The 144,179-nt window shown below is 40.9% G+C and overlaps 6 protein-coding genes across 6 annotated transcripts in view; 3 read left to right on the plus strand and 3 right to left on the minus strand.

Annotated features, from left to right (window-relative positions):
- Nucleotides 1-4,442: 4,442 nt before the first annotated feature.
- Nucleotides 4,443-44,064, plus strand: ELOVL2 (ELOVL fatty acid elongase 2; the record flags this gene model as incomplete). Its single annotated transcript, XM_080609669.1, has 8 exons — nucleotides 4,443-4,640; nucleotides 26,587-26,650; nucleotides 29,867-30,054; nucleotides 38,990-39,067; nucleotides 40,153-40,324; nucleotides 41,011-41,135; nucleotides 42,697-42,831; nucleotides 43,463-44,064. 8 exons carry the CDS (start codon nucleotides 4,443-4,445, stop codon nucleotides 43,589-43,591), a joined length of 1,089 nt encoding a protein of 362 aa, XP_080465795.1. The 3' UTR covers nucleotides 43,592-44,064.
- A 7,328-nt stretch (nucleotides 44,065-51,392) lies between these two features.
- SYCP2L (synaptonemal complex protein 2 like) lies at nucleotides 51,393-79,923 on the minus strand (the record flags this gene model as incomplete). Its single annotated transcript, XM_080609670.1, has 34 exons — nucleotides 51,393-51,452; nucleotides 51,861-51,930; nucleotides 52,395-52,453; nucleotides 52,534-52,633; nucleotides 54,614-54,708; nucleotides 55,710-55,834; nucleotides 56,566-56,769; nucleotides 58,499-58,562; nucleotides 58,701-58,792; nucleotides 59,480-59,552; nucleotides 60,410-60,459; nucleotides 61,517-61,673; nucleotides 62,063-62,117; nucleotides 62,547-62,602; nucleotides 63,593-63,754; nucleotides 66,365-66,410; nucleotides 67,014-67,164; nucleotides 67,220-67,313; nucleotides 67,732-67,850; nucleotides 69,088-69,130; nucleotides 70,994-71,142; nucleotides 71,582-71,642; nucleotides 71,733-71,825; nucleotides 72,622-72,667; nucleotides 73,036-73,088; nucleotides 73,574-73,716; nucleotides 74,475-74,509; nucleotides 74,616-74,704; nucleotides 74,837-75,082; nucleotides 77,301-77,401; nucleotides 78,648-78,771; nucleotides 78,859-78,996; nucleotides 79,452-79,517; nucleotides 79,915-79,923. 34 exons carry the CDS (start codon nucleotides 79,921-79,923, stop codon nucleotides 51,393-51,395), a joined length of 3,228 nt encoding a protein of 1,075 aa, XP_080465796.1.
- A 1,232-nt stretch (nucleotides 79,924-81,155) lies between these two features.
- On the plus strand, nucleotides 81,156-85,915 carry GCM2 (glial cells missing transcription factor 2; the record flags this gene model as incomplete). The annotated part of the gene is made up of 5 exons (XM_080611177.1): nucleotides 81,156-81,197; nucleotides 82,489-82,741; nucleotides 83,164-83,276; nucleotides 84,725-84,850; nucleotides 85,034-85,915. 5 exons carry the CDS (start codon nucleotides 81,156-81,158, stop codon nucleotides 85,913-85,915), a joined length of 1,416 nt encoding a protein of 471 aa, XP_080467303.1.
- Nucleotides 85,916-100,354: 14,439 nt separating this feature from the next.
- On the plus strand, nucleotides 100,355-123,048 carry MAK (male germ cell associated kinase; the record flags this gene model as incomplete). The annotated part of the gene is made up of 14 exons (XM_080610860.1): nucleotides 100,355-100,455; nucleotides 102,109-102,163; nucleotides 103,087-103,208; nucleotides 104,250-104,329; nucleotides 106,021-106,153; nucleotides 106,242-106,413; nucleotides 109,513-109,680; nucleotides 111,481-111,801; nucleotides 112,774-112,964; nucleotides 113,506-113,636; nucleotides 115,331-115,462; nucleotides 117,387-117,461; nucleotides 119,807-119,935; nucleotides 122,897-123,048. The coding sequence occupies 14 exons, from the start codon at nucleotides 100,355-100,357 to the stop codon at nucleotides 123,046-123,048; spliced, it is 1,962 nt and encodes a 653-aa protein (XP_080466986.1).
- A 3,639-nt stretch (nucleotides 123,049-126,687) lies between these two features.
- On the minus strand, nucleotides 126,688-130,291 carry LOC308217833 (transmembrane protein 14C-like). The gene is made up of 4 exons (XM_080611213.1): nucleotides 130,175-130,291; nucleotides 129,734-129,835; nucleotides 127,782-127,866; nucleotides 126,688-127,561 (listed from the first exon to the last, which is right to left on the minus strand). Exons 1-4 carry the CDS (start codon nucleotides 130,248-130,250, stop codon nucleotides 127,504-127,506), a joined length of 321 nt encoding a protein of 106 aa, XP_080467339.1. The 5' UTR covers nucleotides 130,251-130,291; the 3' UTR covers nucleotides 126,688-127,503.
- A 7,320-nt stretch (nucleotides 130,292-137,611) lies between these two features.
- The window catches only part of GCNT2 (glucosaminyl (N-acetyl) transferase 2 (I blood group)), a gene marked incomplete at both ends in the record, with an annotated part of 18,209 nt that continues 11,641 nt past the window's right edge, over nucleotides 137,612-144,179 (minus strand). Inside the window, 2 exons of the mRNA XM_080611136.1 lie at nucleotides 137,612-137,802; nucleotides 138,991-139,083. Coding sequence (XP_080467262.1) covers nucleotides 137,612-137,802; nucleotides 138,991-139,083 — 284 coding nt within the window. The remainder of the gene's footprint in view (nucleotides 137,803-138,990; nucleotides 139,084-144,179) is intronic.

Consider the following 144,179-nt stretch of genomic DNA (forward strand, 5'->3'; position numbering starts at 1 on the left):
CCAACTTTCTTCTGGCATTAACACATTTCTATTTCCCAGGGCAGGAGTACAGAAAGCAGCATCCTGCCACTTTGTATTTCACCATTATGCATCATACTGTAATTGTGTGTAGGTCTCAACACAGCAAGACCATGATTCCAAACTGGATCCCACATATGCTACCCTAATACTAAATACTGGCAGGTATGAGGGAGATCATTCAGGTACATCCGCAATTCATAGCAAGTTAATGCCACCAGGCTCCTCACGGGAGACATGCGGACAACAAGGAATTGTGCATTTAACTACAGCCTTTTGCAACAGCTCAGCTTCAGTTTTTGATTCAGAGCTTTTCCCAGCTCTTAGCTGCCTTAGATAAATAATACAGACTATTTATATAACGATGATAAGCAAAAGAGGGATGAGAAAAAATGATGTAAGTTTATAGAATAAGAAACTACATAACTAAACAGTATATGTGACTGCAGCCAAGGACTTTCCTGGACGCCTTGCAATTTCTTTCCGGCTTCAGCAAAGCCTTTTACGGTGCATACCGGCAGTATTACTTTGTTCCAGAAGAGGGTGCTAAAACATAGTATTTATTACAAAACCCGCAAAGCTGTGCAACTGCTAAGTTAAATACTTCCTTCAGCACAAGTTTATTGTGGCTTGGGTTTTATTTTACACCCTTGCAGCTGGCAATTTAATCCAAGTTTCAGTTTTAGCTGTACAGACAGATCACACCAGCTATAGTTTCAAAAACGAAAAGCATAGAAAAAAGTACACTGTAGACAGAACCTAGCATACCAGATTCGAAAAAGAGGACAAACTTTCAAATCAGTTTTGGTAAATTACAAAGTCTTTTTGTTTCAGCCTGGTTACTCAGATTTAATTCCATGCAGTTTTATTACTGACAGTTCTTAAGCACTCACTCAGAGCTAACAGAAATTCTGTCACATTGACCTGGTAACTGCCCATGGTATCACTAGCAGAGCTGAGATCTTTAGGTACATAACCATTGTCCTGTGCCCATAAAATGAGAAAAAGAATGGATAACAGAAGAAGAATAACCTTTTTTGGCTGAGCTAGCTGCTTGAGGAAAGAAGAGACACTTTGCCAGTGAGTTGGACACATGCTCCTGACAGGACAGTTCTGTGAAACAGGCAGGTCCTGAGTTTAAATTCCAGGCTTTGGAGGAGATCATGATCAAGAGCAGTGATTGGCAATGGGAGACATGTCTTGATTTCACATTTCTTTCCCAAACTAAAGCTAAATACTACTGAGGGACACTTAGCAGGAGCCAAGAGTTGCTGGTAGCTGGCTGATCAGTGGTACCTTGTCCACCCTGTTTCCTGCTGAGCTGCAAGGCCAGTGGGACCTGGGAGCTCTGAAGTCATTGCAGGTCAATGATGCTTTTCCTATGGTGCAGAGATGTTCAAAATCTGACTGGACACAGCTCTGGGCAGTTGGCTGTAGGGTGCCCTGCCTGAACAGGGGGTTGGACCAGATGATCCCTGCCAACTTCAGGCCTCTGCGATTCTGTAAGTTAGATAGTTTGTGATGTGGTCCAACCTACAACAACCCCTATACCATCAGGACTCAGGCTAACCCCTTGTGGTATTTCATCATCAACTCAGAATGAAGTGCGGCTTTAATTATTTCCAGTTGCTGTCATTGTTTTTGGGGAATTTCAGCTGGAACTAAGCAATTCCATTTTTACACATGTTGACGTTTCCACCCTTCCTTTCATGACAACATGCTATTCAACAACCTAGTCAAAACTCACATGCATGGCAGGGCTCTGCTATGCTCAGTGCCCGGGCTCCAACTAAGTGCATGACATCGCCCTTCATACAAAACTGGTGAATCCGAATCCTGCCACAGCCCTTAAATCTCCAAATTCAGGCCATTATATAAGTGTTAAAAGTACCAATAATACTATTACAGTTTCTTTGAGATGCCACAAGAATCCTGTTTGTCTCGTATGTGTGTCTTCATTGGAGACATTACAGTTTCAATAAAAACAAAATTGTTACTATGGAAGAAAATTACATTGATTAGTATTAATATAATTGTCAGGCACAAGGAACCCAAGAAATTAAAAGTGTTTCATCTTTAGCGAAATTCAGAGTGTTTCTATTTTTGTCAAAGAAAAACAATAATGAAGAAAAAATAGTTTGTATTACACTGTTCTTAGATCTGGATTTGGCTTGACACATTAACTCCAGCCTGTTTGGACTATAAAGAAATGGGAATAAAAATTATGGGGCTGAAGTATTCCACTGCACTGAGCCACTGCCATGTTTCTCTGTCAGTCAGCTTCCAAACTGCTCCTTGCTCCACAGCACCTAGAGAGAAATCTCTTGGACAAAGAGGAAATTTTCTGCTGAGGGAATGGTTACTCTGAGGACAGAATAGATATCAAAAGGTACTTCTTGTCAATATTTTGAGATGGTCTGTGGTAATGCAGAAATAGTTTAATGAATAACCTAGCAAAAAGATAAGTTGGAGGAAAGGCTGGCAGGTCAACCTCAGGAATTGTGGCAGTCCAGTTTAGACTGACACACTGGAAGCTGGAAGCTTGAGCAAACAAATTTGCATCTGTAAAAGTGGGCTAGAAGTCACACAAGGACACACTTTCATGTGAAGCTCCTGGCAGTGTCACTGCTGGGCTGGCAGCCCTGGGAAGACGGCCATTCTCACAGCCTTTGGTGGGTCTCTCTGCAGCTTGGGCCAGCAGGGATGAGGGCGGATGAAGTAGTACATGGACAAAGCCTACCAGGAAGGAAGTCTCAGGGTTTAGAACATCAGCAATTCATTTTGGATAAATATAGCCCACCAAGTACACTTTAGAGTCTGAAGATGTCACCTGTCCTGCACCACACATGGACCCGTTAGCTTATTTCCACTTCTTGAAACACTGAAACCAGGAAAGACTGTGAGCTGTGGTCAATAAAACTATGAACAGACAGAGTTGAGAGGGCAGCAATGGCAGCACATGTCTGAACATGTAATTTTTTACAAGTTTTAATTTAGAAAATAGGAAAAAATGAAGAATTTAAATATTTTAAGAAAGATTATTTTGATTTCAAATGCCAAATATTGCTTTATTAAAAATGGAAAAAGAAGCAGGACATTTTCAATAAGCTTTGATAGTTTAAATAAGTGTTTTATAGGAGATATAAGGCTTCATTAGCATTTAGAGCAAAAATCAGGCATGATTGAAGCCATGAAATTTTGTGTTTGTTCCACCAAGCACGAGCCTCTCCTCTTCCCCAGTCATTTTCTGTTCTGTATCAGTGGTAGAGTTGTGGTGGGGTCAGTACCTCCTGCCCTGCATGATTTCTGCCTCTTCCCTAGGTAACCTAAATCAACATTTGCTTATCAACTCCTCCCTAATAGATCTCTGGGGAGCTGACACAGACGGTGGGACAACATTGATCTCACTTTGGCACACTCTGCGGAGGATTCAGGGCTTCAGGTCAGAGAACTTCAACTGCAAATATGAGTAAGTGCTGGGCTACATACCGAACCCTCTGTTAAACACAACAGGGTCATGTCAGTATCACAGCAGCCAGCCCATGACCCTGTCTGCTCCCAAACCAGCCTGCCAGTGGAGACCCCTCTGAAATTAATCTTCCCAACAGTTTTGCCATGTCCATATCCACAGAGATGCCTGGGGCTGTGGTGGAGCAGCGTTGCTCAACTCACTGCCCAGAGAAGTTGTGGCTGCCCCATCCCTGGAATTGTTCAAGGTCAAGTTGGATGGGACTTTGGGCAACCTGGTTTAGTGGGCGGTGTCCCTGCCCAGGGCAGGGGGTTAGAACCAGGTGATCTTTAAGGTCCATTCCAGCCCAAACCGTTCTCTGATTCTGTGAACTCCTTCTCCCTCTCAGCCATTGCATCCCCACCTCCCTGCCGTTTCTCGCCACCGTCTCCCGACCCTCTTTGCAGTCCACTGGCTCCCTGTGCGCGGGGAGGACCCTCAGGGAACCCCGGGCGTCGCCGGCGGCTCGATGCTGCCTGGAGCCGGGGTCCGGGATCGGCCCCTCTCGCCATGTGTCCGCAGGCGGGGGCGGGCGCAGCGGAGCCGGGGAGGAGGCGGTGCCTTATAGCGAGGGCTCGGCGGGCAGCGCCGGCAGAGCCGAGCCGAGCCGGCCGATACCCTGGACAGCGCTCCGCCGCCCCGCCGCCATGGTGAGTGTCCCCCGCTGCCAGCGGGGACCCTGACCCCACTTCCCTCCGTTCCCTTCTCCCAGTCCGCTCCCCGCCAGTGGCTGATTGACTGCTTCTCATGCTCCCTGCCCCCCGCTCGTACGGGTCCTGTTCGGGCCGTGGAGTGGGTTTGGGGTATTTGGGTTTTGGGGGTGGGCGGATGCTCTGAGCTGCCGCTGCACCCACCCTACGGCGATGCACTCTGTGGACCAGGCGGCCGGAGGGCACGGCCGTGCGGGGACGGTCATATGGGGGAACCGGGCGGCGGGAGCGAGCGATGTGCACCCCCCGCGCAGGCGGTCCCACCGCCCTTCCATGCTCACGGGTTTCTCTATTTCGAGGTGCACTTGAGCGTGTTACATAAACGGCTTATTCCTGACGGTATGCTAACAGAACCTCTTGCATTAGCCACACAGTCTGTAGCGAAACACTTTCTTTTCTTCCAGGTAATGAATGAACAATAGAGTTTTAGATTCCAGTTCAGCATTTTAACAGTTACAGTGGGACAATGCAGTCACCTATTTAGGGAGTAGGACCATTTCCCCGTAGCACATTGTGCCTTTGCAGCCATAGTAACTTCCCCGGAGGAGCTGATCCTGTTTATAAACAGTAATGCATGAAGTGTAAGGCTGACCTGACAAAGCGGGACAGTAGCATACAGGTATTTTGCAGCCTTAAAATCTGAGGTACAGTGGGATGAATAACTTGTCCAAGCATGTCATATCAGAAGCTTGGAACACTATTAACAGCAGAACATAGTTTTTCTTGCATATGATTTAACATCAAAAATACTTCTTACTACTTTTTTTTTTCCAAATGCCTTCGCATCATATATAGTAAATTCTGCCTTCCGTACATAAAAATCCATTTGCAATTCTCCCATATCCCATCAATTCAGACATGAATAATATTAAAATAGTCTTTCCATGAATTAACCTGAGTCCTCTTCCTCACTGTCATGTATCCACATGCTGTCTGTCTGAATCTGTTTCTCCTATGTAGTCTATTTGCAATCAACTCAGGATGATAGCAATGGAAAGACCCTAACGAATGAAGATCACAAATAGTGCTGTACCTTATGCTGCCTAAGACCCCCTGAATGATTTTCCACTACATTATTTAATTCCTAATTTTTATCATGTAAGGTGAAACGTAAACACAAAATATATGACAAAGTTACCATAACTGCACAAAGCTTAAGTTAACACCAGCCGCTGATAGTGTCTTCCTCAATATAGTGAAGGCAGTTATGATGACACCTGATGTGGCAGAAGGTAATGTGCATTATTTATCAGTAACTGGTACAGCTAACATTCAGGTGCTCAGAAGTGCTGAGTCCACTGGAAAGAAAGTTAAAATAGCCTGAACCAGTTTAAATATTTCAGTTTGACTCCTTCCAGGACTGAGATGAAGTCAGTTACACTGGTGCAAGTCAAGGAAAGATTTATTGGCATACACAGGCATAGACAACCTTGTATTTATACTAATGGAAACGATAGCTGAGACCTACCCTTAACCTGTTATTTCTGGTTCTTAAAACTGTTTAGTTAATATTGAAATTATTCTTCAAACAGCTGTCAGCAATATCCAGAAATCACCAGAGCTATGCATGGGTTTCTATTAGCAAGTTCTGCTCTTCTGTATCTCCAGTAACCTCAGTGTTGAAAAGTTGCTGAGATTTCCCAAGCGTTATTACTCACACATACAGGCATTCTGGGGGGGGAGAATGGAAAAACTGGGAAAAATCTGTGAGGGTGTATAAAGGCTGAAGGTTGCTTTGTTCTAAAATTTTTAAAGATTGTCCTTGGAACAGTAACTACTGAATCCAAACTCTGAACTTCTGATGAAAACTGTTGCAATGACGCTAATACAGGGTTAAAAGTTACAGCATGTAGATGTCTAGATAGACCTGGAGCTTGGGGGCAGGGGGACACAAGGACACGAGATGATACTACCAAAGGTATCAGGAGCAAATGAATGACAAACGTAGATTTTTGGCCCGAGTAGTGGAAACAGTATTTTAGCACTCCCTTCTCTAGTGGCATAGAAATAAGCGGATGTATGTTGATAGTGTCTCTTCAACTCAACTGCAAGAGTTTCCTCAGCATCCTGGGTGTTCAGTCACTATTATTTGTAGAAAAGTAGCAGAAGGAAACATACTCTTTTTAAATCTGAAACGTCGTTTTGCTGAAGCAGCAAACCACAGCCTTCATCAGGCTTTAAGTGTTTCCTTGGAATCCCCATCATACGATGGGAACCACAGTGTGACAGGGTTCTTCTGTTTATGTAGTTCACTGCAGATCTACTTCAGTGAATCTAGGTCAAATTACCCTGGCTCAGGATTTGGCTGCACCCTTGAACTTTAAACCGATTACAAATTTTGATTTGTCAGTATATTTTCCATGGGATCAAATCCCACTTTTATGGAGTACAAGAGTGTATAACCTTGCACAGAGCATGACAACTAATACTTACAAAGAGGCTAGGTAACACTAAGGTAAGCATAAACATGAGATTGGTGCAAAGCTGTATTTAATAGGTTCAAGTATCTGTACCCCTACAATAATCCAGTTGCAGAGGGGCTATATAGACAGGAGCTAGAATATTTTTTAAATTCCCAAGAGACTTTGGGAATTTAAGAGACTTTGATAACCAGTGTAATCTGAACTCAGTGAAGGCAGACACCTAACTCTTCTAAACATTCATAAGTATCACAGCCACCATATCAGGTATGGTGCTTGATATGGGCATACATTGATCCCAGGACATACAGAAAGGGCCCTAGACAGCAACAAATCATTCTTCTTTGTTGGCAGTAACTAAAATAAAGCCCTGCCTCAAATACTAATTAACAATTAGTCTTTGTTAATTGCCCTGAGCACTTCCTGAAAGAGAATGTTGCAAAGAAAATATTCCAGCCCCTGAACATTGACATGCAAACTGGAAGAGAACATTTTCTGTAGGCAGAGATAAATCCAGCACAAATCCATGACTGACACGGAAATGGTGCTACAGCATCCGTTCCTAACAGTATCTCTCCAGCGCCTCAGTGAAAAGGCAGCAGAGTTCTGTAGCCCTGCCATCCATAACCACAGCAGCAAGTCAGAGTTATGCCAGCTGATACAGAATTAATAACCTATGAGAAAACATGCTCAGAAACTGCGTATAGAACAAAGGAACATGAGTACTTGCACTGAAACTCAAAAAGACGCAGTGAAGCCTTTTACACAAGATGTGATTGATTAAAAGAACCCTCTGGGGCCTGAAGTAAGAGTACACTGCTTCATTTGCATAGTTAGTTATAGATACCTGCTTATCAAAATCTGCATGTTGACCTTGGTGTTGATCTCATTCTTCTCTGGGAAGATCCTTTGATTCTTTAAGACTGATCATTGTATCTTCATTACAAGCAGTCTGACCTATGAAAAGAAATGGACTCCTGTTGTTCATCAGGCACTTGATTTTATATTCATTTAATTTAATAGCATCCCTTGATCTTATTAAAGAAAAAAGTTGCAAACACTTTAAAATTGAACCTCTGACTCAACTAAGAGTTAGGAAAAACCTACAGTAGTGTTTTCTTTAGGAATTAATAAACCCCAGATTAATGTAGACATAAAAGGCTGTCTTATTCCCTAATCTAACACATCTACTTCAACAGAATCATATCATGTAGGAATTTTTCCTGATGCTTTCATACCATGCTATATGAGAGTTCTGTTAATCACTGCCTGTAAAACTCATTTAGAAGCCGAGGCATTGATAGGCCTCATACAAATAGAGTCTGAAGTCCATATTCAGTGATAAAGTGCAGCCTGACTTGTAATTAAAGAAGGTAAAGAAGAAGGGAAGAAAATTAGGAGAATAAAACTAAGTGTACCACCTATTGTTCAGAGCCAGAAAGCTGCTGGGATGACTCTGCTTTGTGAGACACTGATGGAAGGGCACGAATAGGATTGCCCACCTGCAACAGAGAAGAAACACCTTGTGAGACTGGGGCCTGCAGCTCTGCCACTTTATAAATACTGCACTTCAGACTTAAAGCATACCAAATTTATCAGCCAATTTGTAAGTGCCTGGCAGCAGCTGAGCTTATAAATCCATTATCTACATATGACCCCATGGCTTGCCTTATCATATGCTAAATACATGGGCCACAGTATCTGAGAGACTGAGTCTTTACCCACAGGACTGCTGCATAGCTGACAAGTAGAGTTCAGTATGAAATAAAGTGAATATTTATGTCTTCTGTGGGGCTTCTTACCTACTTAAGTAACAGCAAAACACAGTTGAGGTTTTGAGGACTAGTTATGCTTAGATTTAGGAGGATAAAAGGGAACAATTTACATCTTCAAGAACATGATGATTAACATTATACTGGCATTAATATCAAAATTATGATTTGATATCAATTTAATAACTACTGAGTGAATTTTTAAAGAACATTAATTTATTCTAGCTAATAACTTTTAACCTGCATTGCATTTCCTCTTTCTCAGTCAAAACTGACCATGGTAAAAATATGTCACAAACTGAGGGAAATCAGACCCCATGGGGCAGAAATTTCTATGTGAAGATGTGTAATTAGATAATGAAAATTTAAGACTGTTTACATCATTGTTGGGACACATTTTGATTTTTCCCACTAAGAACAGCAGTTATGAAAAACAAACAAGAATTAACTTCATATTCTGTGTCATTATTTGAAAGCCAAACACAGCAAGAAATGAAAGTTGGAAGTAGAGTGGCCAAGTTTTAAATAAATATCCTAAAACCAAGCATAAGGAAGCTTAACAAAACCATTCTTTCCCAAGTTCTTCAAGGGCCCCTGAAGTGTGCTGGTAAGTACTTACCATTCATGACAATTTGCAGCTAGCAAAGACAAACTGGTACAGAAACCTAATGGGGAGGAATAACTCATGCACATGAAGAAAAGTCTACAGCTGTTTTTATTTCCCCTATGTGACAATAACTGATGCAGTTTACAGACATTAGGGCCTTACTGTGCAGCACAGTCATTAGCATTTTTATTTTGCTTTGAGAAAAACATCAGTCTGGGTGTTTCCATGGTATAAGGGGTTTAAGGGTTTGGAGCTTTAAAATTCCAGTTATACATGGATTAAACTCTAGGATACCTATTATTGGGGTTAAAGGAGAAAGGGAGCTAATTAGCTTGTGCACCCTTTTATCTTGTGCCAGCAGAATGTGCACTATTATTCCACACAATTTTAAGAAGTGTTCTTGGAGCTCATTAGCCTGATTATAGGGTTTTAAAAGAGGTAAATTTAGAACTGTTTTGGAGGAGGAGATATAAAAGAAAACCTCCATACTCTGTTTTTGTCTTCCTTATTAAACATGAAAATCAACAGTAATTTCCTTCCCTCTCCACACCCAGTCTTCTTCAATTATGATTGAAGTCCAAAACATGAATTAGCATTTGAAATCCAGGTTGTTGCCCTGAAGGATTTAAGGGAGAAATGGAAAGAAAAGGGGAAAAAAAAAAAAAGGCCCAGTTGACAGAAAAAGAAGATATTTCCCTGTTAAATTGTTGGTTTGTGTTCTCAAGTGACACTTTGGAAAACATGCATCAGATTCTGTTTCTTTATTTCCCTCTATTACACGTGCATTTTCACAGCCACCTTGAAGTAAAAAAATACTTTGCTTCTTGTATTCTGCTCTGAGCATAGATAAAACCATTCCAAGAAGAGAAGTGCCTTCAAACTGGCAGGAAATAAATGGTTGGCAAAGTTGTCGAGGGTGACTTCCATGTCAGAGAGTTGGCACGTCTTTTGGTACTTCTGAATAATACCATCCACACCCACTCTCTCTTCCATTGCTGGCTGCAGTCAGCCAAGTTATTCCTATTGCAGTTTAAAAGGTCAAGTGTGAAGTCGTGCAAATTCTGCATCTGCTACAAGTCAGTATTTGTGGCGGAACAGTGTTTTATTATGGGCACAGTTTATTTTTTTGACTGCTTGTCAACAATCCATGCAATTTGGGGGGGGCAAATACATTAAGTCTATTTTCTTATTTATATGCTTGTCAATCTATTGTTGAAATCTCTTTATGTAATAAAGAGTTTAGTCAATTTGAACTACTGACTGACCACTCAAAATCACCCGCCTCCCCAAATTCAGAAGCTTGCCTAGTATGAAAAATAACCCATGCAATGCTTGTAGGGAACAGCTGCCTCTCTCCTCTCAGCTGTTAGGACTATGTGTCTTCCTAGAGTAGCATTTCAGTGTTGATTTGCTGTACTTGGTACCAGACACTGTACTTGGTTTTAAAATCAGCCCTTCTTACCTAGGAGCACCTCCTTTAGTCAACTAGACTTCTTTCTGAGTTATGTCTTTTAATACTGACAGAAGGTTATGCATGAGCCAGACAAAACCTCCATCTTTTTAAGTTTACGGAAGAAAAAAATCTAAGACATCAGAAAGGACGCATATCAAAAACCAGTTCAGATTAAGAAAGAGTTCATAGGTTCCTTTCTTCTTCTCACCTTCTACTGCTGCTGAAAGCAGAAGAGATGTCTTTTAACTTGCCAAGTGTGCAGGTGGCTTCAATTTCCAAAGTTATCATCAGTGTCCTAATTGACACTTTATTTTATACGAGTTACTTAAGAAATCCAAATCTCTTCCCAAAAATCAGGTCCTTTCATGGAAAAAAAAAAAAAAAAAAGGTATTACAAGACTTTGGATCCACCCTAAAAAGCATCCTTGGAAATTTTGCGTCTTCAAATACTAGAGCTACTGGCTTTATCTGGAAGCTCGGTGATTAAGAGCCATGAGAAGGTAGCACTGAATCAGTCCATCCCCCAAAATAGATCAGTCGGGTATATCACACATCTAGTTTTGTGGCATTGTGTTCAATTTTCAGCCCTCTCTTTCCTTTGAAGGCCAATTCTCAGACCCCTAGCAGGAGCTTAGTTACATCTCCTCTCTTTTTTTAAATTTTATTTTTCTGATATGTGTCAAAAGCATCACAGGACGTTCATGCTGCCCTTTGAAAGCTGAGATGCCACTTGTGATTTCTTGGTGCTGAAACACATTTGAAACTTGACTCAAGGATGGGCAATTTGTGCAGGGAAGCATTTAGCTTTATTCCCCTGCAAAACATCGGTAGTTTCACATTCCACACAGAAAAGCAATATTGAGAATCTTTCTGGTTTAATGCAGTTATTTCTTCTTTAAGTTTCTGCTGGAAACTTTGTAAGCCTGCATTTTAATAGTATCTACAAAAAAACCCTTGAAAGATGGAAGACTAGATTAGAGTTATTTTGCTTGCAATAACTGAAAGGAAATTCTCACAAATATCCCCCATATTCTACCCTGGAGGGAAAAGCACCACTCTTTTCCCCACTTACATTTACTAAATTAACAGCATAATTTTATCTCAAATTGGGTATCACTGAAATATCCCCTCAGGATTACATTTAATACCTCCCCCCCAAAAAAATAATTTCTTTTTCATCAAGTGAGAAGTCATTTCCTTCTGTTTGCCAGACACCTTTGGGAAATGGCAGAGTTCAGGTCAGAAAGTGTTTTGATGGGAAGGTGCAAAGCTGGAAGCCAAACCAAAGAACACTGTCACAAGGATGGGTGTAGGAGGGAAGCAATGCAGCACCATCCCATTTTGTCTCCGAGTGCATTTTTGTGTGTTTAAAAGAGTATAAATATTTCAGAGTTCTGTCTCATTAATCTTTAGGTCTTGCTTGAAACTTTCTCTGTGTGCTGCAAGCACTCAAAGGTATTCCACCACTCCTGAGCACTGAGCAGGATGATGAGCATTCTGATCAGCTGAAACCAACAAAGCCGTATCAGTCCCCTACTCTTCAGCAAATGCAGGGCTTAATGTGCTCTTGTTCCTTTTGAAAGGCATCTCCTCACCCCTCAGTGCTCCTCCTCCAAATATGAACAGCATTGATAAGACACTGCGAATGTGAGTCTGAGCAGTTCTCAGTGGATGCAATAAGGTGTTTAAAGTGAAGAAGATACAATATTTTTGAAGTCATGATGCCATGTAAATTAGCAATACTGAGCTAAATAGAAAAGTGCTCACCACAACATGGGCATTTGTGTTGCAGAAAGCAAAGTGAGATCATTAAACACCTATGATGCTTCGTGTATCAATACAGAATTAGAAAATGTTTGAGAATTTGTTATCCAAAATGATCTTGCACTTGATTCAATAAGCCAGTTAATAAGCCAGAAATGTTTTGATCAACATCCAGTTGGTTCAGATCTTCAGGTTAATACTGCAGGTAACTGAGTCTAAATTACAAAGGAGAAATGTGCATAGCAGAAAGAGTGTTCAATTCACTTTGAGCTCTCAAATAACACAGTGATTATACCTAGCTGGGAAAAGTAACAAAAGACGTCTTCAGACATGACATCCTGGTTTCTAAGGATCTTCCTAAATGAAATAATTTCAAATAGATGGATTTTCTTTAAAACCAGTAATACTTGCAATTCTTTTATTTTACTTGCCTACTTAACTCTCACAGCTATCACACGTTTGCTCCCTCAGCACATTTACAGATCACACAGACTTAAACAGAGATGTATATTTCCTGCTATAGTCTATTTTCCAGGGTAAAGTCTCTTGTTGCTCCTTTTTGTCTGTAACACCTTAATTTTCTAAATAGCTAGATTTACCACCATTACTTTTGCTATTTCTGTCTGACAACATGTTTTGCTGGCGAATAATTATTCTGTGTATGCTAGTTAGTTTTTCTCTTTGCCCCTGACCCTCTTTTTTTTTTTAGAGGATAGACATTTCCCATTCTATCTGTCTTTAAGCATATCTATAGTGATACTTAAATCAGCTGCAGGTGTCAACAATGCTGCTTCTAACTTGTCCTATAACCCAAATGTATGTATTACATTTACTTATAAGAAATTGTCATCTCTTCAAATAGTGATTGCCAATAACACAGATTTAATGCTAAAGAAGTGATGCTTTCCCTTATTTGAAATGGCAGCAAAACTAAAGGGACTTGGAGCATCTGCTTCACTTGATGGAAACCTGAGCTCATGAGGATATGCATTTTCTGGAAAGAGGTACCTGATCGGTGCCTGTGATGTATATCAGGTCTCAGACAGTTCAAGTTGATGTTGCCAGCAACTGTTTTCCTTCCGCCTGCTATCTGTCCACTACAGGGCAGAGCTGAACATCATCGATACTTAACCATGGAGGGAACCAATCTTTTTCCACACCATCTCTATCTTTACAGTGGCTCTTTGCTGTAAGAATCAATTAATGATTAAATCAACAAAGACAGGTGTGGCAGTCACTGCAGTTCTTATGTAGATGTTATGTCACATGGAAATTCCAATCTTCAATGACACTTGATTTTACAGGTCAGCTTAGGCTGATCCTGTCAGATGAAGAAGCCTCTGAACGATGAAGAAAGCTGTGTGAGAAGCCTCTTCTAAGAAAGCCGATCTTCTAATACTGGACATAATCACAAAGACACACAATGTTTTGCAAGACCAGCATACACACTGAATGTCTTCTAGTTATGTTTTCTTTCCATAGATTTAGGTATTGTGACATGCACATCCTTTAGAATTATCTGGTTTTACTTTTCTTCTTTAAACCAGCAGTTACCTGTAAGCAATATCTAGCATCAAATGATAAATTAGAAGATAAAGGACAATTAAAACTCATAAGCTTGAAATATGTTTGATTTTAAGTTTAGCATACAGCTATTAAATTTTATAAGCAGGTATTTTGACCTAAAACCACAAGTTTCCTTCCCAGAGTGAGTTACACTCGTAACTCCCCAGCTGAAAAGCTTTCTGTACTGAGTTTTGCACCTGCATCCGTCACACAGCAGTTAAACTGTTCAGTACATAGGTAATGACCTCAAAGTGAAATTGAAAGACTTTGCATGTGGGGGAAGATTAAGGCTGAAACCTTAGAAGACGGGATCTGGATTCTCTAATCCACAGCAGCATGCTACAAATACCTCCTCCTCTTCCATTCTTTTCCTTCCCCTTTTTCCACCTACATTCCTATAAGTGATTCAGTAAAGGGTCTATGCATTTGGGCAGCAGCTATAAGGAATGGTGTAGCAAATGGCTTCAAACCAAGAAAATCATATTTCTGTAATGGACAAATAATCACAACAAGATTTCTTTCACCCAAACCTTAAGAACGAGAACAAATCTGTAAACTCAGCACTGTTACTTTTAAGGATGTGGCTAAAGCAAACTGAAACATGACCAATTTTACTAGTCTTTGAACAGAGAGCAATGGAAAGAAAACACACACGCACAAACAATAACGTGCAGCACTAAGCTACTTCACCAGTTTCCTTGTTTCCAAGTTTTGAAGAGAAACTAAAATACAAGGGCTCCACTCCCAGCAGTGGGTCCACAGTGAGTCTGGACCATCACACCCATGTGAAGCTCTGCTGGTCTCTTCAGCATCCAGCACTGCATTTACGCCTACATGTTGGGTTATAACTATGCAATGGACACCCCCCACCCCCCCCATCAATCTCCTGCTACTTCCAGGTCTGCTCCCATATGTCAAGGGAATGGGAATATGTCCTGGTTTATACCTCAATTCAATAACTTGAGCAGGTTACCAGGGTATATATCGGAGTAGATTTTGATACATTGGGAAGGTAGCTAGCCCAGTTTGACTAAATGTTTATAGGACAGTTTTTTACAAAGGAAGTAACAGCTGGGCAGAATTCATCTCACTCAGTAGCTTTATATGAGGATTAAATAAGACCTTCAGTAGAGGGGTTTGGAAAAAAAACATACACACAGGCATTATTACAGGTCTGATTTTGTGGTTTTTAATCCCACTTTCTTCTTTCTTGATTTTCTAACTCTACAGAGGTCAGCAATAATCTTAACTTACAATATTCCTTTTAAATATAATTCTAGTTTTACTGAGGCAGTGAAAAGCTTGGAAACATGACTGTAATCTTTAGAAAATGTAAATTTATGAAAACAAGAACTTTGTGGTTTAGCTCAGTAAAAACCCAGGATGGAAGGAGTTTGACTTGGGAGATCTATGCTAAAGAAGTTACTATGAAAGCCAATCAAGTATGTGAACATCTGTCTGCTCCTGTTCCAGCTGTGCCAGCAGATGAGATTACTGCTCCCAGTCGCACAGCACCGTCCTTTTGCTGCAGCTCACTGTCCTGCGTGGCTCTTCACATGAGCTTTGCATAACATATTTTAAGAGCTTCTGTTTGGACAGTTTCAGTTATCCAGAGTCACTTTATCTGAAATCTGCAACAGCTGTACAACCAGCACTGCCAAGAAGTCCACAGTGGTGTTCCCATCCCAGGAAAGCACAGCTGAGAAGCTGGTGTGCTAGAACCCAGTTCTCCAGCCAGCACAGCAACTCTAAAGCAAGTCTAAAACACAACAGCTCTTTAGCTCTGATTTGGTTTTTATTTATGTTCATCAAGAGTTCAGTGCAGTTTAGTGACTGCATCAGCTGGAGATGGTTTTGTTCATGAGGATGAAAGCATTTACAGGACCATTATATTTTCTGAAAAATGAAGTTATCCTATGCTATATTTCTCTATTTTCTCCCAGAAGAAAAACATTATTCTGGACACATTCAGTACTTATGGCAATTTTAAGATACCTCGGGAGCATAGTTTTACTAGTAGTGAACTTCAGAAATTCGTAATTCATTGACTATAAATATAGTACGAAGTTAGGTGTGCTGCATTTATTTTCTTATTTACAGTACCTTTAGCATTATATATATATGTACACATACATGAAGTCCATTTTACCTTATACATCCTGACTTGTTTTAAGACAGGTATTTAATAATATATATATATAGCTGCCAAGTTTTCCAACAGCTCAGTCTTTTGTTTCTGTTATGTGCTTCATAGGCCTGTATTTAATCTTCTGCCACTGCTGTCCTCAGCAGAAGCATGCCTATAAAGGGAATTAGCTTTGCATGAAAGACTTAATTAAACAATTATTTAGTTAATAATTTACAAGTTGAGTTTCTGACATAGAGTTTTCTGAAGGGCTGCTGGCAATTGTCTGTTAATAAGACATAAAGAAAAAACCCTAAGGCTTTATTTTTATGTTTATATTTTATTATTTTTACATTTTATTATTTTAATATTTTAATTTAATGTATTTAAAGAAGAAAACCACAGGGCCCTACTTTTACTCTACCCAGAGGAGCTAGAAATGCTACCCAGGCAGGTTTTCAGATACTTCTGCCTTGTTCCCCCTCATCACTAGCACAAGCTCTTTAAGAAACTTAGGCAAAACCATTCATGGGAGGGAGCCCCAGCCAGAGAACACGTTTTAGAAATCCCTTTTGATCCTCCCTGCCTGTAACAGGAGGGGCAAGCAGTCCCTTGCACATTAATCCCTGCCACAGGGACACAGCATTTTGTTGCAGACATCTGGGACCGCAACCAAGAAACCTACTTCTTGGGCATAGAGTGTCCTTTGTCTTCCTGCACTGCCAGGATTGTGGGAAAGCCAGAGCTCTTGCTTTTGGCATTTAGGGTTTTTTTAAGGTTCATTGTCTAACAAGCCATGAGATCCTGTGCAGAGGCTTAGGATCCTCTATTTATCTTGGATCCTGAAGTTTGTTACAGTAGAAAATTAAGAGATTTTCAAAGTACTAGAAAGGGTATGTTGTCTGTGTTGGTTGCTTTCTCCAGAAAAATGGCCAAACATGTACGCCAAGTACAAAATAAAGCCCTGCATGCATTATACCAACTTAGGAAATCAGCTGCTCAGCAGGAACAAAATCTGTCTGCACATAGCAAGGAAAACAAAATAATCATGATACAGCATACTGAGAAAACTGAGATGCCTCACAGACTCGTTGCTGTAATTCTCTCCTGCCATTTCATTTACTCCCTATCCCCATCTTATTTATTAACTTTATTCTAAATTTAGGCTGCAAGCTTTTTGTTGCAAAAACTGTGTCGTTGTGTACATGGCAAATGTCGGGCAGACACTGTACACCCAGGCACATCTTTGGGGAATATTCTGTTCCAAACCCAAATCATCTGGTAAATCCAAAGCCTTAAAACGGTAATTACCCTCCTTTGCTCTGGTAGAATTATTTTCCCATGTTCCTCAAAGTGCAGCTGGCTGTCTTGGTCTTCGACAATGAGAAGTGGTATACTGCTTCTTCATTACATAGATTGGTTAGGCATCCTTTACCCAGTCTAGTTGTTTTGAAACAGATATGTTAAGCTGTTCAGGTTTGCATATTGCTGATGTAAAATTAATTCTGATACTGATTTGTCTTCAACTCCTTGTTGAGCTGAATAGTCCATTAAGTAAGCCACCATAACAGAATTAGCCTTTCTCTAAAAAAAACCTCATTAGGATTCTTTGCTTGTAGCTTAAGGACTTTCCTGCTCCAAAGGAAACTTTCTCTTATTCAAGCCAAGGCCAGTTACCAAAGATTGTTGCTTTGCCAGAGAAAGTTATTTATTCACTCAGGCTATTAGAAGGAGGCAGAATTTTTATCTACTCTTTCATTTTTGACTTATTTCCTTTTCGGTTATTCCCTCACAGTCATACAGTCTTGTCACATCATCGCTGACAGGAATTATGCTCCCTCCCAGGTCATACTGTCATTTTAAATCTGATTCTTAGGGCAAAGGAAAAATTAGGTCAATAATTGCTACCATTTTCTTGGGAACTGACAGGCCACATCTGAGGTCTCCCAAGAGAAATCTTCTTTAATTACAAGTTAAGCTGATGTTCCCCTGTCTAGCACGTAGAATTGAGCAGGATTACTTTTAAAAGGATTGCACTGATCTGCTTTGGTGACAGTTTCATTTTGAAATTCTGATAACAAGCAAGATGATGTATTATAGAGATACGGTTCTCAGGAGTGCAAATGACTGACACACGTTGCAAATTGGGCCACAGCAGCAACCCTTCTTTTCTGCTCTTCTTTTAAGGACAAAAGAGTTCTATTTTGAGCAGTGTGATCACTATGTGGTATTTTGGTGATTACTCAATATGATTGTAAAGAACAGAGCAAAAAAATTTGGAAATTTTAGAATCCTGAAAGCAGTGATTCCAGAAAGGGAATTTTTCATCCTGGAGACAATGTGACAGTCAGCCTCTTACAGGATAAAAGAATGAAAATATGTGTAATAGGCCAAATGCTTTCAAGTACTTGAATTATGAATATATTTTGGGTAGCCAAGTAAATAGTAATGGGTTCTTAAATCACTTTTATTCTAACCCCTGCAATTGTAGTGCAGAAACCTTCCTATTTCCTTTTCCTTGCACTTAAAAAAACCCAGGAACAACAAACCAAAGAGCTGGTTAATTTTGCAAAAGCAATTTATCTCACCATATATGATCTGACAGTAGCATGGTCAAGCCTTATTTTATGTGAGAAACTAATGTTTTCTCTGACTCCTAGCACATTGCATAGTCTAAAAGCAAAGACTGAAGTCTGAAATAGCTTACAGACTTACAGTGTGTTTGTTAAAGTTGTTCTGTCTCTTACTGCTTACTCACCTTTGGTGTCGATGGTGCTTCAATCTGATTTGAGTCCTGACAGAAGCATTAAAGCAGATATTCCTCCACCTAGGTCCTTATTCCCATGCGTGGGATAAATGTGTGTAGCACTGAGCAGGACTGCAAAACCAAGTGGAAAAGAAACCTCTTGTCAAACAAACTAAAAATCCTGAGGCATAAGGAACCTAAATATTAGTGCCATTTCTCCAGAAGTGGAAAGCCTGAAGTATGTTGGCTTTAGTAGGCCACCATTTCTCTTAATGCTCTCTGCGTATAGTACTCTGAGAGCCATAAGATGTCTAAGCAGGGGCTTGTTAAGAGGGCTGTGTTCTCCAACTCTTACGTAGGCCAACCAAACTCACACTCCAGAAGTGGATGTGGAAGTTTTTCAACCTCAAGGTCATCTACCTCCCTTTCACCAGAAGGAAAGCACTTTATTTAAAATACTGAAGATAACACAGGAACAGATAATGAAGGATGGGGTTGGCTTTCTGCCACCAGCTGTTTGAGCTGAAAATGTGCCAGATCCCTTCTGTCTTTACTCTTCTCTGTGCAAACACCTAGGTCTGCCCATGGGAGCTGTTGGTTTGAGACTGTCTGCTGTTTCTCCACCCTGGGCAATGAGGAGGGATGTTTCCCAGGCTCACAATTTCTATTGCTTTAACGTTCCAGTCTGGTCTGGGGGTGAAACCCATGCAAAAAGTACTGTCAGCACAAGTGGAACTGGAAAAAGTTGACATTATTCACCAGAGGTATATGGAGACCACAAGGAAGCTTGGTTTAGGTACACATTTGCCAAGAGACCTGTTTATAGCTTCCCAGAGAATGGAGGTATATTATCAAGAGGAAAGATTGCTGCTGAACTGTTGCAATTGCCTCCAGCAAGGCAGAGACCATTTTAAATGAGAATACAAACTGAGAGCCCACTGACAGACTAGACAGGGAGCAGGTGTGAACAGCAATATCACAGGAACACCTAGCACGCTGGCTGCTGCTTTTACATGGGTACCACTTTCTTACCTTGGGTCTGTTTGCAAGAACAGCTTGTGTAGGTACCCTGCTCCAGACACAGCCACTGGCTATAAGCTGCAAGCAGGGGGAGGCAGACAGCTTAGGTACCACCCTCCAGAAAGGGAGCTTCTGTACCCTCTGCAAGCCCACCTGCATGCATAGGGCAGGCAGCCAGGTACCCGGGTCTTGTGCCTTGCATAGAGAGCTTGGATGTCTCACCTGGGACCATGGAGCTCATCAAGACACCTTAGCATCGTGCTCCACAACACTACATGCCAGACCTCTTTGCAGATTTAGCTCTTCCTTGCAAGATATGTTTGAGTAGAGAGAATATAGAACTTAAAATCAAGATACAAGGATGCTGGGGATGGACTCTTCATCAGCGACTGTAGTGACAGGACAAGGGCTAATGGGTTAAAACTTAAACAGGGGAAGTTTAGATTGGATATAAGGAAGAAATTCTTTACTGTTAAGGTGGTGAGGCACTGGAATGGGTTGCCCAGGGAGGTTGTGAATGCTCCATCCCTGGCGGTGTTCAAGGCCAGGTTGGACAGAGCCTTGGGTGACATGGTTTAGTGTGAGGTGTCCCTGCCCATAGCAGGGGGGTTGGAACTAGATAATCTTAAGGTCCTTTCCAACCCTAACTATTCTATGATTCTATGATTCTATGAAATTGAATCAATTCAGTTTGCCTGTGTAAACTGCATCTTCTAGCACACTCCTGGTGACAGGCAAATCGGCCTAAGCTTTATGCTTGGTGCAGATAATGCTGGCAGCCTACCACTTTCCTGTGGGTATTGCTAAACCACATCATCAATTTCTCCAAACATCAATTAAGTAAGAGAACCTTTAGACATAAGTCCTTTCTGTTCAAAGTTACATGAACACAGTACAGAGGAGAAACTATATATTCCCGGGGAAAATAAATCAATTTTTCAAAGTCAAGCCACCTAGACAGGTCAAATGCAGTAACTACTGAAGATAAAACCTCTGGCTACATTTAGTTGTGCTTTGCTTTACCAGATTTTACATCCTTCTATTAATTTTTCACATCAGAAATTACAAACTGGTCTTCTTATTGAGGAATCCACTGAAAACTCAGCATTTTCTTGCAGATAGTACAACCTGAGCAGCTATTAAAACAAAAAACTGTGAGTCGTCCTTTCCTTTCCTTTGCAGCTACCATCCTCTTACCTTTTTCACCCTCATTAACACCATCATCAACTCAGCTTTCTTGGCACTGACTAAATCAGCACAGGAGAAGATGTTCAGCACTTCTGGCTGTAATCACTGTTCAAACAGCTGTTCTCAATCCCCTCTAGAGAAAACCAGCCTATTTGATGAATCAGCTCCCCCACCAACTTATTTTGTCACGTAACAGGCAGGGCTGCAAGCTACTAGCCTCATGTAGGATGCTAACATGCATTTGGTATTTCCAAATGCATGCAAAAATAAACCTTAGCTGTTAATATATTGCCCTTTTTGTCACGAAGTGCTGAATTTGGTAATATCGACCGGAAAATATCTGGGCATTTGTATATATGTATACATATATTTGTATATTTGTGTATAAGCTTTAGCTGTAGAATGGGGCATATATGGCAAAGTATGAGAAAATAATGGCAATAAAATATAATCTGGTTCAAAAACACTGAAAATCAGATAAATTTTTAGACTGGACATGTCTCTTACTGAATTCTTTTAGAAATAATGTTTCTTAACTATAAGCAGTGTTCTTCTTCGTTACCTTCAAAGCGGGTCTTGAAGTCTTTTAAATAATTTACTGACAACAATAACAAAATCTTTCTTTCCTGGAGTGCTTACAGTTCATTGCAAAAGCCTTTAGAAGAAAAGAAATAAGAAAGAAACGTAGGAAGACCATTCGTTTTTTATTTTCTGTGCTAAAGCTGGGACAGCCCTCTTGCTTTTGCTCCACTATATCATGTTTTTCAGAGATTTTTGCATTAAATTCAAAAGTATTGCACAACTTGCTTTTCCAAATATATAGCTCTCTCTATTCTTGGAATTCTTAAAGAATAACTTTAGATGGAGTCATCAGTAGTTCTTTTTACTAGCTATTCATGGCTATTTTCCTCAGAACAGGAGTTTTACCAAGCATTGTTCACATATGGGCACCTCCCTGGACCTGAACCCTTGCTGCACTACTGCTTGGCTTCGATCACTTCTGTCACATCAGATTACATGCCTTTGTAGCACAGATCCAGTTACAGAATTATGCTGGCTTTGCAATGCTGCTTGTTGGGAAGGAATCAGGCAGTGAGATTTCTACAGTAGCAAAAACATCCCACACGAATGTATCTTACATTGGCAAAAGAGCCCTTTAGCCAGCCCAGTTTACCACAGTCAGGGGACTGTGCCTCTACTAGGAGCTCTGGCAACATAGCTGTGCTGATTAAAGCTTTGTAATGTAGCTAGCACCTAATTTTGGTCAGCTATCAGCACCAGAGGTTCAGGCAACAAAATTAGTTTCTTTAAACATGCTGATAAATTCAGACTAATTCCAATACTGCCCAGTCACTGGCTGTTTACGGAGCAGAAATTTTCAGGGAATTGAGGAAATGTTGCCATCTAAATAATAAAAATCACCATATCATTAATATATGTATTTTCTACCATGGCTGTTTTAAATATCACATTTGCTTCCAGGAAGTGTATCAGGAAGCTGGGTCTAGCACTCATTTCTGGCTTTTTTGTTTGAATCCTGAAATAAGATCTCCTTTTATAGAGAGTATTATAATTTCTGTAAAGCTGTGTAAGAACAAGCAGATTATCTGGGATTTTTGAGATACTGAATGACATTCAAGGCTTTTGCATGAAAAACAAAACAAAACAAAAAGCCAGTACCAATACAGAAGGTTTTCAGATAGCATCAGTGAGACAGAATGCAATTTACTCATCTATAGACAGTTTATTTCAGAAAGCCATTTAAATTCTGCATAATCAAACAAAAAGCCTCAAAATTTTTGCATAGCTTATACTTCTTTTACTAAAACTATTAGGAAACCAGTGGACATTGGTCTCTTAGTGAAGACAAACACTAACAAAGACAAATAAGTATAGAAGTGGGCTTTTTCCCATACCTGCTGACTTCCATATAGTATTTTAAGTGCAATCAGCATGAAAACAGTAATTCACGTATGTGTACTGTGCTACTTAATTCACTTCAATTTCTGTTGCAAAAATGTTGAAACACATTAGAGATCTCTGTTATTTTATGCTCCCTCCCCTCTTTCCATTTGATTTGCTCAGATAACCTGATGCCTTTTTCATAGCTGTAGGTAAATAGATCTTCCACAAATCTGTCCAAAATCCTGCCCAAATGCTGGCTTGCCCATACCCAGAGCAATGTCCTCTACAGCAGAAGGAAAAACATGAAATACACATTAATCTTTAGCCTTTTAACTCAAACACATTCATTGATAAAGGCCATTACAGTGATTTGCCAGAGAGAAGTGAGTTTGAGCATGTGTTTTTGTTCAAGCTGGTTTAATTTGCTTTTCTTCAGAAATAAACCAGATCATGTTCAGCAAGACATTTGCATCTAATCTGCCCAGAGGCACAATTAAGGACATGTTTTAAACCCCAGAAATTCGGTGTGGTCTCTGGTAGCAGTGTTGACAGGAAGATGACAAGACTAGTCACTTAAAATGACCTACCTTTTTTACAGTAATAGTGTTAGGTATATAAACAAACGTATTTTTTTTAACAACCCTGTAAATCTGTATCTGATAAATCTCTATTTTTGGCCCTGTAAACAAAGATATGCTGTAAAAAAACTAAAAGGGAGGCAAATTCTTAAGAAGCGTATTTATTTCTTCTGTTGCACGCCTAGAAAAATTTCTACTCTCAAATCAGTGAAAGCAAACCAGGCACTGAATTTATGTAGTACTAATTAAGATAGATAGAACAGAGTGGAGTTGGGAGCTGCTACAAGTCCCCACTCTGTCATTTAAGCACATTCACAGGTAGGTAGATTTCACTTTAGACCAGCTCATCTGATCAGCATTCTGTCTGCTGATCCTAGCCAGGTCTAACAGGTCAACTGTCACAAGCTGGATCAGTGATAACAGTAACCTACACAAAAAATAATCTTGGTATATTTTGCAGATGACACCAAATTGGGTGGGAGTGTTGATCTTCTTGAAGGTAGGAAGGTTCTACAGAGGGGTATCAACAGGCTGAATCAGTGGGCTGAGGCCAACTGCATGAGGTTCAGAAGGCTCAGTGAAGGACCCTACACTTGGCTCACCACAACCCCATGTAACACTACAGGCTTGGGGAAGAGTGACTGGAAAGCTGCTTGGTGGAAAAGGGCCTTGGGGTGCTGGTTGACAGAGCTGAACATGAGCAGCTCATGCCCACGCAGCAAAGAAGGCCAGCAGCATCCTGGCCTGTATCCTGTGCTGAGTTCTGGGGCCCTCAGTACGAGACAGACATTGAGGTGCTGGAGCAGGTCCAGAGAAGGGCAACAAATGAAGTCTGATAAGGAATGGCTGAGGAACTGGGGGGTTTAGTCTGGAAAAAAGAAGGCTGTAAGGGGACCTTAGCACTCTCTACAACTGCCTGAAAGGAGGATTAAGAGAGGAGGTGGCTGGTCTCTTCTCCCAAGTGGCAAGTGATAAGAGGTAATGGCGGCCTCAAGCTGCACCAGGGGAGGTTTAGATTGGAAATAAGGAAAAACTTCTTCACTGAGTAGGTAATCAGGCATTGGAACAGGCTGCCCAGGGAAGTGGTGGAACACCTGTCCCAGGAGGTGTTTAAAAAATGTGTAAACATGGTGCTGAGGGACATGGTTTAGTGGCGAATTTGGCAGTGCTAGGTTTACAGTTGGACCTGATGATCTAAAAGGTCTTTCCCAACCTAAATGATTCTTTGATTCTATGATTATATTAGTTCTTTAAGTATTTATTCTGCTTTTTCTCCTTAATTATTCTGCAATTCTAATTCTTCCATCTGTTAGAAGAATTCAAACCCTAATTGCCATTTCGATGCAGCTGAAGTAGATTTGTCTGCAGTATTTTAATATAAAAGGAATATACATGGTTTATTACTTTGTTCTTGATATGTAAAATTTATTTATATAAGCATGAAAGCAAGTAGCTTTGTATGCTCATTCCTACAAGTCACATGAATCCATACGTGTGTCTTTTCCAAAGCAATCTGTTAAGTCTCACCACAAAACCAGCAAGCACAGGGGTAGCCATTTCAAATTAATGCAGCAGGTGGGCATATCACAGACCAACAGCAGTCTGGCATTCCCCAGATGGCAGTACCATCGTCATGAAATAATAGCAGAAAAACTGCATAGCTCCAGGATGCAAAAATGGAAGCAGATCTTTTGCACAGGTCCCACATCTGGAAATGGAGCCACCTCCTATGACAGAGTCATCCTTAGGCTGCTGAGGAAACTGTCTCATATACAGAAAATACCTTTCATCAGGGGCAGTAGTCAGGACCCTTTCCAAAAAGCTATTTTAGTTTCCTCAGTGCTGCAAAGTATGAAAAATCTTTTGGTACCATGAATATCATGTTTTATTCTCTCCTTTTTCAGAGCAACTCCTTTGTTTTTTGTTAAATAGCTCTCTTTATATCTACTTTTAGGTTTGGGCTTGGTTTTTTGCCTTTTTTTTAAGAGAAGATGAACACTGCACCATCTTGCAGAGACAGATCTTTACAGCCTAAGATGCTGCAAAACCTCTTGCTGCCATGTATTCACACAAAATGTGTCCACTTTGAACATCCTAAGGACCAAAAAGTAGGAGGAGAAGAAGCGCAGTGGGTTTGGGAGCGCTAGGAGCTTCTCTCTGTGCAGACCACAACCCAGCCTCACCTGGGGAATGCAGACATCAGGGCTGGAGCTGCCAGGGTTCAAATGTGGTTACTCATGAAGCAGATCTGCTAATGGTGACTGCAGCCCAGGCTGATGTTGAGATATCTGTCATTCAGAGGCACACACAGTCCTTGGCAGCTCTTGTGCTGTGGAAATGCTCAGTGTCACTCTTTCTTCTCAGCTTGGCTGTATTTGCTCAGTGCTGAAATTGATTCATCAAGCACAGGAGGGCATTGTAGAAAGGAGCAGAGGAAGAACCTGGCTGACCTCAGGCTTGTGGCAAAGAGTTGTTCAGGCACCAGCATGCAGGAAGCCACTGCCCAGAACTGGAGTCTGCGAAGAAATATTTTGGTGAGGCCACCACATTCGACTGAGGGAAGGACTCTGCTGATCATGGCTTGTCTCCCAACTCAGTCACAAACACAAAGTTGCTAAGCCTGCCAGCTTACCAGCTTTGTTGACTTAGACCTCAAAACACAATGTTTCTGTAATGTAACCCTCTTCTTCCTCCCTCCCTCCTTACATGGCCTGAACTTCATTACTGGAGGTCTGGGTTCAATTGCAGACTTTATTTTAAGAGCTCAGTGCCTGATGTAGAGAAATCTCAGTTGGCTCACCCCAAAGGTTTCCTTCTTTAATAGTAAAGCATTGAGATACTCAGCTGATGCGCTGTCACTGGGCTGGTTGCAACCAGGCAGCTTTGAAGTATCCATACATCCATAACATCCATAACAGATGCGTTTGCTGTGATACTAGTTCTTACTCATTTGCAAAACCTCAGTTTCCCTTCCTCAAGAGTTCTGGTTTGGATAATTTCCAGTAACAAGGCCTCTATTGTTACCTAGACCACAATCTGCTCTAAATTAATTTTTAAAGAGATTTGGGTTTTTTCAGTAGATGATGATGTTGTGTACTTTGGAAATACTGAAGCATGACACGCTCTTTGTTAGATTGTTTTAATTGTATTCTCTATGTGAGCTAAGAGATAACATCTTTGTCACATAGCCTGCTTTTATTTTTTAGGAGAGCCTGAAAGCTTTTGACCGGGAAGTAAATGAGTTTGTGGACTATATGTTTGGGCCTCGAGGTAAGATGCTCCACCTATAGCCCTTCTAGGAAATAATACCTATCCAGATTACCACTCAAAAATATTCCAATAAATAGAAGCAGTCAAAATCTTCACTGAGAGATTATTTAAATAGAAAAATGTGGACAAGGCAGAATCACACTATTTACAGGAACACACCATTATTTTGAGAAATCTATGAATGCACTGCATTTATAGCAAGCCAATAGATTTTTGTTTTGACTTTTTGATCTATTACCTGTAATAGAAATTAAAACCACTCACAGATTATACTGAAGGTGAAAGGAGAAATTAGGCTGATTTTTTTCTTTTTTTTTAACTTAGAAATCACTAGATTTGGGAGTCCTTTGTTCTTAAGAATGTCAAAGAATTTCAGTTTTGCATACTAATGTAGATAAAAAAAGGGAAAGCCTGGATTTTTCTGAAAATGGAAGATCTGTTTTGGGACTGATTCTCATTCATAACCCAGTTACTATTTGGCCCAGTTATCTGTCTTTGAAAAACCAATCACATGGTTTATATTTTAGGTAATAACTCCTGAAATACTGCTATACGGTGCCAGTACCCAGGAACTACACTGGGTTTAGTCATTACCAGACGTGGCCGAGAGCAGGAGAAGAGATAGAAAGCCACACACCAGTTCTCGGAGGCAATCTCTGCTTTCATTGGTGGTAGCAGGCTAACACCAGGTGCAGTATGGCAGTAGTAGAATAAGGGGTGTATTACCAAAGATCTGAATTTCATTTATATATAGGCATATTTTATGCCTTTGCTCACTGGTCTCAGCTGGACTTTGTACATAAATATTCTTCAGTGTTTGCTTTTGAACTAGCAGACCAAGTCCTTTGGATCAGGGAACAGAAACTGCATCTCTCAATAAGAAGCAGTCTAATATTTTGTTGTTGGTCCACATTATTCTGGACAGGAGATTATTGAGGCTCAAGGCAAAATGAGAGTGAAATAATGTTCTGTAGGAGAGCATTTTTCCAGGGTCGCCATCATCTGCAGAGTATTGTTTGGTGTTATGCAAAATTAAGGAATATTGAATTGCAGGAGCTAAATCTAGCTAATTGGTTGCTTGTTTTACCTGAAAGAAGCAGAACATCAGTAATAGACACATTTTAATAAAGTGATGATAAAGTAATATGTACCCCTCAAATGAGTATGAACAGTAGCAAGGTATTGGCACAAAACCATTTACCCTCTGCACCTAGAAAGATCTGAATCTACTCAGACACCAACTGGCCAAAGCTACAGAAACCTGAATCAAAATGTTTTTAAACCTCACTGATAAATGCACCATTCCTTTAAAGAGCCTGGGAGGCCTGCCACTCATTTCAAAGGAGCCAAGATTTCACCCCAAGGGTCTGGCACATCGTGGCCAATGGCTGTGAATGAACTTCTTCATTGAGCAATATGCTTCTTCCCCTGCTGTAGTCCAGCGCTTTCCCACTTTGGCTTTATTCACTGCCTTGGTCTCAAGTTCAGATGCTGTATGGGTCCAATATTGTAAAAATAATCTTTTCTTCTATTGACAGTGTACCTTTACAGTAATTCAAATATGGAGATCAAACTGTCAGTCAACAGAAATGCTTGTGATCTCTCCTTCTTCTAATAACGTTTTTGAAATACATACCCTTTCCTCTCTATTCCTGCTTTGTAATAGATGGTTGTGTTGTCATTGCTGCTTTAAATTCTGCACCTCTCTTAGAGGTTTTTGGTAGTCCAAAAGGGAAAGTCAAGAACAGGAGTGTATTGCACTTCATGGTAACAGGTGTGGCTGGAGGTATTTCCTGCAAAAGGGCTAACATCCCAGGTGGAGCCCAAATTCAACAGATGGGCACTACTGCAATAGAAGCATGGTGGGAAGTGGAAGGAGACTATAATGAGCAAGACAGCTGATGTTCATAGTGTGGTTCATAAGCAGATTACTCCAATTCACTTAAAATTTCAGTTTACATACATGCATATATTTCCAAGGAAAGAATAGTCAGAAAGAATGCAGTACAGCAAAATTGCACTCAGCCACAGCTTGTTAAATTGCTTGGGCACATTTGGTTTTTTGCATCATCTATTGCCCAGTCCTTTCCAAATTCAACACAGGCAGAAAAATAGTAATTCTTTTTAATTTCACTGTGAATAACTTTTCTTTTGCAATTTTTAACATAATCTTGGTCTTTGTAAAAAATAAGTAATTTAAAATAATTCCTAAGAGCAGAAAGAGCTACTGTGACCTGCACAATAGCTTCTCACTGACTTATTTCTTCCTTTACTCCATAATTCATGACGGATATAAAGTAACCTTTTTGAAAAGCTAGCCATGATGCTCTTTGTTCCTTTCATAGATAAATGTCTGCAGATGGATATTCTGGAATACTAACTCTAAATTTTGCTCCATCTTAAAGAAAAGACAAAAGAAAAAAGGAAAAAAGAAAGGAAAAAAAAAGAAACCACCATTCCTTTCGCTCATGATATCCACTTGTTCATAAGACAACAAAGCGCTGCCTCCAGATTGGCATATGGGATTAGGCTTTGCTCATATACACTGACCTACGTGATCACTGTCAATGGGATTACTCGTGTGAATAAGGCAAGCAGGACTTGACCTTAATATTTCATTTCATAGCCAGGCAAATGGGACAGAAACTGTGAGAAAGCAAGCCCTTGCCTTACCAAAGATCTCTGATAGCCAAAGTAAACATTTGCCATTTGTTTTTCATATTTCATATTTTTGAAAAATACTCCCCTAAGTGTTTTTTAACAAATGTTATAAATATATACCTTCATTTAATTCTGCAAATGAAGAATTAAACTAATATATGAACTAGCAACTTTACATGCATACTTTTATTGACTACTATTTGCAAACTATCTGTTGATCAGATTAAGATATTATTTCATTAAATATAAAATTAAAACATTAAATTACATTTTAAAAAGCATATAGGAATGTTTTCTTTTTATTTTCTCTTTCCTGTTCGAATAACAAGACTTAAATGACCTTAAATTATTAGGGGATTCTATGCAGTTTTCAGCACACATTCTCTGAATTAGTATGCGGTTTTGGGGAGGCAAAAGCAACTGATAGGTTTTGCAGATGGCAGATTCCCTCTCATGCTTTTAGCAGATTTTTTTTTTCCATAATGTGATCTGCCTTGTTTTACCCATACTTTACCATAGCCTTCCTAATTGTATGCATCACGTGTTTCTTTTCAGATCCCAGGGTTAGAGGATGGTTCCTTTTGGACTCTTACCTTCCCACTTTTTTCCTTACTGGAGCATACCTACTGTGCATATGGCTGGGCACCAAGTTCATGAAGGATAGGCCTCCTTTCTCTCTCAGGACTCACCTAATTGTATATAACCTTGGGATTACACTCTTGTCCTTGTACATGCTCATAGAGGTAAGCATTCTTCCATGAAGCATGCCTGAGGAGGGTAAGCAATATACAGTTTTTAGCAGGAATATCTTAGCAACATAGTTTTTCTGGGACATATAACATCAACGGCACATTTAAAATCAAGAAAAGTCCCTTCACAACTGGACTGTGAGTTGTACTGTAGCTTCTCAGCTTAGATCTCAGAATGCTTTAACTGTTCTTTCTGAGCCACAGTCCACATGTGGGGACAGCTTACAGCTGTCCAGGACAGTGTCTACAAGCATGAATTTGAATCTGCAGCAGTCACTCTGCTCAAACATGCCTACATGCACCTCATTCTTCAGCACCCATGAACTGGGTTTTATTCATATGACTGCCTATGGAATGATTTTTCTACGTACAAATGTTCAGGCTTGAATATGAAAAGATTTATAGATGAGACTAAGTACTGATTTATTTATGATATTGACAACTCAATGTTATCTTTCTGCTCTCCAACTAAGAAGCTTTCCTCATATAGTCAGAGAGTAAGAGATGTTAAAAACCTGCCACTTCAGCCAAAAGCAAGCGCTGTGGGACTTGGAAGCTGAATATGGTCACACAGATTACTGCCTAAGTACTTATCAGGAAGAAACATGCTCAGAAATGAGGATCCATCCAGGGCCTGAAGAGAGGTTTGAATCATCTGATGATTTGGCAACAGCGGAGGACGCAAACAGCGCTCCTCAGCAAGAACGTATGTTTTCACCTACCCAGTGGGGAGCAGAAGCCAAAAGTCACTATTTTGATATTATTTGGGAGATTCCCATTCTCAGCCTTGTGACAATTGAGGTGCTTTTTAATATTAAAGTGTTAACATCCATCACTTGTAGCCCTTAAAAGCAAAAATGCAGCACTAAAAGTCAAACCTGGCAAGACATTTTCTGACTTGGCTTAAAAGGTGACCTCAGCCATGAGAAGCCCTGGCTGAAGGATGTACTTGATTTCATGGTGTGACCTGTGGAGGTGTGAGCTGACATTGCTGCTCTGCCTGCACAGCCTCGATGCATTTCTTGCTCCCTGGCTTCCCGGTCACAGCAGCAGCTTCCATGAGAAAAACAAGGACCGACTGTTCTATTGGTCAGACAAGAAACTGCAGAAGCCAAACACGACCCCAAAGGTTTCAAGTTTTAAATTTATTTGAGCTAAACACCAGGTGACTGGTTAAAAGGCTGCAGAGCTTTTTAGGTTTGTGCCTTTGTGCAAAGGACTGATTGTGCTACGCTGAGCATTATCCTGCCAAAGCTCCAGCTGGCTTCAGCAGTTGCTGTGGGTGTCTGAGAGTGCAGGATCAGGCCAGAGCAGAGGAGAAACCAGCACAATTGCTTGAAGGTTTGATGACTCCATACTGATTGTCCTCCAGAATTCAAATTAGCACTTTGATGTTTAAATCCCTATTTTGCTTGAAGGTATACAGATAAGACTTCAGCAGCAGGACTTGGCAAAAAGGATTAACTGAAAACAAAACTACTGCTCCCTTCCCCTTGCAGGCTGGTTCGGCTTGCCACTAGTAAATGAATGAACAGAAAGAATTTTAGTAGGTCTCACTCACGCGAATGAAGCAAACTTGGGTTTTGCCACCTTCACATCCTTGAAGGAATTGTACCTCTGCGCAAGGACTGCCCTGTCCTTCCTGAGACTAACTTTGCTGCAGATGCTTGCTGAGTTGTGTTACTGATCAGATTAGCCCCTTTAGACCTCGATTCTGTAGCGGGAGACTGCTGATTTTTGCCTCCCAGGCTGCAGCTGGGCATGGCTGGCAGTGGCTCAGAGCTCCACATTCTGTATTTGCTGGGAGCCCAGGGGACCTCACAACTGACCGGCACTGCCAACTGGTTTACTGCAGATTTCACTCTCAGCTCTGGACTGCCAGCCAGGCTGGTTTTACACTGTGTAAAACACTTCCATAATAGTGCTTCTGTCTTTTTCCGTAGTCTACTTGCCTGACTCCTATCACAGCCTCTCCTGTGAAGGAGCAGAATGGAAGTTAAGACTTGCAGATGTGCCGGAGGTAGCTTGCACATCCTTGCTTAAGGAAAACAGGCAAATGGGAAAACGGAAATCATCTTCAGTACTGAGTAACATTATGGTGACTCAACATTACAAAATGTCTCATTTCCGAAGCTTCTCTGTGGCCCTTATTCCCTCTGTCTTTTATAGACTGTGAGCTCTTTAAGGCACAGGTTACCTATATTTAGAGCATTCTGCATGCTGGTTTCTTACATCAACACAGCTGATCCCTCCAGTGAGTATGATTCCAGATTAATTCGTGGTTAGAGACATCTGTAACAGTTGTCTTATTCCATCGTCTTCCCAGTGCATCTGAACCCCTCTGGTCTCTGTAAGAGAGATTTATCACTTAATAATAAGCTCTGCAATAGATATGAACCACCAAAAAGATAGAATCATAGAATAGTTAGGGTTGGAAAGGACCTTGAGATCATCTAGTTCCAACCCCCCTGCCATGGGCAGGGACACCCCACACAAATACCCAAAGATACCCAAACAGTTGTTATAATTGTTCTCACCTATTCTTGGTTTTGTTTGTAAGGTTATTATAAAACACATTTTTTCTTGTGATAGGTCCAGAATGGAGTGGGGGCTTCTTAGACATTTAAAAGAAAAAAATGCCTCTTTCAAAACAAAAAAATACCTCACTCAAAAGAAAGGGTGTATCTCCAAATGCAGTCTGTCCTGTGTTATGGCTTGAAATGAGAAACATGGTAAACCAGCTGATGGGGGTACCGATGCTGCAATTTTTTATCCCCTCACTTTCATCTTCTGACCTAGCTTAGCTGTCACATGACTACAGTTGATTTGTACAACCTCAAGGCAAGAAGACAAAGGTTATAGCAAGGAGTCATAACAAACAGCCCATTTTTAAATCTGGAAGGGCAGAATCCTCTTTTGAGCCAGAACTCCATGCACTGCTCCATGTGCATGGAGTATCTGGGAGCCAATTTTAGCTCCATGAGCTCTGAGGTCAACCAATCCCTAAAGGAGGAACAGCTCCAGGACAACTAAGATGTGCCATTAGCATAGGGTCAGATACAAAGGACAAGGTCTAAAGCAAAACAGCTCTGCCCAGCTGCCCTCATCCTACTGAGATGCCTCAGAATTTTTGTGTCAAGTTCAGTGCCTTTGAAGGCCTCCCAGAAGAGTAGTTTATTAGATTTTAATTTAGAATTCTGAGTCAGGCAAATAGATTTTCTTGAAGTCATCAAAAGTGCTTACCTCTCCCCATTGAATACGATGGAGAAGTGGGGCACTTGGTTTTGGAGTGCGTCTTTATGTACATGAAGCTTAGATGCAAGTCCTGTGCTTAAATTAGGCAGGCTGCATGTGCAGTGCTGAAGGATCAGAAGACAGTTCCTGCCACCCTTGTACTACAGGAGAAACTTGCATCAGAAGTTTGTTACTGGTTGTGTACTCTTCTATACCATTAAGTGTTCATGGACCCAGATCAAGTCTACTGATCCAACAATTTCTAGTAACATTGCCAAAAATCTGCATAACGAAAAACAAGCACCACCTTTTTATTTCAACAAAAATAAAACTTATAGTAATTTCACTGGATAAAAATACGCCTTTCCTCTACACAAATATCTTCCTAGAATCCTAAAAATACTGACTATGAGCAGAAAACCAGCTGACTGTGAAAAGCAATCAGGTCTTTGCATATTTTACAATTATTTCCTATGCAAGCTAACTCACAAACCACACTCCAGGGATGCAGTCTGAGGCACCAGAGACCAAGATAAGTTCACCGCAGGTTAAAACTTTTGCAATTCCAATGATAAATTAAAACTGGAAATAAAGGAGGCCAGTGCTGATCTCTGAATTGTGAAATTACTCAGGTGAGGCTACTCTCTCTCATTAATAGGAAAAGACATAATCTCTGCCCTAGTCTTAGGCTGCTTTCCTCAGCAGTAAGTATCACCTCTGCCCTATTTAAATTAAATCTCAGCTAGTCATCAAGGTTTTCACCCAAGTCCTTTTGTCTATCAGGCACTGAGAAAACCAGGACACTGGCATCATCTGAGTCAGATTAAAAAGGAGATTTAGAGATATGTGCCATTGATGTCTCAAGTTGCCTGTATCCCCAGGTAGCTTCACATATTTACTACACCTATAGGATCTTTAAGCAAGCAACTACATCCACATGGGGAAGCAGGACTTGCATGTGAGTACCCCATGATTCAAGGCAAAAGGGAAAAAGCAGAACCGAACAAGTATTGCAAGCCCACGAGATTTTTAGTGAAGCCAGAAGGAAAGACTTTTTCCTTACAGGATATTTAACAAAAAATACCTTCACTTTACCAGTTTATGGGAGCTGAAAATTCATCCCATAGTAAGTCCAATTTCTGAATTATAGTCATGATTTGTGAATCCATAGTTACCAAGACAATGTGAGGCTTTTCAGGAGTACCAGAATTACCTTTTCTGTATCCTCTGACAGCAGGGTAAGGTCAGAAGCACAATATGTCACAACCATTTTTAACCCTACACATTGCGACTGGGATTACATCTCACAAATTACTAGAAAGCCCAGTATAATACCTGGATTTAGAATAATAGTGGGCAAAAAAAAAAAAAAAGGAACAAACAAAAAAATAGGAGCACTTAAATTCAGTTTTATTCCATTATTATAATGGTTGGCATCAGAAAGATTTGCTTCCTAGCTGCACAAGTGTTAAAAAGATAGAGCTTTAGTAATGGAAGGTCTAAGTAAGGTTTTAATAGTACAGGTGATGAGGAAAGATAAAAAAGACATAGATCCCAGCTGATTTGAACTGTCATGGAATTTTACTGAATTTTACTATAGAAATTCAACTTCAACATAATGATGTTTGTTTTTAAGATTGTAATAAATGCTTATTTACTGCTTCATTAATTGTTCAGAAAATAGAAAACGTAAAATTAGCAGAGAAGTAAGGAATTATACTAGATCCGTAAGAACTGGTGCTTGAGGTGAAGGTTTCCTTTGAAGTAATTCTATAATTAGGACAGAAAGACTGCCTTAAACGTAGGGGAGTAAGACAAAGAGAACAAGATGAGAAACCAGAAGAGATCATGTGCACCTTTCTACCTTTTGGAAGAAGGGAAAAGTGAGGAAAAAAACCTAGACAGCAAAAGGTTACTGAGTGCAAAGTGGTGAAATGTAAAGACAAAAGCAAACATCACTTTTGAGCAAGTAGTAACCTTAAATAGCATTAAATTCCCAGATGTTCCTCTATCTTAATCAAATAATTTGTTTGGAGAGCTGAGGAGCTGACTTTGCTGTCCCTGCCTGCATTTATTCTAGCTGGACATGTCCTTACTTCTCAGTTTTCATCCTTTGAGTATCATCATCAAACTTGCTAATGGTGCATTCAACTCCTGTGTCCAGATCACTGATAAATATATTAAACAGCACTAGCCCTAGAACTGAACCCAGAGGAACACCACTAGTGACCAGTCACCAGCCAGATGGTGGTGCCTTATCCTCTTTCTCCTGCCCTGGGACAATGGGGAATACCTTGTTGCTTCCAGGCATATTCTCTCTGAGAAAGCACAACATGCACGGAGCTTTTCCTACAACTCAAATAGCACACAGAAATACCAGTTAGTAGAAATAGGAATATCTATTCAGGAAATCATGTTGCTTTCCCTTCTAGCCTTCCTGTAGGGGATAGATGCAGGAACAAGCTACAGCTATGAGATTTTTAAGGCTAAAAGCTTTAAATAAGCAGGACACAGGCCCCTGGATCCAAGCTCTTGCTGCTTAGTCTGCTCATCAGCAAGGTGAGAGGTTTTGGCACCATATTCCGGCACCTGCTGCCTGCCTGCTTCCCAACCCAGCTGAGATTTCTTACAGAGGAACCAGTTCTCATTCCTGAACAATTGGATTCCCCATTAAAAAACAACCAAACAAGCAAACAAAAGTGCATAAGTTGGACTGTTGCAGAAAAGCAACTGCTGTAAATCTTCATGCTGTTTATACTTGAGTAGATGAGGGAAGGTAACGTATTAGTATAAGGCCTGTAATCTGTTAAGAACAACATTAGGGCAACAGCAAAATACAAAAACTCTACTAATTGACATGATGTTGCTTCTTAGCAGAATTTTTTCACAAAGCAGCACTTTCTTCTTGACATGATCTGATTTTCCAAATAGCTTCGGACAATGTGTGTGTTAATATTAGTTTCAGGATAGGCTGCCAAGAATGCAAAGCATTCAAAGAATTGGTTTTGAAAGAATTTGTATTTTGAAAGAGAGAGAGGATTTCTCATCTCTTTAACACATGATGCAGTTACACCATCTCTGCATTATTAATAAATACCATCAGCTCTGCAGAGCCATGAGAGTGCTCAGCATATGAAAAGGAACAGAACTGAAACAGTACAAGTAGCATATGAGTTTTGTATGAGAAAATAAGAGACTTAGTAACTGAACATCTTGCGTCAAGGTACCAGCTTCTGTTCCAGACATGCAGCTGGCTCATTTGGTACCATTGGTTAAGCTGTTTCCCTTACACATTATTGATAACCAATATGAAAGTCATGCCCTGGGATCACCAAGATTAACAAAATGTTAATTAACAAAATGTCTTCCAAGTTTCCCCACTATTTTTTTATTAGCAAAATAAAAAACAGACATCTTGAAAACTAGCTTGCAAAGTAAAACAGTCAAAACTCAAAATGGGTTTTCTTCTTTTCCCTGAAAGAGACCCAACAATATGTAAGGTACCTACAACAGAGAAAAGAAATGTTGAGCTACAGAAAGGCTGACATGAAACAGCAAGGTTAAGACAGTCAAAAGAGATCTTAACTATAAGCTGTGGCTCTTGAAACAGACACAAACCAGAGGAAACTCTTCTGCCAAGTCAAACAACTGGGGAATAGACACACAGTATGATCTGCAAAACCTGGTATTGTACAGAATTATGGGATAATGAACAAAAGAATTTAAAGAAAACCCTGCAGTCAGTGTGGTATTATTACCCCAGCTCAGTCACCTCTTATTTGGAGAGTACACAAAGGTGGCAGCTACCCAGAACAGCAACCATGCAGTAACGTGTCCCCATCCCTCATGAAGCTGCTACCTATTGCCAGCTACAGCACAGGCACAAAGCTGGGTACCAAGGATATGCCACAGGAGGGATAGCTGGGGAACTGCATGCCTTCTGCCCCCTACTCTGGGAACAGAAATGACCCCTTTGCCACTCAGCTGCTCTTTGAAAGATGATAGGGAAATGAAGCGGCACAATTTGTTTTTCCCAAGTTTTAATTCCGTTCTCTTCAGCATCTCTGCAGGTTAAGTTAGTCAGAGAGGTATGACCCATACCCCCCCTTCCCACCTGCCTGCCACAGCAGGGAAAGGAGAGGAGCCCACATGTCCCAGCCTAGTGTGCTTGCAGGCACAACACCCAGGCAGAGGCCAATTTGGCAAGACAAGTTCTGATCTCAGCTGCACCAAGCATTTGTATAAGGATCTCTAGCAAGGTTTCTGTTGTTTAACCTGTTTTTAGACTCTGGTCCCAAAAAGGAGTGGGTTTGTTTTGGTTGTTATATAGCCGTTATCTGCAAAACACTCATTCATTGTCTTTTCGTCTCTCTCTGCAATCTCTGTGGGTTATTTTGGCCACATACACCAACTATGTTGGAATTACAGGGACAATCACAGAATTGCAATTTAGAGGACAAAAATAGCAGACTCTGGCTCTCCAAGTTTTATTGCTTTTTAAGATGAATTTATAATAAGCATTCTGGGGTATTTGATAAATCTCCAGATAATATCATCAATAATATTTTTTTAAATTTATTTACTCAAGGAATTCATTCAGTTTTATCACCGAGAATATCTCTGCTTCATTTTTGTATAGATTGTCACTCACACACAGGAGAGAACTTTTCAGAATGAGGAAAACCTTGAGTTAAAAGCAACCCACTTCTCACAGCATCTTGCAATTTTACTTACAACATAATACTTGGATGTATTTCTCTCACCATCACTCACTGCATCCTCTGTAAAGAGGGAGACCGACCCCAGAACATAAATTGTTGTTTGCATCCCCACCAAAAAAAAAAAATAAAATGAAAACCAAAGAAACAACATTTTTTATACATTCAATAAGAAAGATATTAAAAAAAAAAAATAGAAAAAAAAAAAATCCGTGAACTCTACATAGCGTTTGCAGACAGCAGATTATGCTCCCTGTTCCAAGAAGGCTGCAGAATGCCTTGGGTGGTCATTACTACAAAAACACTCTACATGAAAAGCCACCATATTGCTTTGTAGAAAGCTTCTGCTCCATCACAATGCAGTAGCCTGACATTTCATTGCTTTGCCTGCTACCCAGTGCAACACACACTAAATCAAAGGAATGTTTTTTGTGTCTATTAATGTCTCCAGCACCATGTCCACTGTGCTCTACTTCATCCTGTATTTAACAGTGTAGGCAAAATAGATGTGTATGGCATAAAGAGATATTTCTCCCATTACACTACTTTGGATTTGACTTCTGTTTGCTTGCTTGGCATCAGGGAATTTTTCTCAAAAGCAGTTTTGCACAACTAGCTGCGTTAAGCTCTGATTATACTTCTCAGGGCAGAGATACAATATTCAAGCATGGGCTTTGGAGTGAGGATCACTGCATTAAGTAACAAGAGATTTTAATGGATACCTTGAAGGCTCTAAAGCCAGAGAAATGTAAAACATATACCATTCCAGTGTACATCTCCAAAACAACCTGATGCCTTTCCCATTTCAAAAGAGAAGAAGATGTTACCAAGTTGTCTGGTGTAAGAGCATCAGTTCATGAAAGGAGTAGGAACATACTGTACTTCTATGCTGCTTTTTTCAATAAACACAGAAAAAACACAGGGGTAAAAGCTACTACATCTGTTCATAAACATAATTACTGTGGCTTCTGTTCCAGCTCATCCTTGCCACATGGGAAGGAGGCTACAACTTGCAGTGCCAGAACCTCCATAGTGCAGGGGAGGCCGACATCCGGGTAAGACACAGCAGCAGCTCACCCCCAGTACCCACAGCAGTCCTGCCCTCCACGTCGCTGGTGCAACACACCTCTGTGTTCACAGCAATTATAAGGATGTTATCAGAAGCATCTTTAACATGAGGGTTTTAATCAATACAGATGCATCCTTACCGTGGAAAGCATGACAGGGAGCGTTTTGAAAAGCCATATATCAAGATCTGTGGTGAAAACACTGTTGTCTGACTGTTAAGACAGAGTATATGGATCATCGCAAAACTCAGAACAAAAATCAATCTTTTAAAACACAGCACTTGTTGGGCTGTAGCTGGGAATGGATTTAAGCCCAACCCAACTCTGGAAAACTGCACATTGCTGGCTTGACTCATCTCTGCTTTCAACCTTTATTTCAGCATCACAGCAATTCCATGTATTAACCTTCTGTCATCCCCCGTGTCAGGCTTACTTTCCAGATAACAGTATAGCTCAGGAGCATGAATATTGGTTAACTTACAGAACTTTCCCTAACTCTCAGAATTTATCTGTATCATGGCAAAGAATAGGTATTTTCCCCCTTTCTGTTTTAACTGTCTTTAACTGTTCTAGAACATATCCTAAGCTCTGATAAAACATCTCTACTCTAGAGGAGGATATATTCCATTGTATTGAGTGTCAAATTTGGATTATTTAAGCAGCAGCAGCCACCAGCAAAATCTGTTCTGTGCCAAGAAAGTGTAAATGGTAGCACCCTTAAAAAACCAAAAAAACCAAAACCAAAAACCCTTCAGATAACAAAAAAACCCCACACAATTGTATCTTTGAAGAAAAAAATAGAACAATTAGAAAACCCTTCCTCAAAGCTTGTATTTTTAAAATTAATTCTGCTATATATGTATACAATCACTTTAAAAAAGTCATCTGTTTTTTTATAAACAGCCTCATTCAAAAGGGAAATAAAATTTAAGCCAGAGCTTGAGCTCCTTCTTCAGTAGGATATTAATGCCTTTTGGGAAGTTTCATGTCTAGTGACTGATGAAGTACAGCAATATTTAAGCCCTTTTATGGACAGATATTGATCTCCTGCTCCTTTTTTCTTGCTTGTACAGGTAGCCAAGGTGCTGTGGTGGTATTACTTTTCCAAAGTAATTGAATTCATGGACACTATCTTCTTTGTACTGAGAAAGAAAAGCAGCCAGATCACCTTCCTTCATGTGTATCACCATGCCACTATGTTTAACATTTGGTGGTGTGTTCTGAACTGGATACCCTGTGGGCAAAGTAAGTCTGTTCACTTAATCACCTGGGGTGTAAGTCACCTGCTGCTGGAGAGGAATCACATCACCATGCAAAGCAAGTGTGTCACGGTGCTCTATGATAGCACCTTTAAGGTTCATAGCCTTTCAGAACAACTGAATACCTGCAGGCATCAGTAAAATTAAAAACATGGTTAAAAGTTCAGGCCAAAAATATCTGAGTGTTAGGCCCTAGATTTTCCACTTAGCTGACACTGCCTCTCACATTTACTTCTCTTCAAGCCACTTTTAGGAAGGATAACACTACTATAGTACACAAGAGTGATCACATACAAGACCTACTCCAAAAGCAGATGTAGGAGGAAGTCATGACCCTGGTAAAGTCAGCATCAATCATGAAAAAAGGACTCAATAGCATGTTATAGCTTTGACTCCTTTATGCATCAATCTGACATTCTGCTTTAGCAAGATACTTTACTTACACAATCACTAATTAAAATACCAGCTTGAGCTTGTTCGGTTTTAAATAAGAATACGTCTCATTCATGTAGTAGAGCTACTGGACAGCCAGAACTGACTGATATGGTCTTATATTTTATACTGATATAGCCGAAGTATCAGCATCCTTTGCCTTATTACATTTTGGGTTCAATAGATTTCACAACAATAATCTCCAAATGGCTTGACATTTTCCTTAATGGATTTTTATAGGTTTCTTTGGACCCACTTTGAATAGCTTTATTCATGTGCTTATGTATTCTTATTACGGACTGTCAGTCATCCCCTCTATGCGCAAGTATCTCTGGTGGAAGAAATACCTCACTCAGGCACAATTGGTATGTATCTATTTTACTCTCATATTTAAGTACCAGAAATCCTTCAAAACACAGAGAGGGCAAAATTAATGATAAATATTGTAATTTTCAGAATTCAGCCAGTTAGAATTCAAATATAACAAGGCTGTCATACAGAATAAGTCATTAGCATGGCCCGGTATAACTTAATAAAGGAAATAATGCTTAGAAATATTTTCTACAATAGAGTAGAAAGTCTATAGTCCATAGAATTCCATCATTTTTTATCTCTTGCACAGAATATGGACAATGCTTAATCATGGCAAATGGACTGATTAAAAAGTTATAAAAACTGTCAACAGAGCCAGCTCCAAGACAGACCCACTGCTGGCCAAAGCTGAGCCCATCAGCAAAGCTGGGGGCACCTCTGTGATATCATATTTAATAAAGGGTAAAAAATGCTGCACAGCAACTGAGAGGGAAGGGGGGAAAAATAGGGACTTCGGAGAAGGTGGGTTTAGTTTTATTTCTCACTATCCTCTGTTATTAATTGGCTATAAATTAATCTTCTTGAAGTTGTCTGTTTTGCCTGTGATTATAATCGGCAAGTTTCACTGATTACCCTACCTGCCCTCACTTGAATCCACAAGTTTCATCATATTTTATCCCCCTACTCTGCTAAGGAGAGGAAGTGAGAGAGAAGCTGGATGGTCACCTGGCAGCCAACCAGGGTTAACCTACCATACCGTGGTACAACCACAAAATGCAAAATTGTGTAGGACAGAAGTTGTCTGAGTTCTTAAAGTCTACTCCAGCAGTTGCTGTAGCCAAAAAGCTGAGCCACATCAAAAGCTGCTATCAGCAAGATATAAGGCTTGATGTGAAATGAAGTTCCTTTCCCTTTTCCATCTTGAGGGCTGTTCATATTAAATGGGAGTTCAGACGTTTGCAGTGAGCTTGAACACACCTGTGTAGAAATGTGTTTTGCAAATGCCTCTTCTCTGAGACCATCCCTACAGTTGAAAAATGCTGCCTTGTTTGAAATGCACCTCAGCACACTGGATTGAAGGCATGCTCAGCTGGCTGGGGAGAATCAGATGCACCGGCATGGGCTGTGGTTCACAGTCCTAAGTACAACTAGTCTTCTGCAATTCCTCCTCCATCTTCATTTGTCCTTATCTTAACTGTATTAATGCAAAACTCCTCGGGCTTGGGATTTCCATTTTCTGTTTGGACTCCTAAAGCTATTGTCTGGAGTCTTCCAAATATTCATAAGTTTCTGCCCAGTAACAGAGACAACGCTGTAGCTGGCACAACAGGGTCTAGAGGACAGAACAACCCCTATTGAAAAGAAAGCTTGCATTTTGCCAACTAGTCCTGTAAGCATACATTTTTAGAAATCTGACCCCCGTTAAGCTTTTTTAATTCCATAAAAGAGTCATTTTAACTTAACCCTCACAATAGAGTCACAAGTTCAGAAAGGGGCAATTTTCAAGAGTATTCAAAACTTCCAAAGAGAAGAACTAGATAGCATTGTTATATCTGATTTAGCTAGCACCGACCCTTTCTCAGCAGATACTCATGCACAATCTTTCCTCCCCAGATCCAGTTTCTGCTCACTATTGTTCACACACTCAGTGCAGCTGTGAAGCCATGTGGATTCCCATTTGGCTGTCTCATGTTCCAGTCCTCCTATATGGCCACACTGGTCATTCTCTTCTTAAACTTCTACATCAAGGTAAGCAGTCTTCCAAGAGCTCTCTGGCAACAGTGGAGGATAGGAGGGAGAGATAACTTTTTGGATAGCAATCTTGATCAACTCACATGTAAGAATGAACTTCAGTACTTAAAATACATCTATATTAAAATAAATGTCAATTCAGAATGATAGCAACAATAATGTCTGCAAAACAGTTATTCAGTAGCCATGACCTCCCCACTGCACCTCAGATCTTCTGCACTTGCATAGCAAGTCAGGTACCCCATTCAGGACTTAGGAGGTCTCATCTTGCTCTGTAGGGCACCTTTTTCGAGTCTTCCTCCTTCCCTGGTGAAAAAACAAAAGAAACAAGCAACTCCGTATTGTTTACTTCAACCTTTTTTAGCAGGGAATGCTTCAGGCTGCCTGCATACATAGATCTTTTAGTGAAAAGGACTTAAAATCTCTTTTGATGTTAATAAGTGTTACAGTAATACTGGTGAGGTAATATCACCTATGGCAGTGCAAATAATACACGTAACACAGTCTGAAACAAATATATACATCTGCATCAACAAACACCAGACAGCTCTATTTTGCAGTTAACCATAACTAGTGTCTGGGGGCACCAAATAAACCCAAGTATTAACTTTGGATTTTGCTTTTACAGACATACCGGAAAGCACCTTCAAAAACAGCTACAAAGGAAACCCCTGTCACAACAGAAATCAAGAACGGTTTCCATAAGGACTACTTTGCTGCTGCCAATGGATTCCTGGACAATAAGAAAGCACAATAAGCATGGTACTTCTTGTGCTTTTTTTCCTAAAGATAAAAAAAAAAAAAAAAAGGGAAGGAAAAAAAAAAAAAAAAAGACTGAATTATAAGCTTTAGCTTAAAACCTGTTTGATTACATTTATCAGTTCTTTCTACCAGACACTTATTAATGTACCACTATTTGGGTTTTAACAATCTTGCTCTGTCAAAGATCACCAGTGGAACAAAGAAGGCCAAGCTATTTCTCCTGTGAAAAAGAAAACCTTTATGATCTCTAATGCTGACACAAAAACGCCTTATCAAACACTTGATGGATAAACCCATCAATGCCTTCAAAAGGTTAGGACTCTGTTCAGACTAATGCAGTGAGCACTTTCTATGTGAGAGAGAGGCCTTGAGGCAAGGACTCAACAATCCACCCAAGATATTCAGCTAAACTATGACTGTAGTCAGGAAAAGGAGGAAGGGGAGAGGAGGAACGCTGGGAATCATACCTTTTCCATCATCATTCCCCTCTTTGCTTCTTCCCAGATGTTCTCCAAAGCTTCCATTGACACCAGCAAGATGTTGGATGTGTGGGAGCCCTGAGGAAGGACATGCACTGTACTTGCTTTACATATGTGCAACCTGACTCAGATGCCACAAAGGCTGTCAGGAGCATTCTGATTCAAGGGGGGTGGAATGGTAGCACATGGGACTGCCCAGTATGGCATTTAGAATACCTGATATCACATCATGATAGGAGTTTTTGAGCAAAACAAGTCACTTCGAATGTGCTAGATCAGAGTTCTGATTAAATGGATTTTGAAAGAAGTAAGAGCTCTACAACTTACTGAAGACAAATCCTTTGAGTGTAAACATGCACAAAGTTAATTCTATGCAAATACTGTAATTTGCCACAAACTGACATGCCACATATTGATAGACTGGAAGATGCAGAAAATCTCTGAAGTGAATTCAGCAACAAGCAAAGCACATAATAAAGGAACTTCTGTGTAGGTGGGCCTTATTCAGACTGGTTTCTGACTGGAGAAACAGATGTGACTGAGGCACAATCCTCTGTAGGGAAAGCAAGGAGATATTTACTGTCTGCAGCTGTAACAGCTTATGTCTCATATAGCTAGTCACAATCCTTTCTGCTTCGGTTAGCTGCATTTACCTCCCACTTCAATGATGAGAAATGAAAAATACCCAAGGTTAGTTTGGGGATCTGCTGTCACACTTTACTTTGCAATGTGGACAAAACCTTTCTGCTCCAGCAGAAAACTTAAATCCCCAAAATGCTGCAGCACAGGAAGTACATTTGAGCACCCTGGCTGCTAAACTGCATAATTATGAACTCAGTAATCAAAATAACTGCAATGTTCAAACACTTTTACACCACCACCACAGACAGGTGCATATTCACATTTGCTCCCTTTTTATGAAACTGGCCACAGTGAAAGCCAGTGTTTTGCTTTAACATTCAATAAGGAGAGAAGACAGCAACCAAAAAAACAACTACAACCCAAAAGCTTCCCACTGGCCCTTCCAAAGCCTTTGCTTTGCAGACCTTTCTGGTTGATACTCACAGGTTGTAAGGAATTAGTGGGTTTGACTGAAGGTGTTGTACGTAGCTCCAAGTAAAGGGAGAGCTTCAGAGCTCTGCAGACATCAGCTTGATACTGGAAGCAGAAGTAGAGACAGAGTGAAATGGAAGACCTGACAAGTTAGCACAGGAGGCAAATAGCTGAACCATTCATCTGAAGCAGGTAACAAAATAGGTTATGTGGCCTAGCATGGATTTTAGGCTGAATGGAGTCCACAGCCTTTTCATGGCAAAGCATGCATTCGACTATCAAGGTGGACAGCGTCAGCGTGCTAAGTGCTGAAGTTTACTGTAGCAACCAAACCCACAGATACTGTCTTTTGTTTTGTTGAAACCTCTTTTTAAAGAATAAATAAATAAATCAATGCCTTACTCAAAACTCAAAGGGCTTGGGGAAAAAAAAAAAAAAAGAAAAAGGAAAAGAAAAAGGAAAAGGAAAACCAAGGTGGTCTCACCTTGCAGATCCAGACCACCCAGGAAGGCTGGAATCAGGTATGTTTAAAACTCTTCAGATTTGTCTTAACATCTTCCAAATGCTGCAACTTTGAAGAAAAAGCAGCATTGACTTTTTAAACTGATTTTCCTGTAATGCATAACACTGTAAATAAACAAATTTTACTATCAGGCTGTCTCCACTCCTATTTAAGGCATTAAATTGCTGGGAACTGGTTATTTGAGGCTACTTTTGTTCTCAAGCTTTTTCAGAAAACTCTTAGGACATTCATCTTGGACTCAGAAACAGCCCTCATAACTTTACACACTTTCATTGTTTTGGTGCAAAGCTCACCTGTGGTTTTTGTACAACCATTGGCTGTGCTTTGTCCTCCCCATTGACTGAGCAGGGGGTATTTCTGCATATCATGCTCTACTTAGGTTGATAAGAAACAGTTTTCCACAGCATGCAGGTATAGCATGTTTACACTTCCTTACATAAGACACCTTTCTGTGGTAGAAGGAATATTCCCATCCCTCCTAGACAGTCCTGCATCTTGACAGTGATTCTACAGGGCAAAACAGGCTCCTGCCTTTGCTCCTCTGGGTTATAGCTCAGGTGTATGAAGCAGATGTTGTGAATACCCCATTTAGCTTGCTTTTTCCATGCAGAGAGAAAAACCCCTTCCAGCCCAAACTTCAATCCAAGCAAACTTGTTAAAATTATCTGGGCTCTGGTGCCTCGCTGCTTCCCAGACTCTCTTGCCTTGAAGACTGTGGCTGGTGAGATCCTCTTGACGCACTTGTTATAAATGGCTAAAAAGAGCAGTCTTGACTTGATGGAGGAAAATTTCCAATTACTACATGGGAGAATGACCATTACATCCCACTCATTAGTTCAAGTGAGTTTGACTCACAGTTTTTACTCACGTTTATTGAGCTCTGTAGTGCCCACACACAATACCACAAACATCTCTAGATTTTGCTGTGCATGACAGTATGAGGGCACAGTGAAGTGCAACCGGAGCATCACAGTGAAGACATGGTGAAGATGGAACTCACAGAACATCATCTCTCCACCCAAACTCACCTACCTGGGGTAAGAAAGCCTGGCTTACCTGTTCTGTGCTAAAATGTGGAATCCTGTCAGTCAGTCCAGGCTTCTTTACTGGCTGTGTAGCTTCCTGTACCTGCTGTTTCTGCTATATAAAGGCTTTAAAATATCTCATTTGGAAGCTCTACCTGACAAAAATAAGCAAACAAACCAGCAGTCAACAGCCTAGAAAGAAGCATGTGAATTTCCAGCAACTCCTGTACAGACTTTGCAGCTATGAGAGGCTTTTAATTGACACACATTTCCCTGAAAAAGGCAAAACCTAGGCTTGAATAACTATTTCAAACTAGCAAAAAGGGAAGTCTGGTCAAATTCAGCAGATGAATCTCAGTTAGGACAGAGAAAGGAAGCACTGAGATTATTCTCAATATAAGTGAAAATTCTAAAATTTTATCCTCATAAAAAAATCAAAAATATTTTGAGTTTTAGAAAATGTTTTACTGCTTCTGAAACACCTATTTTCTCTTTGGAGCACATTCAGTAAAACCATATTAATGGGATAAAGGATTAGGATCTCAACATCATAAAATTGAGGCAGCTGCTCCTTTTCACTTTCCCTGCAACCTACAAAGTTGCATTTAGAGGTCTTGCTCAAGAACACAGAAAACAGACATTTAGTGTCCTCCTCTGGCCAAGACCACCAGAATCCACAGCTCCTTGTTTCTGGGACAATATTTTGGGGCTTACATGATTTGAGCCTGAAGAAGATGAAGTGCTCCATGGAAATGGAATGGTTTGACGATAGGCTGTACCTGAATAAAGGGTGTAGTCATGCAAACACTTGACCCTGCTGTTATGGACTCACCGTATATGTGGGAGGATAGGGAAGTAAAGTGGAAGAGAGAAAGCTGTTGAGTTTGATTCACTCACTTTTGGTTTTGGATGTTAGCAGCTTCCCAAGGAACAAAGAGGCTGCTGAGGTGGGCCATGGCTCAGCTTCACAGGGCTTCTCTCTCAGTCTGGCTATAAGTAATGCTATCTCAACTATTCCTCATGATAAACAAAAATCACCCAAAAGATATGCCAGGAAAGGCTTGGTTCCAATACAAAATAGCTTTCAGCTGTTCCTGGAAATTCCTCTATTTTTCAGTGCACCGGTCATTTAGACACAGTCCTACCACTTGCAGAAGCAGAACCTGCCCCAGCACACTCCTGCCTTCTGAGAGCAGGACAAGCCAACCCTAGGCCAGGGCTAATGCAGACACACAGTTCCTCTGGTCTATCTGACCATTTCCAGCCACAGAGGACACCCTTTTAGCTGGCCTTGTGCAGCCTTCACATAGCTTTGCCACTAGGTATCATTAGCCCTCTAGACCTTAAATGGACCATTGCAGAAATGCAGAACATAGAGGTAAACAAGCACTTGGCACAGCATCATCCCCTGAAAAATACAGGACAAAGATAGCAGGGGTTATAACACGGTTTAATATTAAACTGATTAAGAGCTTAAAATGCATGAAGCAGTTGTCCTAAACCTGCATTTTGTATTTTCCACTTCTTTTTGTGGGTAACGAGTGGGTTTTGCACTTCAACATCCACGTAATCTTTGTTGTTCTGGCTCAGAAGAAGAGAGTGAAAATTAGGCTATATCTATTTGCATGGAAAGGAAGAAAATAAAAAATACCTGGATAAATAACACTTAAAAGAGCATAAGTGAGCAACCAAAGGAAAGATGCCAAGGTCAATTACCTACCTTCTAAAAGGAAACGTTAGGGTAACCTGTGTTGACAAGATACGATCTGCACAGGTCAAATGGACTTCCAGCCTTCAGGGGGCTTCAAGCAAAAACATGCTGAAATGACTAAACAGCACAAGAAGGGGTAAGAGGTGGGTTGTCCAAAACCAGAGTTATTCCTGGCCCAGATGCCGTCTCCAAACACAACTGCTACTGACTACAAACAGAAAGACCATTAGGAAAGGCCACAACTTCCAGCATATCCTCCCAGCTTGGGCATTTCACAGGTTACCAAGCTCTCACTGAGCTTCTCAAAAGGTAAAATGTTTTATAGGAAGGGATAGAAAAAGTGCAGGAGTAGTAGACATCTAAGCTGTACGGCATCTTTTCTGCTCTCCCACACCACTAAAAGCAGACTTTTAGGGTTCAGGCTTTTCCAATAAAACAGTTAAAAACAAGTGTAGGCCCATACAATATTATGATAATTTTTAATAAGTAAGAGATCCTGATTTGTCCTTTATCCACACCTTCTGAAGTGTTCAACACTCACCTTCCAAACTTTGTAGCGACAGGTTACACGAGCACTCAACAATGACAGATCCAGCGAGCACCAGTCTTGTTCCTGTAAATTACCTAGCAAAGATACTGGGATGAAAAATGTTCCTGAATTTTTACAGTCACAGAAGACACCAACAGCATTCTGCCAAAGCACACGAAGGGGGGGGGGAAACAGCAAAACAAAACTTGCTACACCTCTACTCTGTTGTGCTGATAAAACTTGAATGCTTAGCAGCTCTTAGAGAGCAATGAAACCATCAAACACATCTCAGAAATGAAAGATCAGCCATTATTTTCTTTATTTAAAAAAAAAAAATTAAAAAAATAAAAACTTTTAAGTTGTTAAACCAGAGGGAGACATCACATCTCCAACTCTTTCATTTGGGCAATAAGCTCCTTGGAAATACCGGTGAGCAAGTCTAAACTGGCCAAGACAACATCCACCCCAAAGCAGATGATGCAAGCCCGAAGGATGCAGGTTATCAGCGCTGGTTCTTTCATGTTCCACCAGGTCATGGATCATAAATCCATGGGATGCAGACATTTACCCAGGAAGTACTAGAAGTACCATTTTGGTACTTAGGATGGGGAGAAACATTGCACAAAGCATGTCTTTACATTCACTAATGTGAACTGCAGGTTACCATAACAAGCAACAGGGCAGTTCATCCTAGTCCCAGGATCTTACTATTAAGGTAGTAAAGCCCCAGATGCTTTTCTGTTTTGGATCTAGTACAGTCAAAGCAATAGGATGGATGTTCATATCACTCAGGCTGATATCTTGAAGCCTATTTTGGTTTAATGACACTGCTGGTGCAATCCCAGCCTGTCACCACACCAGTGAGACAAAAAGCATGCTGAAAACTGTTACTGGGCTGCAAAACTAAACAGCTTTAGCTGGTGCAAGCAGAGCTGTTCAGAGGCTGCAGCTTCGTCTCCCGAAAGACAGTTATTTTGGCTGAGTGCTTTGAGAGACTGGATTCAAACAGCAGCTAGAAAGACACTGAAGTGCAGTAGAAAGATACAGCATAATCAGGACACTAGGACTGGCTCTCAAAGTAGGAAGTGCAAGCTAGTGCATGTGAAATCACAGATTCAGCCCTTTGCATTGTGAATAGGAGAGGGGAAGACCAGAGAATCTGGAGCTTTGGGAAGGGCAGGGTTAGAGGCCTTTCTTTTATATCAGCCCAGAAGAAGAGCAGCAATTGCCCCTTGATGTGGATGAAGAAGTCTCACCTCGTGCCAACTCTAGTCAGAGCTACTTAAGCTAAAGGAATAAATATTAACTCCTGAAAATGACAATGTGATGGCAACAGCAGCTTTTTGCTGTTTTCTGTTCTGGCACTACCCTGCATGATCTCTAGAAGAAGCAGTTTCAGCCTCCTAAAAGTTATCCAGTCATGAGACACCCTGGCAGAGTGCGTGCTTGTTATGAAGGTATGTTTTGTGCAGGAGATTATTTCCTCAACTCCAATCCACACAGGAATCTGAGATCAGTTTTATAAGATAAGTGGACAGAAACACAAATCTTAGAAACATGGCATGTTCACACAAATTCAGTAAGATGCGCTAGAACCAACATTGTGTCTGTAATAGCATTAGAAGCAGTTTGTGAAGAGCAACCGTAATTTTGGCAACTGTCAGAGCAGAGGATGATGTTAAATAGTTTGGTTTATCTGCTACTCGCTTTCAAGAGACTGTGGATGCTATTTTGTCTAATCCTAACATTGCTCACTGTACTTTGAGCTGTCTTGGAAGCCAATAGTTACTGATTGTAAAAATAATTACTCCAGCTTCACTTGCTGTTTTTCCCACAATGCTCCAAGCTTCTTGCCCTCCACAGTCTCCAGCTTGCCATCAGGCATCTGGCCAATATCCAGTAGATCCCCCTGTGCTTTCACCTTTGTTATCCAGAATTGGGTGGCTCTGATTTCAGAACAATAGTTCCCACACTGCTGCATGCTCACAAGAAACCCTCCCCTGAACACATGCCATGCCAGATACATAGAACTCTGGAGTACCTTTTCACACATGCACTATGTATCAGTTGGAAAGAAGTGAGGAGATTCTTATCCTACTGAGCAACATTTTACTTGGAATCAATCATTAAGTGCTTTTACATTTGATAAAGGTATTAGCAGAATACTCAAAGCCAGTATATGCAACAGTTCAGTGGCTAAATTCAGGGTATTTAGTTCATTTTAATTTCTTTGATATTTAATGGACCCATCATGAAATTTTGCAGAAAGCTTAATCATGTCAACTCAGGGGCCAAAATTGGATAACTCAGTGTATATTTCTTTAAAGCAAAAAAACCTCAACAGTGTTATTTTCCTTCTCCTCCACCCTTTTTTTCCTTTTCATTTAAGAGCTATAAACATCCTTCAACATGACCATCTTCTCTGCACTGCATAAGGTGCTCAAATATTAAGAGCAATAATGAATTCAAGGGTTTGCTAGTCAGAAGGAACAATGAGGACGCTTTTCTCTTCTGACTGCTTTGCTGGGAGTTCATACTGCAGGGAAGAAAACAAAATACATTTCAAAGGCTTATACAAACACATTACATAAGAAGCTGCAAATATCTTAGAAGCACGTTTAGATTCAGCTTTTAATTCTCAAGCATCCACCCTGGAACAAGTGCTGCAGGATGAGCAGCTCCCATGATATGATTGTTTTTCCCCAGCCCTGCCCCTCTTTTAAAGTGTCCTTCATCAGGAGCACCTACAGTAAGGGACAGGCCTGTGTCCCTGAGCAACTCAGTGCTCACGACAGAACCTTTTCCCTATGGAAAGGCTCAGGATTCCAGCTTAAATATGATGACAGCTAAAATAAACAAGCTCATGGTTTTCAGCATCTTATGCTCATGTGCTCATCTGTATGAGCACACCACTCATACAGAGCTACTTGTGTACTGCACATACCGTTGTATTTTGGCTAGTGGTGGCAGAGTCCCAGACTGTTTGACCCAGGGCCGAGTCAACAGACTGAATTCTGTAAGAAAAGTGAGCATAGCTAGTTTGTGAAGAGCTAGTACTTACTGATGAAGCTTGCACAGAGATTTACCGATAAAAATAAACCTGAGGATTCCCCCTTTAGCAGCTTTTTCCCCCACAGCATTTGCACCAACAGTATCTTTTACTTCATCTTTAATGTTGGCTTCTTTCTGACCCATAGATACAGATGTGACTAGAGGGTGCACCTTGTTCCAGACCCTGGTACAGGTCTCTTGAATCATGTGCCAATCCTGCATGACTTCCCATGCAAGGAGTCCCTCATTGACTGCACCCTAGTCCCAGTTCAAAACTTTCACAAAGCTGCAAAGACTACAACTAGAGATGCCATACTGGGTTTAGAATATTTCCTGATACACCAGCAAGTGTACCACGAGCCTAACCCATGATCTTTTTGACCATCAGAGGACTCGTGAGCATGCAGGACAGCTGGCAGGGACGTACCTTTGCTTTTGCTGGTTGCAGAAAGAATTCAGTTTGAGCAACTGCGCATTCCAGAAGTCCTAAGAAGAGCCCCAAAGAAAAACCCCATTACATGGGAAGAGATATCTCCACAGGCTGGCACAAGAGAAGTCATACACACCATTGCATCCTTCTCCATGCTTGCTAAGAGTTGGGTTTCCTTCTCAAGACTGGCAAGGTCTTCAACAAGAGTCTTCTGGAAGGTCTCCAGCTTAGTCAGCCTAGTGATGGAGAACAGAAACAAGTTTGACACTTTAATGTGCAGAAGCACAGGGCTGTTGCCAAGCCCTTCAGCAAAGCTACCTTTAGGCAGGAGCAAACATCCTCGCTGAACTACATGGGGCAGTTTTGTTCTCAGGTATGTCAGAGAGCAAGTGAATAGCTGAACCAGGTTAAACTGAACATGAGTTTAGCTAAACAGCCCATCTCAAATAGCAGGCAGTAAGGGAGGCCCAGGACAGAGTGTACAACAGGGTTCACAGTGCAATACTTGCCCTGCGTGCTCTTTCTCAGCCTTCGGGAATTTCAGGACATTCCCCTAGCCAAAGACACCATCTTGGCACAAGTAACCTCTGATGGGTTTTCCTACCATGGGTTTAACATACACACACTGTGTTACCACAGGATGCCAGTGATTCTTAAACCTTAACCAGCGACAGCCTTATTTGCTTGGATTTGCCACCTTTCCCATGATAGTAGGATACCAAGATATCATCTGATGGTAACTTCAGAAACTACAGTTCTAGGTGTCGTGGTTTAAGCCCAGGCCGTAAATCAGAACCACGCAGTCTACTTCCCCCCCCCCCCATCTTCCCTCCGCTCCTGGAAGGACGGGGAGGAGAATCGAAAGAATGCAACTCCCATGGGTTGAGATAAGAACAGTTTAATAACTAAGGTATAACACAAACCACTACTGCTACCACTAATAATAATGATAAAGGAAATAACAAGGAAGAGAATACAACCGCTCACCAACCGGTACCTCAGCCCCACCCCGCAGTGATCTAGCCTTTCCGGGGACTCTCAGTTCTACCTCCTGGGCATGACGTGCTGTGGTATGGAATACCTCTTTGGCTAGTTTGGGTCAGGTGTCCTGTCCCCGCTTCCTCCCGGCTTCCCCTCCTCCCTGGCAGAGCATGAGACTCACAAAGTCCTTGGTCAGTCTAAACATTGGTGTTATCAGCTTTGTTCCCAGGCCAAAAGTCAAAAACACAGTGCTGCAACAGCTACTAAGAAGGAGAAAAACTGACTGCTACTGCTGAACCCAGGACACTAGGGTAGGACAGATTTGGCACAGCTCTGTCACCACTCTCGCGCAGCTCTGGTTGGCTCTAAGTTACTTAGTTAATAATATTAAAGCATGGCAGCAGCTCACAGCCATCAAATCTTATCCACCAACTCTTCCACCCCGAAACGTACCCAGTTTTGTTTCTGGAACACAACTTCCCCACATACCTTAAAACCAAACAAATTCTACTCATCAAGATCCTATTGATATCAGGGATTTTGTACTTTAAAAGCTGTTATTTCATACTACATTTGATCTAAATCCTGCAAACTGAATGTGTAGTAGACACAGACGCCTGACAGACTTAATCATACCTTAGGCTGTGCTTGTATTTCTTTTATAAGAACTCCATAAATATTATAATTGTTTAAGGTTTTTTAATCTAGCTCCTACCAGAGAAATTTGACAAGCTGCAAAGAAAAAGGACCTTCTTTAAACCCTCATCTGGTGAGTTCCTGTAAAATCCACTAACTGCACTTATTTTGTGCTCATGAAAACAAATTGAGAGAAATGGGTTTATGACAGACCCCTTAACTTCTCTTCTCCCCCCCTTCAGTCTGGCTTCTTTATTAGAAGATGTAGGAACAGAAGCTACTAAGCATAACAAGAGCATTTCTAAACATTTGCAAACACTGCTGACAATCAGAAGACCATCCTAGAACTCCATCAGCTCCCAACTGAAACTTGCTTTGCACTAATTAATCCATCCACTCTCTCCTTACAGGAAAATCAGGATAAATCACAGGAGCTACGCTTCTGAAAATCTGACAGAAAAGCAAGATACATGCACTCAAGTTATTTTTGCCTGCAGTGCAGTAGCTTACTGTTAAGTTCCCTTACAAAGGGACATTACTGTTCATATCAAAATTTACACAAAACTGAAGCCATTTTCAGCCAGCAGTAGACAGCTTACCTGCATTCATGTATCTGGTTCAGCAGCAGGGACATCTTCTTCTCTGAAGTCCTCAGGGCATTCTGTGCACTTGTCTCCATCCGTTTGTACCGGGACTAGCCATAGGATGCAGTGTTATGGATGAGCAATGGCCCAAGCAAAAACTTAGAAGTCTAATCTGCAAAATTTTTCCCTGGAACACAAATCCCTCTATGGGTTGCTTAGTGGAAACCACCTTAAGTCAAATTCAAACCAAATTGAGACGACACGTAGGCAGGGTACTGCAAATATAAACTGGTTTCATTCAGCCACACTAATTAGACCAACAAACGTCTGTGCAACCCATGCAACTGCAGGTGTGTACAAAGCTTTTAAACACAAGGAGATTTCGTGATGAATCAGATACTATCCCCTCATATTTAACTTGGTTTAATGTCCACATTACTTGCTACAGCTAAATCAACAGTAGCAGTAACTTCTACTGCGTCTCAGGTACGTTTATACAGTTGAGTGAACCAAGAATAAAGCTTATATACTACCAATCGTGCAACCAACACCTCTAAGTATCATTAATCCCAAAGATACAACAGTGTCCTTATGGATCCACACATGTTCTAGCCAATAGGTGCAGCCTGTATTGTTTTGTTTTTCATTATGAAAAATGTGCATAGTTTTCATCCTAGTGAAACTGCTCTGTGCTCCAAAAGGGAGTTTCTGTACTTCTGATATGTGCCTATGAGGACAACAATACACAGCTCCAATATAGGTAACACTGCCACTGCCCTAGGTTACCTTTTAAGAAGCTTTGTTCCTTCCCTCTGAAGAACATACTTGAAATGCCTGACCAAATTTGATGTTCTAACATACAAATAAGACAAAAAAGGAAAAAACTAATTAAAACTTCCTCTACACCTTTTCTGTAATACTTCCCAGAAGTATTCTGTAAAACCTGTATAACTCCAAGATCTCCAGGTTAACAACACTAGAGCCAAAACCCTGCTCCTGGGCACAAAATATAGACAGGATATTTGCATCAACTCCCTTGGTGATATAAAGGTAATTTCACATAGTATGGGAAAATTCCACACAGAGACCATGTTAAGAGACTGCACATTACCAAGAACAATTTCTTTAGCTGGCCAATAAAACTTTCAAATGCAGTAATCACGCCTGAACCACTGAAGTCTTCATGCAGCATCTCAGAAGAAAATACATCATCCACATTATCGCCCATTTCCTGACCTAGAAGAAAGCGTATGCAGTTAGCACCACATGGGAGGGCTTATTGGAACATAAACCCTCCTGTTACTGATGGGTTTATCATTCATGTGAACGACAACATTTGTTACAGAGCTGGAATTTGAGTCTTGTTCTTCTAGAGCTCACAAGCAAGAAGGAAACTAGTCCAAAATGCATGGACAAAGACTTGCTAGAAAGCAGCATGTAAGAGACGGCACGATACTAACCAGAGAACAACAGATGTAGAAAACACAGGCAAAAACACAGCACAAGGGACAGAAAACACAAAACAAAGTCATGCCACTGTTTTTATGTCTTCTGTTTATTTGTTGCTTTCTGTTCAGAGTTTGTAATGTTTTGCAGTTACTTTGTTCATTATCTGCATGCTTTTTTCAGTTTTTTTTTCTTTTTTAGGGTGGGTTTTGTTATTTTGGGTTTTTTTTGTTTGTTTTGTTTTTTAATAACTCTGGGCAATCATTATTCAGAAAGACTAGAAAAGTGCAGACACTGTAAAGCGGCTTCCCAAGTTGATTGTGGTTAGGGAACCCGAATTACCTTTCACATCTCTGTATATGCGGTGTCCAATTTCAGTGCCACAATACACACCTCCTGAGAATATAGCCTCCCCTACAGATACCTCTCTTCAAGCTTCCACATGACTATCATTTCTACCATCAAGAAAGAAAAGCTGAGAGCACTTAAACTCTTCACCTTAATTGCAAACCTGACTTTACCTTTCTGGATCTCCACTTCTTTCTCTACTGAATCAACAAGTTTCTTTGACTTATCGGAATTGTCAGTGGACAAATGACTTCTTTCCCAACTGGAAAATTTAAGCTTTTTTGTAGCTGTACCACTTAATATATCTAGAAAGAGAACAGAAGATGATTCAGAAAAGACCTGTTCTTTTGCATGAGGTATGTGGCTGTAGCTACCAGCTATTCAAGAAGAAACCACAACAGTAATTACCAATGCTGCAGAAAAGCGAGCAACTTCATTTCAGGGTCTGGCAACACTCTTACAGGACTGGTAAAGACTTCATCAGCAAGCCTCTTCCCTCACAAAAACAGGCAAATAGACTGCTAAGTGCTATGCAGGTAACTGGAATGCTACCACGCCTCCATCCTAAAGACAATTTCATTTCTTGACCCACTACTCTAATCATAAACATTCTTGTCCACCTTCTTCCCATTCTCTTTTCCAATCCAAGCTCACAATCTGTTTATGCTCGTTTGTTCCTAAACTAATTTCAGCTACCTGAAAAAAAAAAAAAAAAAAATCAACAAAAAAAACCCCAAAACAAAAAACTACAAATAAAAAAACCCAACAACAACAAAACAACCCACCACAAATAGAGAAGAGAGAGAAAAGCTAACCACACTTACAACAACTGCCTTCTCTGCAGCTTCATTAAGTTGCTGAGCAATTGCGTTTGACCCAGAAAAACCCTTATAAACACGGAGAAGGAGGCTGCAGTGCATATTTCAAGGAAAAAAAAAAAAAATCATTAAAAAAAAAAAATCACCCTTTTGTCTCACTCTTCACTTCACTGAGCTCGATGAAGTGTCTGTGTTTGACCAACCACCTCTCTGGAGCCTCCACAGGGAAGAAAGAAGAAAGAGGGTGGAATCCAGGACAAGGGGGACAATCCAAGCATGAGGAGCACATTGCAGTAGCTTTAGGGTTCACAGAGCAAGAGTCCAAATACAGTCACAGACTACACTCAGAATTTCTGAATATAACCCTACTTATGCTTTTACATGGTATCAACTCCCCTCCAACTGTAAGACTGTACAGTAAAAACTGATAAATATTAAGCCCTCATCACTTATCTTCCCCCAAAATTAAGTAGATATGCTGGTGCACTGAAGGTATATTCTGCAAATGTTGAACAGGTAAGAGACATATTAGGAACACAAACATAGCCAGTTCATGAGATAGGGGATGCTTTTATCCAAGACCAAAGCTTCAGTGACTTGGCTCATAGCCACAACAACTAAACCTCTCAGAACTACATCACCATGAACAATATTAGTATGAAGACAGCCCATCGCTGTTTGGCTTTGTCAAAGTTCGGTTGTTTCCAATCACAGAGACTGTGCTGCAGTTTTGAATGTTTGTGCAAGTTCAGCTTAATTTTTAAAAAGTCCCCAAGTGCTACTTATCTAAAAAGAGCTACAACAGTAATAAGCATCAGGACAAGTCATCATTTACCAAATACTTCATAGTAGTCTACTTCTATATTCTTAAGTATTTAAAAATAAGGTCATCAGCTTTCAGGGATGCTGGGATGCTTGTTTCTTGAACTGAAATTGCAGGGCACTTTCAGATCATTAAAAATTAGGTTTTGTGTGTCTCTTGGGTCTCTGTAAATCTACAGTTCTTAATAGCTATACTATGAGTTTCCGTGTATGGTATAATAGCTATACTATGAGTTCCCCTGATCAAGGACAGGATTTAACAGTTAGTAATAAATCCAGGAATGCATGTAAAAGCATCTTACCATAGCCTGTCATGATATATAGAACAGAGAAGTAGAAGATATTTATTCAGCAAAAAGTATCTCCAAAAACTCAGTTGTTATTTGTCTTTTAAAGAGAATGACCACTTTGGCAACATCCATTTCTACTTCTAAAGAACTCTTCCATGTTATTGAGACTAACCAACCTGAGTCCTTCCGCTTAAAACTTTCTTCTTCTCTTGACAAATCGTCAGATGCATTGTGAAACTTCTAAGGATAGAAGGAAAACAAAATAAGTAGGTATCCACCCTGCATTGCAGACATAGGAAGAAAAGTGACATGATGCATTGGTTTTAGAGAAGTAGCCTGACAGCAGATTAGAAGGAGTTTAAGTGCTGCATACTGCACCTGCGTGGCATTCTCCTCATCACTGGAGTAGCTCTTGACAGATGCATCAAGTAACAGCTGTCCTCCTTCGAGCTCCTCTGAGAGGCTTTCATCTGCACAAGAGATCAGCCAAGCGACACAGGCAATAGAGGTTGAACCCTCTATTGACTGGAAACCTCAATCTAATGGCATATGTAGAAAAAGTAAAAAAGGAAACCACCAGCCTCTCCTTTATCTCTTCACATAGGGAAGAGACAGCGGCTCAAACTCAGTCCCAAAAGCTGTTTTATTTCTGGCTGTCAATTAAATTCATTCCTTCACCTTTCATGAGTCCCATGTAGTTCGTTAGCCAATGTTCTGCCCTCCCAAGAGGCTATCTAGAAACAATACCCAGCCCTCATAACCATTACAAGAAATATCACAAGGCAGTGTGCTTATGAAGAAAATATGAAAACAACAAAATTAAGAATTAAAATTTAGAAGACATCCACAAAGCACATGCCCACACATATCAAAACAACTCTTCTAATGCATTGAAGATTAAAAAAGAAATACCATCAAGATCCACTGTAGGTGCATCTCCCTTGGAGCTGAGTGCGCTTTTTTTCCTTCGCATCTCCCTTTGAGCTCTTCGCCCTGATGCCCCCTGCTAAACCAAAAGCAAGTCTAAGCATGTATTTTATTTAAACATTACTACAGAAGTAGGGGGTTGGGTTGTGGTTTGGGGGGAATGATTTTGTTTTGTTTGTTTTTTAAATACACTAAGAACAGAGATTAAAGTTTAGATAAGCCTTACATACTGATAGCTCTCTCTCCAACAGTTAAGGAGATCTCTGACCTGAAGTTCAATGAGTGTATAAGTTCTCCCTCTAGCTATTAGAGTTACATAGTGGAATGAAAGCATTTTAGTCAAAGGAGAAAAGGTTTCCAGAGGGAAAATAAAAGCTTCTAATGCAACTACCGGTTGTGGAAGGCATTTTCCAAAACTTTCTGTTCATGTGGAGACCTTTCCAAAACATTTGATATACAGCGCTTAGTGTCTGTGCCCTGAAAAAGTCTGACAGTGTTAAATTGTATTTTAATTTGCTCGATGTATGTCTGGTCCACTAATTCCTCCATCAGTATAATCCCTGGTTAGTTTTCCCAGAGCTATATCTGCAAGTGGAGAAGCACAATGCAAGAATCAGGGCTCAGGATGAGCATAAGACTTGGAATAAAAGCCCTAAAAATTGCCAGTAAAATATAGAGTTGAATGTGAGCTTTCCCAAGGCACCACAGAGGATGGGGCAGAAGACAGCATGGGGACAAAACCTGATAAAGTCCATCAGAGATTTCTGCAGGTGTTTGGATAGGCAGATCTAGCTCTTGGTGGGGCCCTAGAGCCAAACTCACTCCTCTAAAGCAATACCTGTGTCACCCAAGGCAAGTATCACCCAAGGCAATTCCTGCCCAATTTCCCATCTGCCAAAAGTAAATATTGTCATTTCCGAACAACAGGCTTGGGGCTCATGCACAATTCTTTCTATGAAGTTCCCCATGTTTTCTTAAGACCTTTATTTCCCACTGTTTAATCGACCAACACAGTCTCTGCGATACTTCGTAGACTAATTTATCCATCAGAACATTTAGGAAAATAGGTAACACCAGTTTATTAATTCCCACTTATTTGTACATGTCTTACACATGTCGTGTTTTTAAATCTGAAGCACCTAAGCGTGACACCTCCTTACCTTCTTTGTCTGGTGGTCACTGCCGCTACTTGCAGAAGACACTGGAAGCACTGCAAGAAGAAAAGCTTGCCTGAGTACTGACAACGTAATTTTGTGCCTTACCCAGTTAAGTTTTCCATTACGGCTAACTCAGTCTTGAGTTTAGTTTTCTACACGCTTACAAGAGAAAATTGCACAACATTTACGTTAACTTTCAAATAAACTCCTTTCTAACAAAGTCAGATGCAATTACGCAAATATACACAACTCACTGCATCCAGAGTAGTTGCCAAAAGAGGCACAGGCTCAGCCACTCATCTGATGGTGCCCATGTCCCATCCAGGGAACATGGACTGGCACTGGAGAGAGAACAACTCCCACAGAAACAGACAGAAACACATAAAGCATAAATTCTCCCTCAAGTTTCTTTTGCTTTTTCATCCCTACAGAAACCAGTACCTGAGCAAGGCTCATCTTCCATGAGAAGGACAAAGACATTGCAACTTCCAGGACAATTCAGTTTGAATTTGGATGTTGCAGCACCTACACAGCCATGGAGCATGGCCACAGGGGAGGTTTGCTGTTGTTTAGAACAGCAGCAGAAAATGCTAGAGCAGAGAATGCTAGAGATCATCACATGTAATTTTGGAAGTCACTTGGAGAACAAATGGCCTATCAGCGTACAAAAGGGGGAGCAGAGTGCCACAGTCCGCAAACTGGGTGTTTTTTCAAGGCTTATTCCCCAAGTCAATTGTATTTCTGGAGAGACAAGGAGTGGAGGAGGTATAGCAGCTCCACAGAGATTTTCTTCCTCTTGCCTTCAAGAGCACCAACACAGCCATCAGCTCAGCACCCATGGCTTCAGCCCCATTACTCAGAGGGATGCACCCACACAGACATTTAGGTGCCCAATTTTCACCTGTACTTTTGAATCCCACTCCAGGAAGTGAGTTCTTCAGGAATCTGGTTCTCCAAGTACAAGGGTGCACAAGGCCTCAAGCCTGCTCTCTCCCCCTCTTGGACCACAACTTAGCTGAATCCTCCTTTCTCAAACCATCATCAGCCATTTGTTTATCTGCAGTACAGTACATCATGCATAGTTAGATGTCAACAGGGGACCAAGCTTACCTTTTAATTTACTTCTCACCCGGGACCTTTTTCGGGTATAGTCATGAAGTTTCGGCAATGACTGCTTCTGAAAGTCAAGAATCCAGCTTTTTTCACTCTGACCAGTGCTTGTATTTTCATTGTTGCTTTCAGAGAAAAGATGTTTCCTGTAACTGGACTAAAGACACTATTAAAAGTAAGCCCTGCATAGTCAATTCCCTCCATTCACCCAGAAGCATCTTCTGTCTTCATCTCTTGCTCTCTCATGTATCTAAATAGGAGAGCTCTTGCAAGGAGGAAAGCCTTAGCATGCCTAAGCTGCATCCAAGAGCACGGAAGGAAAAAATGAACAGACATTCGCTCTTTGGTCTGGCAGTCCTGGTGCACCCAGAGCACTGCTTTCAGTAGCAACAAGTGGACTATTTTGAGGCTACCAGGCTCACATTACCCCTCCTCTGCACTGGGTAAGCCTTAGGCTTCAGTCTCTTTAGAGGCACTAACGATTCATACAAGTAGATACACGCAGCAGCCAAAGGCTCTAGGGATGAAAAAGCACAGACAACCTACCTGCCTTCTCTCAAGCTTGTTTGATTCCTCATTCTTATTTTCTATTTCATAACTCCTGCCAAGTAACCCATAAAGACATGAGTTAGAGTAGCACACACTGCACTAGCATGTCACAGAAGTGCAGAAGGGACACAGCCGAATAGTAACGGCAGGGGTCTCCATAACAGATCAGCAGGAGAACCAAACTGTTAGTATGCAGTCATTAGCCAAGCTTTTCTTCCTTGGTTGGTTTCTCAAAGTAACAATCCAGAGATACCTGGAAATTAGCATCTTTTAAAAGGAAAAATAGGCTATATACACTTATAGCTGGCAAGTCCCTGGCAGCTTATAATAACACAGATACTGTGGCAGCTAAGCAAGGAACTATTTTATTAGAAATATCACACAGCCTTTTTGCTCTTAACTTAAAGCAGCTTAGTTAATGTAATGAACTCTTCACTCACAGAGCAAAATGTTCATAAATGGTGCATATATAACCCTGTACCTCTGACTTTGTGAGGAAACTTTCTGGCCAAGAATCTTCTCTTTAGCTTCAGCAACCTAAAAGAAAAACAAGTATTTGTCTTAAAGTCCAAGTACCCCATAAAGCAATCTACTAAATTAACATATATCAGAAATGGAACAGTAACTCCACACTATAGCATGCCTTAAGTGCGGCACACAGTACGGGACCGGCTTTGGATCCGGCTGCTGGGAGGCAGGGCAGGGTACCATGAAGCAGGGTTTTATGCTGACACCCAGTGGCAGTAGCAAGGTTTGGACTATGTCAAGTTTACAGCAGAAATAAGGGATGTTCCATTCAGCACCCATTGCCTCTGCATTAACAGGCAGCAGAGACAGTCCCTGAACCAGGGAAAAGGCTGAAAGCCAAGGGGTTTGTATAGTGGAGCCATCTTGATGAAAGCCATCAGAAGCAAGTTTTATGCTTACTCAGAAAACCCTCATTGGTCAAAACTTCAAAGAAGGCAGAGAGACTAATTTATAATTGATTTTTTTTTTTTTTTTTCCTCAGTCTGCAAATACAAATGAAGCAGAATTTCCAACAAAAGTTTTGTGAGGATTGCCTTTAACCAGGGGCTCCCAACATTCGAAGTATGGCTTGAAACAGGTTTCAGTCTTTTCTGGTTTAGCTGAAGAGTGTAAAGCAAAGGACTCTCAGCAATCTGCTTTCAACATTCAGTAAAAGGCAAACAGAGTTTGGCCTTCAACTGCAAAGGTGTCCCATGGCCTTAGCCAAGCAATAGCTCAAATTTCTGTTGCAGTTAGTTTTATCATACGTTACCCACCACAAAACGCAAGCAGTGATGAGCATTCTCCTCAACACCCCACCCCCCCCAAAAAAAATTCCCATGTCTAGCACCATACAAAAATACCAAGAACCTCAGATTCCTACTTGTCTGGTTTGCTACAACAGCACATTCATCCTTCCTGCATTTCTGCAGTAAGAGACATGCCCTGCTTCAAGTTACTCTGCTAGCTGCTGAGCTGGGGCCTTTACGCATCTCTTGACAGCTTCTGTCTTAACTTTACCTTTTCATGACTTGCAGAGTCTGAATTTTCAAAGTCATAAATTTCTTTCCTGCAAGATAACATATATGTGACAGTGACATACATACAGTTGTGAACAGTCAATCCATAGAACTTCACTAAGAATTCAGGGGGGATAACAGGGTTTGGGTTTGCTCCCCTCCCCTATGAACTCTGTTACACATTAAGCACTCCGACACCTTATATGCCTAAAAATACTTCTAAAATAAACCCGAAACAGAAACCAGCTTGTTCTTTTCCTACTTAGTCTCTATTATTGCCTGCCTTGATTCTCACTCTTTCAATTGTAATTTAAGAGAAATATTCAGAAGACACAAGTTAAACTATTCCCATTTATATCATGGACACCTTGTTCCCTCACCACCACTAACGATATGCTGTAGTAAGAAATCGTGAATGGAAAGAGAACTTCAGAAGCATCTAAGAGGAAAAAAAAAAAATCCATTTAATCACCTTTTGAAGTTTAACAGTTAATGTTTGTTCTCTAATCACTTCTCTGCATTTAGATTGGTTTCACTTCCTTCAACATTTAACTGTACTTTAACTGAACTTCTTTCTTTCGCCAAACTGTAACTACTTTAAAAAAATCCTAGAATTATTGCTCAACATACAGTACACCTTCCCCTTCTTACTAGCGGAGGAGTAGGAAGACCAAAGGACTGAGCTCCTCGCTCAAGTTTCCCAAATAAACGTTCATTCTTCAGATTAAACACTAGAGGGAGCAGAACGACCAAACTAAGAAGCTCTCCAGCTCTAACTTCTATGCTGCTGTTCCTGTTCTACAACCGGTACTGGCCGCGGCAAATTATTTGGTCTTAAAACTCAACCTGTAGTTCTGAGTATCTACAGATCTCTGAAGACTTGATCTCTGAGGACTTGATCTCAGCAAATTTACCCATTCTTAGCTACGATCAATCAAAAAAATAATCTAAATGTTTGGTTGGGGTTTTTTTTCAAGCTAAAGGTCAGTAGGCTGAAGCAGGACACCCAATGAAGCCCCAGAACAGCCAGAACTGCAGCAGAGACCCTTATGTACAATTCATTTGCTCTCCTGCCCAGCAGAAGACCTTAACTTGCACACTGCACTTGGCAGAGGGCGTAGGAGGAGTGTGCAACAAGACAGACTGCCAGTGCTGCAGATTGCATATTGCTCTCAAACCCTTGTGTGCTTCTGCCTGTAGTGGCACTAACTTTGAACATCAGCAGACCAAGGTATGGTGTGAGGGAAGGGGACAACTGGAGAAAAAGACCATTCTGAAGCTGCAGGACACACAATTCCAAAGAACCTGCACAATATCAGATAAAGCTCAGGTATTTGTGAAGGAAGCTGCCACTCATAACTTCACTCACTAGAGAAGGAGAGGATTACATTTGGATGAGGAAAAATGGAAAAACCAATGTGACATAGTACCACAGACATGAGGTCATTTTTTGCTGACCAGAGTTAGCTTCTGAAGACTTCATCACTTTTGGGACCCAAAGGTTCCCGCTAAGGTAAGTTATGACCCTTTGCAGCCTCCTGCTTCTTCTGCTGTCTGTTCTGTTCAGACAGCCCACCCCATGGGCACACCCTCCCCACATTAGCACGAGAAATGGTATAAAGCCACCTGGTACACCAGTCCCTGCACAGGCACAGGACTCGTGTGTCATACCTGCCTTCAGTCCTTTGCTTGGCCAAACTCTTTTTCCTGTTTCCTTTTTCCCAAGTAGCATCATTCTGAGAAGAGAGTGGCAGGACCTAAAACCACAATACACAAAGTCACATTCTTATCCTGGAGCCTGCTAAAAGCAGAAGTCAGGCATGCCTGAAAACTTCATTCCTCCTACTGCAACTGTCCAGGTGCAACTGTTTCCCACAATTCTTTATCAGTAAGCATAGGACTCCCAGAGCTGAAACTGGGGTGCCAAGAGGGTGAGGATACAGAAAGAAGTAATTCAAAAGCTTTGAATTCATTGTGCAGTGGGCAAGTGTTACGAAACCTTTGAACTGTCAGTTAAAATAATAATAAGAAAACCTAAAACTAGTATCTGGAAGTGTAAACCCAAGATTTAAAATGTTATTTCTTACTAAGAAAGCTAAGTACTTACTTAAGCTAAGTACTTCAAATCAAAACTATCACTTTGGGAATTTAATTCCTCTTGTGCATTACTTCTTTTTGTATACCTGGACAAATCAATAGAAATTTCCAAGTACTTGAGTTGTCTAAAGAAATGCAGCTACTTGTTAACTTGTCCTGGTTGCAAGCTCCTATGCCAGGAGCACAGAAACAGATATAGCGTGGTCAGACCATTAAAGCTCAGATATAAAACTGAATAAATATGCCTGTAGACTTCCAAAACTTATTTCCTGAAGGAAAGCAAACCTTTGGTCTTACAGACCATGCATAAGTCTTGTGACATGCGAGTTTGTACCACACAGGGCCGGGAGGGTTTGCTCCTGGGCACAGGCACATACATACGGAATATGTATGTGTAAAAATGTATATGCCAGTACCAGGTGGTATATACACTGAATAAATGCATCTGAGCTTGACTTACTTGCTTGGACCACACTAGAATGAGGTTGGCAGCTGTTGCCTCTGCAGCTCACTCCTGGTGCTCAATGGCACATTACACCAGGTAGGACACCACACAGGCTCAGGACAATGCTCAAAAGCAGGAGTGACTCAACCCATCCCAACTTTCTTCTGCAGCTTCACCAGAGTATCTCTGCCTCTTGTCTCTTTGCTCAGATGGGGCTCAAGGCAAACATACCTTTGGTGTTGACTCCTCCGTGGAGGCTTCTTCTATGGGCTTCTCACTGGGGATAAGAGGACACATGAGGGGAAAGCAGTGCAGAAGGGGGTGGAGGTGGGGTGGGGGGAAGAGCCCTTGCGCCAATTAGCATCAAAGCAGTGGTTTAAAAGGTATGTAGGGAAGAAAGTTGGCTGGCAGCTCTACAAAATTCCAACTTATAAAGTGTAAGAAATGCTGTCCTGCAAAGTCCTGGAAAAAAGGTATTACTAGTGCCAAGGTGAACTCCAGTTCACATGATCTTTCACAAAGGTCATGGGTCCTCATTATGAATAGCTACATATCTGGTGAGCTCTAGTTACACAGCTGAAGTTAAACGCTCTGTAATACAGCTGTATGCTCGTCCTGTGTTTGGATTAAACCCATGATGAGAAATAAAGTCACACCAAAGCAGCAGCCAAACATCACCATTCTGCAGCTCCAAAGTGCTATAACTCTGGGCAGCTAGCCTTGCTAGCCAGGGTGACAAAACAGATATTTTTTTTTCCCCCACTTTATAAGTGATGGAATAAACCTCAAAATCACATGCATTAAAACCCCAGGGGAGAGACAATAAAAACAAACCAGAAAAAAAACCCACCTTGCTGCTTTTTGTCTGCAAGACACTCACCTAGGCTTAGCTTTCATCCTCTGAGATGGAGTTTTTGACTTCTTTGCTGGAGGAGGCAAGGAAACTACAGCTTCACCCTCTGGAGCCACTATGAAACCTTTTATCTGCTTTTGCTGTAAGGCCAACAAAAGCAGAGCTTTCACCGTGTCACCTGGGTGACACTTAACTGGGTCAGGCTTAAGGAACTGAAAGAAGCCATGCCTGACCTGAGCCTTCATTAGCATCTTCCATATCAGTTTGTTGGCTCACTGTAACCATGGTGACAGCAGAGTTAACCATTTCCTGGTTGGAGACATGAAACTATGAATAGAGCATGCATATGACCAATAAAGAAATGGGTTTGGGATTGGGTTTTCTTTTCTAATAACTGAGCTTTTCAGTGCTAACCTGTCCAATAGCTGGATGACAGGTTCATCACTGACCCCAAAAAAACACTTTAGGTTGCATATAAATGATACCATAAGCTTCTCCCTAAGAGCATCTCATCAGCCCCTTATAGGAGGGAGTAAAATTTCTTCTCTTTTAATGCGATTTTGCTAAAACTGCAGCTCTGGAGACAAGTGGTTGGGCTGACTTCCCACAGATATAAGTTAGGGTTTGAAAATGCTGTTGGATCTGGATACAAACTAGTTTTCTTTGAAAGGTTCTGACCACAACTATAAAAGCAGACTAGGGGAGCAGGAACATGGGCACAAGGACTATTTCACTATACACTTACTGCTGCAGTGCCTGTTAACTGCTGGCTGTCCTGAGAAGCTAAGCTGTCTGGTAGAGTCTCCGTGTTTTCAGAGTCTGAAGGATCTTTCCTCTTCTGCAGATTAGTGGACTTAGGTATCACTGCAGAACAGCAATCAGGGTGAGAATATCATTGCAGTAATTGAACACATATGCCACCACCCCTCTCCATTCTTGCGCACTTGCATGAAAGCATAACAGTATAATTTATCAGGTGCAAACATCTGCAGATCACGTTCAACAGAACAAACAAAACCAAACATCTCCAAATCACCCCGTGCAGAATTGCAATGTTAAATAAGCAGCATCTTGAGCCTACCTCTTTCTAAACCACTCATACTACACTAATCATACAAGTTTATCATCTTATTGCTACCTTGACTCTTAGCTCTGGAAAGCATGCAACAGGCCTTTGCATCTGGCTAAAGCAACAGACCAACGGGATCTTCCACCATCTCTGTTCCACTCTGTTGGATGTCCATGGGGCACTGCGAAAGTTGTTTCACTACAGATGGACTGCCTTCTGTCCTTTGTACTCCTTGATTTGCTCAACTAATAGTGTCCACCTTGTACATCTGCAAGTGCTTCATGGGAGACACCGACGAAGGAGCTTCTCCCTCACCTGTACCCCCAGAATCTGGAGGACTTCCCTTGTAGCTCATTTTGGGTTGCAATTGGAGGAAAATGAAGACTACTGAAAAAGCTACTGCCTCAGACATTTAGAACTGGAAGTACCTTTTCCAAGTGTTCACCTGGATAAATCTGAAATGCACAGTAACTAAGAGGAAAGTAAAAATTTCCTTTCAATATTGGCACAGAAAGAATGCTACCAAAGTGCTCTTCAGACTTGTGATTCATTTCTGAGATGGTAAGTGGTAGCAGTAGAAAAAGAGCTACAAGTTCATAGCCTTAGAACATGTAGAAATTTCTACTACACAAGTTACACCAAGAAATAATCTATACAAGAATTAATCACTTTAAAGACTGAAATACAGCAAATTTTGCAGCAAGGACATATCCCAGCCTCCAAAGAGAAAAGACCACTACACAGAAAAAAGCCACCTCCCAAATAATTTGATGGTGAAATTGAGCCAAGGAAACATTTCCTGATTAAGACTAATTTTGATCATGCATCCCTCTCGCTTTTGTGCTGAAAGCAGCTTTTTCTTAAACTGTGAGTCACAGCCTTGGTGGAGGTTTACAGGAGAGCTTCAGAGCAGGATAAAGAGAAAGAAATTAGCTACTTTTTCTTCCTCTTGGACAAGTGCCAGGCTTAGACCTTCCTTTGGATCAGGAAGCCAAGTGTCACATCTGTACTTCAAGCTCTGTGTTCCCTCACCATCCATCATATTTGGAGCAAAATCAAACTCAGTCAAATGATCCTGGAAGAAGACATCTTGCAGAAGGTGTTCACTGGCAGCACAGGACATTTGATCACGAAAAAAAAGAAAAAAAATCAGTGTTCCCAATTCAAAGAAACATAAAGCACTGTCTGAAGGCTGGTGAGAACTGAAAAATAATGGCTATTTCAGGTTCAGCTAAGAGCCTTTTCTGCCGTAAGACAAGCAGTTACATTTGTAGATGGGGCACAAAACCTGCCACATAAAGTACTTAGAGCAGCACTCGCAATGCCCCTGCATACTCCAGCAGGTCACTGCCTGCAGACAGCAGCTGTGCTGCTGCTCATCTCTCTCCACAAACAAGGACTGCAGCTGAGTGTTTCTTCTCCCCCAGCTGCACCTCCACAGCAGCACCCAGCATCTCCAAGGCATCACCCACCCTGTGTGGGTAAGTGAATTGGAGCCCAACATTCTCTATCATACCACCTTATTGAGAAGAATCAGAAGCCCTGCACGAAGCTTGGCTTTCCCACCACACACACCCCACTGCACAGAGGAGATGTTAAGTGCCAAGGTGCCAGACTGGTCCATCAGAAGACCTGTGCTTCCTTGGGCACAAAAGTGGCACCATCCCCTGCTGCAGGGAATATCCCACAGGCACCCACACAGCACAGCCAAATCAGGAACCATGCATGGGGCAAGCAAGAAGGGAGGACAGATGGGTGCATCCCACTGCAGTTCCAGCAATCCCAGCAGCACATGGCCATGGTGCCCCATCCTCACTCCCTGGGCTAGAGGGACTCAGCATCCACCACTAACACCAGTTGCCAAGCTCAGGAGATATCAGTTGTAGAAGATCGAGTCTGGCGGTTGTTTGTTTTGTTTTTTAATGTGGTTTACTGCAACGTGTAAGCTGCAAGTGAAGATACTAAATTTAAAACTGAACGATTTAAATTTCATGAAATAAAACATTTTTTTTTAAATCACCTGCTTCACTCTGCCTGGCTTGCTTCCCACCATGGACAGGATCCTCTTCAGCCACATTTATCTGTTGGAGTGAATTAATCTCATGTGAAAGTGACCTTAAAAAAAGTACAGTCTTTATCTAGTAAAGACAGCTAATTAATAACAAAACTAACAGTTGTTAATTGCCAGCAAGAAATCATTGGATGCTAAGTTGACCATTTGGAAAGGTTTCAACTCCTGCAAGGATAAGTGACAGCCACTATACTATGGCTATTTACTGTCACCTAAGGTTTCCTGCAAAAGCCATGATCTGTGGATGAAAGTATGAAAAAAATCACCATATTAACATTAAAAAAAAAAAAAAAAAAAGACACATCCATGTTTTTATATTGGCTTATAAAAAATAAAATGGAGGTTTTAAAAAGTACTCTACTTTTAATCTAGAAGTACTATCTAAAAAGTCAATCTAAGATTCGTGACTTGCAGTACTCCTTTTCTCTGAGTTCTTGTGTCACGATTTGCTCATCCTGTGCAATGCAATACTTCAAGCTAACGTAAAAACATGTTTATAATTCAAGTTATGCACTTAAATGCCTTATGCTTTATTCCCTACTCAGAAACTCAGCAAAAGTAATCACAACACACTGAATTGATTAACAAACCAGTTTAACTTTCCAGCTTCTAAACCATGAATTTGAGTCCTTGAAACTTATTTCATAAAGTCTATAATCTCTTCCAGGCCAAAGCTAAGAACTTCTATATGGATAGCCACAAATTCACAAAAGGAATATAAACAAACGGGCATAGAAGGGGGAAAAAAAACATGTAAAAAAATAAAATACATAAATTAAAATGCCCACAAACCTCACGGAGTGTTTTTGCCTTGTGCCTATCAAGTAAAATATAGTTTAGAAAAGAAGATTAACACTAAGAACTTACCATCATTTTTTCATCTCCCAAGACTTTTCTAAGAACACTAAGGATTTCAAACTCAGCACTGAAAGATATTTTGATCTCTGTTACTTTTTTTTGGTTAAAAGTAGCCGGAGTCTTCATATTAATTTTAACAATCTTTTCTCCATCTTCCTCTATTCAAAAAACAAACAAAAACCAAAACAAACAGTTAAATTCTGGTTTAGAGAAAGCCACTTAGTCTATCACCCCAAAAATGTCTGAATAATTGTTTGGAGTTTTTTAAAGTCTCTTTTACATCTTGCCCATGTGTTCCTAATTACTCTGATCATCCATTTCTTTCTCACTGGTTCTAATTGAATAAGTTATTCCTTAGGACATCTATGAACTGATCCCTCAGCATGTCCTGCTTGGGTCAGGAGAGCAGGTTATTGTGCCAGACAGACCCACAGACAGTCCAACAAGCAGAGCTGGTGCTCCGCTTGATCAAAGAGCATGACAGGGAGGGAGAAGATGACACAGGAATTGTCTTTGGTGGTGGCATGATTTTAGGTTGGCTCCTTGTGCCTTGTGGACCCACAGCAAGATGAAGGATAATGCTAGAGAGAGTCTTACCCTTAAAGCTGTAACTTCTGACTGCTTCTTTCAACAGCCTCATGGAGTCCCAAAGAGCATCCTTTGAAAACCAAAGCCACCACATCAGAAAGGCTGAGCATGTGCCTGCTGCATTAAGCTACTTCCAAGACTACCTGGGCTTTCGTTTTACCTCACTACCCTGCACATAGAAAGTCACACTCTCGGTGCCAGTGTTGAAGTCAATCCAGAACTTCTCCAGCTTCTCGTCTGCCGGCTTCTTCACCTGAGGAAGCACAACAGAAGTGCTGCTGTTCCCAGGAAAATCCCAAACTGCTGTATCATTCTCAGTTTAACAAGAGAAAATTGGAAAGGATTGCTCTACATATGTATGTACATATATGCATACCTCACATGAATAAGAATTGGGATTAATCTGTGAGTTGCCAGCCTACTGCTCACCCAACCATACCCACAAAGTCAGACGTGGCTCTACCTCAGCTAAGAGAAAGGCAATACACAAATGGTTGCAGGTGTGAGGCAGGAAAAGAGTTTATGAAAGTTTTCTGTGTTTCTGAGCACTTGAAATAAGCAGAAGCAGTGGAACCAGCTTCCATTGGCTTGATTTTGATTCGTTACAACTGCCAGGAATGGTGCCAGAAGTACATGTACTTAAAAACCAGTATAGCAATCTGCAGGATCTATAACTGTGACCTCTTCTACAGAGGCATCAGGCTAATCTTGTTTTCTGGCAGTCTGGGAGCAGCTCTGCCAGAGGAATCAGTGCTTTCCTGTCCTACTGTTTCTCTTTAGAGATCTCTCTTCTGTCATCGCTATGAAGAGAAGCACTGTCTGTATCATCTAGCTGTTACAAAAGCAAAGTCAGCAACAGCAGACTGGGAGCTAATGACAAATAAGCAAACTTTCCAACTAGAACAGAAGGTTACACTCAACACTCCAGAAAACTAAACTTTAACAAAAAAGAAGGAGGAAAAGAAAAGCACCAGCCATATACCACAAAGAGTAATATTTAAACAGAGGTAACACTGCAGGGAAGGTGTCACAGTGTTAGGGACTATTACCTCATTCATGTCAACAAAAGCAGATATGCAAGGAAATGAATAGACTCTGGAAGAAAAGCAGACTTCACATGATACATTCAGCATCAGAATATGACTTTATGCAAAATAAAAAGAAAATAAAAATCATTAAGTTCAGTTACTAAACTTATTGTTCAAAAAAAAGGATAAATCCCTAGAAGTAAATTAAGCTTGGAGAATATAGTATTTTAGTAGTGATGTATTATTTTTGATTGATTTTACTCCCAAAAGAGCAACCATTAAAACAAATAAAATCTCTTTCTTAAGAATTTAATTATCCACATATTAGATCTTTATGTATATATATATTTATTAAACACAACTCAGATTGCAATCCTAGTTTTTCCTCTCTGCAGTAGCAACAGCAGCAGCTTATTCTGTTGTTTTGCAGCTTACCTTCTTCCATCCTCAAGCCTTTCATTTAGCTGGTTAAGAAATTTTCTGCAGTCCTTCAAGACAAATGACATCTTATTAAAAATGAGGCTATATGTCCATTGCAAGAGTTATTCTATTGGGCTGTGTAACCTTTACACCAGTTGTAAGCTTTTAGGTAGTGAGAGTGATGACAAAGGCTACTGGGGAAGAAACAGTCAACCTGCTACAAGCGGTTGGACCCAAATTATGACCAGCAAACCTCCAAAGATATGTCACAAAAATTAACTGATTTATGCTTAGGAAGTAAAAAAACTTTTGAAATAAGAGCTGTTTTAACAATATGCCATTTTATATTTGCCAGATCAAAAAGAACAACAAACCTCCTCCCTCCAAAAAACAACAACAACAAAAAAAACCTTCCACAAATGGCTAAATAACTGTGTATTTATAAAATCAGTTTTGTAGGAACTACTTACAAGGACATTCTGACTGAACTCAACCAAAACTAGCCCCTATACAGACTTGTCAAGTATGCTGGTTTCAAAATAAAGACCCTCACCGTCTCAAATTCTCCATCCTTGATCTCTTTGAAAGCTTCAGCAAGATAGTTATCTTCAAACCAGTGGTGAACAAGGTCATCCCTCCATTTTTTGGTCATTAACCTACAAAGTGCTTCTGAAAGGGCAACCTGAAGGTCATAATCTAGGTGGTAAACATAAGCACAGGATAAATATCTTCCAACGTAACAGAGGGTTATAGCATTGCTATTCTTTCACTTATATACTACACAGTCATATTCAGCAGCTAGCTCCACATGTGTTTCACCTAGGAAAACAGCAGAGGATAAGAGCCAAGCTTTAGCCTTCAGCTAAACCTTCAGCTCCATGTGGCTCAATGAGGTAAAGGCGCAAAGCACTTACTTACAACACACGTGTGTCAGGAGATGGTTTTGGGGATCAGGGAGGGGACAAGAGTGAAGTCTCATCACTTTTGTGCTGGGATTAAGTTACATTTCACATACCATGGTAGTGCCCTAGAAAGTGTTATTGCTAGGAGAAAACAAAAACGATTTTGCACAGGAGGTTATAAACCTTATTAACTGAAGTTTGTCCACATCATGGCAAAGTAGGTCAAGTTTTCTTTTTAAAGACTAAGACAGCCAGCATACTTTGTAAATAAGTACATAAAGCTGATCTAAGTACCTTCCTACATTCTTCAGTTTTGCTTTTCTTATTAGTCAATACAAATTGCTAATACTAATCAGACAGAACAAATGCATTGTTGTATCTAACAATTTTAATTAATACTTTCTTAAGGTATCACCAAATTTTTCTCCCCAAGTATCAGCTCTTCACAAGGAAATAATTAAAATTATAATTAGTTGATAATAAATAAGCAGAAGTCAGTAAACCTGTAGAGGCTCCCCAGCTTCATAAGAATAACAACTAAATACTTCTTACCACCAACCTCCAGCATAGTTTTTGCAAGGTCTTTTCTGAAACAACATAATGCAGCATGTTAAAGTGAACATAACTTTCAACTCTTCTTGCAGGGAAGAGGAAGGAAGTTTAGCTGCAGGAGCTGGAGGGAAAACCACTTACGTGAGCGAGCACATCTCCTCAGACAGAGGGAATTTCTTCCTCTCCTCCCGTGGGAGACTGCCAAGTATAGAGTTGAGGGTCTTCAAGGCCTTTCCCCACAGAAGGAGGAGCAGAAAAGGAAGGGAAATGGCTCAGGAACATATTTTTCGCATCTTGTATGTCATTACACCCGCTTGTGTGTGCATGTACCTGTAATTTCCTTCTTCTAGTAGGAATCTTACCTCCTGCCTCAGACTCCAGTAAATATTTTCTTCTGTCACTAGATGCCCTAGTTCAGGTAAAAATAAATTCACGATCTGTATTTGCCCTAGAAAAACCATGGTAAAGGTTACAGCTAGCAGTGAGCTAGTTTCCTCATAAAAAAAAAAAAAAAAAAAATAGTTGAAGCAACTACAGTTTGTTGTGTTGAAGGAGTAAAAATACCACAGCTGTGGATTCATTTTAAAACCAAGCCTCCAAATATCTAACTACAGACAGAAAAGGGAACTGGTAACTTCTTTGTAAAAAAGAGCTTCAGATACTTCTACTGCTGACCTTGGTAACTACTTAAATAAGTATAGAAAGAAAAGGCTACTTACTAACCCCAAGACATAAATCTGTTTCTTATGGCTTTTGTCAAAGTCAACAGAGCAAACCACTAGAGATTACAGAGAAGATGCTCATGTGCTCATGCTCATTCTGCTCCCACTAGAATAAGCCATAAGGATGAATAAACTCCAGTTACCCAGCCCACAGTATAATGCTTCATTTCTACATGACTTGTGAGCCTGGATATCTGGGCCCACAGATACTTGTTTTTTCTGAAAGCACCTGCTTCCCTGCACTAATGGAAAGCCAGCTGCAGCCACAGACAAAATCTTGCTGCTGTAATGAATGAGACACAGATAGACATCCTTCTGCCTTGTTAGGGTGGCTGAAGGAATTACTATATTATTCTTGGAGGTGGCTACGTTCAGCAAGGAAATAACATCTGAAGCTAGTAGGAACAGATGTGCAAGAGCAGACTGTTGAGCCTGAACTCCTTTCTGAAGCACCACTTACTCTGACCAAGTGAAATACTTGATACCAGCCACTTAAACAAGATAACATGACTATTTTTTTTTTTTTTTTGTATATTCAAAATAATCAAGTAAAAGAAACAGTAACAGGTTTTGTGCTCTGATGTAAATGGTAATGAAAATTAACTGGACAGAAATCAGCAGGAGGATTTAAAGAAAACATTGCAGAGAGGAGGAAGAAGAGGTAGGGTGTAGAGGGAGAAGAGAAAGTGGATGCAGTTCAAGCAGAATTAGGAAATGCACTCCCAAGACTGAAATTTGGGATATTGAGGAACTGAAGAAGGCAAGGCGAGAAAAAAAATATACTGACCTTTCTTACTGCACTTGAAAATCACCTGATGGAAAAAAAGTAAAGGAAGCCTTCATTAACACACCACTACCCAAGCACAGCAGTACTCAAAGCGCTGAGGCATTTATGCCCCCCCATCATCACAACTTTCAGGGGCTAAATTACATAAAACACTAGTGTGCTCACATCAGGAAAAGCAGTGCCACCTGACACAGGTATGTCACATACAGTAACCCCAATCATACAGGTTGGAATTATGCAGGGAGGGCAAAGGGAGAGAAGCACCCACTTCCCCCAGGGATTTCAGCAGTGGTAGAGAGTGCAGTGCCCCCAGCTTCCCTGGGAAACCCACATCATGGCATTGCTTTGTTACTTTTATTACACATATGGGCCTATGTAGAAACATTTTATCCTTACACACTACAGTACCAGATACCATAGCATATTTGAAGAGTGTCAGGGTCCCGTGAGGGAAATTAAAGTAAAAAACAAAGAAAGAAAGAAACCCACAACACAAATAAAACAATACATCATCCTCCACAGTGAAAGAATATGGAAGAAATGGACCAGGAAGACAAAGAAATCAAGTTTTGGCAGATAAATAACTTATAAAGTACTTAATATGATTTTAAAGTGTTTAGTAAAGAAAATTTGATTTTGTTCAAATATATTTTATCAAGTCTCTTATAAAGAGTCATGAGTATTTGAATGAATTCTGATGCACAAACTGATGCAGTTCTGGCAAGGTACAGACAAAAAGATCGAGCGGACAGCTGAGGAAAGAAGCTAAAAGATTTCTTCCTTATGCAAATTACATCACCAGGCCTGCAATATCTTTAAAATTATGAATGTTTGAAATAGCAGGTTAAATGAAAATAAGCAAATGTAAGCAGGTCAGATTATTCTTTACAAGTAAATCAGCTGCTTCAAACACAGCAGGAACAAATCGCCGGGATGACCCTGGCAAACACACTTGCACTTAAGGTGCAGCCCAGTGTCAGTAACTTGTGTTTTTAGAATGGAGTTTCAGCACAGAACCTTTTCTTTAAAAAAATGAGTTCAGAAATTCTTGAATCTTTCCCTGCAAAAACAAACACTTGGCTCTGTGTTAGAAAAGTAGCAAATGCTGCAGCCCTCTGCGACCCCGCAGCAGCTTCTCCCAGGTGTGTCAAACTCCAGCCTAACGCCGGCCCAGAGCATGCTCTACCTGAATGTCAGCCCAAGCTTAGTCCTAGGACACAAGGTCTGCTTAATTACTCATTTCTTAACTGTCTGTGAAGAGTTAGCTTTCTTATTCAATAAAGGCAACCCTTCTGCCCTCTTAATACACGTACATACCAATGCAGAGTCAAAGAAGTCTTCAAGAAGTTGCATCAATAATTCATTCTTGCTTGGGTCGATGAGGTTCACAAACTCTCTTGCTCTTTCAAACCAAGATACCAAGTAAAAGTTAAAATAATCAGTTAAAACCCTAGTTATTAATCCTTAAAACACAGATATCTGCAGGAAACCTTAAACACAGAGACAAGTTTTTGCAGTCCTTGAACTTCAATCGTGTTCTCTGCAAAAGCGACACAGCATTAAGGAGCTCGAATTTTGCTAGGAGGACACTAAAAGTGACACCCTTACAGCAACTCCACAACACTTACTCCTCCGCTTCCCTTCTCAGCCCTCTTTTTGTCCTCCTTTCTCACGTCAAGGCACCCACTCTTGGTGCTAAGGAGCTCCTGGACACCATGCATGCCACTAGTGACATCATTACTTCTACGGAGATTTCTAGTAGACATCAATTCACAGTAAAATAATGCTTTAAAGATTTGTCAAGCTTTTTCAAAGTCATAATTTTAATACTTTATGCTTTTAAAAGCATGTTGCACAGCATCACACACCTACAGCTAGCTAGAAATCTATGCTTCATTGCAGGTACAGATGCCAGACTGGTGAAACTTTATAATTAATCTCTCCATACAGGAATTTTGAGCAACTGTATCCCTGAAAAGTATAGTTACAAGGCAGGATGACAACATTTTGGATTGAGAACTCTTTGGTACAACTCTGCTAACACAGAGCAAGTGTTAACTGCTCCCTCCCAGCTATGTTAGATCCAGGTATTGCTCATCTTCCACAAAGTACATTTCAGCTACTGCAGGTATCACCAACTGAAAAAAGTATTGTGCCAGAAGACAAAATGTAGTTGCAGATTAGATGCACCTGGTTTACTATGGATCTAAAAAGGGACCTTCATAAGGAATACGTCAGTTTATAGAAGTATAAAACTCTGCTCATCAGTTCCATTACTAGAACTGTATTTTACTGGAGGACTTAAAATACATTTAGGAATTCTATACTATTTCTCAAATAGGGCTAACCCGAACTCACCCTCTCCTTCCACTGGCAGCTTAAAAAAACAAACGAACAAAAACAAAAAGAAAAAACACCATAAACCCATACAGTCAGGTAATAAGCAAAGCCATGATGTTAGCTGCTGTGCTGAAAGCAATGCAACAAAAGCAAGCATTTTTTCCCAACTAAACTCACACAATATGTTAAAAAAAGAAAAAAAGAAAAAAAAAAAAGATATTCCTTTCTGTGACAAGCCATCTTCTAGTTTGCACTTCCTTGGAGTTCTTTTCCTGATACAAGCAACCTTAAATCACATTAGTAATGTCATATACAGTATTATACTCATCTTTTCTACCAGTCCTTGCTCAATAAACAAACTCATCCTGTCTTGAAGGTCACTTTTAAAGCAGAGCTGAATACATTTCAGCATCAGCAAAACATTCTGGAATTCATTCTTGTCCAGCTCCTACAGAAACACAAAGCACTGTGCTTCATTAGTCTGGTACCCACAGAGCTGGGTGTTAGAGTGGTTGAGATTATTTATGGTACTTGCTTTTCTCAGTATTGCGTCCAGCTGGTTGAGGAGAGAGTTCCTGTATTTCTGGGGAGGTTCTATTTCTCTCTCCTGAAGCAGTTCGCTCATTTCCTGAAAACCTTTCCCCTTAAAAGCATCAGCGAGAACTGATATGAGCTGCACAGGGGAGGGGAAGCAAGCAGCTAGTGAGTAAAACAAACAGGCATTTCAATTGTAACAACACTTGCAATGCTATTTTAAGTTACAATCTTTTTGTTTCTCTGTGTTTACTTTGTTTTACTACTTCCATTTTAATCTTACATCTGAAGGTGAACCATCAGTCTGTCTCCAAAAGAGACAGGACACTTGAAACTGAGTAATCTTAAAGGATACGGAATAAGAAAACCAGCAACTCTTTAGTACACTCAGTTTGCAAGTCATACCATGTCCCACAACTATAATAGTAATTTCTTCCCTCTTACTAAGGAAAGATTAAGGGGTCCGCAGCGCTTCCCACGTTGCATTCAGTTACAAAAATTTTACATCATACCATACCCATCTAAAAACACACCTTCAAGTATATGTAGACTATTTGTAAGATAAAGCTAAGGATACATTTAAAGGGTATTTACATAGTCTTCTGCTTTAGCTACCACGTTGCCGTTCACCTCTCTGTTAAGTTCTTCACGTTCTTGTTCCTTTAAAAAGTGGGGGGGGGGGGGGGGGGGGGGAAATACAGGAAAACAAAAGAAAACTCTTCTCCTGCCCAAAAGCTGAAGACTGTTTGTTCACCTTCTGTCTCCCAGAAGGCTATGTTCTCCCCCTTAATTCCTAGGGAAAGTTTCAGTCATCCCATGCTTCTGAACCAAAGGTTTATGGAAGCTGCAACCACGAGAAACCAGTTCGGAGACCCGCAGGCATCTCCCGGGGGGGGGTGTGGGGGGGTGGGCATCGCTCTAGGGGTGCCCCCCAGAAAAGGGCATTACCCTGTGAGAGTATCTCCGGAAGAGAGGCATCACTCTGGGCGGGGGAAAAGCTGAGGGGTCCCGTTCCACATCCCGCTGCCGGTTCCCCGCCCCAGGGAGCAGTGCTTACCTCAGCCATGGTGCGGGAGAAGAAGAGGGTGAGGGGCAAGTGCCGATGCTCTTGCACTCCCTCCCCACGACCCTCGCACGACCGTGTCCAACTGCTACCGCGTACACCCACGTTTAGGGTGGAGGAAAAAACTCTTGCCAACGTTTCCCACCGCTCCAAGAGCTCTCCTTTTCTCAGTCAACCTAACTACCGAAGTGTATTCCCCAAGGGAAAAAAGCCGGGTTTCGCCCTGGCACTAAAGGAGCCGCACCTGTGTGGCAGGGGCGGCTCGGACGGGTTCCTCCGCACCTGGGTGATAGGGTCTGACTCTGCTCCGAGCAGACAGGTACGAAAGGGGAGGCCAGCCCTATAGTGAGGGCTGCCTCCTGTCCTTGAGAAGGGGATCTACAGCCGGTGCCCTCTGCTACAGGTTGGATTTTCTTTTGCACAGGTAAGGGCGAAATTCAGTAAGTTTTCAGAGGGGATGGAACTGAATCAGAAAGACTTTGAGAACAGGTGGGATCATTTAAGTGATTACGGCAGCACGAAGCGTTCACCGATTTTGTCTCTATAATATTATGTGTGCTTTAAGTTGTTTCTGTCTCTCATAACTAAAAGCAAACTCAAAAAGAAAAATAAAAAGCCCTACCGGGTGGCTTTTCCAAAAGCAAGGGAACAATAGCAAAAAAAAGTCTGTAACTTTGTAATAAGTGAAAAGGTGCTGATCAGTAAGACGGCACTGACTCCAGCTTCGTGCTTTAAACCTTATGTCACCGAGCACAAAGGGGAAAGGAGAACATCCCTGTTAGCGTTTAATTCGTTTACACCTGAACTTAAAGAGCAGGTGCACTTGCGCATTTAAGGAAGAGCGGGTTACTAACAAGCTGCCTTTCCCTTGCTTCGTGGGTCTTCTGAAGTTGCGGGCAGTTGCGAGCTGAGCTCGAAATCAAGTACTTGGTAGGTCTCGACCGGGTGGATACGCGCCTGGAGAGGGACACCTCCCCGAGCCGCCCCCCAGCTGAGCCCTGCTGCCGCCGGGTTAGACTTCCAGCCCCAGTGCTGGGGGCTGAATTAGGCAAAACCCCGTTAGCTACCCCTCCACGGCAGATGGGGGGAGTGCAGGCCTTGCCGGCCCCCCCCCCCCCCGGGGGCTGTATGTGCCGCTGCCCCGCCTGCGGGGCCGGCCGGAACCCCCCTCGCTATGTCCTGCCGCCCCGACGATATAAAAAAGCAGGAGCCGCTGCCTACCACTACCAGCCGGCATGAAGCTCACCTGGGACATCAACGATCCCCAGCTCCCGCAGGTACCGGGTGCGGGGGGTGCAGTAGAGACATCCCCTGCTAGCTATAACGTGGGGCTGGGCAGCTGGGGTGGCCGGGGGGAAATGTCTTTGCGAGGTAAAGCTTGATATTGTGGTAGCTTTAACTCTTCAGCACCTTTTCAAATGTAATTACTTGTGTCTGGATGGGCTGCAATAGTCCTTATGAAGTGGCTTGTAAAAAACCGGATTTGATATGCAGCTTTGGCCAGCTGTGTATGACCTCCTAAAATAATTTCAAGACCTACGGTTTGACCGGTTTCCTTTTCCCTTTTTCCCCATTTAAAGAAATGTTGAAAGGAAGCTTGGATTGCTTATTTCCTGCTACTGTAATTCAAGTCATCTAAATACTTAATTGTTTTGTCAATGTGATATTTTATTGTCAATTACCACTTTGCTTTTTTTTCTAGTTGTGAGTTTCAGGTGCTTTTTTTTAATTCACAACTTTTTTCATCTTGGAGTTTACTTCATTTTACAAAACTTGTACAATTAGACAATGGCTCAATGCTGTGAATGCTGATAGCTTACCTGCATTCACTGGGACTGCTCACATGCATTTAACATGCGTATGTTAAATGAGTGTTGCAGAAACTTTTTACTTGCTCTCTGCTTTAAACTTTGAGTTTAAAATCTTGGTTGTTCTTTCATTGTTCTGGTAATTTTATTTTGGTAAGGAACTCCAGAAAGATAGTGAAATCCCAAACTGAAATGTTCTTTCTCTGAACCACTATGCAGGTATTTGAAGTATATCTGCAATGGCAAATTTTATTTCTATTTTTTTGGCTGAAGTCTTTTTCAGCTCCTTTTTGATGCGCTGTAATAAACCATTCGTTAGCTAAAACTTCTAGTTTTTAGCCTGGAGATGCACAGTCATATGATGGAGAGAACATTAATTAAAAGCATGTGTGAGCAGGGTGGGTTCAATCCTGCCTGGATGGATCCACAGCAGATCAGTAAGTTGTGTTAACATGGCTGATCTCTTACAGCTGGGTAACCTCACTGCAAAGAGGCACCTGTGACAACAAACCATGTTATTTTGGATTGTGATGCAAAAAAGGAAAGGATGCTGACTTTCTTTTGAGACCTGGAAGCTCAGACTGCCTTTCCCCTTATATAGCGCTTTTCTCTCAGTAACTAATTCTCTCAATTCATCTGCTGTTCAGGTGATCTCAGAAAAAGCTATTTTTTCCTCATTATGCACTTTGTAACAGAATTAATGTTCTCCTGCCATCCTCCTTGCTACCTTGCCCTCCCACCTCTTTTTGTCCCGCTGCAGGAGCCCAAGCACTTTGATGCCTTCCAGGAGTGGCCCGATGGCTACGTGCGGCTCATCTACTCCAGCGAGGAGAAGAATGCACAGAGACACCTCAGTGGCTGGGCCATGCGCAACACTAACAACCACAACTGCCAGATCCTCAAGAAGTCCTGCCTGGGGGTGGTGGTGTGCTCCCGGAGCTGCGCCCTGCCTGGCGGAGCCAGGCTGCAACTTCGCCCAGCCATATGTGACAAGGCTCGGCAGAAGCAACAAAGTGAGAGGAGCAAACGAGAGTTGGGATGCCCAAGGGACCCCATTTCCTTCAGCTGGGCTTGAGCTCTAAATTTGGATCACCCTTGTTTGCGTGCAGATTAAAGCATCCTTGCAAAGACTGTGATGAATACATTTATTTTGTGATTAATACATATATTTTCAAATGTCATCAATGTCTGCCTGTAAATACTGAAAGGGAAATGGGTCTAAGATCCGTTATCTCATTAGCATTTATTTCAATTATGCAGCTCTAGTTTCTATCATTCAGTTACACTTGGTAGTTTATGTAGCATTTCCTTGAACTTTGTATTTTAATCTGAATTTCAGTGAAGGCAGATCATATTGCTCTTGAGTTCTCTTTACCCTAGAACAACACCCTTGTCCTTAAACAGCATCTTCAGTAGTTTATTTGTCTGTTTGCAGAGAAAGCCTGCCCAAACTGTAACTCAGCCCTTGAGCTCATCCCTTGCCGAGGACACAGTGGCTATCCAGTCACTAACTTCTGGAGGCTTGATGGCAAAGCAATATTTTTCCAGGTAAAAAGCACGCATACATGTGTGCACACGCATATATGTTATAACTATATATAAATTATATCTGCATAAAAATAGTATTGAGAGAGACTTACTGTTTTCCCCTCTTCTTAGTTCTTTTTTCCTTGCATAGCACTGAGCATGGTGAACATGTTAGAGTTTTGGTCCATGGCTGAACTCCTCTGTAGTACAAACATGGCAAGAACAAATAAAAGAATAACAGTTAGATGTCTTTTTAAAAGCACTGCTTCTGAGTTAACTATATTCAATTTTAACTACACCACCACCATGTCTCATTTGTGTACTGTAAAGAGTAGACTTTTAACAAAAAGGTTGTCCTGCACCCTGGTGTAGCTGACAACTGAATGTCACCAAGGACCTAATATTTATTCCCTATTAGAATAAATGGAAAGAAAAACCGCACTTACATTGTACAAGCTAAAATGTGAAATTCCTCCTTCATGTGAAAATAATATTTGAATTTTAAGAGGGTTTAAGAACTTGGCAGAAAAGAAGGAAATTAAAAAAACTAAAATTTGAAATGCTGATTTCTTCTTTTTTTAGCAACAGTGGGCCAAAAAAAAAAAAAAAATTGCAAAAAGCTCTGTTCTATGAGATGACATTCTCTGCTGGATGATTTTTTTCTTTTGCTTGACCCACACGGCAGTGAATTCTGTTCTCCAGACATTATATGGAAGCAAACTAGCCATGTTTGCAAATTCTCATGTGTGGTGGTGGTGTTGTTGCTCAGATATTCTGTTACAGACATGCAAAACCTGAAGATTTTTGCCATCAAAATAGTTGACAAATCTTTGCTTAGAAGTTAATTGTTACTTGAGAAAGGACAGCATTTTAAAAGCAATATAAGTTTCCTACTTTGTCTTAGGGACTATTTGAAGGCCTATTCAAGGGAACCTAATGGGTAAGGACATGTTAAATATATTGTTTCATCATGTATCAATATAGCTTTGGATACATGGATCTGAGTATCCACGGATGTTTCAATAGCAGAGCATCTTTGGATGCCTTTCCAGGATATACTTTCCAGTCTTATTCAAGACTGGTGGTGTGAAGTCTCTTTATTTTTTATTTACACTGTTTTAGTAGTGGCTGTTAGAACAAAGTAGAACTGCGATGCTGCACTGCAGAAGACCAACCAAACTACATTTATAAATTTTTTTCCCCTTGGCTCTCATTAGTTACTCCTGAATGCCACAAATGTAGATAACACCTCTGCTCCTTCATCAGCTCCACAGTCCCCACTGAATTTGCTTTTTTCTTTCTATATACCTGAAAATTCCTATTTATTTTTTACAGTAAATCCCTTCTTGTTGTTTAGTACCTCCTGCGCATTCTTCTGTGCTGTGCCTATGTCTCATTCTACTTACTGCATTTTCTTTTCTTTTACCCCCTTCCAGTTCACATCTAATTCTTTGTTAATACTAATTTAGGCTAAAGGAGTCCATGATCATCCCAGGCCAGAGAGTAAATTGGAGGCAGAAGCAAGACGAAGTGCATTTAAGAAGCAAATGTCCTCTTTCCACCATTCCCAGAAAAAAAGACCTCTAAACTCAGAGGTAAGTCAAAGTCGTTAGTCAATTACAACAGTGTCGTAAGCATGTACTGGGGATCCTCGAGCAAAACAACATTTTACATCATGCTATATCTGTTCATTTGGGGCTGAAATGAGCAATAGCACACACGTATGTGTGTGGGCAGTATTGATTCACAAATCTCAAAGATGTATTTGTCCTTGTCAGGCAGGAAGATACCACAACAACAGTGGTTATGCCAATAACCTACAAAATCTGCCCTGCATGGATGGCCCAGAAAGGGTTGGTATCATCACAGACACCAGCTTTTCAATTCCAGCCCAGTCTTATCCTTCACTGCAAAACTCTGACCTTTACAAAGCATCTTACGACGCAGCCAGCTTCCCAGAGGACCAGCTGTCACCATACCCGAAGTGCTCCAATCCAAGGATCTACATGCCCAGGCCATGCAGCTATGAGTTTGGAGTTCCTACCTTTATAAGCTCCAGCCCTTACCCAACATTTTACAAAGATCTGACAAGTCCCACCATCGACACGGATCCCCTCAGTTTGAATGGATCTCACTACAATGCGGTGACCACCCATGATAAAAGCTTTGATAACCCTGGCAGACACTATGGATTGAAACCAGCTTGGGGAAAAACTGGCAGCGGAGACCATAGTGACTATGGACAGATGCAAACCAGCACTAACTACCCTTGCTACAGTGGGGACTACCCTTGCAGGTATGGTCCCAGCCCCTCTCCCATAGCCCCACCATTGCAAACAGTTATCACAACCACCACCAAGGTGTCCTACCAGGCCTACAAGCCATCTGCACTGAAATACAGTGACAACCTCTGCGATATGAAAAACCTTCAGAGCTATACCCACGTGGCAGAAAACGTCTCCGGTGCTATCTATTCCGGGATGAAGATTCAGGAGGACTTTGGGATGATAAAGTCAGCATTGCTTTACCAGCATGACCCAGTCCCCACAAAGTCCAAACCAGCTGAGAATGTGGAGACCTATCGGTATGGACCACTGCTGGGGAGCAGCTATGCTGAGCATGAAGGCCAGACCTTAAAGTTTGAGAGTGCTGAATATTGACTAAAAGTTGCCTAAATGGCAAATACATGCAAATGAGAACATAAACTCTTGTGTTGACTATGTGCATGGTCAAGTGGTTTGGGATTTGAGGAGAGGTGAGGAAGCAGTACATCATAATTGCTTATCCCCAAAAAGTGCTTTTCTGAAGCTGTGCTGAGGGAAGTGTATTTTGCATACAATTTCAAACCAGCCTCACTTAATCCCTAAAATGGCACGTGGAGCTGAGCCCCAAACATGCCTGGGAGAATGCAGTGGGAAGATGCAGCACCTCAGGAAGTCAACAGCCTCTTCTGATTGCAAGTGCAATTCACTTACAGCCACAGCTCCCACCAGATGCCTGAAGATTTGAGAGAAAACACTCTTTCTGTAAGAGAGAAAATGCTTACTGAGTAATGGACAAAAAGACGAAGGAAGGTGGCTATAGATTATACTCAACTGAAAGAAATGACTGAAAATGAAACAAATTAAGAAAGCAAGACAACTTGCAGATAATTCACCTGAACAGCCCATTTACCTGCTGTGATCCATTTGATGAATGGGAAGACCAGCTAGGTTTCATGTTGCTTTTTGATCCCCTGCATCAAGAGTACTTGCCAACCTTTCTAGGCAAAAACGAAAGCACAGGCCTGCCTCGCCACCACTGAGAACCAGCCCCCTGCCACACTCTTATCTGGAGGCAAGAAGGCTCAGGTGACCCTCCCCACAAGCATGCCCAACATTGCATGGGTGTCAGGTTAATATTCTTGGTCCTGAAAACCATTTGCTGTGAAACTGCTTTTTGTCTAAAGGGGTCTAGCAAGCCGGTTAGACCAACACTGCACAAGTATTGCTGCAGAAATTCGCTTTGCACATGAATACAAACCCATCCTGTCTAAAAATGCAGCATCCTAGTTGCTTAGCAGTACAGGTCAGTGCTGAATGCACCTTTCCTGCTTGTCTTTCTGCACTGCACTTCCATTAGATTTTCCCCTTCCTTTAAGGGACTTCTAGTTATTCTCTCTGCAATCATAACTCCCCATAACCGTCATCCTAGAAATGAAGCAACTAAAACTAAGAGGTCAGAGAACAGCATTTCCAGATACTCTGAGCTAAACAAAAAGTATGTAAGGACTTGCATCACCAAATTCTCAGCTAAATTAATTAATTCTCCATTAAGCCAGGAAGAAGGAACAACACAGGAGTACTGCTGGTTTAAAATTTGGGTATTTTGAAAGCTGCCTAGTACTGAGGAATGTAACTTGTAACACCCAAACTGTGTGTGCTGATCTAGGGAGTTATGCAGAAATGGTGGATTAGTCAGCATTACAAAATTTCCTCTTATTAAGTTACCAAGTACCTTTAACTTTCTGGACACTCAAATACTAAAAAAAGATATTTCAGGTATATTTTTGCCATGTTTTGAGGAACAGCACGCTACTGTACACTTTCAATAAATGAAATCACAGTTAAGCACCATGTAAACTAACATGAGCTGCTGATTAGTTGGCTTCAACACACAGAACCTTGTAATGCTATCATCAAACTGGTAAACAAGCTTTACTTTCAAAGCTTGGTGTACAAATACCTGAGTTGTTAAAATAAGTATTTCTGGTATAGTGTATTTTCTTTGTATTTTTATGAAAACAGTGCAAGCAGTCTGACATGCAAAATTGAGCCCCACAGGAATTTAGCTGGTAATTCTTAAAATGTGAAGCTGTAGTTCACAAAAAGACTAAAGAAATTCATGTGCAGCAAGCTTACCTTGTCTTTTAGGGTGTTTGTTGTATAACTCATTTGGCTTTTGTTAAACTCTCATGGCAGTTCTTTTACCAGGTCTTCTAAATAACTGTCAAGAACAGACTCAAGTGAGCAACCTCAGTTTGATAATTAATCTATATACTAGTAAGTATACAGTGGAGTATAGTATGGAGGGAGTAAGAAGTTACTACCCAGAAAGACTGATTTAGAGTTTAGGAACATATAACTCTACGCCCGTTTATAGAACTGAGATTTCTCATCTGTACTCCAAATTGTGTTGAGGCATTTGGTGTGTAGAATAAAAAACAAGATGTGCAACCTTCCAAGTTTATAAGGAAAAGAAAGAGACTGTAGGGGAATAAGGCTGAATAAAATTATTAAAAAATCTGGAAAGATTCACAGCAGATGCAGAAGTCAAAGAAAATTTTAAAGCAGGAAGTTGCTCCATTTCATGATTTTAGAGGAGTTACACAACAATTCAAGCTTCAAGTGTATTAAAACATTTAGACAAGCTGTGGGGGCTTTGTGCTGTTCATATTGCTCATATAAAATGAAACTTGTCACTATAGCTGTATGCTTAAATGGTTAAATGCTTAAGCACTGTAAAAAGCTATGGCAGCAATTGCCTCACTGCATCATCTGTAGCACTAGAACAAATAAAACCACTTTAAAGGTTATTGCAGTCTTTCTTCACTTTGCTTCTTTCATTCATAAGTGTCTGGGGCAAGATAGCTGGATGTTACCTTTTTCAGATAAAAGATCAAATGGGTGAAGTGTAGTGCTCTGCATAGTTTTCTCTTCAAAATATATATATGTAAAGGCAGTGTGAGCTTGTGTAATAAAAAAGCTGAAATTGAAAGCCTCCTCGTTGGTTTATATAACTGCAGGATTGACTATAAAAGCATGTTTTTCAAGCAAAACAGTATTCTGAAGAAAGATGTCTTCCCTTTGGTCCCTGAATAAGCAGCTTCTCTTCCATTAAATGTCCCCTTCAAGCATGGTTTCTGGTCCTGCCTCAAGCACATGAGAGGAGCCCCTTGCCAGCCCGCATCCTGTACTGCAGCAGCCATCTTCATCTAACAAATTCCGGTTGTTATAGCAAAGCCAGAGAGGGAGGGGAAAAAAGGTGCTTTCAAACACTGGCCACCTGTGGCTCCAGCTTCACGGGGACTACAAGGGCTCTACTGGGGTAAAGTGCCATCTGTCCCCATGCTGAGGCTGCCCTTTGTACCAAAAGAGCAGCTTCTCAATGGCAAAGCTTAAAAGCACGAGTGTTGAATGGATGCCTCCCAGAGACAAGGGGCCATGAGAAAATGTTTTTCAACTGTGCACCTATTAAATGCAGCAGTATGTCACACATCTGATGAGTGCAACTATATGCGGCCATCGTCTTGTGGTTTCCACCTCCTCATGCTTTTAGGGCACAGCTTGGCACACTATCCTTCTCCACAGCCACCTGTGTCCATCCAGTCCTCTATTGAGAGTCTTAGCCCTTGCTCCTCTTCTGAAAGCAGGCTATCTCTGGGCTTCTCAAATACTCCAAAGGCTACAAACAAGGCATGCAGACACATGGCTGGTTTGGTTTTACTGAGCTTGAAGTAGTTGATCTCCTCATTTTGGGGTACAGACTTTATCATTTTTAAAAGCAGAGGCAAGCTTTCTTCCAAGTTCTACAGGTGGAAACCAGAGCTACCCTATAGATGCTGACAGTGCAACAGAGCAAAATATGGCAGGATATATCCAATTTGGTGGCCTTCACGATGGGGCTATGGAACTGATGGACAGGGGCAGAGCAATTGACATCATCTTCCTGCACTTGTGCAAAGCCTTTGACACTGTCCCACACGACATCCTTGTCTCTAAATTGGAGAGACGTCAATTTGATGGATGGACCACTTGGTGGATAAAGAACTGGCTGGATGGCCGCACGCAAAGAGTTGTGGTCAATGGCTCGATGTCCGCCTGGAGACCGGTAACAAGTGGTGTCCCTCAGGGATCAGTGTTGGGACCGGTCTTGTTCAACATCTTTGTTGCTGACATGGACAGTGGTATTGAGTGCACCCTCAGCAAGTTTGCCGATGACACCAACCTGTGCGGTTCGGTTGATACGCCAGAGGGAAGGGATGCCATCCAGAGGGACCTTGACACACCTGTGAGGTGGGCTGATGCCAACCTGATGAAGTTTAACCATGCCAAGTGCAAGGTCCTACACCTGGGTCGGAGCAATCCCAGGTACGGCTACAGGTTGGGCAGAGAAGAGATTCAGAGCAGCCCTGCAGAGAAGGACTTGGGCGTGTTGGTCTATAAGAAACCTAACATGAGCCGGCAGAGTGCGTGCTCACAGCCTAGAAAGCCAACCATATCCTGGGCTGCATCAAGAGAAGCGTGACCAGCAGGTCGAAGGAGGTGATCCTACCCCTCTACTCTGCTCTTGTAAGACCTCACTTGCAGTATTGTGTGCAGTTCTGGTGTCCTCAACATAAAAAGGCCATGGAACTGTTGGAACAAGTCCAGAGGAGGGCCACGAGGATGATCAGGGGACTGGAGCACCTCCCGTATGAAGATAGGCTGAGAAAGTTGGGGCTGTTCAGCCTGGAGAAGAGAAGGCTGCGTGGAGACCTCATAGCAGCCTTCCAGTACCTGAAGGGGGGCTACAAGGATGCTGGGGAGGGACTCTTCATTATGGACTGTAGTGATAGGACAAGGGGTAACGGCTTAGAACTTAAACAGGGGAAGTTTAGGTTGGATATAAGAAGGAAGTTCTTTACTATGAGGGTGGTGAGGCACTGGAATGGGCTGCCCAGGGAAGCTGTGAATGCTCTATCCCTGGCGGTGTTCAAGGCCAGGTTGGATGAGGCCTTGGGTGACATGGTTTAGTGTGAGGTGTCCCTGCCCATGTCAGGGGGGTTGGAACTAGATGATCTTAAGGTCCTTTCCAACCCTAACTATTCTATGATTCTGTGATTTCTAAGATTTGGTTTGCTTTTTTTGTTTGGTTGGGGTTTTTGTTTGTGTTTTGTTTGTTGTTTTTTTTAATTCCTGGGATTGTTTTTCTGGTTTTCTAGTGTTTTTCTTTGTGTCTTTTTGGGGAAGCTATCTAATACAACCAAGCTACACCCATTCACAAAAGTAGATCATGTTTCCTGAAAGACACCATTTAGCAGGATGCACAACACAGTTCTAGAGGTGCATCTAGGAAAGTTCATGTCATTCCCAACCTCATCAGTAGAAGTTACATGCAGATAAAACAGGAGAACTGGGACATCTAATGTTGGAGTAGTTCCTTCCAACACACAGAGTAGAAAGTTAGAAAAGGCCTGTTAAAAACTCTGCCTGAGAAGTAATGAGAGCGGTGTAAGGTGGTGTTCCATGTCTGGCATAATGGCCTTTGGTGTCTTAGCTGCATAAAGTAAATATCTGCCTGTCACTCACAAGAAGAGGGAGGGTGAACCAGTTGCTGTTCATGTAGTGCTACAGCTGGGATTGTGCAAAATAGAGAGTGCATTGCAGCACAACACCTCTGTAGGCTCACAGGAGTCCACAAGCAACATGAACATCAGCGGGACAATTCAGGCACAGTGAAGTATCACATAGAAACATCTCTCATTTGGCTGAAACTCATTTAAACAAACAGAAACCAAAGATTACACAGTCCTCATTAGCTTCAATGTGCATGCTGGCACTTGTGATGGTGTTTGGGAGAAGCCAGTTTCAGATACTTAGGCTGGCATTTGAGCAAAGCATCAACACCTTTAAGGACCACAACCAAAGAAGGTTCTTTCAACAGAAAATTAGCAGTGGGTCTGCTCATGTTGTTGTGTAAAACGAGCAGGGAAGCAGGTGCATGAGGATGTTCTTGGAGGTCCTTTCGCAAGGCTCACAAACATCACTGCAGTTCCTGGGTCTCTTTGTTCAAGTCTGTTGCCTTCCCTTCAGTTTCCTGGTTCACAGCAAGAGCACAGCACAGTACCTCTCCCGTGTCTTTATGACAAAATGAAGTGTTAAGTGACTGGGTTGCAGTGCTTGTCCTGCAACTCCTCACCATGCTGCAGTTTAGCTTAAACACTGGCAAGTTCTGTCTGCAACCTTTCTGTCTTAATGCATGTGAAATGTTGGGGAGAATTTCAGAAAGTACCAGCAATTGACAGACACAGGCGCAGAAATCCATGAGACCTGATGAAATGCATGCACAGGTCCTGAGGGAACTGGTGGATGAAGTGGCTAAGCCACTATCCATCATATTTGAGAAGTTAAGACAGTCTGGTGAACTTCCCACTGACTGGAGAAGGGGAAATATAACCCCCATTTTTGAAAAAGAAAAAAAGGAAGACCCAGGGAACTACAGGCTTGTTAGTCTCGAGTCAGTGCCCAGCTAGATCATGGAGCAGATTCTCATGGAAACTATGTTAAGGCATATGGAAAATAAAGTGATTGGTGACAGCAAATATGGCTTCACTAAGGGTAAACCATGCCTGACAAACTTGGTAGCTTTTTATGACAGGTTTATAGCATTGGTATATAAGGGAAGAGTGACTGACATCATCTGCTTAGACTTGTGCTAAGCACTTGATGCTGTCCCACATGACATCCTTGTCTCTAAACTGGCAAGACATATATTTGACAGATGGACCACTTGGTGTATAAGGAATTGGCTGGATAGTCACATTCAAAGGGTGGCAGTCAACAGCTCGATGTCTAGGTGGAGGCCAGTGACTAGTGGTGTTCTTCAGGGTGTTGGGGACAGAATTATTTAATATCTTTGTTGGTGACAAGGACAATGGGACTGAGTGCACCTTCAGCAAGTTTGCCAACAACAGCAAGCTGTGTGGCGCAGTTGACGTGCTGGAGGGAAGGGATGCCATCCAGAAGAACTTTGACAGGCTTGAAAGATGGGCCCAACTTCCTGAAGTTCAACAATGCCAAGCACAAGCACATGAGTTGAGGCAATCACAAGCAAACACAGGCTGGGCAGAGAATGGATTCAGAGCAGCCTTGAGCAAAAAGGACTTGGGGATGGTGGCTGATGAGAAGCTCAACATGAGTGTACGTTTACAGTCCAGAAAGCCAACCGTATGCTGGACTGCATCAAAAGAAGTGTGACCAGCAGGTTGATGGAGGTGGCTCTCCCCTCTACTCCACTCTTGTGAGACCCCGCTTGGAGTAGTGGATTCAGCTCTGGAGCCCCCAGTGTAAGAAGAATGTGGGCCTATTGAAGCAAGCGCAGAGGAAGGATCGTCATGAAGACGATCTGAGGGCTGGAGCACCTCTCTCAATAAGACAGGCTGACAGTTTGGGTGGTTCGGCCTGGAGAAGAGAAGGCTCTGAGAAGGCTCTTATAGCAGCCTTCCACTACTTAAAGGGAGCCTACAAGAAATCTGGAGAGCGGCTTTTTACAAGGACAAGTAGTGACAGGACACGGGGGAATGGCTTTAAACTGGAAGAGGGGAGATTTAGGTTAGATATTAGGAAGAAGTGCTTCACTTAAGAGGGTGGTGAGGCACAGGAACAGGTTGCCCAGAGAAGTTGCAGATGCCCCATCCCTGGCAGTGGTTAAGGCCAGGTTGGACAGGGCTTTGAGCAATGTGGTCTAGTGGGAGGTGTCCTTGCCCATGGCAGGGGGTTGGAACTGGGTGAGCTTTAAGGTCCCTTCCAACCGAAACTGTTCTACGATTCTGTGAAATTGGGTGGCAGCATCAGAGGCTAAGGGGAGTGCCCATCACTGGGAAAGAAGGGCAGCTGTGGGACAAGAATAAGCTGTAGAGAGGGAGAGGAAAGGATACAAGAGCAGCAAAAGGACATCACAGGACAACTGCTGCACCTTTTCCACTGATGGTGGTAAGGTACTTCTACACACGTAATTCATACACGTAATAGCGTTCAAACACATCCACACTGGTGAATCTATGGTTCAGTGCTTTGCTATGTATGACCAACTCCTCTTGAATCTCTGCCTGAATTCTGTCCGTGTGGGTGATGATACCTTCTGCCTTTTCACATCCAAGCCTTACTTTTGAACTTCATTTTACCCAGGAGGCACCTCTCATGTTTTATTTCATTAAAGGAAATGGGCATATTCTGTTTCAGAAAATATAGTGTTGTTTTCTTGTACTTCCATTTCAGCAAACTATGGTCAAATCTTTCGGATTCCAGAAAACCAATTCCCATAGCCCCACGTTCCACCCACTTGACTTGAGGTAGAATCAATTAATCTGTCATCGGTGCTTAAGGCATTACGAAGTCACAAAGTTACCACACCAGTTAATGGGGAACAAGGAGGGAGGGAGGAAAAAAGGTATAATTAAGACAGCTTCCTGTTTTTGCTCTGCAAGCCTGACCCTCAGCTTGATGAAGCAGATAGGAATCTGAATTTCTAAAACAACTTTCTGCTTTTCCCTCCATGGTGCCAAGTAGTTGTTATCGTGTTGAAAAGATCTCCCCCTTTTCTTGACCCTCTCTCTCCAAAACATCAAAAAGTAGGAAGTTCAAACTAATGCTGAGAATTAAAACCTAAAATGAGACTTCACTGACTTTGACACTGAATATGCCATTTTTATTAATCATGCCTTTTGAATGCACTGGAGGCATGCAGGTTACGAGGGATTAATGTTTATTTTTATAACAGAATTTCGAATGCATTTTTGACCCCCACGTCCATATTAGCAATATGCATTTTAATAAATTGCTTACAATAAAAAGAAATTGCTTAGAATATTCCTTACACTGATGATTTTAAAAAGCTGCTAGAGGAAAAACAACCTCAGGCTTCACTGCAACTGTCAGTATTACAGATAGGAGTTCCTGTACAAGTCCGAAGTATGCGGTGGTTTAGCTAGTGGCTGCATTTAATATACCAAGGCCAGGCTGAACAGGGCTTTGAGCAACCTCTCTAGTGGAATGTGCCCCTGCCCATGGCAGGGGGTTGGAACTGGATGATCCTTAAGGTCCCTTCCAACCCAAACCAGTCTGTGATTCTAATGACCATTAACAACAACGGTAATAAAGACACCCTCACGATGATCAGGTGTACCACAGTGCCACCTCCAGGCAGCGTGCGAGCCGGCTCTTGCTCCTGCTTCACACCACTCGCTTTCGTACCGGCTTTTGGCCGGTCACCGCCTCCCGTCCCTCCGCTGCCCGGCTCCTAACACCCTCCTGGGCAGCACCAATACGTCCCCGCACACCCCTGCACCTACGCGTTCTACGCTAACCACGCTCCCCATCCTCACTCCCTGCAGGCCCCGCCCGCCCCCATGCGCCACGTGACCGCGGCGGGAGGGGCGGGGCCACCGGCCGGCCCATCTCTCCCCGGCCGCCCTGCGCTGTTGTCCCGGCGACGCGGCGGAGCTACCTGGTGCCGGTTGGCGGCGGGCGGAGGCGGTTGGCGGCCCCGCCCGCAGCGCCGCTGTGAGTGGGCACTCGCGCTCGGGGGTAGGCGGGGAAAGGGAGCTGGGTCGGTCCTTGGTGGGCGTCGTGAGCGGGTGTCTTTCGGGGCCGCGCCGCTTGGGATGGGGATCCACCGGAGTGAAGGAGCTGCCGGTGTAGGCTGGAGCGGGAGCAGCCCGCGGCCCGACACACGTCCCTGAACAGTGGCTTCTCCTGCTCCCAGGGATGGGTGGGCTGGGTCACCAGAGGTCTGCCCTCAAGTGCTGGAGGAGCTACTCCGCTCTGCAGAGCTGGGCTTGGGAGCGGGAGGTTTGGGTGTGCGTTGTATGGAGATGAGGTCCTGCCTGCTTTGGCTTCGGGAAGGCCGGTCCAGGCCTTGGCAGCCCGACATGTGCAGGTTTATTGAAAGGAGGTGAATCTTTATTTATGAGAACCAGGGTGGAACTTCCAGGGCAGGCAGTCCTGAGTTTCGTGGCCTGAATAAGCAAGAAGAGGGTTGTGCTGCCCTTTCTGCCGTGAGTTGTTATAAAGTTAGTTACCTGCACGCTTTTGGGAGACAACTGAATGTCATCAGGTGAAACTAAAATTGGTGTGGAAACGGGCATTTATGGAAATTTGTAGTGGTGCAGGGACATTGAAACACGAGAGTAAGTCCCTGTTCCTTCTCCAAGGCTGGATGCTGGATAGTCTGGCAGCAGGTCTCACTGCAACTATGACTATCCTGAAACTCGCTGTGCTGCGCATTGAGGTGCAGAAGGAGGTTCCACAGGGTGGCAAGAGGTAACCTTCCTGGCACAGAGTGGCAGCATCCGGGCAGGTCACTGCTGAAACATCCTGAAAGAGTTGGTGTGTATCATTTTGGTTTGAAACCTGAGCTGCTTCGGAGCAAAACAAGGGAAAATGTATCCAGCAAACTGGAGTTCCCTGCTTTTCAATATGCCCTATCCTGAATGGGGCATACCAAAATACATGCAAGTGTTTCACAAAGAAGTGAAACAACATACTAGATTTTCGAAAATACTTGGGGGTTTGGGTGGGTCTTTTTAAATATTAAAGCAGTATATTTGAAAGTACAATTTTTTTGTCAGTGTTATTAATTCTTGCTTGCAGCTGAGCTGTCGTGCGTTTAAATAACCGCTCGTCTTTTGATTAGAGTAATGGATTTGGGGTTAATCTCAAGAACTGGATCCGCCTGTCATGGGACCTGATTAACATCAGCTTTAGTGATACATAGTCACTACAAAGAAGGTTCTTGTGGCAGCAATTTGTTGGTATGTTGTTGGTTGTTTGGTTTAACTTTTAGAATCTGTACAGTACATGCTGTGCTGTGCGATGTTGCCAGATTTGACCCTTGAGAGTAGTACTATGCTCCGTGAATGGTTTTGGTGATTTCAGCACTTACTGTAAACAGGTTGGTGAAATTGGGTTGCAAGTGCTTTGCTTATCTGTGTGGGAGGTCTTTATTGAGTCACATGTCTCAGTCGGTATTTCAGTTTGAGGGTAGTCTGTTTAGCATGCAAATGTAAAACTTTTGGTAATGCCTTATACTTGTGTAGCAGAAATGCAGATGATTTGCTGTTATTCATTATGTTTTGAAATGTAATTCAGACATTAAAATAATTTGAAGTTGCTGCTAGTGCTTAGAATAAAACAGCAGTAGTACGGTGAAAGTGAAAATTTGTTTATTTAGTACTTGTTCAGATTCTCTAAATTTACACAAATTACTAGATTCTTTCAAGCTGTTGTATTTTGTCCTCTATTTGTCCCCTGCTTTAATTCTTCTTTAATCCTGTGTGAAGAGATTATGGGCAGTATGTGATGAAGAGTATCAAACAAGCTGTTGTTTACAGTAGGATTTCTCTTTTTGGTTTGGTAGCTGACTATTATGACAGTTTTACATTTTAGAGCTTCATATCACTGAAGAAATATCATCATATAAGCTTTAGGATGGGAAAGGCCACTTCAGGGACTTGTATTAATCAGAAAAGGTAGATTGAGCCATTTGTTTTCCCCAGGTTGGTACAAAAGAGAAAACTGAACTGCAAATTTGACAAAAAAATAGAGACCACAGAGAAAAAAATTGCACATCTAAGCTGAGTACATGTGGTGCAAAGTATGAAGTGTGCAGAAGTCTGTTGTAGCGAAATGTGAATCCCTAGAGCATTTACATTCTAACTCCTCATGCACTGTAATTCCAGTAGGAGTGGAATAAGCCCTGACCCTAATGTCGCATGAGGCTGATAAAAGCAAGTAGTTGGCAGCATCATTTATTCCAATATCGGTGAGCGGTGGAGTCTTGCAGGATCCAGTGGTGTGCTTCTTGGTCAGCAAACCTGTGTCACCCTACAGCATTTATTTTGGGCTACTGCATGCCATAGCATTGCTGTAAAATTGATCATTTACTTGTTCACAGAACTCTATCAGTGCTTGTAGATATTTCAGTGTGAAGGATAAATTCTCAAAAAGAGTCACATGTGATACCTGCAGTCCTTTTTTTTTTTCACTGCATTTGGTTAGTTTTCAGTTTATGATGTCTCATTATAAGAATTCCCTTGTTTGTTGTTAACTGTAAGTGACCTAGACAACTCTTTCATGAGGGTCATCAGTGGAATGGCCTAACATGGATCTGTGTGGTGGTGAGTGTATGTGGTGTGTATGGTGGTACATAGATGTTGTTGTTGGGGTATGTACTTTTTAACCCCTGGTTTTGTGCATTTCCATAGAGTGAATTTGACACTTCCATTTGACTATCGAAGGAACATGCTCACATTTCTGTACTTTACTTAACCAAGTTTTTTTTGTAGCCTAAAAATTACAACGTACAGCAGAAAATGAATAAGGTAATAAAATGTATTACAGAACAGACAAAATGCATAATCGTGTGTGTGATGTGTTACATTACGTAGGACTACTGGAGGGAAGAAACGCTGTATGTGGTGTTGTTTCAGATGCACATGCTGAAATAATAGAATTGGACAAACAGAATAATTGTTAAAGCATGTGATTAATTTATATTCCAAAAATAACTAAGAAACCTAATAAGATTTGGGCACCAAATTAGGTGACTTAAAGGTCAAAACCTGAGGTTTGTGTCTAGATCTGGATGTATTTATTGCAAATACAGAAATTTTCATCTTGGTATTTTGGTTCATTAGAGAGCAAAAGGTTGGGCATGAAATGCATGTATGTTCTCCAAATTTTTAGTATATGTAACTCTAGGAATTCAGGCTCGGGCTGTCTTTGGCTGATATTGCTTAATCCCCTCCCAAAACCGTGTCTTAAACAATGTACAATGATATTTGTTGAAACAGAGAAACACAGGCACCCAAATTCTGTTACATTTAACTTTATGTTGTTTGAAAGTGCAGTTTAGAACTCAGTCATAATTTGACTTGTCTATGATTGTTAAGCGTTAAATCTAGTTTTTAGCTTTGTTATAGAACATGCTGTTAACCAGCGATCTAATCTTACTATAGTGATAGCTTTGGGGGGGGGAGATGGATAAAAACTTCTTTATGTTTTTCACTGCCAAACTGGTGGTTGTCTGGTGCAAAGATTATAAATTGAGATGTCTACTAGGTCACCTGTTACTGGCATCTTGACAGCTGATGTAAGATTCTTCCCTGGTAACAAAAGCAACAGGGAATGTCAAGGTATACGTAACAACTTCTCCAAGGAAGCAACATTTCAAGTAATAAGAGCTTAGAAACATCAGTGTATTGTCCAGGCAGATGTTTCCTTTACACAGCAGGCTAGTCTGCCTGAGAATGCTGCATTCACTCTTGTAAGAGGCCAATTTTATTGTTGAATTTTGCCAGGCCTGTAAATCTCAGGCCTGAGGCTTGTTACCAGCTGAATTTGAATTCCTTAATCTGTTTGGACAGCCTTACTAGCCTGTAGCTAATTCTGATGTAATGATAAGGACAACAGAGTTGCATGCTGAATCCTGCATCTTCTATAGAAGTAGGCTAACAGTGGATGCCAATCGATTTGAGCTTTATTTTGCATTTTGAGACAGCAGAGACAAAAGGTAGCAATAAGGCTGGAATTTGTTTAGCAGGCCATGGTTTGTTTGTGCTTAAGCTGTTTGGGTTATAGTGAATAAATGGTACAGTGATTGGTTGCTATTTTTTCCTAGGCCTGCATAAATAAGTGGATGACTATTGTGTGTTTGCTTGAGTACCATAACATCAGTTTTTAGGATTACATCTAGTGGGCAGCTGGTGCTAAGTTTAGAATTGGGATTTGTACATGGGACCTATGGGAACTGGCCATCATCTGAAGTGGTGACAGATAGTATTGTGTATAATGAAATCTAGAGATCAGATTCAAGTTTAGATCAGGATTCAAATTAAGGTTTACACATATTTGAAGATGAAGATTCAACATTGATTAATACGAATTCTTTTCCAAATGACAATCACATCTAGCCTTGCATGCCAATGCACGTGAGCTCTATACTTCCTTCTGCAGGCCTTGTAAAACTAAACAATAAATTGAACTCTTCAGCCACTGCTGTGCCTGATCCTAACTATAGCTAAAGATTAAGAATTCTGTGAACTTCAGAGCAAGATATCCAAGTACATTTACAATGACTCAGTTTATATTGGTGAAGAATGCAGTTTTTATTTTGCATCTTCACTAACTTCACACATAGCAAGCCTGCTTGCGCTACCAGTCCAAAACACAGCATTCAGCTCTAGGTTTACCACAGCACCCTGTGCAAACTTTGGGTTCTTCTGTCTGTTTTCCCAAACTTCAGACCTGCCTTCATTACAGATTAGGAACCTGCTGCTGTCTGCAAATCAAGAATACGAAGTTCTGTTAGAAGGCACCAGGCTTAATCACACTTCTCTGGTTCTTAGGAATTATAACAGTAATTTTGATTCTTCAGTCTCTGTTTACTGTAACCCTAATCCTAGACTAAGCACCTTCTGTGGTTTGAAGATTTTAAAGGAACTACTTACATTGAACAGTTATTTAAACAAATGGGGGTTGTTATTGTTGACAAATAGTAGACTCGCTTTCCTAAAATACTGTAAAATTACTTACTACCCCTTTTTGTTTGTTTGTTTGTTTTAGGATCTGTATAAGAATGACCATGTTCTTCTGTCTCTTGAATTTTATATCTGGATCTCAAAGTAACTGTAATTTGGAGGAGACTAGTGAATATCCTGTACCATTATGAGAAGATTTTCACCAACCTAAAACAGTCTGGAAAAAAAATTTCTCTAAGAAAATCAAAGGTCATAGAATCCTTTGATAAGACAGAAGACATTTAGAATTTATAAGGTTTTGGTTATCTAGGTCTTGAAAAAAATGAACCGTTACACAGTCATGAAACAACTAGGTGATGGCACCTATGGCAGTGTGTTGATGGGCAAGAGCAATGAGTCAGGAGAACTTGTGGCTATCAAAAGGTATGTGACATCTCAATTCAGTAAAGGTACTTGCCAAAGCTTAAAGATTTTCACTTTTAACTTTATTGTTGTCTCCATCTGCATAGAATAGAAAGAAATGTCCTTGTTAAGGGAACTAACATAACAGAATTAATTTTTTAAATTAAGATACTTAATGAGGTGATTGTGGGTCAGCCTTCAGCTAACAGATCAAGAGAGAGACTCATTAGTTTGTATAAGTCATCGATTTATCTTGGCTTATAAAATTGCATGCTCCTTTTGTTCAGTTCAGACATGCTTCCTTCTAAAAGTGGTATTGGTTGCTAACACCAGAGGAAAAGCAAAATTGAACGTGCAGTTGATTAATTAGGGGTTTTGTTTATTTACATGACTTATAAGAATAACCATCTTAATGAGTGGATCTGAAAGGCCTTCCCACTCCCAGAGATCTTTTTAGGTGCTGCATTACATTTGAGATACTGTTACAATGATAAATACCCGGTGACAATCTGGTCAGGTAAACAAAGGCTGTCTCCTTGGATCCAATAAAGTTGTGTTATGCGTAGCCATCAGCATTGTCATACTTGTTTAAGAAGATTTTTACAAAGCAACAATAATTGTACTGCAGGAATGGGGAAGTTCCCCTTATATTCCTACAAAGCTGCAAGTTGAAATATCAGAAATTGTATGTTGCTGAGATTTTTTTTCTTCTCTATTTATGGATTTACTGCAGAAAAATAATTGTAATATAATTGACTTTGATTTTAAGAATTTCTGAGAGTTTCAGGCTTCCCCATATACTGCTATTACTGTTAGTTAAGTTATTAATATTAATCTAAGCTAAAAAAAAAAATCTGAAATGTATTATTTCCATTATTTTTAGGCAGAAGGAGCAACACTTTGAGAAGTGTTTTTCATTCTCATGATTTCAGGATTTGGAGCTCTTTTGTGTGATTTTTAAGTTTGGGATTTGAGGGGGATCAGTTTTGATTGAAGATATGTTTATTTAAAATTAAAATCATGAGTTTAAATCTCTTCACTCTAGCCATTAGAACTTTACAGAAATACAGCAATGAGATTCACAACCCCATCCCAAGGTCTCAGCAACACCGAATATCTATGTTTGCACCTATACAAGACTTACAAATAAATGTATTACACTCATATATTAGACTGTTGTATGTATGAATATTGCTTGATGCTCGAAACCATTTTTATTTAGTATTTAATACCTTGGAACAGATTTGAAAAAATGACTAATCGAGTCAGATGCTTAATTATTATGTTAAGCAGTCAAGATACTTTGCAGATTTCAAAAATGTAATTCTCCTCTTTTCATAGAGCCTGCATCTTAAGCTCAAAGAAGTGATTTTTCTGGTTTGAAATATCTATCTCTTATGTGCAGTCTCACTGTTGCTCTCATTAAGAGCACAATTCAAGCGATACAAAGGGATTTTATGTCCCTGATACTTCGGACTATCATGGTTTCCCTGGCTCTACTCCTCTAAAACAATATTTGCAATCATCAAACACATTTCTAGCAACTCTCAGAGTTGAGGGGTTTTTTTTTAATTATGTTGCTGATGGGTATTCTAGAGTGTTTTAAATTAAGTTCAAAATACAGCTAATCTGTGCTGCTCACTTAAAATACTTTATCTTGGACTTGTATTTCAGAATGAAAAGAAAGTTCTATTCATGGGATGAATGTATGAATTTGAGAGAAGTCAAGGTAAAATGGTGAATGTAGCACCTTTAAAAATAAGTGTCTGGTTGGGTTTGCGTGAAGGAAAAGGGCATCTAAAATGTCCAAGCATAAGGCCAAACTTTGTGAACTCTTTAAATGGGGGTGACAGATTCCACAAACCACAAAAACTGCTAGAGTTCCTGCCGCTTTGTGGAATATCCCACTGTTCTCAAGCAGTGGCCATGTCTCATAACCAACCTCTTGTCTTGAGAAAAGAAAAAGAAATGGATTCTGTGTGTGTGTTTTTGAGTTTTACCGTCCAGCTCTTTCATTTTAATAGCAGATTTTCAGGTTATATATCCAGTCCTTATATCATGTATTTGGGGTATTTGTAGAAAGCACTGTGAGTTTTGGCTAGCTGAATGATAGAATAACACTTGAAATTCAGGGCTTAAATTCCAACTTATCCCATGTTTCAGGCATCTGATTTTCTGTATATACAAAACTCCCTAACAAAGGAGTTAGGCAGGCATAGTTTAGGTTTAATTTATTGGAGATTGCACATAATCAGTATCTCCAAAAAGAACACCTGTAAGAGAATCTTTGTTCCTTAAAGTTTCATAACAAAAAAATTGTTGGGTTTTCTTACTCAGTTCTGTGAGCAAGAGCTGTTAGAGCTTCAGAACTGTCTTTCGTTGTAGGGAATTAGGCTTTTGTGTTAATCACTCCAGATATGATGAAATCCTTAGAAATAGAAGGTTTAAACTACTATTGTTACTGTTTTGAGATTAATTCTAAATGCTATTTGGTTGTTCTTTGAAACAGAGATTACAAGATAAATATGGCCTGTCAGATGGACATGTTTTGTGAATTCTGTTCTAGAAACCTGCACGTTAAAAAAATCTAGTTCTGTTAAGGAGTCAAAGTCACTGCTGAGTTACCTGAAGCCATATTTTACTCTATTACAGTCTCTGAAGAAGCTAAATCATGCCAATGTAATAAAATTGAAAGAAGTCATACGAGAAAATGACCACCTTTACTTTGTATTTGAATACATGAAGGAAAATCTGTATCAGCTAATGAAGGACAGGTATGTCTTTTTCACAAAACAAATACCATGCCATCATGTTTTATTTAGTTATTCTTATGCTGCCTTAAAGAACACATTGGAATTTCTGGGTTTGGCTCTTGTTGCAGCCTCACTGATGTGAACAGGAGTTGCTGCACCTGCAAAATTCTAAGGGTAGAATTTTGTAATGCTCTTGGAAGTAACAGTTTGTTAGGTTGTTTACAGGGTAGTTTGCATGTCTTTGGGTGTAGAGCCATGAGAGAAATTCCAAGTACTTTTTTTTTCTTTTTATTCATTAGCCTTCACTTTAATATATGAAGGATTGGATAAACACTGCTCTTTCTGCTTTTGCTCATGGATTTGGCTTAAGGTGGGGATGGTCATCCGCATGTACCTGCATGCACACTCATAAGAAAGACCTATTTATGGACTATGTGGTGTTGCAATCTTGGACAAACAGTACATAGCAAGGCTTGAAAGGTGAACTTTGGAATAGGATGAGCATTTTCAATAACATTGTTCTTTGTTGAAATCTTTTGCCTTTAACATATGTTTCCTTCAGACATTGCCATGACTTTTTATCTCCTTACGTGCAGAGCTCTTAGGTTCAAATCCTGAGATAGCCAATAGCAATATTAGTACTACGTTACCCTACAACTGGGAAGCATTGCTCTCAGTCAGGGTTCCTTTAAGGCTACCACCACTGGGTGACACACTTATCACAGTTCTGCACTGTGTAGTCCCTTCTTTGCTTCATTATCATGCATTCCATGTTCATCTGGTCAAGCACACCACTGGTCAACCAGCTTCTACAGACAGGTAGGATCATGAGCCTCTCTGCAGAGAAGTCCCTCTTCAGCACTTGAAGTGAGTGAAATTAAGGCCTGGCAGCAAGTGAGTTTTGAGATGAGGGCTAGTTGTATATGTCTGTCATTGTGCACAAGACTTGATGGGTCCATTTTCATCTGTTCACAATGTGTTATGCAAAATAAGAAACATGTATGTTCTGAAAATACATTATTCTTTTTAATTACATGATGTTGTTAATCTGTTTCTTCACAGAAACAAGTTGTTCCCTGAGTCAGTTATCAGAAACATGATGTATCAGATATTACAAGGGCTAGCTTTTATCCATAAACACGGTAGGTTTTGTACTAGTTTAACTGTGTAGCATTTTTTTAGAAAATAAGATAACGCACAGTAATAACATGAATAAAAGTATCTAGCAAAGGTTGTTAATTATCTCAAAAATTATTCTTACCTATTTCAAGTATGGTACATTTTTAAACTATATCTGAAGTTACAGTTTGTTTTCCTATAATCAGATTTTCTTTTCTACTTGTAAGCACTGGATATTGTTCATGCACTATTGAGTACTTTTTTTCCCACCATAGTTACCAGGTGAATAAACAAATTGAAGAATCTTGTACCATGCTATACTATACATTTCTGTTTCCTCAGAAAGATCTATTTATGGAGCATTGACACTTTACTATAGCTAATATGATACCCTACACTTAAAAAAAATTCTTAAAATTACTTATTCACTAAAAAATTCAAATGGTTTCAACAGTTGCAACCTGGATTTGAATATTTTAAGATGTGGTTTTTCTAGGAATGATAAACACAGTCTGAGTAAGAGATTCTGTGTGCTCACAACAACAACAAAAAGTTTCACAGCCTTTACAAAACTTTTAATGCTCATGTTTACTATCTGTCCACAAACTGCATTCTGAAATACTAGTATTAAGTTCATTTGCATTTAAAAACTCGCATGCTCAACTCTTACTTTGTACTTGTCCTTCATATCACGTTTCCAAATACAATAAAATGTTAGTTGAAAATGAAACAAGGAACAGTGTTCCCAGTAATCTCTGACTTTTTTTCATGCACCCTGATGAGGCTTGTCGATGAATTCAGATAGCCAAAAATTGTAATTCCATGTCTTTCTGTTCAAGATCATAAACAGTTTTCTAATCAGTAGCATTCTCTTCTTCCTCATTTCTACATGAAATGAATAAGAAAATTAGAATTTAAGAAAAACTGCTACTTATAAGTTAGAATATTAATAATAGTTTGGTTTGACCATAAGTGTTTGGGAATGCCAGGTATGATAAATTTGAACATTTACACTTCACTGTAATAATTTCAGCCAATTTCTTGCAGTGGTTGTCAGTTTCTGCATGCAGAATTTGAACGCTTTATTGTAGCAAGTGCATTTCAATCAAATTGATTTATAGCATAACAAATTGTGTGTACCAGTTAAACAGCAGAATTGATTTGCTTAGTGGTATAACCACTGTCCAGGTATGTAGGTGCTCAAGCCAACAGCAAGTAATCAAGAACCTTTATTTTGATATCTTTTTTATGTCTGTATCTGCAAGTTGTTGTCACAATGATAAATAAACTAGTTAAAATTGTTCAAGGAATTTTATTAATCAAGTAAGTGTGTCAGATACTCAATTTTCCATTACCCAAAACTGACAAAGCGGTTGTAGTTTTTGCGACAGATTTCATTCCAACATTCTGAAATTGATTTATTTGATAATGCTGCAGTAGCCAATTCATTTTCTTCAATATGTTAATGAAAGTTTACATTTGTTAATTAAAGAATACTTGGTGTATTAATCACTGGGGGGAAAAATATGTGTGCCTGTTGGGGGGAGGGGTGCCATTCTTTTCTGTTGAATTAAAAAAAAAAAAAAAAAAAAAGACACCAAAAACCCCTCTATATTCTTCCTAAATATCCCATTTGGATTACTTTATTAGAGGTTGCTATTTAAGAAATGCTGATATAATAATTCACTGTTCTTTTCCATCTGGTCTTTTATAGGATTTTTTCATAGAGATATGAAGCCTGAGAACCTTCTTTGTATTGGACCAGAACTTGTGAAAATAGCAGATTTTGGTTTGGCTAGAGAACTAAGATCTCAACCACCTTATACAGATTATGTTTCTACCAGGTGGTAAGTATATTAAGTTAATACATTATTCTAACTAATTAGCTTTCTCTTACCATTTTAATTTATCTATTATTTCTTTCCATCCTTGTAGGTATCGTGCTCCTGAAGTTTTGCTAAGATCATCTGTCTATAGTTCACCTATTGATATGTGGGCAGTTGGCAGCATAATGGCTGAACTATACACACTAAGACCTCTTTTCCCAGGCACAAGTGAAGTAGATGAAATCTTCAAAATTTGCCAAGTATTAGGGACTCCAAAGAAGGTAAGACTCAGAAAAAATTCACACAATTGTATTTAAATAAATTTTTAAAAATATTATAAAACATTGAATGTTGTCTTTCTTTTGGAGCATCCATATAAATTATTGGTTTAGTAAGTTTCCTGTAGACATAAGGTTTTGTCAACTGTATGCATCTTAAACTTCCCTTAAGGCATGTAATGCTAGTCTTTTGTTGTGTATCAGTACCTGTTTTATGTCATACTATTATTTGTAGGCTTGCTCTCCTCTAATGAAAGCCAGATAAAATTGTTTAGTTCAGTTATTTAAAGCTATACATACTGGAAAGAACATCAGAAGTCTCCTAGAATTCCATATAGTCAATTTGCTTCCCTTTCCTGAAAGTGTAATTCTTCTAGGCTGGCACCTAGAATTTAGAGCTTGTGGAAGATACCATAAAGAAGATAAATTATGCTTTTCTTAATACTAAACCATAGAGGAAGCATTTGATCTCAAACACAGATCTCTCCTAAATATTATTAGCAATAAAAAGTAATGGAGGAAAAATGTGCAGTATTTTAGAGAAGAAGCAAATATCGTCAGTTATTTCTGAACAGGCTAAATACTATTTAAAATTACAAGAAACATTTGAGTAATGCATATAAAAATATGCAATTGTATCTACTGCAGTTAAAATGTTTTAACAAGTGGGTATATAAACATGCAAGAAAAGAATAAGCTTATTTCAAAATATTGAATAAACTGAAAAAAGACCATACAAGTTTGGGGTTTTTTTTTTTAAATCAGGTAAGATATAGCAGATGTGTATCGTTACTTTATGGGTACAAACAGAACTCAGTGAGATAACTGACTGAACACAGAGTCTCTAGGTGTGGAAAGTGTGTGAGTGGGAGAGAAAAACATCAATTTCATTAGTGTTCTACTGATTATAAAATATAGCATAATTCTTGACCAGTAAAGGAGCTGTTACGAATAGAGAAGTAAGGAACAGAAATGGATTAAGCTACCTAGGAACATGCAAAGCTTGAAGTGGAGGAAAAACGTCCAAGAGAACATAATGAGAAACAGGTACAAACTCATGACAGGTCAGAGAGTAAGAGGTTAGAGATAAAGAGTTATAGATGATACGTTGGGGAAATGAAAACTGAGTCTAGAGGAGTAAGTGCAAATTGCTATGATGTGTAAAACAGTGATTGTTATGACAATCGTGTGTCAGAAATAATGTGTAATATGAATAGTATTTTAAGACTCAAGTTTTCAAACACAGATGTTAAGTTTCTTAAGCAAGAACAACATTTTGGTGGATATTAAGAGTGAGAAAGAGAGCAACGTAAGATTTTCTGGAACATTTGCATAAACAAGTTCTGGAAGTGCAGGCTATGGGATCAAGAAGCTTCAATTAGTTCCATTGTGCCCCCGTCATCTGGTGGGCAGACTTGGGAATTTTATCTCCTTACAACAATGCAAAGGCATTCCCTCTTCAGGGAGGTTGCTGTAGGAGAAGAGTACTTAAATATTAAATTATTGGAATGATCATAACAAATGATGCATTTGTCACAAATTGTCCAACGGTTACAAATTCGTTACGCTCTGCATTCTGAAAAACATAACCAGTTATTTTATGAGTCTGGTTTTGCAGATAGTTTTACAAGTATGTTTTTTTTCAAACATATATTTTCATTTATTCCATTTTCCTGCAATAAGGAATTACAAGGATTATGCCCAGAAGCTATCTTCATTCCAATTTGTCTTCCTTTAAGTCTGTAATACCATACTAATGACATCTGTGAGTTCGATTTTTTTTTTTTTTTTTTTAAATAGTGACATGCAGCTGTTTTGCTTTATTTAATAAATGAAGTTGCTTTATTTATAAAGTTTTGTTTTTTCTATTTTATAAATGAAACAGTAAGTTGTGCCATTCAAGTACTGGCAGTGATGGTGCACTTGTACTATGCCAGTTTAATGAAAAAGCTGATGACAGTCTGAAAAGGAAAGATGAATTAAATGTATTTTCATTAGTTGAAGGTTAGCAATGGTACTTTCAATAATTCCAAATTATGTTTTTTTAATAAATTGAAATGTATTTTTTATTTTTGCACTTGTACTGTTTTCATCCTATCCCTGCACTTCACTAGTTCAATGTGCATCCTTTGCTACTTAATTCTGATTGTTCCTTTATCACTATCTCTGGCAAACAGAATTTCATCAAATACAGTAAGGGAGGAAGAAAAATACCTTTCAATGTATAAAAAGGCTGGTTTAAAGAGAAGAAATAAATACTCCTTCCTGGTATCCACGGATGGTAGCATTCTCAGCAATGGTCTTTTATTGTCATAAGAGAAACCTACGTTTTTCTATCTTGAGGAGAATTAAGCTCTGGAAGAAACTGTTCAGAGCGGTTGTGGAATGCCACTGGAAGCTTTTGAGACTAACACCTGTCAGGAAGGGAAAAGGGCATGGATTAGATGATCTCTTGAGGTCTTTGGTAATCTAATGGTTCTATGTTCAAACAATGCAATTATCAGGCAAGGAAGGACTTCAGCATTTACTTTTGGAAAATTAAAACACTCAAAAAAAAAAAATTTTCTTGTGGTCATGTTTTTGGTTTGTTGTTTGGGTTTTTTTTCATGCTCTAATAGTGTCTAGTTGTAATTCAATCATTGACTATCTTAATGGTGGAATCAGTGGTATAGTATAGGCTACACCACCATTACACTACCACGTATGCTGGGTGGAAGGGCCTCACCTCTACTGTTCCCATAACGAAGGTATGTTGAAGTCAGGTGTTTGAGCTCATTTCTGTGGTAGATGGGACGTTCAGTACTGCTTCTGCTACTGTTGCACTCTCTTCTCCTTCAGGTAGAATATGTCCAGGTGTGGTACCCGCAATGATGGTTCCACCTTTATGTAAAGGAGGGAAGAACTGCCACTGGAGACTGATGTTGAGTTCACTGGTGTAATAATTGTAATGGAAAATAGAAATGCCTGTTTTCCCCTATATAGGAAGGCACTGTGCAGACCAAGCATGACTCAAGCTGCATAAAATTAAATTTGATCTAGTAACTTAAATATACATAGTCTTTGTTCTTTTTTTGGTACTGATTTTAGTTTTCTTTGGAACAGAGTGACTGGCCAGAAGGATATCACCTTGCTTCTGCCATGAATTTCCGCTTTCCGCAATGTGTCCCCATAAGCCTAAAAATTCTCATCCCAAATGCAAGCAATGAAGCAATACAACTTATGAGTGATATGCTGAACTGGAATCCAAAGAAGAGGCCTACAGCAAGTCAGGTCTGAGCACCTGAATGATTAAGTATAAGACTGAATTTGCTTGTTAAAAAGTTGTAAATATAGAAACTGATTCATTGCCGTAATACTGATGGCCAGAGAAATGCCTCCTCATTTTGAACACTTTGGTGTGAATGAACCTAACAGTGAGAAAGTTCTAAACCTTACTCAGCAGACAGCATAAACTCTTTAGCTATTCCTGCTATGTTGTCTTCTGTATTGGCATATTCTAAAATGTTCTCTGTACAGGATAGAGAAAAATCTGAGCTGCAAGTTTCCTCAATTGTAACTGTATGTCACTTCTGCTGCCTGTTTTTTTCCTCCACCATCTGTACAAAGAGGGATATTTAAAATTAAACTTTACTTTTGTGAAATTGCAGATGGAATGCGGTATGGAAGAGCTAAGAATATAAGACTAAGAACTATTTTTAGTTGGAAATGGGATGTAAACCGTACTAAGTGCTAAGAACTTTGTGAAAAACATACCAGTAGATCACAAACGTTACTGTTTTTCTCCAAGTTACTTTTAAAGAATAATTTCAAGTACCAAACATGGTTATATTCTCCTGATATTTTTCTTTTTTTTTTTTTTTTTTAAACCAGTATTCATACGTAGTGCAATCCTATTTAAAAGGTATAAAAGGAGAATACAATAGGGAAAGGAAAAGGACATATTGCAAGTTACCCTAGGTGGATGTAATGTGATTCAGAAGTGGTTAAGCAGATGGTGCTGAATAAAGTAACCCTTTCTCTCCACTTTATAAAGCATATCTATTGTTACAGTCACTGAGATCTAAATCTAGTCCAGTGCTATATATCTCTGTACAGAATACTGCATGGTGCTTTATGAAAGTAAACAACCAGCTTTTGCCCAAGTGATTTATCAAGGAAGCAGCTGCAGCAGTTGTGTAATCCACAGCCAAAAGGAGAGTTTAATGCATATACATTGAATTGTGTACAAAGGCAGCAATTCTCAAGTGCAGCTGAAGCAAAACATCTCTTTGAGAACTAACAAAGAGTAGGATCGTACCCAGGAGTAGCAGAATGTGTTGTGTTGACATAGGAGGAACTGTGTTTCTAAGGTATGCCTGTGCTGTTTGTCTAGAGGTGGACATTAAAAGGTCAGAGAAAAAGAATGAAATACACATCTGCCTGAAGACAGACACTGTGTTCCTAATAAATACCATGAAAGCACAGCAAGCACAGTGACTGTACTTCAAAGCAAAACAAAAACAAGGAAAGCTGGTGATAAGAAAATGAAGGAGAAACTTTAATTGTAAACCCCATACATTAATGTTAAATGGCAATCATCATGATTCTGGGGTTTTGGTGTTTTGTTTTGTTTGTTTTAATCTCTTCATGAAGTTACCAAAACATACTTAGCAATGGAAACATGTGATAATAAAGCGTGGGGTAAAGGTAGTAGAGACTCCTTCATCTAAGACTGAAATTTGTTGCTGCATGAATATAGAATGGTGTTGAATGTAAAATGCATGGCAAAACACAGATTCCACGAAACCTAGAAGTAAAGGAGGGAAAGACAGGACGTGAATGCTGTTAACATGTTACAACTAGACCCATCTTACTAAATTATATGATGGGAAGAGTTTAAAATACAGAATTATCAATTCATGCTGTTTACACATGATCTCACTATGCATCCATCTTGCATCTCTGCCTTTAGGTCTTGCTCAAATGCTTCAGGAACCTGCTTAAAGTAAGCTTTTTGAAGTAAATGCTTCAGGAACCTGCTTAAAGTAAGCTTTTTGAAGTAAAATTAATATGTTGCATCTTCTTCTGCAGGCTTTGAAGTACCCTTACTTTCAAGTTGGACAAGTTTTAGGACCTCCTCCACAGTATCTGGAGAAGCAGACTCCTATTAAAGCAGTTCAGCCAACAGAGCCAAAGCCAATTTTACCTAAACTGGAAGCTATATCCAAGCCAGAACCTCTGTCTTCACCGGATGTACCTGACAAAACACAGCCACAGCCCCTATCAAAGGTTAACCACCAGCCTCTCCAGCAAATTCAGTTGCCTCAGAATACTGCTAACCAGCAAGTACCAAACCAGCAGCAGCCACAGGCACAACCATTTTTACCAGCTATCAATAAAAACTCATTGCCAGTAAGTTGTCTTCAATAAATACTTAGGTGGTTTTATTAAAGGTTCTTACTATAATTCAGCCAAGCAATCCCTTGAAAATTGTCAGACATTTTATTAGAGGAAATATAGGCAGGTCGTTAGAGACTCATAAAGGATACAACTGGCCACTTACTGAAATTTCACAGCAAATAAGAATAGATTGCTTCTAACAACAGTGTGTGTTCGTTTATAATAGCCTTTACTGTCATGCTTATGTAGTAACAACAGCTAAGTAGTTACAATAGCTATTGTTTACTGACCTTTGAGAAACGGTTCCCAAAAACAGTGTTAATGTATAATAGAGGAGCTTGCTTCAAGCAGTAAAACATCTGAGAGTTCATCCAATTACTAAGCTTGTAAGAATTTATCAAGGAAGGTTTTTGGCAAGATGAATATTAAGCTTCGTAGCCTTTGTTTTGCTTTCCACTTGCTGAACTAAAATATGAAGTATGTTAAGAATAATAGGCATTCAGAAAATATAGGAAAGTAAACTACAGTCATATGAAAGAACAGTTTTAAAATCTAGTTATTTCTTTGGAAAATAGTGTTAAGGAAAGGCCTGATAACTTTATTTACTGTATTTACTCTGGGGCAACAGTAACTGGCATGCCTAAACCCTGAGTCTAATTACTGTGAATGTTCTGTACCAGTGTGCTCTACTCCTTGACAGTTCATCTATATCACTATTGAGAGCATGAGTTCAGCAAAACACAAGGAGTAGAGGCTGAGCAATGAACTGGGTCTGCAAGTTGAACATTAACTTCAGTATTTCAGATAGATTTGAGAAGGATGACAGTCTAAATGAGCTACACTCAAAATACTTGCCAGCATTATTGTTATGTTTTCTGCTTAAAATCATGCCCTCAAAGTTTGTAAGTGTAGTCAGGAAGTGAACTAGATACAAAGTATAGAATTATAGAATTGAATTGAAGCTTTTTTTCGTATTTAAAATAGAAACAAACAGCTAATGGCCCTCAGAGTGGTGCAGTAGGTCCTAAAAGCAGCAGAAGACGATGGGGTCAGACTTTGGTAAAGGCTGTGGATAGCTGGGATGACTTGGATGACACAGAATTTGGAATGTCATGTTCAAAGAAACCTAGCATTATGCTGTTAAAAGAAAAGAAAAACAAGGAAAGTCTTTTTGGGTAAGTTCTGTAATTGTAAAATTGCATCTTTTAGTAAGCAATATCCAGTAGGTTTATAGATTGATTAAGACAAATCTGCTAAAGTATAAATCACCAAACTTCTGCAAGAATGCAGAGAGCTGTATAAACAGACTAGCTTTGGGTGTGGTGTTGATATAGCTCCAGTAGTATCCAAACTCAATCAGATTTGTTTTCAGGGACTGTATGCTTTAGGTGTTTGTCATGTTATTAAGAGACTGTGTGTTTTACTAAAATCAGATATACTAACTTCATTTCGTCTGTTAAATGTGGCTTTCAGCTCTGCCACAGTTATCCACATTTACCTAGATTCTATAGTGTTGGATACGCTTTTTTCTTTGTCCTAGGTCAGACTCTCATGAGGTATGAGATTTGGCTGTTACTTTGTAGGAATCAATTTTACTGATGAAAGTAGGGTAAGAGAAGAGCACTGTACTCTTCAGGCTAGGGTCAGCTTGTGGTATTCTGTGCTGGAGTTGTTGGTCACATCTTGATTTTTGTTTGAACATCTTGATTTTTCCAGTGTGCCAGAACCAAAAACTTCATTCTCTATCCAGCCAGGAGGGGAAAATAAGGTTCTGATGACAAATGATTCTGGAAGATTAAATACGTCAGCAAAACAGTACTATTTAAGACAATCAAGATATCTACCTGGTAAGGGTAAAAGTCAGTACGTATGGAAAATACAAGTTATGAACAATCTAGGTACACTACATTTAAACTTTAGATTTCACGCTGGATAATTTTGTTGTTTATAACCAGGCTAAATTTTCAAGTTTTGGCCTAAATGCTTTTCCCATAATGTCTGTCATCATAATTAGTGCAGAAGTTCCTGGCCATGTAAATGTGGAAGGGAGCTCAATGCTGCTTGTACACCACAAAAGCTCACAGGCCTTCTTATCACTACTAACATATAAACCCCTCAGTAATATGAATCCAGTGTCCCTTGGATTCCTAGGGATATATCCTGATTTGACCCATAAGCAAGTGTATCTGAGGACTAAATAAACTACATATATATATATATGTGTATATATGGAGAGAAAGCATAGTTCTCAGTTTTGAAATGTCAGGAGGTTGGGTTTTTTTTGAATTTAAAGTTCTGGTAAGCACAGTTACCCTTGTGATAAGAAGTGTTCAGAAATACCAGCCACTCACGTACTCATTTCCCTTCCCAAGGCAGTTATCTTCTTTAAAAATTAATAGATAGCTTAGTCTAAATCTGGATGATTTTATCAGGAAAATAACATGAAATGATGAAATTGCTAGGAAAAAGAATAGGAAGGAGGAATTAAAAAAGAGAATGTGTCCTTCAGTTAGTATTCTGAATGTGTTCTATAATCAGATTATTTCCTTGGTGTTCTCTTGATGTTTTTCTTTATTATAACGATGGTTTGCACAGTGACAGTAAGTATATCATGACATCTACTGTAACCCACGTATAAGAATTTAGGTAGCTCCCAGAGGAATTCCTAATTGTCAGACAAGTTGTTTTGTGACAATGTATCACTAATTTCTCAGGAATTCATTAGGCCAGTGATGACTTCTGAATATGAAACCACTTCTTGAACGTTAAATAGGATGCCCAGAGAATAAACAGCGTAAGCCCAAAAGAAATAAAAAAAGGGGGAGTGGTGGAGCTTCCCTATATAAAGGAAACATAAATGGAAAGGAAAGTTCATCTGTATTTCTTATCTTTTTTTAAAGTGTGCTTCTAATGTCTCTCTGGTTTTAGTAGAACTTTCAATGAGAAAGGCATAGATGTAAAAAATAATTTCAGCACTTAAGAAAATATAGCTCCAAGGAGTGTATTTGTTATTTGTCCATATTACTTTAGTTCTAGATCTGGGAGCTGCTTTCATGCTGTGTAATCCTATTAACTCTTGTAATGCTTATAACACACTGAGATGACAAGAACCTCTGTGTTCTATTCTAACTTATACCTTGAAGAAATAGCTTATTTTTCAGCCTTGAGAACCCTAGTTTTTGATAGGTATTTTTAATCTGTGTTACTTGTTTGAGAGTCAAAAATATCAATAATGAGACTATGGATTTATAGAAATGAAGTAACTGTGCTTAAAAGGCTTTTAAAAGTTATCTTGAAAGCACAAAGGGAATTGTTTTTAACAATTAGCGGTGTTCTTAACAGTGTCTCTAGTTTTCATGGTTTGGGTGAAAAATCTAACCTAATCGATGGGCATTGTTTAAATTAATGGTGTTTACATTATACCACAAATAATTCAGTGTTGTTTGTTTCACTGTTCTAGAAATGTCCATTTTTCATTGGTTGAATTATGTTTGAGAATTGGTATTTATAAAATTTTCTTTTTTTTTTTTTTTTTTCTAAGGTGTAAACCCTAAGAGTGTCTCCTTAGCAGCAGTCAGTAAAGAAGGATTACATGGAACCTGGAACAACCAGTTGTACTCTAAACCACTGGCACATGCTGGAGGAGGAATGACTTTCAACAGAAATACTACAGGTAAAAGTGTAATTAAAAGTGGTCGCATTATATCTCATCATACTTTAATTAATTAAGACCATTTGGTTGAACTTCCGTTGTCAGGCTTAGCTTCTAGGTTGATACTTTTTTGTCTTGTTTTAACAACAGACTCTTAAGATAACAACTTCTTCAAATGTAAACTAAGTATTTTGCTTTCAGATCATAAAGGAAATATAGACCAGCCTCTATTACAAATTTGTGTCAAAATAAATTTTGTTCATAACCCTTGTAGACCGTTATTTTACTGTGTTAATTTAAGCAAATAGTTTGACGTCATTACTGCCTGGGCAGTGTGCCATGAACACTATCAAACAGTAGTCTCACATATGAAAACAAGATGGTGAGTAGTGTGCTCATGTAATCAAAGTACTGCCTAATATTCTAAACATGTCTTTTAACAATCTACTAGCCTTGTCCTAAATACTTTGCTGCATGAAAAGTCCCTTTATTTTCAGCAAGGAACTTGCAGTAAGGTGCCTTTTGGTACTGCATTTTGTGAAGAATGCTATTATCAATATTATATAGAGTAGGACTAGTTAAAAGGTTTATCTAGACTCAAGGACTAGGTTTATCAGACTCAAGACTAAAATCTATCTTCTGACCACTAAGCCCTGTACACAGTCACATCACCATGTTATGGGAGGTTACCTTATTAACAACTTCACAGCATTGTCCATCTAGCATGAGTCACTCCCAAATACTTTAATGTCAATAAATCACCTGGCCTTACATGCTTGTACAGAAAGAACTTTAGGTTTGTTTACACACAGATGCTGCACCCTGTTTTAGTAGAAGTTTAGTAGCCATTCTGCAGTGTCAGCAAACCTGATTTTCCCTCTGAAAGTCAGATAAGCTGTAAGTTGTTCATCTGAAATTATGTGAAAGATTTTAGGAGGTGGAAAAATGACATCACCTATGAGAATTTTGATAGAATAGAACAGCCTTTTTTTTAAGCAATCATATGTACCTTTTTGCTTTCCAAAATATAGTATCTGGATGCCTCAAAATTAATTAATATATTCATAACATAGTCATGCAAGGGAATAAGGCATAAAAAGGCCAAGAACTGTTTCCAAAAGTATGCATCAATAAGCTAGACACCTACCTACTCAATTGCACTGAAAATAGAATGAAAGTGTATGCTAATGGTAAAAATCCTGCATTTGTCTTACTGGCTTACTTTGTGTATCTGTCAAAAGTTTGATGAAAAAAAAAAATACTGAAGCTGATTATTTAATATGCTTGAAAATACCTGGTATTATTTCCAGCAGTATTTTAATTTGCATGTGATGTTGCATGTGCTGGGAGGCAGCAATATCTAAGACACACATGAAACCAGGATAGCTGGAGCACCTATCACAGAAATACAACACACGTAAATTACGTATGTGTTCTTTTTTCATATTGACAGAACCAAAAGTTGACACTGTGCTGGTTACTGTTTAAATAACTATGTTTAGTTTATTTAAATCATTCTTTTTTTTTTTTTTTTTTTGTTAACTCGTCCACAACATTGCCCTAAGGTGAAATAAGGTAAAAGCAAATAGTTATAAATTTTTTATGAAGAATTGTAAAGTTATGATCGGTCAACTTTGGAGATACACCCGAGTGCTTAAACTTGTGATTTATGTATTTGTGTGACTGGAATGTGGTTGCGTTGTTGGTAAAAACATTTTTATTTTATTATTACAAAAGAACCTTGTTACTCTAACAAGTTGTTTAACATTTCCTGCTTGAAAAAAAAAAAAATAGGAATAAGACATAGTTACAAAGATGTCAGATATTTCTTCTTTCTTGCTTTATTTTCCCTCATTTCTTTTGTATCATCTAACCAGGTTCTTCATACACTTTTTCTAAAGTTCTGTTTCCATCTTTCTCTTCCTTTCATTTTCCCTGTCTACAGATGAGAACTTAATTATACCTATTGAAAAGCTATCATGCACAGAAAGTTTGAATGAAAAATTAGAGGATCTGAAAGGTAATTTATAGCAATTATAGCCTGGTTCTTTGCACGTTTCCTATTTATGTTTTACATTTCCTTGTAAAAATTGCACGTATAATTGCAGATTCCTGATGATTGTATACTTTATTTTCAGTTGTAATCTGTTTTGTCAAACCTTGTTCTCTTCATTGTAACTTCCGGACTCTTGGCACTGACTGTGCTTTAAAAGACAGAGAATGTTCTATCACCCTGATTATAATCCACAGCATATCATTGCACCGTTGATGGATGAGGGTGAAGAAGTGATCCTAAAGAAGCAGCATTATGCATCTCTCTTGAAGGACTGCTTGTCTGTAACAGCACTTGGAACTTGCACCACTGGCAGCATTCTGATTCCGTTAACACTGATTTTACAGAGCATAGATTTTGGTGGAGTTACATTAGTGTAGGAAGGTGGAAACTCAGGTTTCCGGGGAGCCTAGTTATTGTCTAAACACACTGCTGCAGGCATTGTAAGGCTGCTGGAATGTTTCACCCCTCCCCTAGGTCCTGGTCCTTCTGGTGTGTACTGCCTGTGTGATGTGTTTCATTGCAGCTATTCATAGGGTTTTTACACTCGCTACCCAGCTCAAATGATTCAATGATTTCCTCATTATGAATTATCATAAATTCTTCATGAATTCTTAAGTTCTTGATGAATGCTTCATCAATTCTTCATTATGAAGAATCAAGTATGTGTTGTTTGAGGTAAGGCATACAGCCTGGAACACACACTTGCTGACATCTTGGCTAGGAATGCTTGTACACCTGCTGCCTAACCTCCTGGATGCCTGATGGATGCATACTTCTATAGCAAGAATCTTTTCTTTTGTACAGGAATGGTCAGAGGTAAGAACTGTGCTTTTCAATAAGATATTTTATTTATATGTTGTTAGTCTGTTATTTTATATTGCTTTTTTTTTTTAATTCACTTGTTCTTATCCAACAAAGGATCATCCCTGCAGACCTGTCTGATTCACCCAAACTGTTTCTCCTGGCTGCATATTTCCATTTCCTGCAGAAGGGTTCATAAAGGACACTGGACATTAAAAGGTAAGGAGAACCAAATAATAGTCGAGCAACTTTTGACAGGATAGGCAGCTTTGCTGAGCTGTAGATAAGAAGCAGACAGAAGTAGTCTTTCTGAGGTTATATAAATTAAGGCCTGTCATGTTCTTATTTTCAGGCCTCAGAATTTTAAAGAAAGCTCTGACAGCTCAGTAGCAATGAACCTCTCCCAGTGAAATAGTTAGGAACTGAGGGAATAACATTCTCTTATGTGTGTGTGTATGTGCACAGGCAGGTGAACAAACCACTAAAGCTGTGTTGTTTTGTTTTTCAGGCAAATTCCTGAAAAGGATGAACAACTTAAAGACTACAAGAAAGTTCATTTTTCTTAGAATACTTTTATTAAAGTTGTATTTTGCACCAAGGCTTTTGTGTCATTCTTCATTATGCTGGAGACTGGCATCAACTGGACACAGGGAGCCCACATGGAAACCCAACTATTTGTGGAACTGATAAAAGTGACGGTTTGGAGAGGCTGATGAAACTGAGTTAGCTGAATGTTTTTTGTTAGTGCCCTTGAACAGAGAGATATGCAATATTACATAGTTGTAATTAGCTGAGGATACATTTTTGGGTTTGTAGTTGACCAGTTTTGTAGCCTATAGATCCACTGCTCTAAGCTCTGAAATTATCACAGAAGACTGGGAGTGTCTGTATGATGAGAAGCATTTTGGAATTGCACTGAGGCCAGAGACTGAGGAGACAAAAAGACTGTTAAATCAGATACTGTGTGTTTTACTGCAATTACCAATGAAACCATGCTGAGTACCAGTATGATAAAAATGTTCATAATTGTTAAAGGTCAAATTAAAACTATGGTGCATGGCCTTGTAGTTCACAGATTTAATACAGAACCACACCACTAGATAAAAGTGCTTAAAGCAGCTTTCAGTAAAGCAAGTAACTATAAGCGAAATGTAAGATCCTGCCTTTCTCTAAAACTCAGTGTAAATGTTCTACATGGTCTAAGGTTCATGAAAGTACTAATGAAATGTTTGTCATGCTCTGTTGTCTTTATTCCCGCTGAACTGCAGATCAGATGTACTGGATCTGCAGCTTAGCAAGTCTCTTAAATACTGTAAAAGGTCTAACTAATACACAAAGCAAAGAATTACATACACTTTTTTTCCAACAGACAAGTACTAAGAAACTTTTAAAGAACATTCATACTTGGAAATCTTGTGGTACTGCAAATATTTTTTGAAGTGACTTTAAAAAGTAGGCAAGGTTTTCTGAACACAAGTGAAAATATTAAACCTCTGTAATGTCAACAGGAAATCCTGGCTTTGTAAGTGGTGCTGCTTACAACCCATCAGGAGTATATACCTCTTCCTTTCATAAAAAAGAAGTTGGATCAGCAGGACAACGGATACAGCTAGCTCCTCTTGGTGCACCTGTAACAGGTAAGAAACATCCTTTTTCCCCATGTATCCAAGACAAAGAGAAGTGTTCATTTCCCATGCTCCCTAAAGTTATTCCTATAAATTTAGATTTATTAGCCCTTAGTAAAGTTTTCCTCAAGTTTTGAAAATAAAATTCTTGGGCATAAAACATTCTTAACATAAGTGAATGTAGACATCTAGAGGCAGTCCTGATAGCTAAAGAAATTATAGTTACTGTTATTTGTTAGGTGAAAGAGAAAGTTGCAACTGAATGATGCTGATCCATGCCTACAGTGGCCTCAACAGTTTAAAAAAAGCCAAAGAACTTCATCAAATGACTTAGTAAATTCACAAGTAATGTTACAGTTATGGTATAACCAGTAAATTAAAAGTATTTTTTCTCTTATTTATTGGCCTTATCTAGTTGGCCTGTGGTTTCTGCAGTGGTCACATAGGCAGTTTTTTACTGTCTTCATCTCACTGTGCTGCCTATGTAAGTCTGTGGATAATGAGATGACACTTCTCTTGTACCCATGAAATATCACAAGAGTGCTTTGTGAAGTCAAACTTTCAATGTTGCTACATTATTCAAGGGAAAAGCCAAACAAGAATGCAAATGACCAGGTCTTACTAGTTATATTATGATGTAACTGTATGTTAATGTACCTTAAAAGACTGTTTCATTAATTAGTTAAAAACAATGTGAAATCCATTCTGAACATAACTGTTACCTTGGATCCTCTATGGTATGGATGACATTCTGAGCACCTTCCTTCCTGGCATGTTTCCAGTTCAGAGGAAATGGGCAGAAGTGCGCAAGGATGCAAGAGAAACTGGTTTGTGAATGAAGATTTAGAGCCGTTGTCCAAACCCAACAGTACACTTTGCTAGTTGCTTCTGAGGAAATAGCAAGGACCTAAACTAATCAGAATTGTTTAACTAAAGGGCCTATGGCAGACCAATCTGATATGGTCCTGCCTAATGTTGTCTTTTTGCTGATGTGCTCCTTTTAGTTACCTGTTCCCCTTAGACACTTGCAAGTAACCTCTGAAAAGGAGAGAGGGAGGGAAGAGATGGCATGCATATATCAAATATGCTTAGATGTATGCATATTCTGAGTCGATCAGAAGCCCATCAGGGAAGGCTGGAGCTGCACTTCATTATCTTATTCAACTCACAGCTGAAACACAACAGCAAGAGTTTTGATTTGTCACAGTGTGTGGATCAGTAAGTTCACAGGAGGGCAAAATCTGCAACTATCTCTAGACTGCTGTGAATAGCAAGAACGAAAAGGAATTACATGTGGTGATCCAAAGGGAAATAAATTCACTGTTAATCTGTAATTAGAAATTGAAAATGTGTCGTAAAGGTCAGAAAGGCTGGCAGATGGAGGTCAATTAAGATACTCTTCCATGTCCTGGAGAAGAGCAAGGATCCTATTGCTTAACCCCCTCGTATTTATCCTAAACTCTGCATACTTGCATGGGAAGAGAGATAAGGATGAAACAAATGGCAGGTTTTATCTCCTATCTGCCAATATTTGAACATTAACATTTTTGGTGACCCTTTGCTTTGTATTATCCAAACTGAAATAAGTTATGCTCTTAATTGTTTTTATTCTGTTTGTCTTCATTTGTTAAGTTTTTAATGCCATAATTTAAATAATTTAATGTAGCACAGAAGATCAGTTTCTCTGAGGAAAATGCTAACACCCAAGAAAAATGACCTTTATTGTCAAGACAGGGTAGGCTAGAATCATACTTGTTGACGAAAGATAGGGAATGCCAGCCTACAATAAAAAGGAACAGTATTCATTTTCAAAGAGGTAGAGACCTGCCACCCCATTGCAGTTCCCTGAGATTCCTCCTTTTTACATATCTTGATCCTCACCTGGTTCCTTAATGGGTTCAAGACACTGTTGAAAAATACCACCAAAAAAATAGGTGGTTTTCCATAAGAAACAGAACGATACATAGGCAGGAAAAAGAAAATCTGTAACATGGTAAATTTAAAAATAAAAATAGTAGTATCTAATAGAAGACTAAAATATGAAAGTAGAAATGGAAAGGGCAGGATATACTTTGGGAATGCTAAGGAAACAATAGTAACGTATAGTAGGAGTCTGGATAAGAGAGATCCCAAATGACTGACTTTAAGGGATTGGGAAAACGGCAGATTTAGTGATGAACACGAGGAAAACTATGAGCTGTCCACCCCTGCAGTGGGACAGCTACTTTAATCACATGAAGCTTGGGGTAAAGGTATCTATCTGAAATGCAGAAACAGGAAATCTTGAGCAGGAAGGCTGGGAATACAGTAGTGCACATCTCAGTGCCTGACAGTAGGTGGATGCCAATATTAAGAGAATATTAAAGCATTTAAAAAAAAAAAAAAAAAAACAAAAAACAACAAAACAAACAACCCCAAACTATAGACTTGTACAGATCCTACAAAATCAATAGAGAAATAGGAAATGGAGATGAAGAGGACTCACCACCAGGTACACCAGGAGTTCTTAGCTAAGGAGGAAGGGAATAAAAGGCATAAAATCTCAAAAGGAGCAAGAGGATCTCCAAAAGTTGTCCTTCAGTCCAGGCTGTTTGGGTCTTAATAATTTTACCAAAGTTCTAATTACATGCTTTTTAAAATATTTGAGATAGAGGAAAGAACACTTCCATTCTGTAGCAGTTTTGTAATAGGAGATACAGACTTGTAGACATACACGTCAGTTTTTCCACTGAATTTCAGTCTCAATGTTTTCTCAAGAGATAGCTGCAAAAAACGTATCCAGTAGATGAAAATTACTAATACATAAATTATAAAAAACATTATCATCTATAAACAAGCATAGGCAGCATGTCAGAGAACAAAGCATCCTGCTGCGTTAGCATCCTTGAGCACAAATTGTCTTCAAGCTCTTTAATTTATAAGAGTAAAATACCTCTTGAGTCATAATTAATTCTGAGTTCTTGTTCCTTTCAGATTATTCATGGAAAACCAAAGCGGCTCGTGCTCAGCTACCAGGTCCTACTTTCAATTCAGCAGCCAAAAACTTGAATATCTTAACTCGCCCACCAATTCAGCCAGTACATGGAAGAACAGACTGGATGGCCAAATATGGAGGAAACAGATAGAAAATGCCATCCTGTATAGATGTCAGCTGTGTTCAGCTCTGCACTGGAAACCTGAAATACCTATTTGCTCTAACTTGTCCTAAGACTATGCAATAGTAAAGAAGGAAAAAAAAACTTAAGTTCTATTACCTGTATAATACATGTAATACCATGTAAAATAGTGTCAGTAAAGTAGGATTTATTGAGGTATTGTATGACACGTATTGCCAAAACTACAGAGAAGTAGATTTCACTTGACACCTTTCTTAAGATGGATCTCTTAAAACAACTGTTATGGTTGTTCACCCAGTGCAACATCCACTATTGGCATCTGTCTGAAATACACAGGCAGCTAGAAGCAGAGCTAAAGCAGAGCAGCACCATGCTTTCAGGTATTGAGCTGGTTCCTTACCTGAAAGATCAGAGTGAAAGCTCAGATCGGGCTTTGTGAAGGGCACCACACTCTCCTACAAGGATTTCAGAGCTCACCTGTACTTAAGAGTTACTTAGGGTCTGTAATGTGCAAATATTCATAACAATGAGAACTTAACTCTTGGTACGATATACACAGTCCACTGATAAATACTACACAAGGAAGGCCTAAAAACTTAGCCCTTATATGGCTATAGAATGATATAGCAATACTGCAAAATAGCTAAGCAAGTACTGGATGCTAGACTTACATCGCCAAGCAGTAGTAAAGCCTGAAAATTAGATTCTAGTGTTATAATTAGCTTATTACCATTTTTGGTCAAAGATCTGTGGAGACTGATACCTGTCCTGTCAAGGGGGTGTCACAGTGACATTTTAAGGAGCCTGAACCACTGCAGCCTGTCAATTGTTTTAAAAGTGACTTAGTCAAAAAGGCATGAATTCTCAGTAACCTCCTGTTTCTACATGTCTTTCTTGGGTGATCAAACTAAACAACACAAGTTGAATAAGCTACGTGAGGGAGGATATTGGGCTGTTCTTCAAAACCACTGATTTCTGATTTAGCTCTTAGAGGCTAACTTAGGTACCCGAAAGCACACAAAAACTTTAATAATGCAATACCTCACTGTTTGTATGCTTGTTCAGTACTTTCTCTGGCTTCCATGCTAAGCTTTATAATAATATCCTGCAAAGGACCTTGCAGTGTACAATAAACTGTTTTCAGGGCGTAGGGATAGGCTACTTCTGTTAGCAACTGTATTTACAGTAGATGCTTTAGGCCTAGTAGTTACATTAAACCTGCCATTTTAAAGTACAAAATGAGTATGTTCTTTAAAGATGTAAAGCTGTTAATGATTACATTAAGCATTGTAAAAAATGTATTTGTATGGCTTTTATAACTGCATATAAAAATTTAAATTCCTGTTGTTGACCTAATGTGTTATAATATATGGGTTACATTAACTTCCTGGAAATCAATTTAATCTAAACCAGTTGTATTAAAAAGTCAAATATTTTGTTACGAAAATTACACCTAAAGAAGATGCCACTTCAAGTACTGGAAGAGCTAGATAAGGATATCTGCTTATTAATGCACTAGACAGTTTAATTCAATTGCCATTGGTCTAGGCATAACTATCTGTCATTTCCTTAGTACTAACAGATGCCCCTATGCTATTTAAATGCATCTTAAGTTACCTATAAAGTATACCTGTTACTGGCTGTGGCAGTGAAGGACAGCCTCAGACTTTCAATTAACAGGCATAAATGCACTGGTTTTGTAATTTAAAAAAAACCAAAAAAACCAAACAAACAAAAAAAAAAACCACAAAAACAAAAACAAAAACAAAAAAAAAAAACACACAAGCACGAGGAATGAATCACTTATCTCTAGTACAAGATGCTGTGACTTAGTTAAAAGCACAGTCTGGTCAAGGAATTGACTAATAACGTGTCCATAGGTCACACGTCCCTAAGTCAGGTAGAGCAAAAAAATAAACAGCTACTATTTATGGCACTAAACATAGCTAGAAGAAACATGCTGTCCTTACCATATGGAACAGCTTTGACATAAACCCTAACAGCCTTTACTTGTCTGTAATCAAAGCATAACAAGTGTTCAGAAATTCTCACAAACAGCAAGAACAATCAGTAGTAAGAGTAGATATGCTTTATAGAGTCGTTTTAACTCTGATTCATTGATACATGTAGAACTGTTAGTGCAGAAATACCATCGAATGCTTAAGACATTTAATATATATTCTGATAAAGTTCCAAGGGGGTAAAAAATATGTAAAGCTTTTCTCTCCTCCCTGGTTTACTACTGTTTCTCCTGAACATGGAAAGCAGTAACAAGAGTTCTACCAGCTGTTCTGAATTCAAGCTACTGGTTTCCAAAACTCATGAAACAGCAGCAAGTCTTAAGAGTTTGGTCTAAGAGTTTAAAAGCTTATCAGTCCAATTCCCTGCTTTCTGTTGTCTTTATTCCATTGAAGGACAGTTGCAGCCCAAATGTGAAGTTACCTGATAAGAGCCCAGCATTATAGAATTAGAAAACTGCTGAATCGTGGCTATTCTCAATTTATTGCAGATGTATTTATGTTTGCACCTTACTTCCACAGAAAAAAACTACTTCAAAAACAATATGAAGAGGCAAATAACCCATACAGTAGTTTAAAGAGAAGTGGCTTAAATGTTAATGTTTGGCTTATGAAGCTTTCTGAGCTAGAGCAAAGATTTTCAGACATCTGCCCATCAATGCTGGGTCCACAGCCTGGGATTAGGCACTTAAAAGGATGATTTACAAACAAAATCATCTGCTGTCCTGCACACCCTTTGTTTCTGTGCAGAGAGGTAAGAGGGGAAAGTGAACACCCAAAGCTGAACTCCGCAGGATGATGAATAATGGCCCTAGAAAGGTGTGCAAGTAGTTTCCACTCAAGAAATCTCACTGCCTGTGCTCAAGCCAGCTCTTACCCAAGTTGTGTGGCCTGGGACCAGGCTGCTGAGACCCACAGCTTGACCTCAGCCCTGCCTCACCACTGCCACTTGTCTGGCAAACCACTGCGTGGCTTGGAGAGCCTGGCTACCACCACAGGCCTAACTCTGTGTCTCCTGCCCCGGTAGCACCAAATCACTGCCCAGCCTGTTTTGCTGCGTCAGGGAAGGAAAGAAGGAAACCCACAAGATGTTACCCTCCTGCTGAGGTACTGGCCTGATATCTAGAGAACTCTGAGCAACTCCAGAGGCTCAACAATCTAATGCATCAACCCCACCGCTTCCATTTCTCCCAGTACCAGCACCAATGAAGAATGACTGAAGAAAGCGAAGCTCAGAACCTGTGCAGAAAGGGACATAAGTTAAATGAAACCAGAAAACGGATACGTTACCATCCACATGCAGCGTCCAGGCTTATTTCTGTATGGCAGGTTTATATTTAGAATGATTTCAGGCATCAGGGGAATCAACGGAAGGCAAAGACTGATCAACTTCAGTCTTTACATAAACTTTTATAAAGCGGTTTTCAAATCTAAACTAGAGGATTCCTCCCAGAAAGAAAACAAAATAGGAACCAAAACAACTTTAATAGAACACTTGTCTGAGTATGTGGTCTGCACACTTTTGTTCTCTACATCTGCCCCCCAGTTCATGGGATTTTTATATTTACAAGTCACTAAATTCAGGGAATGGAATAGAGATTATTTATATAGTTCATGTTTGCAAATCCAGACACCCTGCAAAAAAGGTACCAAAGTGCACCAATGCAGATAAACAAATAATGTGTAGAATGCAAAAACTTGTAATAATAATTTGTTGGTTTATTTAGAATAACATTCTAATGCTCATTAAATGCAAGAGCTGTGCTAACAGTTTAGCATTATCTAATAAAGCATATTTTCTGGTTTATGAATAGTAATTGTAAAAATGAAACAAATTACATTTAGCTGAGCACTTTTGTTTACAAGTAATTGCAAGTAACAGGTTTGCATTCATTGCATTGACAGCTTGCTCCATGATTGTGTTTTGTGGGACCTGGTTCTAACACAGTGCTGGAAGAACAAAGTCCCTGGCTGACAAACATCATGACTGGATGAACTGGCACAGAAAGGGAGAAGTAACGCAATAAGCACATTTGTTATGTTAGTTACTAGTGATAAACTGGCACCTCCGCACCCATTGGTTTAGGGGTATATATGATTTTAGAATGGTAAGTCCAGATAAATGCATTTAAGCTTCTATCTTGCAACTGTCTTCGTGGAAGTGCCGAGAGATCTTTGCCTACAGTAAGCTTCAGGACCAGAGGCTAAACTAATGCTATAATCATATTTTCTTGCTTCAAAGTGCAGAAAAATGTTAAGACAAATACTAGTTTGGAAAACATAACAAGGGTTCTGAATGCTTGCCCTTCAAAACACAACCCACACATTAGGATATAAAAAGTACAGTGCACAGGTAGCAGTGCCTTTCCCACTTTCGTGTAGCAGGTTCAGGCAGTTGCATTTTCAGGCTTCTCAATCACATATCTTCAAGTGACTTGATTCAGACTTATGGCTTAAGAGGCTTTTCCATGAGCTGCAGTCCAAGCCGTCCAACCATCAGTAAACTATTGAATAGAATAGTAAAGTAAATAGAAAAAGTAAAGGTCGTGGAGGCAAAAATCCCATAAAAAACAACAAGGAAGAAAACATTGACATGATTTCATTTAGCAGAACTGCAACAGATTTCATTTTCACCACATAGAATTTTTAAAACAATATAATCCACAAATGAGTCCAACAAAACGCTTATTCAAAGATACAGGCAAGAACAAAAGAGGTGACTACCTGGCACCAGCAACTATCCCAGGCACTGGTTTTCTGGAGTTGTAAAATCTCATTCCCATAACAGCAGACAAGGTCCCAGATGCCACTGTTGAAAAGAAGCCCAGTCAGAACAGAAATACCAGTGCAGTGCTGCAACGCTTGGACATTCAGCAGCACCAGCCCAACAGGCTTATGTCCACAGACAGGAATGCCTCCCTCTCTCCCTCCTCTGCCTAGGGAAGCGTATGCAAACATTTTACTTATTTGTGTTGAACAGCAGAGCTGTTGCAAGCTTCTCAGCAGTGTCAGTAAGCTCCACTGCTTAGCGGAAGCCTGCAGACCTCATCAGGGCTGAAGCTACTGTCTACCCTCCAATCCTCTGGGCAGATCACTAACTCTCCCCCACTTTCTCCTTATTTGCAGAAGAATGGTTATTTCCTTGAATACAGAGAGGCTCAGAACTGCCAGAAAACTGGGATGGTGACTAAGTTCACTATGTGGGAGGCAAACGTTACTACAGTTCCCATTTCTCTGTGACATTCTGGTCTGGAACATAGCACTAAATACTACAACTAGAAATTAGCAAACAAAAAGCCATCCAGGGATCAAACTGAAAGACTGACTAACACTTTAAACATTACTCCAAATTATTTAATCTCCAAATCTGGAAAAAAATCCCCACCATCAATATTCACATAAAGTTACAGGGCCCTTGTTTCTTCGAGGAAGAAAGGCAGGTAGAGGTGTCATATACCCTTTCCAAAGCTTCAGGTTTGTTTGCATCAGACAGGGCAAAAGACATTCTAAAGACATCCTGTCAAGGTTCTTTTTCTGTATTTCTACCTAAAGCTCAGTGGAAGACACAGCTGCACATCACAGCAGGGCTGAGGTGGAATGGATGAATAAAGAGTTGTGCTAGAATGGGACACAATACCGCTTTCAAGAGGTGTGCTTGAAAGCACTACATGCATTGCATCAGGATACACAGAAGCTGCTCATCTTTCTGTTGTGACACTGCTGACACTCGTGCTGGAGATGCACAACCATTCCCACAGCATGCCAGAGCGGGAGAGACAGTTCATAAATGGAAACTGACTCACATTAAGCTGTCTTTAACATTTCACTCCTTACTGACAAGACAGTTTGGGCTCTGCAGTATCTACCAGCGGTTGTTTCATAAGGCCTCTCAGCACATTACATGATCAAGTCCTATAGTCTTAAATCACTGTGATGCTAGACTATCATAACACTAGTAATAACATGACATAGTTACAGAACCAGAAGGAACCTCAAGAGGTCACCTAAGCTAACCTGGTTCCCAAAGGGAAGACCAATCCCCGACAGATACGGGTTTAACCAGGTATTAAAGTCCTGCGGTGATGGAAGTCCCTGAGGTCCACCTGACCTCTTCCAGTACTTCATAATACTTTCCACTGTCATTTTATCCTTCACCTGAAGAGTTAACTGCAAGCCAACCCACCACTTCTAGCAGAATAGATCCTTGCCTCCTTTGTTTTACAAACTCCAGACTGTTTCTTCCACAGCATATGATGCCTTAAGCATGCTCCGCTCTTCTGAGATACTTGTGCAAACCACCCACATGAAGCCACACTCCACTTGTCACAGTGCTGTCACTATTCAAAAAACACTGATTCCATGACCATAGGCTAAAAATACTGTTTCACAACCATTTTCCACATGTTTCCTATGCCTACATTAGTTTAAACAGTACCTGATCTGGCAGATGAGACAGGTATTTCTTACCAACTCTGGCTTCAAGGACGACCTAGGTTTTAGAACCAGGTACCATGTTCTTATACAAATATCTCCCGGCTGTGGGCAGGAGGCCCTGCCACCACTTAAAACATTTGTACAAATAAAAGGGCACGGATCAGGTGAAACGTGATAGAAAGCAGGTTACTATCCCCATTGCTACCAACCATGCTTAGCACTCAGGTGCCGAGCACACTTACCAAGTGAAAGCCACACATTCTTTGGATCTTTGGACTGCTGGTAAGCTCCTAGCCCTGCTAAGCCACCGAAGAGAAGACCAGCAGCTAGAGAAGGGACGCTGCCTTGAATAAAACGAAAGATAAAGCAGTTAGTAAAAGAACATACATACAGCTGGTCTTGGCAGGCCTCGGCCCAGCACCGTGTCTATGCAACAAGGCCTGCGCCCGCCTTAACGGGATCACCCCCGGCTCTCGGCCGGCACACAGTGCCGGAGCCTCCCGCGGGGCTCTCAGGGCAGGGCCGACACCCCGACGGCTCCCCGGACGGCACGCAAGGCCCTGAGGTCCGCCCAGCAATGACACAGCCCTTCCTCCCGCCAGCAGCGCTCGAACACCCCCCGGAGCGGAGGCTGCCTGCGGGCAGGGCCGGGACACTGCCGCCCGGCCGGCGCCGGCACCTACCTGCCTTGGCGTATCCGACGACGCCGCCCGCCGCCACCAGCGCCGCGTACCCGAAGCCCAGCCAGTCGTACTCCATCTGCGGGCAGCGGGCAGCGGCTGGCCTGGCCCCGCCGTCCCACGCTCCGACCTTGGGCCGCCCTCCCCGCGGCGCCGGCGCCACCTCCCCCAGAGATCCCGCCCGCCGGCCGTGACGGGCACACGGGGAGCGGCCCGGACGGGGCTGGAGCCGGTAGCGGTGCTGGGTGCGGGTGCTGCGGAGAGTGCCAGCGCTGCGGTTCCCCGGGAGGAAAACTCTGCCATCACCGGTTACCGAGACGGGCAGAGCCTGCAGTAGAGCAAAATAAAACCATCTCCTCCCCTTCTTCCAGGGTGCAACATCGCGCCGGGCTCCCGGCGGGTGGGAATGGGAGTGACGATCAGCCCATAAAGCCTCTTCTCTGCTGCTCCTTCCTCCTCAATGCTCTTCCCCTGCTCCACCATGAGTTCTTCCCATAGGCTGCAGTTCTTCACGAACTGCTCCAGCGTGGGTCCCCCGCGGGATCACCAGCCCTGCCGCAAACCTGCTCCACGAGGGCTTCTCTCTCCATGGCCCTGCCAGGAGCCTGATCCAGCGCGGGCTTCCCACAGGGTCACAGCCTCCTTCAGGCATCTCCCTGCTCCGGCGTGGGGTCCTCCATGGATCTGCAGGTGGATCTGCCACGCTATGGACCCCCATGGGCTGCAGGGGCACAGCCTGCCTCACCATAGGCTGCAGAGAAATCTCTGCTGTGGTGCCTGAAGCACCTCCTTCTCTCCTTCACTGACCTCGGTGTTTGCAGAGCTGTTTCTCTCACATATTCTCACTGCTTTCTCTAGCTGCAGTTGCTCTTGTGCAGTTTGCTTTTTTCCTTTCTTAAATATGTTATCCCAGAGGCACTGCCACCATCGCTGATGGGCTCAGCCAACAGCTGGAGCTGGCTCTGCCCAACAGAGGGCAGCTCCTCATGTCATCTCACAGATGCCATCCCCGCAACCCTCTCATCACCACAACCTTGCCACATAAGCCCAATACAGATGTGAAAAGAAGGCATCTGGCTTCCCCAGAAACTCTGCTGAGGACACAGTGCACATGCTGGGTAACGGTGCTGATGTGCTACAGGGCACAATCCCCAGCACCACTTGGAGCAGCTGCCCCAGCACTGTATGGATTGCAGTCCCAGCTCCTGAGACAGGGCGCAGCTCTCCCTGGCTGGGGCTAGGGCTGCAGAGGTGCTTGGGACTGATCATTGCAGAGCAGCTTTGCAGGAAAGGCCTTGGGCATCCCAGGGTGTCACAAGAAGTTGCCCATGAGGCAGCAACTTGTCCTTGTAGCAAAGAAGGTAGATGGCACCCCGGGTTGCAATAGGCAGGTTGAGGGAGGTGATCCCTCCCATCTTCTCAGTGGAGAGAGACACAACTGGGGTGCTGGGTCCAGTTCTAGGCTCACCAGAGCAAGGCAGACAGGGACATACTGAAGCAAGTCCAGCAAAGGGCTATGAAGATGATTAGGGGTTTAGAGCATCTTTCATACAAGAAGTGGCTGAGAGAGCTGGGACTGTTTAGCCTGGAGGACTAGAGGCTCAGGGACAGGTGTCTTATCAATGTGTAAAAGTATCTGATGGAACACAGTAAAGCAGATGGAGCTAGGATCTTCTCAGTGGTACCCAGTGACAGGACAAAGGGCAATGGGCACAAGCTGAAATACAGGAAATTTCATTTAAACATAAGTAAAATACTTTGTGTTGTGAAGGTGACCAACCACTGGAAGAAGCACTCAGGCAGTCTGTGACATCTCCGTCCATAGAGATATTCAGCACCCAACTGAACGCAGCCCTGGACAAGTTGACTGTGCTTTGAGAAAGGGCAGTTGGACTTGGTGGTCTCCAGAGATCCCTTCCAACCTCAGCTGGTCAATAACTGTGTGTGACACAAGCTCTCTGAAATTGGTGCACGTTTCCCAGCTGATCTCTGACTCCTTCCTCCCTGGCTGTGCTTTAAGAGCTGAGCACTGAGGTTTGTGCTTGTGACAAGATCTCTTATGTGTTTTTTAGGAGACCCACCTGACACAAGAAGCAAATTGCCTTCTGACCCCTGGCACAGCTTGTTCATTAATGTGTATCCAGAGGTTTATCAAACTTGGCAAGTTTCAAGGCCTGCCATAGATCAACACAAATGACTTGTCGATCAAAGGCAATGAACTGTCTTCCACTCTTGCCTCCATAAAAGACTTTAGAGAAGAAGTGTTCAGGCTAGAACTTTGTTCTGTTGTAAATGAACACTTAAGAGACTAGGACATTCTGTTGTAAATGAACACTTAAGAGACTAGGACAAACATATTCTGCCCAAAAGAAAGTTAATATGGTTGTCAGGCTTTCACTAAACAAATGAAACAAAACCAGAAAGGGCCTCTTACTGCAGTTTTATGAGCTCTATGGCAAACCAGAGTTTGCCCCAGGTTATCTGGAAAAGAAGGATTGCAATGAACAAATGACATTTGCAAAACAGTATTTTTATTCCATTTAATTTATCAGCTTATCACATTCTCAGTTCATTCTCTCATGTGCTATGTTTTCCTTTTCCCATCTTTGTTTTCCTTCTACCTCCACCCTACCTGTGTCCTCAGGCTTTCTCTTTCTTTTCTGTTGTCCTCCTCTTCTGTGTGTTCTTGGGTCCCCCTTGCTCTGAGCTCCTTTTTCCTCTGAAGACCTCCTTGACTGCCCTTAATAGTGGGTGCATGGAAAAGACTAACACTACAGACCACATTTGATGAAGCTTCCTGCCTTTTGTGGAGGCGATTTGCGTTTTTGTGCCATTACATGGGATGCAAATGTTTGGTTTAGGCACATAGGGTTTGCGGTGGGGCCTGAAGCATCTAGCCATTATAGTGCTAATGGCTGTCTGCATGACTTGCTGATCAAAACCAGGAAGGCTCCTTTGTTTAAAGCAGGACCTTTGCTTTTGGTTTGACATATTTGATCAGATTAGATAGTAAGATTTACCTGTTACCTACTTAATGCCATTGTTTCGCCTTGATTGCCTATTTCTTGTGCCAATTTCCAGCCTCTTTGGGTGCTCCTCCCAGAAATGACATTCACACACCAGCCAGTAGTTTTATCATTCCTAGGAGTGAGCCTTTCTGCTCACACAGCAAACCACCACCATGGCAAAATTTCTGCTGGTAGTTACGAGCCATGAGCTGGGAAAATTTGCTAGGCAAAGACCTTACCTTTCTTGAAGGCCCCCTGTTAGCAGAGTTCTAGCTCTTCCCTGGCTTCTCTGGCACGGGGAGAGGAAGGAGATGGCAAACAAAACCATAGCTGTAGTGTGGCACTGTGAATCTGGAGCAATGAAAATCCATCTTCATACAGATCTATTAAGAATGGATTTATTTGCAGAGGGTCAGCAGAAGTGCCTCTCTGCTGTGAAGTAATGCCAGTAACTTTTTTAAAACCTTGCATCAAGACATTTTGTTCATTAGATATTTGCATGTTGGCAGGCTGGTTCCTGGTGGAATGTCCTGAGGACGTTACTGTATTCCTGCACAGTTACGGCATAACAGTGTCTTGACCTCTGAATCGGTGTGTGCTAATGGGGAGATCTTGACACCACCCCCCATGTTTGCAGTGCCCACAGCTTCTACTTCATTCCTTGTTTGGTGTTAACTGATGTCACTGCTGACTTCACAGCTCACAGAAGTTAGGTCCACCAGGGTCTTTGGCCCTTCAGCTGGCTCAGAGACCAGTGAGAAGACAGTCCTACTGGCTACTTTAGTTTTATCCCCACTGTGGCTATGCAGTTATTTATTCCTGTGCATCAAAGCTTCCATCTTGCAGTTGTAGTGTCAAATTGAGGGTTTGCAGTAGCTGTGGTGCCCACAAATTAAGTGAGACACAGTTTGCAGAACAAGGCTGTGTACGTTAACAGAAGAGTGGGATATTGCAAGAGAGCAAACCAAACCAGACCACAAGCCTATTAAGGCATGTTTGGCTTTTGCTCCCTTCAGCAATTTCAGTGTCACCTTTCCTTTCTTTTATACCATTTCTGTTATTCATTTGGAGTGAGGGTGGTCCAGTATTGGACCCATATTAACTGGCTACTATATGGCCTCTAAGGTGATGCGTAATAGCAGAGGTAAAACTGAAAACATAAATTCATCCACATTACTTCCATTGCTTAAGTGAAGATAAAAGAATACCTGCTGCCAAACATCGGGCCACAGGCTAGGCCTAGAACTTGCCTTCCGTTCTCTTCAAAACATCCAGGGAATTTATTTCAGGCATATAAACCAGAGCTCTAGAGCAGCATTCACGTTGTTGTTAACGCATGTGAACGCAAGGAGGCACAGAGCTGTATCTTGCTTTTCTTGAACCTGCTCTCACAACTGTGCTCCCAGAGACTCTTGCACAGTTCCTGCAATCTGGCACACAGCGATGGACATTTTTGGCTGCTACACACACCTCCAGTGTTGCTGGCACACACAGATTACACATCTTCCTAGGGGCGAGGGATCTTGGAAGTATTTGGGTGTGTTCAGCTGAAAGGGAAAGAGCATGAAACCTGCCAGTTACAGGGAACAGCAGACCTGTGGCCACCGACACTGCATAAGGCTGAAACTGCAGCTCCTGCTGATGTCGGCTTGCTCTGGGGAATGCGTGGCCGCAGCGTCTCCAGTGGAAAGTCTGACTTGCTTGGAAATCCCGTTAGAGAGAGCACGTCCTTTGTGTGCCCTATCCCGGTCAGTGGGAGACTGAACAGAACTGAGAACTTTGCTTCTCTGTTCCTACTGATTTGGAAGGCAGTAACTTGCTACAAATAGCACTGGGAAAGAGTTTGCTGTTTTAGTGCCTTGCCATAATTGTAGAAAACAAGGTGGTGCAGGTAGGGGTTGCTCAGAGCGCAAGCTTCCTCTATGGAGGTGCTCCACAATTGCTGAATGGAATCACTGTTTTGTTGTGCACAGAAGTCTTAATGTCCTGCCTACCAGCCACCTCCTCCAGTTTTTCATCTCTCTCTTTTATTGCTATGGCAAAGTACTGATAGATCTCATGGGTATAGATGCATTTCTGAAGCTCAGCTGCCAGAAATTGATATTTTCTCTCTTCTACAGTGATTAACTGTAACAGTCTTTATTTAAAAAAAAAAAAAAAGGTAGGCTGATGAGGCAGGTATTGCACCCAAAAATCAGTCACACCATGAAAACATATTCATTTACTTACAGAAAAACGTAATCTGGAGTAGCATTCATGAAAAAACAAACCTCCTAAATCACAGCTGGACAGAAATCTGTGATGTTTTTCTGGGTTCTTACTTAAACAGGTAATATAAACCAGAATTAAAATATCTCTGCTTGATCAGGCTCAGAGTACAATACCCTTTTATATCCAGAGTTTCAAACTGCCAAGCTTATTGTATCTGTTGTTGGCTGATATTTTGTCATTTGCCTGTGGAGTCTGAACAATAAAATATCATCTTGTTTGCACTCTTGACTATTTTAAATATTCTCATAAAATTGTGAGAATGCCTTTATCTTATTTGGGATGTTTCGATATGTGGGAAATTCATCTTGTTAGAGCAAGTGGTAGCTAGTCCCAGACCTCTCTTGAGTTGGACACCCTAAAACTCACTCTTTAGAAGAATTACTCCTCTCCTTAGAAGAATTACTCTCTCTTCAGCTGCCACCATGGCAGCAAGTTAGCAAAGCCCTTTTCTTCTCCCTTCTTCCCCAAAAAACTGAACAGGATTTTCACTAAAGTTCTGCTCCTGCAGTAAATTCTTTGTGCTTTTCTGAAGAGATCTGCATTATTAGGTGTTGGCAGCTATAGTTGCAGAAGAAGCTGTGATGCAGATCCTGCTTGCTGAGAACCTTCCCTGCAGGTTACCAGCCATGCTTCAGGACATCTAAATATGATGCATTGCCATTTCTGAACTGCTGCAGTTTGCAATCCAATTTATTAAAAGACCCTGAAATCAGCAATGGTACACCATATACACAGCATAAAGTTGCTGTTATGTAAGAGGTACTCTGTGAGCCACGAGCGCTTGTTCAGAAGAAAGACAGGAGAGCAGCACACTGGCCTTACATTCAGGAATCGCAGTTTATCCTGCCTTCACGCTGCTGGCTTTGTTGCTCAACAGTACTGCTAACACGCCGTGTAAATACAACCATAAGTTACAGGAAGAAGCATTCATAGTTTTACTTCCTTGCTTTGCTTTTTAGGACACCATAACCAATACCTATAACTTTTACCTTCTGTTTGTCATGCTAAAACATTCCCAAGCACTGATTTTTTTATTTGTGGCATGCCCAGTCTGCTGAGATTTTGTGTGCTTTAAAGAGTTATGCAGACTTGGAAGGGAAAATCTGCTCGGATATTTAATGGCCTCCCTCTAGTGGCTGTTACTGGGGAATAAAAGTAGGGCTGTGAGGAAGTGAACCCCAAGGTTAATAATGTGCATTAACCGTTGTATGAAGATGAAAGGAAGTCAGCTTGAGAAGAAGGCTTATGCCATGTCCAAATATGACACAGAATTACTGACTTATTGCCAAAGTTCAGTTACTGCTTTTTCAGTCTTTATCTTGCTACTTCCTTTCCCACCTTCTGTCTCTCCCTGTGTCCTTACACATGATGATTTAAGGACACTGGTGAGCCAAAATCTGCATGTCGAGAGTTTTTTATTTTTCCCCAGTTCTGTTAGTTGGCCAAGTAAGAGAAATGTGCAAGCCCCCATGTTTCAGACACAGAGAAGGGCTCCTGTGTCTGAAAGCCCATCTGATTTCTCTAACCACACTCACTGATCTAGTAAAAGGTGCTGTTTTCTCTTAAAAACCTCATCCCCGCAGATATTTAAAGAACGGGTAAGATCTAGAAAGTGCAGCATCTTTACTCCATTTCTAGTACTTTTCTGACAGTTCTCTGCAATAAATATCAGTATCTGACAAAATGGTATCTATATGTATAGCCAGCAGTTGTGTTCCTGCTTTTAAGACCTTGTTGACTGTGACTCGTTACCTTTTTGCTTGCCAAATGTGCACACTTGTCTTTTAGATGGGAAAAATGCTAGGGATGGATGACTCTGTTTATATTTTTATAGAAGAAGATAGCAATGACCGCGTAACAAGACAAAAGCTTGGGCTGGAAAACAGCCCATTAAAAATGGCAGAAGTTCAAAGCTCCTCTGGCTGCAAGAGGACCTTTGTCCTGGTGTCTCTTTTTGTACCTCTTGCACTTCAGCTTCTGGGCATAAAGTGGAAGGTGAGCTTTGCAGGCAGTGTGAGATAAGCTGACCTGAGCTACATCTGCAGAATATACTAAAGAAACCTGTCTCTTGAGTTTATGCTTCTGGCACAGCAAAAATAAAGACTGCTGCAGCTATTCTCTTGACCACCTTTATTGATGTTGTAGCTTGGGGTGTTGCTAGCTAAAAATACCAACTGGGTTCCACCTGAACCTCACTCTGGGACAAGGTTCTCTGCCGATGTCTCAGCTCCAGGCACTCCACAGTCAGGGGGTATGTTTTAAGCTCAAACTTATTCGCGAACATACAGGTGGAGTTAAAAAGCCACTTGAGGTCACCTGTTCCATATACACAAATGCCTCTGATATAATGGCCTGATAAAAGAAAAAGGAAAAAAGCAGTGTCAGAATCAAAATCCAAATAATTTTGAAAAGTTTTATCTGCAAAGCCACTATAAATGATCTCCTATGCAACAAACATGCTGAAAGGTCTATTGGATGTGCAATGGGAGTAAGTATGAACAATGGGATGAAATGAAGAAAATTACTTCAGAATAAATAATGAGGAAAATAAAGAGATAGATCAGAAAAGAATCATTACTAATTCAGACTCTTTTTCAGACAAGGCTAAGACACAGCAAAGGGGAATTTCCTTCTGTCAGCAAAGAGAAACTGATACTTTTACTCATAGTAGGTTTTCCACTAGGTGATTCTGAGTGATATTGGTGTAATTTCACTGATTTCAATGTAGTTATGCCCATGTGAAACTGCTATAACTGAATCTGACTGAAGTTCTAAAAATTTTCCTCCTCAATAACTATGTTATGGATTAAGAATTCTTGAAACAAAATTTGCATTGTTAGCAAATTTTAGTATTGTTAGCATTTTGGTATTCCCTTTCTTGTTCCACTTGTTCAGAAGTAGTAGTAGCAGTGTGCAATGTACAAACCAGTGACTGAAAATTTAATTGTGCTATACCACAGATTATCTATTGTCAATGTCATGTCATAAAGTAACATGACATAGGAAAACTCAAAACTCAACCATAATCTTCAGCCAGCAGCTCCTTAGGTTCCTTGTCCGCTGTGGCTCTAGCAAGCATCAGTACTCAGCTAAGAGCTGGGATTTGTCCAGGTTCACATGGGACATCTGCTCTGTGCACTGCTGCTGGCTCTAGCACATCTGGGTCCCAGTGTGGGACATACATATGGACTATTCCCACCCACCTATGAGAAAATTCCCCCAAGGTCTTCAAGAAAATAGTCATCTAACTCATGTGAGCCTTAAGCACTGACAAATATCCCCATTTCCAAGGCTGATATTTTCTTTAAAATTCCTGATGAAGAAGAAAATATTCCAGCTTTCTCACTGTTTATGTAGCTTCTATCATTCACATATGGGCTATGAAGGAGGTGACTTCTTTTTAATGTCTTCTCTCCAATGAAGTACTGTCTAAAGGGTGTCTCACACTATGATTAGAGGCTGTAGGAGTACAAGAACAAAAGTTGAGTGATTTTCCCTATATGAACAGGAAGAAGTGATGGAGAAATATTTACACATTACCATGACAACCTCCATGTGCCTCTTCCATATCAATCCACTTCACCGCTTTCAAGTCACCTTCCCATGATGCGTTGGGCATGGAGCCTGGGACACCTGCAATTAGGTAACAGAATATCAAGTAATTAGTCCTTTTAACATCTGTGTGTTCAGGCTTATGTCCACTCTCTGTGACCTTTTTCCACAGAACTAGGATGAAATACTTAGGAATATGCATCAGCACATGCCTGACTGCTAACATTTTGTCAAGCTTCTTCACAGAAAGCAGCTTTCGTGGTATAAATAAGATGTCAGTCCAAGAGACCTAAACGCTTCACTTCAGAAATAAGATTCCACTTTTGCAACAGCCTCGGTAGGATACTGCACGTGTGTACAATCACTCATGTAACCTTCCACCTTCCCAACCAGCAGTGCCCTCCAGGTGCTATTTGAACAGTAGGCTATCGACACATAATAGCTTCACATGAATATAGGTTCTGTGTAGCACTGCTCAGCAATGAGAAAAACATCCCTAAATTATCAATACTGTTTCTAGCACAAATCCAAAACATAGACCTATCCTAGCTATTATGAAGAAATTTAACTCTTTTCCAGCCAAAACCAGCATACTCTATATACTGAAAAGACAACCATTTTCATTACAATGGGATGAGAACAAAACCTTTTAGAGCTTGTATGAAATGCATAATAGCACTGGTTTGGAGTGTGAGACCTGTGCAAAGACAAGGATGCTTAGCCCTTCAAATATTATTTTAGATAAAATAAATATTTAACATTTTAATGTCCAGTTCTGACCTCTCTTTTTAAGGCTAATTATCCCATCTTCCCGATTTTATAACTTCATTTAAAGCATGGATTAATATAGGCTATTTATTTTGCTGGGTAACCACAATCCTAAACGGGGTGATTTGCCAGCCGTTCTGTAAAGCACATTTTCAGCTGGTGACTGCAATATGTGCAAGAAGTCCTCAGCACTGAAATGGTAGCTGAGAGTGTGTCATCATCCTAACCCTGGGGTTTTCTAAAAAATAAACGTAAAAGCAAAGCAAGATTTTGTAGATATTTTGTGCTATTTCTATTCCTTTCCTAGATGGCAACAAGTACAGTACCTCTGCAGTTACCATAACCCAACAACTATTTTGCTTGTGAGCTTGAAGAGAAGCACAGTGAAGGACAAATGAGCCCATGAAGGCCCTGTGTAATGTCAGGAGAGACTGGGGTTTTTTTGAGAAATTGGCTAGGAGAAAGGTTGAGCATCAGAGGTTTTTTTCTGTTCACTTGCTTCGCTCTGTGCTTTTGAGAACAGCTTGTTCTTGGTAAGTGAGGATGGTTGTTTGCAATTAGCAAGTCACAACTTCTGTAACAGATGCAAAAAGACCATGTGATCTAACAGCAGAACCACCATAGCACTTTCCCATAAACAGAGATATATGGCAGCTGTAACCAGAACTTACTACTTTATTTCTCCCTCTCTGTATATTGGGCTGTTATCAAATATAATAACATGCCAAAATGTGTGGGTTTGTCCTGGGGAAAATTCAGAAAATGTTATTTTTCTGTAGAAAGCATTACGCTACAGATAACACTTCATAAAAGACAAAAAGAGGAAGGGATGGTAGGGGAGAGACACTTTAAATGGCCTGGGATGTGCATTACCATCCTCAATTAAAAACCTGTTCATAACAGATGGCAGTAAATGTGGTGTGCAGAAAGACTTGGAAAATGCTGACACAGTGGAGAAGCAGCAAGATGACTGACAAAACAGGAATGACCCCAGGACATCCACAGAAGCACTGGAAGGCACTGCCTTCCAGGAATAAAAATTACTGACTTCACATTATTCATCATCTCCCAAATCGAGCAAACTAGGCATTTTTGTAAGTTAATTCAAGAGTGAGGGAAAGTACAGCTCAGCACTGGAGAAAAAGAAGGATTTACCACATTTTCTTTTAAAGATTTGTTTGAGCAACTGACTTCAGATTCGAAAACTGTTCTGGGGTCCTGGTTGTATAAATAGTTTGTCTGAGAAGTGGTGGTGATGTGAAAGTTAATATAAACTTTAGCATGAGTTACTCACTCTCCTTTTATTCAGCTCTCATTTCCCACCCTGTATTGGTTAGTAGAGTTTTGTTCCTGTTCCTGAAAACATGGAGGTAGGAAAAGCCTCTTTGTGGGCAGCCATACTGAGCACTGTCCTAGAAAAGAGTTTGCCACCACCAGGTCTTAGAAATAGCCACCAGTGGAACTGCACTGCTTGGGTATGAAGACAGCCACGAGTCACTGGAAAGACAGGCCAGCTCCTCCAGAGCCTTTAGTTTCATGTCTTCCCTTGTTAAGTGGAAGCTTGGAAGCAGAAAAAACACTGGAGCTCTTCATAGAACGAAAGCAACACAACCTGTTTCTCCTCTAAGTTCTTCTGGGGTTTTTTGCCATTGCAATTCCAGTGAGAGCTGATCTGCATGTGTTGGCTCCAAGAGGCAGCCCACTCCCTTTCCTCCTTGCACTGCTACCACATATTATGAAGACAAACATAAGCAGCTTACACAAAACAAGCCACTGCGTTGGAATTTCTGTAACACACACTGAACATAAACTGACATTGGGCTGGGAATCTTGCAGCATAAAGGGCTGCCTGATTTGCCTTCCAAGTCCTGTACCTGTGATTACAGGATCAGATCAACACATCAATTAAAACCTACAAGCTAGTCTCCACCCGTCCCCTGAAGCAGCCTCTGCTTCCTCATCGGCATTTCTCTCTCGTGAAGGGGACAACTTCTTTACACTTTTGTGCCACAAAGTGATTCAAGCTTTTCTCCTGCAATTTATAAGCTGGTACACACGAGTTTGTACTTCAGTTTGTACTTATCTGCCTGAAATGCTGTACATACCACCCTTGGGAATATTATCCTGCAAGACCTGATTGAAATCAACCATAACTTTTGCTGGCCTTTGGGGTCATGTGTTTGTGTTTGGGAAATATGCAGGGCCATATATGGTGGGCCATGTATAGGTGGGCAAGTGCATACCCTCAGCTCTATAACTGAAGTTGTGCAGCCCACCAGTGTATTCAGGCACCTGGAAATTCACAACCCCCTTTGGCAGCTTTTGGAAAAGCAAGATGGTATAAGGAAGTGCAGATGAGACTAGTGAGACAGCATGGCCAAAGATCATGTAAGCCAAGGGGATGACACGCTGCACCCCTGGGCCTTCATGGGGCACAGCAGCTGCTGCTAAGCAGGAGGGCATGCAGCAGAATCCTTGAATCCGTCACTCTGCAATGCCCACCACTCCTGGGATGCACCTTACCCAGTCATGGGTGCTAATCTTCCAGGAGACAGCTCAGCCAAGTGGATGAATGTCCAGGACATCAAACTCAAGGAGGCACAGTGTGCCTTCCTTACTTGCCACTAGAGCTGCAAACATGGGCTGTCACCTGCTGGGCAGTTTTTTCATGTGAAACAATAGGACTGGTGAAAAACCTGCTGGTGGGCACCACCAAGAGCCACAGCTGGAAACAGCTCCATGGAGAGATGAGCCATGGTGGCCACCACAGAAGAGCTGGCACTATGTAATGGCCAAGTGGCAGCAAGTGATGGGTGGTAGGTGCCAGGGTGGGGACCTCCGCGCACTCTCCAGACCTGATGTCCTACCTGGGATCCTGTTGAGCGTCACCCAGAAGTGCTCATCAGGGCTGTAGGTGTCCTCAGACCACGCCAGCAGATCAATGGCACGCTGGTCCTGAAGCACGAACTCCACAAAGGGACGGGTGATGGCCACATACGCAGAGCCAAAGTAAATGGTCAGGTTGTGGGGAGGGGGTGCCTTGCGCAGCAGGGGAAAGACCTGCCCCAAGGCATTGCGTCTGGCCCCCTCTCTGTGCACGTATCTGGTGCGGGAGGTGATGTGGGGGGGTGGCAACACCCCGGGGGTGACATTCTTGCCCCCAAGGCTCTTCAGCAGCCGGACAATCTCCCGGTTGGTCTTCAAGGGGAAGTCCTGGCCGCAGGTGTTGAGCAGGTAGCGCCAGGGCACGGCCGAGGCCAGCAGGTCTCTCATGCAGTGGAGGTCAGCCCGCAGGCGGGAGATGCTGCCGTAGACCACCCGCTCTGCCCGGGAGGCGAGGAAGGCGTTGGGGAAGCAGCCCAGCAGGCGCCGCACCGCCCGATGGAAGTGGGCCGGTGCCTTGGCATCCACGTGGATGCAGTAGATGTTCTGGGGCATGTACACTGCCCTGAAGAGCCGCTCAAAGGTCTCGAACTCCTTGTGCAGGGTCATAACGTAGGCAATGGGGAAGGCGGCCTCTTCAGCCGAGAGGGTGCGGGTGATGTAGTGGTTCCGCGTGATGTACTCCGTGCAACTGGATTCTCTGGATGAAGTTTCTAAAGTATTTTCCTTCACAAAGGGTGCCTTGTCTTCAATCAGTGCTTTGCAGGCTTCTGCTAACGTTGAATTCACTGAGAAGTTCAGCCTCCAAAGAGATTTTTGGCTGCAGGACGTGTACCTACCACAGCGGGCTGCCCGTGGCACTGGCTGCAGCTGCCTGCCTCTCAGGTGAGAGGCCCACCTGGCCAGCAGTGTGCTGCACACCTGCTTCAGAGCCATGGCCTCAAGGGAACCCATACTGCCCACCACTTGCTGCCTGCCATGCCACAGCAACATGGCAGCGCCCATCAGTGCTGTGGCAGCCACAAGCAGTCTCACCACCCGCTGACACCGCATGGTCCACGCTGCCAGCCTCAGGCCGCCCTTAGCCTGGCCACAGCTCCCCGCAGTCCCACAGCGAGGGAACACAAGCGTGAGGCTGACCTGTCAAAAGAACTGCCACAAGACACCTCCCTCCCCTGGGAAGGGCAGTCTTGCCGCTGCCCGCATCTGCCCCAGCACCCAAGGGTGCTTGGGACACCTACTGCCTTCACGGTATTTCCAAACACAGCCCTCAGGCCAGTGCTGGGGGCAAGAGGACATGCACCCCGCAGGCCGCCCCTACCTTCTGGTAGTGGCCACCATGCTTGCAACACTCCTCGGTGCATATGAAGTCCTGCTTATGGACACAGGGCTTCACACCCAGCTACATCCAACCTATTTTAGTCCCTTTCAGGGTCTTCAACAGTAAATCAGGTTTGTTTTGATTTGTTTTGTTTTCAGTTGTTGTCTTGCAGAACTGCAGTCAAGGAGTTAGGCTGTCAGTGTTA

This window comes from Psittacula echo, assembly GCF_963264785.1.
Source record: "Psittacula echo genome assembly, chromosome: 2".
Lineage (NCBI taxonomy): Eukaryota > Metazoa > Chordata > Aves > Psittaciformes > Psittacidae > Psittacula > Psittacula echo.

What these genes read in the sequence shown, in the direction of transcription:
- LOC308217833 (XM_080611213.1), bottom strand. Translation starts at nt 130,250, where the DNA reads ATGGAGTACGACTGGCTGGGCTTCGGGTACGCGGCGCTGGTGGCGGCG. An exon ending in CGTCGGATACGCCAAGGCAG is followed by an intron (nt 129,836 to 130,174) that starts GTAGGTGCCGGC and finishes GTTTTATTCAAG; the next exon opens with GCAGCGTCCCTTCTCTAGCT. An exon ending in GGGATAGTTGCTGGTGCCAG is followed by an intron (nt 127,562 to 127,781) that starts GTAGTCACCTCT and finishes TCTATTCAATAG; the next exon opens with TTTACTGATGGTTGGACGGC.